Source organism: Eriocheir sinensis, chromosome 12, assembly GCF_024679095.1.
Source record: "Eriocheir sinensis breed Jianghai 21 chromosome 12, ASM2467909v1, whole genome shotgun sequence".
NCBI classification, from domain to species: Eukaryota; Metazoa; Arthropoda; class Malacostraca; order Decapoda; family Varunidae; genus Eriocheir; species Eriocheir sinensis.
The window spans coordinates 17,135,858-17,268,330 of NC_066520.1; the positions used below are offsets into that span (position 1 = coordinate 17,135,858).

The 132,473-nt window shown below is 44.2% G+C and overlaps 1 protein-coding gene and 1 long non-coding RNA gene across 2 annotated transcripts in view; both read right to left on the reverse strand.

Annotated features, from left to right (window-relative positions):
- Positions 1–15,903: 15,903 nt before the first annotated feature.
- On the reverse strand, positions 15,904–121,436 carry LOC126997509 (uncharacterized). Its single transcript, XR_007752164.1, has 4 exons — positions 121,160–121,436; positions 118,797–118,941; positions 79,074–79,354; positions 15,904–16,435 (listed from the first exon to the last, which is right to left on the reverse strand). It is a non-coding gene; the product is annotated as an uncharacterized LOC126997509 (long non-coding RNA).
- Positions 121,437–124,587: 3,151 nt separating this feature from the next.
- The window catches only part of LOC126997511 (uncharacterized), a 104,448-nt gene continuing 96,562 nt past the window's right edge, over positions 124,588–132,473 (reverse strand). Inside the window, exons 8-9 of the mRNA XM_050858632.1 lie at positions 126,564–126,651; positions 124,588–125,535 (exon numbers count right to left, since the gene is read on the reverse strand). Of these exons, the coding sequence (XP_050714589.1) occupies positions 125,534–125,535; positions 126,564–126,651 (90 nt within the window). The 3' untranslated portion in view covers positions 124,588–125,533. The remainder of the gene's footprint in view (positions 125,536–126,563; positions 126,652–132,473) is intronic.

Genomic DNA, 132,473 nt, shown 5'->3' on the forward strand with positions numbered 1-132,473 from the left:
TTCCTTGTCTTTTTTTCTTTTCTTTTTCTTTTCTTCCTTTTCTTTTTCCTAATATCTTTTTTTTCGCCTCCTTTTTCTTCTTCGCTTCTTATCTTCTTCTTTCTTTCTTCTTCTTCTTTTTCTTCTTCTTCCGCTTCTTTCTCCTCCACCCCCTCGTCTTCCATCATCCTTCCTTCCTTCACTTTCCTTCCCTCTTCCGTCGCTGTCAGATACATTTTATACCTTTTTCTAGACATCTATTAAGGCGCTGTCATTTTCAATTTCTATTATTCTCTTTCGCTTTCTCCTTTTACTTCTTTTTCAATCACATATTAATTTTCTTTGTCTTACACTTCCTTCTTCATCTTCTTCTTCTCCTCCTTCTCTTTCAATCACATCATAATTCCCTTTGTTTTAGTCTTTATTCTTCTTCTTCTTCTTTCTTTTTCTTTTTCTTTTTGTTTTTGTTTTTCTTCTTCTTCTTCTTTATCTTCCTGTTCTCGTTCTTCTTTCTTCTTATTTTTTTTCTCCTTCTTCCACTTGTAAATCAATCACAAAATCCTTAGAAAGATAAAAACTAAAAACAAAATACAAGAGAAACATACAAGACGTTTACCGAGGGAAGGAAGGAAGGAGAAAGAGAGAGAGAAAGAGTAGGAGGGAGGGAGAAGGAGCGAGGAAGGAGAGAAAGAGGGAGGGAAAACCGATGAAATTTTCCAGAGTCGGTCCTTAAAGATGTCTCTAATTAATGGAAGGGTCACACTTTTCATCGACGTGCCATCCCGAAAATTTCTGAGGAGCCTCGAACGTCTCTCGTGTTACATCGACCGAAAGTTTCCCAGCAACGACCGCACGTCCTCAAACCGTAGCGTTCTTAGTTTCTCTTAGTTTCGGCATTCGGTTCCTTATTTTTTGCCCCCTCTCCCCCTCCCTCTCTCTTCCTCTCACTCCCTCTCTCAATTACAGCATGTGACAAATCGCTTCATGGCCTGATAAACGGCTTCTGGGGGATTTTTCTTACACTTATCCGTATTGAAGGAAATCTCACGGAGTAGATTTCGAGTAAGGAGTGAGACGGAGGAGGGGTGGAGGGAAGGGTAAGTGGAGGGGAGGAAGCTGTGGTTAGAGAGAAGAAGACACTGAGTTATCGGAGGGAAGGAGAGGGGGAGGAAAAATGACGTTAAGAACATATATATAAATTGAGACGAGGGAGGGAGGGGGAAGGGGAGAGAGAGAGAGAGAGAGAGAGAGAGAGAGAGAGAGAGAATATGAGAGTGATTCAAAGCAGACAAACCCCTCCAAAAGATGAACAGACATACACAAAGAGCGACAGACAGACAGACAGACAAGCAAACAAAGAGAGACACATGCAGATTGACAAAACGACAGACAGACTAATGGAAACGTATCACGGGGGACGGAAATGTGAATGAAAATAAAAGAAAAAATGAAAAAGAATTAGATAAGAGAAATGAAACTAAGAATAAGGATGATAATAATAATGATAAAAAAGGAGGAAGAAAATGTGAATGAATATAAGAGGAAAAAAGTTAATTCCTGGCAGATAAAAAGGAATTAGATAGATAAGAGTAATGAAACGAAGAATAAGAATGGGTATAATAATGTTGAAAGAGGAAGAAACGGAGAAAAAAAGACGAAAAAGATGATGATAAAGATGAAAAGACAAAATAATAAGTACAATAAAGAAAATGGAAAATAACAATAAACTAGATAAAGAATTACAGGAAAAAATTAAGCTCCTTTTCTTCAGTTACAGCTAAAAAAAAAAAAAAATAAATAAATAAATAAATAAATAAAAATACTCCACTAATTTGGATGCCCATATATTTAACACTCTGGAAACTCCCTCGCCATAGAACACGCCATACCCCTTCGACTTACTAATCTACACCATTTACATACCTTTTAAAAACATCAAAACGGCAACAAAGGATTAAATAAAAGACTACTGCATGTTAATTCTCAAAGGAGGACAGCTGCCACGTCTAATTTATGCTAAAATATACTAACTCACACAAATTTATACTCTTACAATAAGCCCTTTCTCTCCTTTTATGTTGAAGACGAAAAATAGTGTTCTCAAAAGGGCCGAGTCAGCGCCGGAGAGCCAATAATGAAACGAACACCTTGAACCAGTGATCATTTTCTTCTGCAACGTTCATCCTTTTCCTCTCCCTCTTCCGGCGTGTTTGTCTTCCAGAGGGCGGCGTCTTCTGTCCCTGTCCCTCTCCCTCTCCCTCCTCTCTCTCTCGCCCCTCGCATGCTCCTCTCCCACCGCCACCTCTCGTCAACATCAGTGGCATTCTAGTATCCGTTTTCCCTATCACGGGTCTCAGTAACAAAGGAGTGACTTGGGAGTTATGTGAATTCGAAGAAGTAAACACGAAAAAATGAAGAGAGAAGAAGAAAGAGAAGAGAGAAGAGAAGGAAAGAAGAGCGCCTTACAGTATTCACCGCACGATTGGCTTCCAAAATATCAAGAGAGTAAAGCAATAATTCTAAAAGTATCAACCTTATATAGCAAAAAAATATGCATCTTCTTTTGGGGGAGAGGAATAACTTCAGTACTTCAAATATGCTCCAAGTGCGCTTTTCAAAACATCAATACAGCACCGGTTTCGACATTGCGGAATTGGTGCATTGATAAACCATTCTCCCCGGTGACGGAGGAGGCGCCGGGGAGGAGGTGGTGTATTGTCCAACAAAACACGTCGCCCGTCCTGCCTTCCCGCGCCACCAGCTGTGCAAATAACTCTCCCTCGCCTCGGCCTTTGACGCAAGAAATCCTTTGTGTCCGTCTCGTATTTATGTTTATGTCCAGGATTTCATAACGACTCTTCCTGGTATTCAGCTTCCATGTTGCCTCGTGTTAAAGGGAAAAATATAACATAAATTGCCTTCGTGCGAGATAAAAATGCTCTCTACATGCGATAAGGTATGAGAGAATAACAGTGGACAGGCAGGACGTCTATTACACATGTGGGAAGGGATACGAAGGCAATCTGAAGTGGCCGCGGCGGATACATAGTTGTTTGTTATGTGGATCAGCTCAGAGCGAGTGTTGTCTGTCCCTCCGTGTGTGTGAAGCGGTGGGTCGACAAGACAATGCGAGATAGCCCTTACAGGAACGCCTTTGAACTGTCCCACGCATTGAAACCCCGGCGATATTGCGGTGATAATGAGGGAGAGCCTTCGGAGAGCCTTGTATTCCTAGTGTGTGACTATACCAAACAACCGAACCTACCCTAGAAATCCTCAGGGTATCAAGAAGTATTACCAAGACGAACTCTCCCCTTGTTTAGAGTCCAGCCACAATCAGAGAGGCAGCCGACTGGACCTGGACCCACGGACTCCAGCACCCGGTCCGTACCCTCGGCCTGATGACTTGGCTGCCTTCCATTCATCAGCCGGGGATCTGTCCACTAACTCTCATCATGAGGGCATCGGCGGCTTGACCCTCCCCCTCACCCCCTCCCTCAGCCCCCGTCCTGTGCGCCCCTCACCTACACACAGGAAGACTGACCACTCCACCATCCGTCTGCTCCCTCTCTGTGAGTGTGTGTGTGTGTGTGTGTGTGTGTGTGTGTGTGTGTGTGTGTGTGTGTGTGTGTGTGTGTGTGTGTGTGTGTGTGTGTGTGTGTGTGTGTGTGTGTGTGTGTGTGTGTGTGTGTGTGTGTGTGTGTTTTGTTGAGTGGATGAAACGTAGGATGTGCAGAGATTTATTATTTTCTTTATGATACCACGCACACGCGCACACACACACACACACACACACACACACACACACACACACACACACACACACACACACACACACACACACACATACAAGCACACACACTTTCAGATCTCTCCATCCAGTAATTGAAATGTCTATCTGAGTGAACTAGAATTAAAAAAAATATACCAACCCTTTTCGACGTAGAAACAACGACGCTTTATATCCGTCAGCGAAGAACATCGAAGAAACACACTCCCATTCTTTTCTTTAATCTCCTTCAGTAGATACGTCCCCCTTTGGCTCCACGGCGACCAATTCTCATTCAATTTATCCTCTTAGATACTCTCTCCTCCCTCGCCTCAATTCTCAGCAACACTATACCTCTCCTCTCTCTCCTGCTCTCCCCGTCCTCCTTCCGCATCCTCCTTCACAATACTCCTTCCCTCCCTCCTGTTCTCCTTCCTTCTCCCTCCTTCTCTTGCCCTCTCCCTCACCTCCATTCTCAGCCAGACTACACCCCTTCCCTCCCACCTGCTGTCCTATCTCCTTCCCTCCTTCCCTTACTCCCTCCCTCCCTCCCTCAATCCTTGCCTTTCCACCAGTCCTCCCTCACTCCGTCAGCCCTTACGCACCTCGCTCCCTCCACTCCAGCTCCGGTTAACGAGTATGGAGCGGTTAACGAGTGGCTGTGGCAGAGACAGACGCCAGCCATCCCCAGCACAAGACCGCCATTGGAAAGTCATCGCAGCCATGCCTCACGCCGGTCACCCACTGGCTATTTATCGCTTTTTTCGGCCCCTTTTTCCTACCCAAGGATTACACGTCGGCGGGGATTGTTGCAGGATTGCGGAGGATGTATCTGGACTCTTGCTGCTGGTGGTGTTAGTGCTTTTACTGTTATTGATGTTCTTGCTCCTCTTATGGATTGGTTGCAGTGGTTTATTCGGTTGTTATTGTTTGTGGTGTTCTTGTTATTATTGTTCAGCTGCAGTACATGAACGCAGTAGTAGTAGTTGAGTGATATTAGTGGTAGTATTAGTATAAGAAGATTTCATATAGTAAAAGGAGAGACTAAAACCGATTACTTAAGTATTGCACCTATAACAAATGACTGTGCAGGACCCTCTCGCACTTCCTCGTCTTCCTTCCACTAGAGAAAGAGTATTATAAGATGCCTGGCCGTTTCCTGATGTCTCACGGCGCCCAAAACGAAACACAACAGAAACAAACCCTTCCGGGCGTCCACTGCAGGAGACGAGGGAGGGTTAATAGGCAAGAAAGCGTAGGAGTAATAGAAGCTGTCGTAGTCGGTGGCGTGGCTATTGGGTTGTGTGTTTTGCAGGCGCGGACGGTGGTGGATGGAGGCCTGTGGTGGCGGTAATGGTCACGGGTGGCGAAGAGCATTGGTCATGGGATGTGAGTTATGATTCGTTTTCCTCTGTTGGGGGGAAAGGAAGATGGTGTTATGGCAGGGCTCATCTATGGGATAATTTTGTTAATCTAGACAAGGTGTGTGATAAGAGACTACAGAGATAAATGTAAATAAAGAACAAGAAGGGAAAAAACAATGCCACAAACAACAAAAGGAGGCTGAAGCAGAAGAGGAACAAGATCGAGAAGGCGAACGAGATGAAAAAGAAGAAGACGATTAAAGAGGAGAAAAGTTGACCGAAAAACATGAAGAGGAATAAGAACAAAATTAGAAAAAAAATAATCAAAATAAGAAAAAAAATGACGAGAACAAGAAAAAAAAATAAGAAGACAAATAAAAAGAAAAGCTAAGCACCCAAAAACACAAACAAGACTAAGAAAAGAAGCAAAAACAATCAAAATAAGAACAAAACACACACACAAAAACAATCCCCAGAGGTACTATTCTAAAAGCGATTTAATGCCAAGAAGCTCAGAATCCAATCCCCTGACAGACACCCTCACCTGTCCAATCGTAATTAAGAGCCATCACGCACCTCTCTCTCGCTCCCTTAAGCACTCTCACTTTCGCCTTCCCTCTCCCTCTGTGTTCCGCCTCTTCATTACAACACAAACCCTTTTCATGGCGTCCCTTTGCTCCTTCGTCACCCCCTAGTGCACTGATGTAGCTTCTTTGTCCCTCTCCACTTAACCTTTCAATAACTTTAACCTCACTACTTCTTTTATGCTTGGTTTTCTTCTTGTACTGGAAATGATTTGCTCACTCTTTCTCTCTACATCTTTTTTCCACCTTTTGTGTCTATGTATCTGGTATCTCGTTTTCTCTCTACATTATTTTTAGGTTTTTCTTTTTCTCCTTATACTGAAAATAATATAAGCTTTTGTGTGTGTCTTCCGCTCCCTCTCACTTTTTTTTTCTATTTTCTCTTTCTCCCTCTTCCTCTTCCTCTCCCCCTCTCTCGCTCGCCCGCTTTCTCTCTCTTACTCTCTGGTAATTACAGACCCATTACCCAATAATCAAGGTTCCATTAGCTAACATTTCTCCTTAAAAATTGTTCAAAGTACAATTAGAGCATATAAATCATTCGCTTCCTCGAGCATTCTTCCCTCGGCGCTCAGCTCACAACAGGGCGTAGGGCCAAAATGTATACTACCTTTTCTACCTAGTTTGTGTATAAGAGTAGATTTACATATATTCAAGAGTATACCAGGTCGTTAGGTGTCGCGGATTTGGTTTTCCGATTAAGAGTTTGACCCAAGAACACAAACAGGAATGAGAAAAGAAGCAAAAATAATCAAAAGAAGAAAATAAAATACTTCAGAGCTACTATTCAAAAAGCGATGTAGCTTGGCATGTCTTTAAGAGTATACCAGGTCGTTAGGTGTTGTTGGTTGTTTTCGTTTTAGAGTTTGACCCAAGAACACAAACCGGAATGAGAAAAGTAGGGAAAATATTCAGAGTAAAAACAATAAGACAAAAAAAAAATCATCCAAAGCTACTATTCTAAAAGGGATGTAGCTTGGCATGTCTTTAAAAGTATACCAGACTGTTAGGTGTTGTGGGTGGTTTCCGATTTAGAGTTTGACCCAAGAACACAAACAGGAATGAGAAGATAAGCAAAAATGATCAAAGTAAGAACAAAAAGACAAAAAAATAACAATCCTCCAGAGTTACTATTTTAAAAGCGATTTAATGCCAAGAAGTTACAGAATCCAATCCCCTGAAAATCAACGTTTGAGAGCAATGAACTACCGTCAATGATATAAACAAATCCAGCTTAGTTTGATTTAATTTATCTCATACACTCCTTCTGTCTCAATCTCCATCTACCTATATGTTTATCTATCGATCTATCTATCTTTCTATCTATCTATCTGTCTATCTATCTATGTATATCTATCTTTCTCTCCATCTCTGTCTTAGCTCATGTCAGGCATATTTCTTTTCATCTTCGTCTCCGTGTTCTCACTTCTACTACCATCTATTTATCTATGTATCTATGTATCCATCTATCTATCTATTTATTTATTACCTCATGTCAGAGCCTGTTTCTTTCCATCTCCGCGTCCTCATTTCCACCTCCCGCACACACCCAGCCACACCACAGCACCTCACAACACCCTCATGAGCCGCCTCCTGCCTCTCGCTCTCACCTGCCACCCGCTGCCTCGCCTCTTCCTCCAGCCAAAACACTTCTTCGGCCCAACGCTCCTGTAATCTTTCCCTCTTCCCTCCTTCTCCCCTACCTCAATACCCTCCCCTGTCCTCTGCTTCACCCTCCTAACCCTGCTACGTCTCAGCCTCCTTCCTTTCTTACCGTTCCTCACGTTCTTTACCCTAATCCCATCTTGCCTCCCCAAAACCTTGCCCTCCTCCTCCTCTCTCTTTCTCCTTCCTTCCTTCTCTGCCTCCTCCCTTGCTTTCCTTCCCCACACGTCCTTTCCCTTAACCCCCCCATCTTGACTTCCCCAGAGCCTCTCCTCCTCCTCCGTGTCCTCCTCTCTCTCCTCACACCTCAACCACTGCCGCCACTCCTTCATCCCACTCCATTACCTCTCTCCGCAGCGGCTCCACTCAGGCCACTCTGCTCCCTCTCTCTCTCCTCCGCCATCAACCGCCGCGCCAATCACACTTGCCCCTCGGGAGTGCGCGCGCCACGTAACATTAAACGAATATCCTTTTTTATTTATTTTGGGTACTAATTGAATATATCTTAGTTTGTGGAACGGGGTATTTTCCTAACCTGCGCCATGTTTTCTTTTCTTTTTTTTCCGTCTCAGGAGAATGGGAGGTAAAAGGAGGTGTTTAAGAGTAAGAGAGAAAGGTCGTGTATAGAACATGAAAAGGCTGCGGGGAACATGTTTATGATCTTATAGACTTAAGATATAATATAAAGTGATTGGCTAGGTACGTTGGCCAATTTGTACGCTCTCTAATCATATAAGGGAAGAAAAGTGAGTGTACCTAAGTGGGTGAGGTGTATACGAGAACCATTGCCATTGAAATATAGATTGGATACTTTAGGTTAGCTTCTGTTAGGTTAGGTTAGGTTTCGTTAGGGGAGATGAGGTGAGGTGAGGTTAGGCCAGGTTTGGTTGGGTGAGGTGAGGTAAGGTGAGGTGAGGTTAGATAGATTCGGTTAGGTGAGGTGAGGTGAAGTGAAGTGAGGTGAGGCGAGGTTAGGTTAGGTCAGGTTAGGTTAGGTTAGGTTACGATAGGTTACATCCATTTAATTCAAGATACCCAGGATAGTATTAATAGGAGAGTCACGTACGAATTAGGGAACAAAATAAGAGTTTAAGAAAGATAGTGAATGATTGATTCAATACCCGAAGGTTGTGATTGGCGACCTCTATCTCCTCAAACCAATTCCAGCTTTATTTTCTTCCATCTTTCTGTCCTTCCTTTCTTCCTTAGATACGATATGATACGTTAACTTTACTTGCCTACCTAGATCGCGTTTTCTTGGTACCAAAACAACAATTCATACTATATGTTTGAAGCTGGAAACATTCATTATTCAGCTCGATATATTATTAACCTTACCGAGTGTTAGAGGAAGGATTGTCATTTTTTACTTTTACTTTTTTTCTTCACACCTTTCACGGTAAGTTTGTGTCTGTGATTCTGGGTGCGGAGTGTGCTGAGAAGAGTATTGTTCTCTACTTTACATTGCACGCCAGACTTGTTTATGGCAGAGTGAGTAATATATCTAGTTTTCCTCTCTCCTTCTCCTTCTCATTCTCTCATTCTCTCTCTCTCTCTCTCTCTCTCTCTCTCTCTCTCTCTCTCTCTCTCTCTCTCTCTCTCTCTCTCTCTCTCTCTCTCTCTCTCTCTCTCTCTCTCTCTCTCTCTCTCTCTCTCTCTCTCTCTCTCTCTCTCTCTCTCTCTTTCTATTAGGTAATTTCTCTCATGCACAAGGAATCTGAACCATTTGCTCTCCCTTATTAAAACTCAGCCCATCGGTCGCTTGTGGTTTCTCACAAACACAAAAGCAAGTAGAAATTATGTATTATTGTCAGAGGTAACATGCACTATGATCATATATTATTTACGTTATTATTACTTTTACTACTTATTATTATTATCATTGTTACCATCCCTCTTATATTGATTTGTTTTGCGCTTTTTATGAGTTTACGCAGTTGGGAGGGGGGAAGGTGATTAGGAGATAAGGAAACGTAAGATTGAAATAAGTCACAAAATGCGAGACGTGAGTTGATGGGGTGAACAAGGTCTGGCTGTTTCATCCTGGGTTCTCTTTATACTTGAAGACAACACGAAGAAGAGCAGCAATGTGTTTAAACCTTAGAACATTCGGTGACGACGCCTGATCCGCCTCCACATTCACATTCACATTTGAACATTCACGTGATTTAATGTGAATATGGATGAAAGTCAGAGTTGCATTAATAGCAAACTTCCTTTATTCTTTATAGACCATTACGCCGCTGGAAATGTTCGATCATGTTTGAGGGGCATTACGACTGTTTGCTTTTGTGTTTAGTCAAGAAACATTGCGTGTAACTGCTGGGAATGTTGGAATGTTGTGTTGGAAATGGTGGTTGGGGAAAGAAGGGAGAGGAAGGCCAAGGAGAAGAGGGATAGATTACATAAAGGAAGGCTTGACAGAGAGGAGGATGACCAAGAAAAGGAGCTGCAAAGTTGAAGAGTGTTATAGATGGAGGCTGCAGGAAGAAGGAAGAGAGGAAGACCAAGGAGAAGACGGATGGATGGCACAAAGGAGGACAATTAAAACAGCGAATGGACTTGAGGACCAGCACGTGAAGGATAGGTGTAAAGGGAGACAGCAGAGCAGGAACAGCGACCCCATAGGAAAGATACAAAAAGCTGAAGAAAGAGATGGATAGATTGCATAAAGGAAGACAAAACAGCGAAGGGATTTGAGGAACAGCACGTGAATGATAGGGGTAAATGGACACAGCGACCCCATAGGAAAGCTGCAAAAATCTGAAGAAGTTGCAGATTGGGGAGGGAGCAACAGTGAGGTGAAACTTTAATGATGATAATACTAACAATGAGCTTCAGTTTAAAGGGAATATGCATGACAGGGGAATGCATGTAGGCGCTCAGGAAAGAGTCATTCAGCCCATCATTAAAAATCCATCCAAAATCCTCTCGATATTCTTTTTTTACGGCAAGGAAGGCAGGGCAATGGCAAGAAAAAAAGAAGAAAAAAGAAGAAAAAAGCCAGCTAGATTACATACAGAGCAAAAAACAAGACAAAAAGAACGAGAGGACAGAAGAGAGGTTGATATCGGGTTGCGTGGTGTCTTGATACTCTATACGAATTCTACCACGACTTTCCTTCCTTCCACACGACTACCAAGGTTGCGTCATACAAGCATCTCATTACCTGAACTCAACCTGACGCAGCTGTGCTTTTAGGTTACTACGCGCTAATTGTTTATACTCCAAGCGTTTTATACAAAGCACCGGTACTATGCCATCTTGTCCACTTAACATCCCCTATAATTTTAGTGCATACGTGACACCATTCCAAGAGCTACCTTTCAACCTTTCCATGTATTGCGTTCACCATAGCCTTGGGGTCGTCGTTATCCCACTTCGTTGCACAAAGCTTAATGCTGCACCTTTCTCTGAGCAGTATTAAAGGAACCGAAACCTCCATTATTAGTTGATTTAATGATTTTTGGTAAGATGCGTTTTTGTTTTATGAAGATTTACTAAAGCCAATCGCACGCCCGATCTAAATCCTCATCAATTAAGAGAAATGATTCAAAGTGGTCACCCATTTTCCATTCTCTTTCTTGATCAGCATTGGCTTTAGAGTGCCGTTTGATGTGGTGTGATTGCCACCTTTTAAGTTGTTCGGGTTTACAACACCGAGTGCTGACAATGGTCTAAACGAATATCTTTTTTTTTTTTATTATAGAACTTAAATGCTACTTCCATAAAAGACTGTGAAATGAATTATCTCTAGTTTGTTACACGCGCTGCCTTTTACGAATTCAACTACGATTTTCAACAATAAATTAATGATCTGGTGGGCTTCATAATGACGTTGGAATTAAAAGTTTGTATGAAAAAATACTGTCGACTCTATTCATATCATATTTTCCGCATAAAAAATATATATTGTTCAGTGTTTTACAGAGGTTGGAAATAATTGGGCCCAATAAAATCATCATATTTTAAAAGAAAATGTACCATGAACAGCGGGGAGTATCAATTATTTTCAGTGACGGCTGCATTCCGGAGAAGCCTTATGACCCACGTCTAATACCGACATACATACGTGTTTATATAATGATACAAGTGACCCTCGTACAGTCAGTGACCGACGGGCGGCAGCGGCAGACGGGTGGAGTGTCGGCGATCTACTCGAACTTTGAAGTCACCCCAAAACGCAAAGCCTTCAGAAAACCACCCCGTTCACACAACCACCCCAAGTTACCTAGCAAACAATGATATCAAGGGTCTACCTTTCTATCTTTCTACTATTTCTTAAAGGTAAGTATATGTGCCGTTAAAAAGTACCTCATTCACCATGTTCACATCTAAAAAACGTCAGTCACTACAAGCTCAATATTACTTTGTTTCGACTCACCATCATCAGTCACCATGAATCAATAACACAGGAGGGGCGTGTCGCGAGGTTCCTTTGGTGAAGTTCGAAGGAGACGGTCAAGTGGCTACCCAGACAAGACTGGACACCGGCCTCGTCACCCTCCCCGCCATGACGCAGGTGAGGCCTCATGAAGCTCAAAGGTAAAGCCACGAAGTCCAAGGATAGGTAACGCTTAGGTATTCTAGATTGATAGTTCAGAAGCAGCATGCACGTAGTTTACTCATACTATCTGCATCACCAACTGGTATGAGTGAACTATCCTCTCAACAGTCTGTCCCCTTCCGCTGGCCACTTCCCTGACCATCCCTAAGGCTCACCTCTATTGTCCATTCCCGATACCCATTTGTCTCCGGATCGTCCCCCTCCCCACCACTAAGCTTCCTCCAGATTGTTCTCATCCTTCACACACACACACACACACACACACACACACACACACACACACACACACACAGGCACAGGCACAGACACAGACACAGAGACAGAGACAGAGACACAGACAGAGACAGAGACACAGAGAGACACAGACACAGACACACACACACACACACACACACACACACACACACACACACACACACACACACACACACACACCACTTCCACTCAGCCTCCCTGCACTCCATCCTCAGCTGACGGTGTGCCTCCACTTCTACCTCCACCGCAGACGAAACACGATGCCCATATTCAGCTACTTCGGCGGGGGCAACGACAACGAAATCTTAATTGGTAAGCTTCCAGCTACCTTCCCAAGAGAGCTAGCAAGCACATTTTCCCATAAGTGTACATACTGTTCGGTCTGAAAACGAGGAAGATGCATAGGTACTTCCTCCTCAGATGTCACAAACGTGGACGGGGAGATGATGGCGAGGATGGACTGTTGCAACGGCTCGCTGTTCGTCAACTTTGACCACCTCTACTTCCTGCACAGATGGTACCACTTCTGCCTCTCCTTGGACCTCACCACAAGAAAGGTCGTTACTGTTCACAGTGGACAGGTAAAAATGTCATTCATTCGTTTTTCTTCAATGTAGAACTCTATATATTACATTTTTTTCTGAATACATTATGTTATCGTCTTAGTGGAGGTAATCCACTGTGGCCTTGTTTAACACGATTCAGGTACAAGAATACAATCCGCCAGTGGATGAGACAAAAGTCAAGACGGCCCAAGGCCTTCAAGTGGCCGAGGGGCAGAGGGCCGTTGTGGGCCAGGAGCTGGACTCCCTCGAGGGGGACTTCAGTGCGTCACAAACCTTCAAAGGAGAGATAGCTGACTTTAAGTTCTACAATGTGACTCTGAGCCTCGAGGCAATGATAGCCTTCACGACCTGTGCTGATGATATTAAGGAGGAACGTAAGCCGCTTCTTACCATCGATAACGGCAAGCTCAAGCCTTTTGGGTCCGTCAACGTGACAAGCATCCAAAAACGTGAGCTGTGCGAGAAGAAGACGGAGTATCTGGTATTGTTTCCCATTAAAACTTCATTTCGAAATAGTTTTGAGACCTGTAATAGACTGAAAGGCTCACTGGTTCTTCCCAACAGCCATGAGACTAACAAACAACTGCATGACAGTTTTTCAAAACTCCGCGCACAGTGCAGCACTCACAACGCATTACGTTACTGGATCGGCGCCAAGCTGAATACCACTCTGCAGCAGTGGGTGACACTCGCCGATGGCAAACCTCTCTCCTGGCACAACTTTGGCACCATTCCCTCCGATCCGTGGATGAAGTGTGTGGTCGTTGGTCACCGGAAATCCCCTCGCTTATGGATCAACAACGGATGTGAAGAATACATTCAAGAATGTTTTGCCTGTAACTTTACTAATTGGCCGGAGATTCGCATCCGGGGTCTTTGCAAGCACTCTCTCTTCGACCGACATCTGTATCTAAGTAATCATAACAACGACCGCCTAAAGTTTGACGGCGAGCAGCACAGCCACATCATGATGCAGAACGGAAAGTGGGTGATGGGGAGCACGGTCAACAAGGGCCTGAGGGCCACCATGCAGTCCCTCACTGAGGACCTCAGTCCCCTCGGCCGCCACACCTGGGAGATCCAAGGAGACAGGTGCAACAATACGCAGGTGAGTCACTGATTTGATTGCTCTTCTTTTCTTCCACTCTATACTTTCATTCACTTAGCAATACATTTTGGTTGTCATATCGATTGATGAACTAACTCCATATAAAACGAGTATGATTTGTATTGAAAATGCATTTTGTTTGCTTTCCAGGGACCGCTGTTACTGACGGCGTGCGGGAAGGACGAGCACACCTGCGAGGACGGCACCTGCATCAACAATGATCTCTACTGTGACGCCGCCATCGACTGTCCAGACGAAAGTGACGAGAAGTACTGTTCAATAGTTCAAGTGCCTGATCAGTACTCCAAGGACATGGTGCCGCCCCGCAACACGCAGCAGCCCCTCCAGCTCTACTTCTTTATCAACATTACGTCCATCCGAACCTTCAACCTTGCCACATTCACCATTGCCGTGGACGCCGCGTGGTACGTCAGCTGGCAAGACTCGCGACTGTCATTCCTCAGCCTGCAGGGAAGTCGGCGGTCCAACACGGTGAAGGACTGGCACAGGCTGTGGAAGCCCGTGTTGATGGTGACGGACGGTACGAGCAGCTTGGTGGAGGTCATTGATAGAGCCGAGGTCGTTCAAGTGACCAGAGAGTCCCCTCCGGTCCCCGACAACGACGAGAGTATCGTTGAGAGTAAGTGATGCTTAACTTCTCCTGAGAGTCACTCTCACGCCTTGTGCCTTGACGCATTCACGGATAATATTAGTATCTCGTTTCTGTAGTCCACACTTGGTTATGTTATGTGTAAGATGTTAGGTCCTTTGTCTGAATATTTAATCGTCATCAAAGTAAAGGTCTAACTTCTTCAATAGCTCCTAGTCTTCACATTCACCATCAACGAGGCGCCAGATGCACATATACTCGTCTCTAGCATATTTCATCTCCTACTATATTACTCTTTCTCCCCACAGCCGAGGTGTACAGAGGTCGCGAGAACACCATCACCTACAAGAAGAAAGGCACACTGACGGCGCGCTGCAACCTGAACCTCGTGTACTACCCCTTCGACACCCAGCTCTGCACCCTCTTCTTCAGCGTGTATGCCGTCACACCCACACAAGGCACCCTACGCCAGGTAATCCTCGTCTACGTATAAACACTTTAGTAGTTAGCCCTGAGAAATATATGTCGGTTTTCATGTGTTTGTTCACGTTCATGGCACAGAGGAAGGGTCAAGCTACCACCAGGGCCATTCAAATACCCATGGATATGCCCACAACGACTACGAAAGCATTGCCAAATATGTGATTGCGCGCCGAAGTGTTTGGAAATGTGACCCATACAACCTCTAGTGCACTCCCATTGCTAGATAAGCTCCTCCCTGGACACTTTTTTCCTGTAATTAAATTATCCTCTTTTACACTTCCCTCCCGTGTGCATCCTCATACATCATAATCCTATTAAACTTTTCTCTTCCTTGTAGCGGTGAGGAAAAAGCCCTCAAAGTTACTTCAGAATGTCGTTAAAGCAGCTAACTAAAGGCAACTTTTTTACAGCACTTCCCCACAAAAGTTAACTAGTAGTTTAATTAGAGACGAAAATCGCTGAAGAAGTAGTGGCGTATTGTGTTTATTGTACGTTGGCAACAGGGACACTGAATTCTAAAACACAAGTTGAAATAAAAAATAAGCTCCCGTCAGTAGCCATAAACCAACAGCAGACAACAATGAACACCCTTTGGAACAACATTAAGACTTCCTGGCACATACTATTTTCGATCATTGTGTTAAGAAATGTAGCAATCGGTTCATTCTTGCAGGAAGGCCAAGGGTTAGCATTCGAGGGTGAACGACGCTTGCTGGAGTACAGACTGAAGAATGAGAGCGCCCGGGAAACCACTCACGAGGGCATCAACGTCATACAGGTAAGTGAAAGGAGAAACGCGTGTATGAGTGCAGTGTTTGGAGTGACCACAACATAAAAAAAAGCATATTCCCGTAGAGTTTTCGTGAGCACAAGAACTTTTTTGGTGACGTGTAAAACGGCACTACAGAAACTGAAGAATCGTGTAAGAAGGTACTGACACAATTCCATATTCCAAGACTGTTTAATTGACGCAACAAGAGGACTCACGCTCTCACATCCAGACGAAATGAATTATGTGAGGGAATGATAATGTTAAATGAAAATGGTGAATGAAAATGATAAATCACCTACAGGAACGAAGCACCCATTAGGTCTTGTAAAATTTATCTTCAGGAAAGGTAATTAAGTTCTGCATATTTACAACTCATAATGGTTTTGAATTTTATAAACCCCTATAACAGACAAATAGACAGACATAAACCTACAGATAGACAGTCAGACAAACAGACAGATAAACAGCAAGACAAATGAAAAGGTTCCCAGCGTCAGGGTATGCCATCAGCGTACCACCCACCACTAAAGGTCTCGTAGGGGCCATGGATGTCACAGTTGTAGTACCTCTTCCTCAGGTGGACTTGCTGCTGAGGAACCTGGCGCGCTACTACATCGCCAACACCTTCGTGCCCAGCATCATGCTCGCCACCATCGCCTGCCTCACCTTCTGCTTCGACCTCAACGACTTCACGGTCAGTGGCCACCTCTTACCTAATGAACCGAAGAAGAAAAAAACGTGTATTGAATATTTATATCCGAATGAACACGTATCTAATTTAAAAAGATGGTGATGCTAAATAGAATTATTGTAATTGAAATATTTACAATAATAACTGGTTCAGGAAATAATGATAATGGAAACACATAAATTAAGGCAAAACTGGTAGATAGCCACAGAAAGAAAATAATTTGGTGATGCTAAATAAAATGATTGCAGCGGAAATATTTACAGTAATAATTTGTTTAGAAAATAATAATAATAATGGATAGACATATATGAAGAGAGAACTGGTAGATAGTCACGCAAAGAGCTGGCATGGGTAAATACAAGGATACAGTTCGAGTAGGGACACATTAGACAAACACTGATAAAGAGTCACACGAAATACTGGACCATGTAAACTCCAGGATACACATATGAGTAGGGATACATTAGACTATTACACACACACACACACACACACACACACACACACACACACACAGGACACACGGATATGTACTAAAGAACTGACAGCTAGCATCGTCCCTACCTTAATATCCATCCATTGAGAGCTGGCAGAAATAAACTCGAGGATGAATATAAGAGAAGACACACATTAGACTAACATAGACGCAAGAGACACGGGTATCTACTAAGGAATTGACAGCTAGCATCGTCCCTACCTTAATATCCATCCATTGAGAGCAGGCAGAAGTAAACTCGAGGATGAATATAAGAGAAGACACACATTAGACTAACACAGACGCAAGAGACACGGGTATCTACTAAGGAATTGACAGCTAGCTTCGCCCCTACCTTAATGTCCACTCTTTGAGGACCGAACTACTGAACAGGGACACATGAGCCTTCCCTTGCTCCTCTTCTTCGTAACTTACCTTGCTCGTTGACTTGCCCCACTCACCCTCATCAATTTTTCCCCTCTCCTATTTCCTTCCCCCCTCCAATCCCCCCTCCTCCCCTCTAGCTCCCCCACCCCCACACGTCACTGACACTTATAAGGTCAACCATAACGAAGGCTATCGACGGTATGTTAATTATTATTCCCTTATGGTGATGTACTGCGTTTTTAGTGGATATTACACACACACACACACACATATATACACAGAACCCCCTCCACACACACACACACATACACCTCCCCACCCCTTACCCACCACACACACACACACACACACACACACACACACACACACACACACACACACACACACACACTATGAATTTCGGTTTTTATTCCGCCCTCCGTACTGGGCCTTCGCGTTCGGGCCAGTAAAATAAAACGTTCGCCTCTCACGTGGTAGTTCCGGAGCCTAAGTAAGTGTTATCGCAAAAACGTTCCCAGAGAAAAGAAACGTTAGTCCGCCCTGCCTGTCGCCCCGCTAATGTTCGTGTTTTGTTCGTGTGCTATATGGAAGAGTTGCACAGCTTTTTCTTTTTACGTTTTCTTTATTAAGTTAGCCCAGCGAGCCTTGCAAAGTAGCCGTCGCATAAGTTCTTTGTGGAAAGCCGGGGAGGGAAAAGCAAGAGGATGAAAAAGAAGAAAAGTAAAAGAAGTGGAAATGGAAGTAAATTTAGTAGTAGTGGGAATAGTTGTAGGGGAAGAAAAATTCAAAACCAGAATAATAAGAAAAAGGAAACCAGGGAGGAAAAAAAGGAACCATGAGGATGAAAAAAAAGAAAAAGAAAGAAAGTGGAAGTACAAGTAAATTTAGTTGAATCAGTAGTAATTGTAGAGGAAGAAAAATTCAGAACCAGAAGAATAAGAAAACAAAATCAGGGAAGAAAAAAAGGAACCATGCGGATAAAACAGAAGAAAAGAAAATAATAAAAAATATACGTAAATTTAATGATGGAGGTAACAGTAGGAGGAAGAAAAAATAAAGCAAAAGAGTATGAAAAATAATAGTAAGTAAAATAAAGCACAATAGACTTCAAGACATTCTGAATAAAATACCTTAAAATCTTATATAACAGAAGAGTCGTCATCGATTGCTCAATACCACATCATAAGATAGAATGGAAAAAATGTCGTTACTATTTGCGGGTTTGGTCCCACATACAACCATAACTGCTCTTCGCTAATTTTCACTTTCCTAAAATCTTCTTAGCTTTCTCCTTCTTACATCTATATCTGCTTTCCTTTCTTTTTACTTTTCTACGCACTTTCTACCCTTCTCTTCCTCAAACTATCACTGCTTTTTACTCTTTTTAACTTTTCTAAGCTTCTCCTAGTCTTTCTCCTCCTCACAACCTCGCTTTCCATTCTTATTCTCTTTTTCCTGAGCTCTTTCTTCCTCCTCAACACATCCGTCGCACCGTAATCTTTCCCTTATTTTCACTTTTCTACGCTCTTTCTAGCCTTCTCTTCCTCAAACCATCACTGCTTTTTACTCTTTTTAACTTTTCTAAGCTTCTCCTAGTCTTTCTCCTCCTCACAACCTCGCTTTCCACTCTTATTCTCTTTTTTCTACGCTCCTTCTTCCTCCTCAATGCATCCGTCCCTTCTTTTCAATTTTTAACGCTCTTTTTAGCCTTCTCTTCCTCAAACTATCACTGCTTTTTACTCTTTTTAACTTTTCTAAGCTTCTCCTAGTCTTTCTCCTCCTCACCACCTCGCTTTCCACTCTTATTCTCTTTTTCCTGAGCTCTTTCTTCCTCCTCAACACATCCGTCGCACCGTAATCTTTCCCTTATTTTCACTTTTCTACGCTCTTTCTGGCCTTCTCTTCCTCAAACCATCACTGCTTTTTACCCTTTTTAACTTTTCTAAGCTTCTCCTAGTCTTTCTCCTCCTCACAACCTCGCTTTCCACTCTTATTCTCTTTTTTCTACGCTCCTTCTTCCTCCTCAATGCATCCGCCCCTTCTTTTCAATTTTCAACGCTCTTTCTAGCCTTTTCCTCCTCAAACCATCACTGCTTTTTACCCTTTTTAACTTTTCTAAGCTTCTCCTAGTCTTTCTCCTCCTCACAACCTCGCTTTCCACTCTTATTCTCTTTTTTCTACGCTCTTCCTTCCTCCTCAACGCCTCCGTCGCACCGTAATCCCTTCACCGACGTTTTCTCTCCTCGCCTCAGGACCGCATCATGGTGGCGCTCACAACAATGCTCGTGCTGGCCGCCTTCTTCACCCAGACCAGCAACACCATTCCCAAGACCTCGTACCTGAAGCTGGTGGACGTGTGGTACCTGGTATTGATCTGCCAGGTGTTCGCCATCATCGTGTCCTTAGTCTACGTCGAGAACCTCCGCCTCCGCCTCTATCATAAGGTGCACGTCACTTTCCACCAAACAAATCTGACAATCCACCTCAGCTCCCAGAAGGCAAATCGCTTCTGCCTGGTTTTCTATTCCTTCGTTACTGTCACTATTCTGGTTATTTTCGTCAGCGTGGGGGTGACTGCCACGGCCTGGTGAGGAGGGCCCGTGCCTCGCTGTCAGCACGATATTGCGTACTCTCAGCGTTGCCGTGGAGGATAAGTCTGACGGAAAAGTACTGACGCGTTATGGGATGTAAGTCACTCATACAGGGCACCCAAATGTTTGAAAGGCAACCGTCCTGATACTGTAGGTTCAAACGTGCTTATTTTATGCTTATAAGTCTTAACGTCAAGGCTCAAAGGAGACTAGGCATGTGACGGAAACCAACTGACATTTTATTGGATGGAAGTCACTCATGCAGCCACCCAGGTGTTGTAGAGGTGTCATCTGGTACTTTAGATTCGTGTACTTTTTCTATGCCTATGTCTTAAAGTCGCAGTTCAAAGGAGACTAGATGAAAAAATGAGAGAATGGCGTCAAATTATGGTTATATACGATAATAATGTGTGCTGTATATTATTGTACACCATTCTACTCTTGCAAAGTTAATGTTCTCACTGGTATACCAACAGATGTGTGTCATGTGTTGTCTGGTAGCAATCCCGAAGAGGGACTTAGGTTGTATATTTTAGTTCTTGTTCACATACTTTCACACACTCTCTTCTCAATAAACCACGATGAGCACAGAGGACAACCTTCACTCTAACACTAAGTTCGGTATTCCCAAACGCTTCCGCCTCTCACATCAACTATTTCCTAATGTCGAAAAGGAGATCAATCGCTTTCTAATCAGTGTTATTTCAAGTTCATGGTACAAAGGAATGATCAAACTACCGGAAGGGTCATAAAACTATCCCTGGAAAGACTCAAAACTCGTACGAAAGCCTCGGCAAATGTGTGTGTGCTTCGGCGCCGATATGTTTAAGAGAAGTGACCCATGAACCTTGACAAACGAAGAGATGTGAGACCAGGTGAACCAGAGGAAGCCAGGTAAGCAGCAGACAAAGGAGCTAAGAAACTGATCTGAAATATGTTAAACAACCCCCAGCCAAAAAAGAAACAGGAATGAATATGTAGATGAATCAAATAGGGAAACAAAACAAGAATTCCTTAAAACCAAGCATGATACGTCTTTTCTCTCTCTCTCTCTCTCTCTCTCTCTCTCTCTCTCTCACACACACACACACACACACTCTCTCTCTCTCTCTCTCTCTCTCTCTCTCTCTCTCTCTCTCTCTCTCTCTCTCTCTCTCTCTCTCTCTCTCTCTCTCTCTCTCTCTCTCTCTCTCTCTCTCTCTCTCTCTCTCTCTCTCTCTCTCTCTCTCACACACACACACACACACACACACACACACACACTCACTTAGCTGCTTAATTTCTCCCTTCAGTGGTGCAATAAATGGCGTGGCTCATCAACTCTTCGGCTTTGTTACCGTGGAGACGCGGTGGAGAAAGTTCCATTGGTCCGGCCATTCTTTTTTGTGATCTACTTTTCTTTGCTGGCTGGGAAAGTTTCAAACGTTTCATTCATTATCTTGTTTTGCTGTTGAAGACGTTTTTTTTTTTTCTTCTATGCCGGCTTTTTTTTTTTTCGTTGTTTATAAGGAGTTTTCTTTCCCTCTTCTTCCCATACCTACTATTTCAAAACCTGTGACAGACATAATTGTTTTTTTTTTTTTTTTGGTGTTTCGTGAGTGATTTGTGTTTTGTTTTTGTTTTAGCTTTTGTTTGTTCGTTTTTGCATTCACTTCTTTTTTTCAGCCTTTCTTTCTTTAGTTCTGTCTGTCTATCTGTCTGCCTGTCTGTCTATTGGTAGAAAAGTTAACACCCTTTCATTTATTTGTTTCGTTGTTTTTGTCGGTTTTTTTCTCCCTCACTCTTGCTTCGTTTTTCAGTTACTTCTTTCTCCCTGTTTTATGCTCTGCCTGTATACCTGGCTTTTGTACCCTCTGCCTGTCTGTGTGTGTGTCTGTCTGCCTGTCTGTCTATCTGCCTGTTGATCTGTCTGCCCATCTTTCTGTTTATCTGTCTGTCTGTCTCACTGTCTGTCTGTCTGCCTGTCTGTCTATCTGCCTGTATGTCCGTCAGTGTGTCTGTTCGTCTGAGTTCTAGGAAGTGCATAGGAGTCGTAGCACGTGGAATTGCAAAATACGTTTACATAAATCGTAATTAACCTGCGGAACCGGACTGACTGCATGTTTATTCGGACCGTAAGCGCACGAATGAAGGAGCCCGGACCAACCGTGTCATTAACTTGTTTGGGGATGATAACGCTTAGATTTCGTAACATTTCTTTTTAATTTTTTTTAGGAATAACAGATTTCGGTATTTTTTTTAACTTATTAACGCCTTAACACACATAATATCGTAAGCTCGTAAGATTGTCGACTCACTAATGTGCCTGAAAAGGAAATGAAGAAAAGAAAGCAGACTAACAAACAGACATTAATGGGCTGTTCAGTTTCCATTTATTTTTACCCTTGAGCTGCTTCCTAAACCGTAAAAACACCCATCAAATTTTCCATCCTCGTATGGCAAAGAAAAAGCATGATAGAAAAATGCATTACACTTCCATTTATAGAGATAGAAAACATCACACACACAGACGCGCCACTGAAAACAACATCAATCCACACACTCACGCGGCAGGTAAACGTGACTCACCTAATGCCCGCCTGACTCACGTGCATTACCAGGTGAGGTGCGGTGTGGCTGACTCACCCTGACACAATGTAATCACGGAGTTATCATCAGTTACCGGGAAAACACTGATTCACAGGACATTACTTGCGGCAATATGAAAAGCTAGCACATGCGTATACGTCGAGAGAGAGAGAGAGAGAGAGAGAGAGAGAGAGAGAGAGAGAGAGAGAGAGAGAGAGAGAGAGAGCACTGCGACACATGAAACAGACAAAAAATGATGACAGTGTACCAAGAGACGAATGCCCTTCCGCTCCCTTTCCCTCTCTTCCTCTCTCCCTACATCTGGTTGTTCTCCCTTATCCCTCCCTCTCTCTTAAAACTTGCTGTACTTCCACCCCTATACATCTCACTCCTCCTCTCTCCTTCCTCCCTTCTCCCTACCCGACTACTTGCTCCTACTCAGCGTACCTCCTTCCCTCACTCTTTTCTCAGTCTCCTTCCCTCTCTACCACTAGCGGGCGGAAGTCCTTAGCGAAAATAAAGTCTGGGTTGTCGAGACTTTACAATGAGAGTCGGAAGCTGCTCCCTCCTCTCATTTCCTCTCCCCTTCCCTTCGCTCCATCCTCATTTCATCCTCTTTCCTTCGTCGTATTTTTGCCTCTCTTCCCTTTCATCTTATTTTCCCTCCGGCCCTCCCCGCGAGCCGTCCGCCTCCTCCTCCTCCTCCTCCTCCGCCCCTTCCCTTCCCTCCTCCTCCGCTGCTTCCTCTTTTCACTCACTCTTTCCCGTAATATCTTAATGTGTCCTTTATCTTAGATCTCTCTTCTCTCATTCGCCGGTGTGCTTTCTTTTATTTACTCTCTCTCTCTCTCTCTCTCTCTCGCTGACCTGCTTTATCGTATTGCTCTTTTTCGTTCTATACATAATAACATTCAACATTTTCTTTGTCTCTCCCAGCATTTAAAAGCCCCGCCCATTAGTCCGGTAAATAGAATTAGAGCTCTTTGACAAACACTGCGACCTCATTAGTCTCGGGACCCAGGGCGCCGCCTCCGGCCCTTGACACCGCCGCTCGGGCAGGGCTCCTCGTTCCCGTATTCGGCCACCTGGGAAGCAAATATACTTTATCCAGCAACGTACACAGTACTGAAACATTCTGGGCGGCGTGTTCGTAGTTCAGACGTTGTGCTTATAATCAAGGGGTTTCATTTCGAATTTTACGCGAGGCAACAATAATTCAAGCAGTTCTCCTCCCACACTTCTGCTCGAACTCATCCAGCAGAAAATCAGTGCGTATGGCAAGGGTCATGACCTGGCGTCCTGGAAGGTCGGGTGTTCTGTCCTCTTCAAAATGTGAAATACAGAAAGTGAATGCTGAAACGGAAACAAACTGCATATATATATATATATATATATATATATATATATATATATATATATATATATATATATATATATATATATATATATATATATATATATATATATATATATATATATATATATATATATATATATATATATATATATATATATATATATATATATATATATATATATATATATATATATATATATATATATATATATATATATATATATATATATATATATATATAAATTTCTCACGCTGCGCAATTCCATACACTCTAGACACGCAGGCAAGAAGTCAAATATTTACATGGCTCTCGGCCCGCAATAAAGAGGCAAGTGTCTGGCGAGGAGCGTCGACGCGGCGAGTTCCTGGAGAAGATTATGGAATTTTTCATCATCCATCACATTTTTCTCCTAAAACGTTTCGACACGGAAGACTGGCAGATTCTTGCTTCCTGCCCCCCGCTGCCGCCGCAGTCACGTCCAGTCCGGTCCGCCGCGTGGCCGCCCGCCGCTACGAGGTCCAGGCCGCGGCAGAACATTGGGACACAACTCATCCCAGCAAGGCTCCGCGGCCCCCCGAGGAACCTTCTCCGCGTCCCGAGTCCATTATGTTGAATTATCGTACTCATGACTCTAAGGGCGCGAGGTATTGACTCCACTTAGCGAGGCTTCTCAACTGCCCTATTTTCCTGGAATGAGCGACCCCGCGTAGGATACGACCGTACCGTGCTGGCTAAGCGGCGCGCCACTTATTGAAATGGCTCTTCATCTCTGACGGCTTCTGTTACTGCTGCCGCCGCTGCTGTATTATTATTTATTCATGTCTTGTAGGATCATTGTTGTGGCTATTGTTTTTTTCCTGTTGCTGTATTTATCGCATGATACATATTATTTTTACCAGCCTCGTAAGAGAGATGGTATTGTTTGCAGCTGAATATGGAAATCTTCCTAAAAAGAAAAGAAAACATTCCTAATATGTCTAACTAATGTGGATAAAAAATTCGATGTTTTTCCCTTTTTTGTGTGTATTTGTTTGTTTTTGCTTTTGTGTTTGTGTGTGTGTGTGTATGTGTCACTGTCCTGTTGTGAAATCGTCATCGCTTTCATTCCCTCACAGAGGAAGCCATCTTACAGAACCACATCACGAGAAAACACTTCCGCAGAACAAGAACGAGACAGCAAACAGAACTGTGCAAGCTGCTAATGTTACGAGCTGCATAGATGAGCTCCCTCCTCCTCCTCCTCCTCCTCCTCCTCCTCCTAAGGGTACTGGAGGCAGGAGGGAGGAGGACGAGGAGGCAATGGAGAGCAGCAAGGAGGGACTTTTTATGGAGGGAAGAGAAAAGAGAGAGCGGGAAAGAGAGGGAAAGCAGGGAGGAGAGACGAGAGCGAGAAGGATGGGGAGGGAAGGCAAGGGGGGGATAGCGATAAGATAGAGAGCAGCCTGAACGCTCCGGCCTTTAAGCTCGCAGTGGTGATGCATGTGGCCTGCTCTACGCCCCCTGAAATGCACCTTCCGGGATATCTTAGCGTCGGCCAGGCATTGTAGTGGCCAAGTGAGGCGGCGGGGGGTTGGCGTGAGGCATGAGAGGATAGAGCGGCGAAACAGTCTGCAACGCCGTCTGTCGTCTAAATGAGAGGTACTGGAGCGTCGAAGAGGTTGTGCTTTGAAAGAGTAATAACAGTCGAATGTATGACAGTTAAGCAAAGCGTGGGTGTGAGCGAAGGGCGAGAACACACACAGACACAAACAAACTCACACTCACACGCGCACATAAACACACACGCACGTACACACACCCGCTGTCTAGGCCAATAAAAATCCTCGAAATTTACATGTATGGACGGCACAGGAAATATACAAGACTGGTAACGGCGCATAAGTAAACTCTTCGGAAGGGGGAGGAATAAATGACTTTGTTTTGCGCGCGTCACCGTAAAAACAACGGGAAATAAAGAACAAGTTGGAGAGACGAATCGCCGACGAGTGTTTGAAAACGCTGGAAGTGAGTCAGGAATGTTTGTACGAAAAATAAGTTTAAGGAGAGCAAAAGTGCGCGTGTGTATGGAAAAGAGACCAAACAACACAGAAGAAAAGGGAAAGGAGAGAAACAGCGTAAAGGGGCGAAATAAAAGGGAGGGAAGAGGTAAGGAATGGGTGGATTAGGCAGAAATATGAGGCAACAAATTAGACAGAAGGAAAGAAACAAACAGAAACATTGAAAAAAAGGGAATGGAGAGAAACAGCGTAAAGGGACGAAATAAAAGGGAGGGAAGAGGTTAAGGAATGGGTGAATTATGCAGAAAAAGAGGCAAATTACGAGACTTAAAAAAAAAAACATTGAAAAAAAGGGAGGAGAGAAACGACGTAGAGGGGGAGATGAAAAAGAGGAAAGGGTAGATTAGGCGGAAAAAGGAGGCAAATCAAGACAGAAGAGAAGAAACAGAAATAAACGTTGGTGATTGGTATCTGTCTGTATGTGTGCGGGTAGCGTTAAAAGAGACACAAGGAGAAAGAAAACGAGAAGAGGTAGAAATGGGAGAGAAAACGGGAAGATAAAGAGGGAGAGAGTAGGCAAACACACAGCAATCGATGGTCAATTTCCATATTTCCATTTAGGAGAGGCGAAGCGAGGCGATGCAAGCCGTCACCATAACCAACGACACGCTCATTGTAACGGGAAGGAGCGTGCCAGAAGGGGGACGCTCCTGCAATTGCCCTCATTGTTACGTGCGCCTGTCAACAACCTTCTGAGCCGTCTTCTCTGCTCTTCTCTTCTGCTCTCTTCCTTTCCCTCTTCTTCTCTTTTCTTCTCTATCCTTCTCTTCTCTTCTTCTCTCTCTCTTTCCTTCTCTTCCCTCTCTCTTTTCTTCCTTCATTTCCTTTCTCTTTCTCTTTCCTTCCTTTTCCTTCTCTTCTCTCTCTTTTTCCTTCCCTTTCCTTCTCCTCTCTCTCTTTTTCCTTTCCTTCCCTTCTCTTATCTCTCTTTTTCCTTCCCTTCTCTTCTCTGTTTTTTTCCTTCTCTGCTCTACTCTTCTTTTCTCGTCATTTTTTCCTTCTCTTTTTTCCTTTCCTTTTCTTTTTTTTTTTTATCTTCTTTTTCTATTTCCTTTTCTCTTCTTTTCTTTTTACTTTTCTTCTTTTTCAGTTTTCTTTTCTTTTACTTTTCTTCTGTCTCTCCTTCCTGCTCTTCTCTTTCGTCTGTCTCATCTGTTCTTTTCTCCCTCCCATCTTTTCCTTCTCTATTTTTCCCCTCTCTTCCCTGCCCCTCAATCCCCTATTTCTCCTTCTATCTTCTGTCTCTGCTCTTTATCGCATCTTCTCTTTTATCATCTCTTATTTCCTTCTCTTCCCTTTTATATTATATTCTCATCAACTATTCTTTCTTGCCTGTGTTACCTCTTTCTCTACCCTCATCTCGTCTCTGTCCATGACCCAACCTAACCTAACCTAACCTAACCTAACCTAACCATAGCCTTACTGACCTCCGTTATGGGGGGATCCATTGCACTAGTCTATTTTTTCTGCAAGGAGAAACTAAATAGACGATGTTTATTCCATTTCCTTTATTTTCAATCCTACGCGTGATTGCTTTGCCATTTCATCGCTTGCAAACAACTATGGCGATACGAAAAATAAAAACCGAAACTAGTAACTGAATTATCGTTCAGAACTGTGACACGACAAGCGGTGACACTCGCTTAAAAAAAATGGATAGGATTGTTGAGTTAGTGTATTTATTTTCACGGAAGTTTCACCGCGCAAAATACGGCTATATATACAATTTTCCACCTCTTTCGGTTTTGAGGCATCGAGTCCCATTAGTCATGTTAACACTACGTCGAGGGAGGGAACACGTAATCCTCACTGCACCAATTAATCAACAGAAAAAAAGGGGACTCGCCACTACCAGACAGGCGGCGAGGGAGCCCAACACACACACCCACACACACACACAAACACGAAAGATAAAAAGAGTCTTGTTATCCGAGCTCAATGGGACGATACCCTTCAGAGGATCAGCGTCGAGGGAACAAGTCCATCCTGTCCCCGCTACATGCGGACGCGAAGGAGGCAGGGAGCGCAAGGACGGAGGGGAAAAGATGAAGAAGGAAAAAAAAGGGCGTATGGGCGAAATTTGGGGAAAGGGACAGGAAGGGAAGGGATAGTAACCTCCCCCTTTACAGTAGTTCCCCATCTGTTCATTTTCCCAAGGGCTAGGACAGGTTAGGGAAAGGGCAGGGAGATAAATGGATTAAGAAGAGAAGGGAAATGACAGAAACGCCGTAATAGATAGAAAACAAAAGGAAAGTAATGTTGTTTACTCTTTACCTTCATAAGACTTCCTACCCCGCCTGTTCAACGTTCTAGAGAAAAGGAAAAGGTTAGGGAAAGACAAAAGAGGCAGAAAAGGGATGTAAACCGAGACAGAAGAAAAGGGAAAGTATAGGCACGGCATAATGTGAGGAGATAAAAGGGAGGGAGGAGGTAAAGGAAGGGGTGAAGGAAGCAGAAAACGAAGACAAATCACGACCGAATAAAAGGGAAAAAAGAGGAACGGCGAGAAGTGATGAGAAAATAGGGAGAAAATACGTTAAGAAAAAGGTGGAGGAGGCAGAAAAGGAAGCCAAACCAAGACAGAACAAAGGGAAAGGAGAGAAGCAGCGTAATAAGAAGAGACGAGACAGAAGAGGAAGGGCGAAGTGGACGCGTCTTGGTAATCTCCCTTCACGTCATCCCATCTGGCAATCGTTCTAAGGGTGGAAGGAAGTTAAGGAAGGGCTGGGCGGAGGCAGGAAGGAGAGCCAAAGAGGATAAGCTTCTGTTTGCCATGAGAAGGGAGAGAGAAGGAGAGGATAAGGATGAAGATGGGAGGCAAGGAGTGGAAGGGACTGTAGGAGGAGGAAGAGGAAGAGGAGGAGGAGGAGGAGGAGGAGGAGGAGGAGGAAATAGAAGAGGTAATGAGGATCTCTGAGCAGCGCTGTGGGACCCGGATGGAGGCGGAGAGGACGGAATGGGAGAAGACTGTTTGTGAGCTAGAAGAGAGGAAGAACAAGGAGTGTAAAATAATAAAACTATAAAATATGTTGAAATTAGCAACCCGGACAAAAATACTCCAGAAAAAAGTGTAAATATGAATGAAAGATAAAAGGGAAAACGAATCATCACCCCACAAACAACATATACCCACCCAAAAAACTACTTAGAACAGACTTAGGAAAAACACCACCAGACAAGACCAAGACCTGACACTTCAGCCGCACAGACATAATCAACAGACCTACACAGACAGAGCAAACATTGAAGAGAAGCTGCCGTGGGATCATCAGGCAAAAGAGACAGAGAGAGAAAGGGGAGGAAGAGAGAGAGAGAGAGAGAGAGAGAGAGAGAGAGAGAGAGAGAGAGAGAGAGAGAGAGAGAGAGAGAGAGAGAGAGAGAGAGAGAGAGAGAGAGAGAGAGAGAGAGAGAGAGAGAGAGAGAGAGAGAGAGAGAGAGAGAGAGAGAGAGAGAGAGAGAGAGAGAGAGAGAGAGAGAGAGAAATAAACGGAAAAACACTCAATAGTCAACCAGGCGTGTTCGGATCGTCACGTCTCTTTCGGGCGTGACGGCGAAGGAATCGAACAGTATTCTCTCAACCTTCGCTACTGTACGACTTCTTCCCCTCTTCTTCTCTCCTCCTTCCCTTCACTCCTTTGCCCCCTTTACGAAAAAAAGCTTACCTAACACCATCACACGTCTTCTCCCGGTACTTCCCTTCCTGACCCCCCCCCACATACACAAACACACACAAACACACACACACACACACACATACTCACTCACAAATACAAACACACAAGGACACACACACACGCACTAACTTGTACAAACTAGGCATCAAAGGGACATAGTTAGAAGTACACTCGATATAGTCTTGTTTAAGTTATATTCCCTTCATCAGCTACGCCTCTTAGCTTGACCGTCCTCAGTAAATACGTACAGAAAGAAAAATGTATATATCACTAGAGACAGATAGAGACAGATGGATTTTAAACTAACAAGACCATATCGAGTGTATTGCTAAGATATATTCCTTTTTATCAACTATCCTTCTTAGCTTGACCGTTCTCAGTAAATAAATAAAAAAAGAAAAGAAAAAATACCGAATTCGCCCCCCAATAAAAACAGGAATGAATGCATCAGGGCTTAAAACTTCGCCATAGAAAACCCTGCAGAGCCTAAAGACAAAAATCAACAAAAAACTTTCAAAACTCGTAACGCAGCCTAACAAAATCTCCAGAGTTAGCTTTTTCCCCTTTCCTCTACACGCTAAACAAGTTTCCATATATTTATCTTTTACCCAAACTTCCAAACACTTGTCCACCTCTCCCTCTCCCTCTCTTCCCCTCTCTATCTAACTCTCTCTACATTTCTCTCTTCCCCTTTCTCTCTTTTCCTCTCTCCCTCTCCCTGTCTCTCTTCCCCTTTTCCTCTCTCTCCCTCCCTCTCCTCCTGCCCTCAAGCCTTCGCAGTCCCAGCATCAGAAACTTGTCGCGTGTCTCCGCCTTCGCTGTGTCAGGACCACTCGGCCGCCCTTTCATCTCGGCGCTCCCTCGGCCTCGTCAGTGTCCCCCTCGGAGCCCTAACGTAAACACGGGGCACTGTAGCGTAACCTTCGGGCCTCCAGGTTTCTGTGTCAAGCGGCGACTGTTCTTTTTTTTTCCTCGCGTGGATATGGTTGTTGTTTTACCTGTTGGTAGTGAAGACCGTGAGAGAAAAGAAGGCATAGAAAGAACATATCAAGAAGAAGAGGAGGCAGAAGAAAGGAAGATAATAAGGGTAGCAGGAAGGAAAATTATGATGATCGTATGGAGAGGATGAAGGCACTGAGGAGAAAGAGGAGGAGGAGGAGGAGGAGGAGGAGGAAGAGGAAGGAGGAAAGAGTGAGAGCCAGAGGAGATTGAGAAGATGGAAGACGACGGAGGAGGAGGAGAAAGATGAGAAGAAAGAGGAGGAGGAGCAGGAAAAGAAGTAGAAGGAGGAGAAGAAGGAGGAAGAAGCACAGGAGTCAGAGGAGCAGGAGGAGGAGGAGAGAAGGAGGAAGAGGTACATGATGAAACAACCATGCGGAAGAGAGTCAGAGAGAGAGAGAGAGAGAGAAAGAGAGAGAGCGAACGAGCAAGGAGACTGGAGGTTGTCGAGGGAGTTGGAGGAAGAGAGTGGTGGGTCCTGGGAGAGAGAGAAAAGGTAGTCAGTCTTGTGTGGTGGTGCGAGGGAGAAAAGACCCAAGGAAAAGAAGGTAGAGGCAAATACGTAGAGAGTGTGAGTGAATACCTGGAGGAGATTGAGGAAACTTAACAGATCGAAAAGGTTGATGAATAGACGATAATTAGCAGTAGAGGCAGTAGCAGTAGTAGTAATATGGTAGCATTAGTAGAAAGACAAAGAGAGATAAGAGTGATAAATGGTTTAGAGGTTGATTGGTGGATAGACGAGACTTAGCAACAGTGGTAATAGTAGCAGTAGAAGTAGTAACAGTAGTAGTAATATAATAGTAGTAGTAGTGGTAGTAGCAGTAGAAAGACAGAAAAGAGAGAGAGGTAATAGGTAGATATGGTTGGGCCAGTGCTGTTTTTTTCTTGTAATTGTCTTTTTTTTGTCGTCATTGTATCCTCCTCCTCCTCCTCCTCCTCCCTGCACTCTCTAGATTACCTCGCCTCCAACATCACCGCCTCTACGCCTCTCATCCTATTCTTTCCTTGCATAACAGACACACACACACGCAGCAACAAGCAGAAACAACAGCATACACACACAAACGCACACAAGATAAACAGTATTACCCGGAAAACTAAAAAAATAAATAAACGACAAGCTAGGAGATAAAAAAAAAAAAAAGCAGATAGAGCACAGCAGAGGAGGGCAGGCAAGGGCGGGGCTCGAGGCTCAGGCCGACACACAACTTCACGCGGGGGCGGACTGAGCTGCCAGTAAATTTTGTCTCGCATAACTTGGAGCTGCAACACGCCACCTCCTACTGAGCCATTGTCCGTAATGACCAATAATCTCTAATGACAGCTGCCAGGCGTCCGGGAAACTAATCAGCAGCATCCACTACAAGCGCGCTGATCTGTCCAATTAGTCGCGAAGTGAAGGCCTGTCGTAATTCTGGCTGCTCTGCGTGCCTCGCCAGCAAGTTACGCAGAGTATGGCAAGTTGATGACACTCGCCTCCCACCTCCCGCTTGCGCCTGTTACCTCCCCTTTACCTCTACCCGTCTCTCTCTCTCTCGCCAGTGGATCTCCTCTTTAACACTGCTTTGATCTATTTTTTATTACCCGTTTGCTTCCAGTTATTTCGGATGTGCGCTAGAGTCAGTGTCCGTCCGATGTGCACTTGTTTTGGTTATGGCTAACTTCGCATTACCATCCTTCGAATATTCTCTGGCGTATACCTTGCCGTCAGTTCTCTCCGATTTATGTTTCAGCTTCGCTCCTCGATCTATATTTATGGCGCCTTGCTTCCAACTCCGCCGAGGAACAAAGGAGTGATATACGCATGACTTGAGCTTACGCAGATTATTTGGGTAGTTTTAAGGTGCAGCTTTTAGGTCATGCGGTGAGCTGGATTACGTTGCGGCGCCCGTCTCCTCGTCTCGATAGGAAATAAAGCACGGAAGTCATTTTTTGGAAGACTATGGAACCTTTGGGGTCATATCCTAAGACATTTCGACGCCCAGGCACACATATTTTGACAAGGCTTTCGTAGGAGTTTTGGACATTTCCATGGGTAGTTTTATGACCCTGGTGGTACTTTGACTCCTCCTCTGTGCCATGAACCTAAAATAAACACTCATCAGAACCCAGTTGATCTCATTTTTGGCCTTTGGAAATAGTTGATGTAAGGGGCGGAGGCGTCTAAAAGCACCAGTGTTTATTTTATGGTGAGTTGATTTTTTAAACTTCAGAAACACGTACTCTTAGTCTCTCTCAAACACACACAATCTCGCACGCACGCACACTTTACGCATTTCTGCTTCATCTAATTCGCCTCGTCCTCGGCCTCATCTCCGTCTTCCCCCGGCTCACATCCAGCATCCACGTCCCTGATCTCCCAGCCTCCCGCAGCTTCACGTCTCCCTCTCAGGTGCATCCCGTCTCCAGGCAGCCTCGCGACCCCTCACCTCCTCCCTCCACCCACGCACAGACGCTACACTGTCTCCCTTTCTTCCTGTTAACGGATTCACAGTTTTTTTTTTCGTTTCTTCTTTTCTTTTCCTTTTTTATGTAAAGTTCAGAAGGTGGAAAAGGGAAGGGAAGGATGTATGGACTCTGACTCTTTGCTTTCTCCTATATTCTGCTGTTTATCTTTGTCCTTCCTTCTTTCCTTGCTTTCTGTTTTTTCCTTCATCTCCTTCCTCCCGCCCTTTCATTTATCTCTGGTTCTTCCTTTATTTCCTTCCCCCTGTACTTCAATTTTCCCTGGTTCTTATTTCATCTCTTTCCTCCCCTCCTTTCTTTTCTCTCTGGTTCTTCTTTCATCGCTTTCCTCTCCTCCTTTCTTTTATCTCTGGTTCTTCTTCCATCTCTTTCCTCCCCTCCTTTCTTTTATCTCTGGTTCTTCTTTCACCTCTTTCCTCCTACTCATCCGTTCCTACCTGGTCCTCCTTTCATCTCTCTCCTCCTACCTTTCCATTCCTCTCTGGCTTTCCTCCTTCCATCCTTCAGTCCCTCGCTCATCCTTCCTCTCCCAGCTTACATTTCCTCTGATCCCTTCCCCCTTCCCTCCCGCAACAAACCCATTATTCCTCACCGCCTCCTAAGCCTCCTCTCCCCTTCCTCTCCCCTCTTGCACCACCTCTCCTCTCTCCCACTCTCTCCCTACTCACTCATCTTACCCTCACCTCACCTCTCACTTCTTCCTCACTCCCCTCCTCTTCGTGCTATGTTGGAACTTATGGAATTACACTCGTGGGCCCTCGCATGCACGCGCACCCGAGAATTCAATTGTTTGCTGTATACTAATTGGGCGTGACTGTGTAAGATTTGGCGGAGGCGGGAGATGCGAGGCGCCCCAGGTAGTGCGTCTCGTGGAGGAAGAGGAAGTTAGGCGGGATGAGTTAAGTAAATTTTGAAGTGCTGCGTCCCTCTGCGTTCTCTTCCTTTGGTACGTGTGTGGTGGGGTGGGTGAGGGGTGAGGATGGCAGCTAAGAACACCCCCTCCCTTCAGTCTCTCTCCTTCTCTGTTCTTACTGTTCAGTGTTCATCTTGTATAAATTCTTAAGCAAGCAGTATGGGAATAGCGAAGCATTACACTATAACTAACAATCAGTGTAGCTTCTGATTCCACCAGATTTGGCGAACATTCTCTCGTTACCAACCTAACTACCTAACAAAACCATCAAATTCGCCAAGAAACGAACATCTCACCATTATTTAGCAGGATATATATACCTTCACACCCACTCGCATCTATCCTGTGTACCGCTTTCACCTTTCATGTATAGCAACGTCCTTATAATCTAACTACCCAACTACCTAACAGCCATGAGATTCGACGAAAAGAAACGAGCATCTCACCCTTATTTAGTTTGATATGCACCCTCACACCTCGCACACCCACTCTCATCCATCCTGTGTAACGCTTTCCTCTTCCATGTATATCCACGTCATTATAACCTAGCTACCTAACAGCCAAGAGATTCACCGAGAAGAAACGAGCATATCAACACTATTCAGCCTGATTTCCAGCTTCACACACCCTTGCATCTATCCTCCGTACCCTTTTCCCCTTCCAGGCACATCCATTCCCCTAAATCAGCTATCGTCTTCAACTAATTTAGCATAACAAAGGCAATTCAACGCAAGTCAAGCCGTGTATTGCTTCAACTAATCGGGTTCGCATACCTTAACCTTATTTCCGCACCTTCATCTGATTTATCTCACCTCCCTTCAGGTAAACTAATATAACGCAGGTACCTCCGATAATGCACCTTGCTCACCCCTCACATGGGTCATATTTGTTAGTTCTGACTCATCTTCCAAACTGATGCTTACCGACGAAGAGAACGAGGAAAAGATAGTCGAAGAGGGAGAGGAGACGAAAAAGGAAGAGAAAGGGGGAAAAAGGGAAGTGGATAAATCCTTACAGACGAAGACAACACAGCGAAGACGAGGTTGGAGGACACGGAGAGGAAGACAACGAATAAGGAATGAAAAGGTGAAGAAAGGAAAGGGAAAAGGAGTAGCTGGAGATATAGAAGACGAAGAGGAAGACGGCGGAGAGGGAAGAAAAAAGGAAAAAAGGGAATGAGAAAAAAAATAGTTGGAGAAACACTCAGTATCCGACTCGCCTAGACCCAGTTCACCTGTGCCACCGTGAGCCACCACCACCACTACTACCTCCACCACCACCACCACCACCACAACTGCATCCTGCCCTAATCCTTCCTCCACCCAAGACCCATCACCCTCCTCAGCCAAGCAATCCCTTCATCTTCCACCAGAATTCTCCATTTGCTCCATATCTCCTTTGCTCCTCTCCCTTTCAATGTTATCTCTTTATATTTCCTCTGCCCTTCTCTCTACCTTTTATTTTCCCACAATCCCTTAAACAGTACTTCCTCTGGTTCATTTATGCCTGTTATAAAGATTCTTCAAAATGATGTTTTCTATGCCCTCTCTGGCCTCAATCCTCAGAAGGCTTATGGACCTGATGGAGTGCCTCCTATTGTCCTTAAAAACTGTGCCTCCGTGCTGTCACCCTGCCTGGTCAAACTCTTTCGCCTCTGCCTGTCAACATCTACCTTTCCTTCTTGCTGGAAGTATGCCTTCACACAGCCTGTACCTAAGAAGGGTGACCGCTCCAATCCCTCAAACTACCGTCCTATTGCTTTACTTTCTTGTCTATCTAAAGCTTTTGAATCAATCCTTAACCGTAAGATTCAAAAGCACCTTTCCACTTCTGACCTTCTATCTGATCGCCAGTATGGGTTCCGCAAGGGCGTTCTACTGGTGATCTCCTATTCTTAACTGACTCTTGGTCATCCTCTCTTAGCTGTTTCTGAAACTTTTGCTATTGCGCTGGACATATCAAAAGCTTTTGATAGGGTCTGGCACAAATCTTTGCTTTCTAAACTACCCTCCTACGGTTTCTATCCTTCTCTCTGTACCTTTATCTCCAGTTTCCTTTCTGACCGTTCTATTTCTGCCGTGGTAGACGGTCACTGTTCTTCCCTAAATCTATTAACAGTGGTGTCCCACAGGGTTCTGTCCTATCTCCCACTCTTTTCTGTTGTTCATTGATGATCTTCTTTCCAAAACGAACTGTCCTATCCATTCCTACGCCGATGATTCCACTCTGCATTATTCAACTTCTTTTAATAGAAGACCCACCTTCAGGAACTTAACGACTCAAGGCTGGAGGCTGCAGAACGCTTAGCCTCAGACCTTACTATTATTTCCGATTGGGGCAAGAAGAACCTGGTGTCCTTCAACGCCTCAAAACACAGTTTCTCCACCTATCCACTCGACACAATCTTCCAAACAACTATCCCTATTCTTTGACAACACCCAGCTATCACCTTCCTCAACACTAAACATCCTCGGTCTATCCTTAACTCAAAATCTCAACTGGAAACTTCATATCTCATCTCTTACTAAATCAGCTTCCTCGAGGCTGGGCGTTCTGTACCGTCTCCGCCAGTTCTTCTCCCCTGCACAGTTGCTGTCCATATACAGGGGCCTTGTCCGCCCTCGTATGGAGTATGCATCTCATGTGTGGGGGGGCTCCACTCACACAGCTCTTCTGGACAGAGTGGAGGCAAAGGCTCTTCGTCTCATCAGCTCTCCTCCTCATACTGATAGTCTTCGACCTCTTAAATTCCGCCGCACTGTTGCCTCTTTCTATCTTCTATCGATATTTCCACGCTGACTGCTCTTCTGAACTTGCTAACTGCATGCCTCCCCCCTCCAGCCCCTGCACTCGACTTTCTACTCATGCTCATCCCTATACTGTCCAAACCCCTTATGCAAGAGTTAACCAGCATCTTCACTCTTTCATCCCTCACGCTGGTAAACTCTGGAACAATCTTCCTTCATCTGTATTTCCTCCTGCCTACGACTTGAACTCTTTCAAGAGGAGGGTATCAGGACACCTCTCCTCCCGAAACTGACATATCTTTCGGCCACCTCTTTGGATTCTTTTTAGGAGCAGCGAGTAGCGGGCTTTTTTTTTTTTACTAATGTTTACTTTTTTGTGCCCTTGAGCTGTCTCCTTTGCTGTAAAAAAAAAAAAAAAAAAAAAAAAATTGACCTCTCACTCTTTTCCCTAACCACCTCTAGTTTTTATTCTTATCTACTCTAGTTTTGCTCTCCTTGCTATTTCTCTCTCCTTCTATTCGTCCCCTACGCTCCCCTACACACCGCTTTCCTGTATCTCTAGTCCTTCACCTTTTCCTTCCCTTTAGCTTCATTCTGAGATGCACTCCTCTTTCCCTCTCCCTCTCTCTCTCTACCTCTCTCGCTCTCTCTCTCTCTATAACCATTTCCTCCTTACTAACACACTCCCTACACCCCAAACTCTGTCTCCTCCCCTATTCCACTTTCCTAGTCTCCCCCTCTCCCTCTCTCCCTCCCTCTCTCTCTCTCCATCGGTTTCCCACTCTTTGCATCCGCCTCACACTCTCCCTCTGTAGGCTTTCCTCTCTCTCCCCTTCTTTCCCTTTCCCCTCGTCGTCGTTCACCCCACAAACAAGCAGAGAGAGAGAGAGAGAGAGAGAGAGAGAGAGAGAGAGAGAGAGAGAGAGACCCACACCCACACACCTCGCCTTAAATGGGGAGAAATATCTGATTAAAACATTCGGAGTCGGCCCCCCGCTGCGAGAACACCATTTGCATTCAGATGTTGCACTTCTGGCGTATTGGTGTCATTAGGACGAGCCGCGCGAGAGTAGGTTTTTTTTCAGTATTTTGTTTTAGTGTTGCGTGTTTTTTTTTCTCTCTCTGTACGTTTGATTAGAAATATGCATACAAATGAACGTTCACCCCGCCGTGTGTGCTCTCTCTCTATACGTTTTCACGATGCTAACACCCCCCCCCCTCCCCCCCCCCCTCCCACACACACCCTGAAAAAAAGTAGACTGGAAAAGAGTTCGTGACGGAAATGATGTTGATGTAATGTGGTTGTGTCAAGGTAAATATGTGTGTAAGTACGTGTGTGTGTGTGTGTGTGTGAGGGTGAGTGGGTGTCTGTTGCTTGTATGTGTGGGAGTGTTCATGTATGGATTTTTTTTTTTTTTTTTTTTTACGTTGTTGCCTATTGCGCCGGTAGGCATCTTCCCGGTGGGGCCTGATGGTCAGCCCAAGGCTTCTTCCAGGTGGGGCCTGATGGTCGGCCCAGCCCGTTCTGGCGCAGGCGAGTGTTTATAGTGGCGCCATCTTGCATTGGCTCATGCTGCCCCCCGGAACTCGTACTTGATTCGCTTGGACGGCTTCCTCTAGAGTCCGGGTTGATGGGTGGTCTTCAGGACAGCATGTGGGTAGTTTTAAGCCACTCGGCGGTGACCGAAAAATCCGAGTGGTAGCGTGAGGATTCGAACCCGCGTCGTCCATCACGCGGCGAATGTGGGTCCAGTACGCTATCACTTCGGCCACCGCCTACCCCGTCTGTGTGTTAGCAATAATGAGATTGGTGTGTACGTGAGCATGGATAAATGCATGTATGTATATATGTATGTATGTATATGTCAGTGTATCTGGTAAGGAAAAATGGCAAAGGTTTGTACTAATGGAGTTACTCAGTTATTGTTATGGTTCTTGTTGCTGTTGTTAATTTTCACCCAATCAAACTCACCGACAGACCCTTAACTTGCTTTAAAACGATGCGCAGACAGTGACGGCGCAGCGCAGACAGGCGACACGGATCAACATAACGAAGGACGGAAATACCCTCATACGGAAAATACGAGTGGAGGACGCCAGTAAAATTTCCCCAGTAATTGCTAGAGAACACAAGCCTTCGATGAGCACCAGGAATTAGCATCAGCATCACCAACAGCAGTCACAGCAAGGGAGCATCACCAGCAATAGCATCAGCAGCATAGGCAATGACAGCAGAGACCTACATAAACACTACATAAACATATCTGGCCTCCTTCACTCCCCTACCACCCTGTCACCGCCCTACAGCACTGTCACAACCTGCTACGCCATGCTACATAGACCCTGCTACCGCTAAAACGAGGGAGGCAGCTCAAGGGCAAGAAACAAAAACAGGAAGAAAAGGCCCGCTGGAGGAACAAAAAGGCCCGCTGGAGGAACAAAAAGGCCCGCTGGAGGAACAAAAAGGCCCGCTGGAGGAACAAAAAGGCCCGCTGGAGGAACAAAAAGGCCCGCTGGAGGAAAAAAATGCCCGCTGGAGGAAGTAAAAGGTCCGCTGGAGGAAGAAAAAAGGCCCAAGGGAGGAACAAAAAGGCCCGATAGAGGAAAAAAAGGCCCAAGGGAGTAACTAAATGGCCCAGTTTACAAAAAGGCCAGCTAGATTTTCGATACGCCATGAGATAAAATATTCACCAATCGCTGCAAAAAGTTTTATTATTAAGTGACCGCATTATTTCCCAGCGACGTCGTTTGCAGAGGTCGAGAGAGAATGGGCGACAATTCTGACCTTGCTTCCGAGAAATTTCCCCACGAATGAAAGAAGCATCGCGGGAAATTGAAGGAGGAGAAAGAGGAGGAGGAAGAGGGAGAGGAAAGAGAATGCCCTGAAGAAGAATGAGAGTCGGAGGAGAGTAGAAATGAAGGGGCGAGGCTGCACTGCACGGATGATGGGATGAAGAGGAAGGGGAAACTGAGGGAGAGAGAGAGAGTGGAGGAGGAGGAAGAAGGGAGAGAGTAAGGAAAAATCATTTGGGGGAGAGACAAGTGGAGGAAAGTGACGGAGTGGAGAGGAGGGCTGAGAGTGGCGGCGAAGAGAGACAAAACGGGATGGAGAGAGAGAGAGAGAGAAAAAAAAAAAACTTATGGGCGTAGAAACAAGAAAAAAAGTGCTTGTTTCCCCCCCTGCCCTCCCTCTCCCCCTCCCCCTCCCCCTCCCCATACTGTATAAAAAGAGAGAAAGAAAAAATAGACCAATCCCATCGTCCTCACCAAAAAAATATATTCGTATTTTTTTCTCCTTACAGAATGAAAAATGCACAACCCTCTTTTTTTTTCCCCCTCGTAACAAAGGAGAAGACAATCTAGCACCTCACTGGGCCTTGGAGGTTGGGGGGGGGGAGGGGTTGTAAGAGCCTCGAGGGATAAGGAGAAGAATAGGTTGAAGAGGAGGAAGAGGAAGAATTGGTCCTGTGATGTCCTGTTGTTTTTCCTCATCATTCTTACTTGCTTACTTTTTTCTTCCCTCCTATGCCCTTCAACACCTTTTTTTTCCCTTTTCTCTCGTCTCCTTTCCACCTCGTCCCCTGTCCCATTGACTAATTTCCATCTACGTCCTTTTTTTTTATTTCTCTCGTTTCCATCCTTCTTCCTTTCCTATGCCTCACTTCCTTTTTTCATATTCCCCTTTTCCCCTGTCTTTCGTTTTCGTCTTTCTTCCTTTCCCATGTCTACTTTACTGTCTCCTATTTTCTTCATTCTTTATCTTTACGTTTCCATCTTTCTTCCTTTCCCAAGACTCCTTTCCTTTCTCCCATGTCCTTAATTTCGTCTCTCCCTCATTTTTGTCTTTATTCCTTCCCCGTGTTTCCTTTCCTTTCCTTTCTCTTTTTCCTTCATAACTTATCTCTTTCGTTCTTGTGTTTCGCTCTTTTCCTTCTTTTTTTTACTTTCAATTAATTCCCTTTTCTCACCATCCGATTTGTTTCTCATAAAACGCCTCTCCTTGTCGTCGCTGGGAAGTACGACAACCTCACTAGCATCTACTCAAGAGCCATCACAGAGCACAGGGAAGTGATGCTCATTATTCTGTCCATTCCGCCGCGCGCACTCCTGCATTACGAGCCGCTCCTTAAAATGTGTCGGATAACATGAGGCTCCTCCGAGATCAGAGAGACGAAGTTAAGTCAAACCAAACTTTCCGCTGCATCGTAAGGACACAGCAGATGAAGACTCCATTAGGCGGTAAATAAAAGAAAAGCACCTCTCACGACGAGCTCCCGAAACACAGTCACTTCCACTAACTTCGCCGTCCTTTCCCGGGAGGAGGAGAGAACAAGCATCACAGAGAGGCCGCATTAAGCTCATAAACACAGAGACAACAAAGTCATCAAAGAGCACCGCAGACATGAATACTGTTTGCCTTCCTCTTAACGCGTGTACCTGCATGAATCGAGAGAGTTTAGGAGGGAGGAAGGGAGCGCCGACCTGGAATGAAGCCAAAGTCGTACACGTTAATATAATCAAGACATAACAGGACCCACCCAGTACTCTCCGAAATTAAGGAACATAAAACTCCGACCCTCGAAGGAGAAGCAAAGGGTAAATCAAGGAGATAGGAAAGAAGCATCGACCTGGAATAGAATCAAAGCTGTACACGTTAATATAATCAAGACATCGCAACACCTGCTCAGTACTCCCAGGAATCAAGGAACGTTAGGGACCCTCGAAGGAGAAGCAGAAGGTAAATAAGTTGAATGCGAGGATCAAGCGAGAAACTCAACCGCTAAAGAAGTCGAAAGGCAAACACGAATAGTTACTTAGGACCCAAATTAGGAGCCCGGGAAAGTCTGGAGAGGCGACAAGTTATAATTACAGTGGGATAAAACGCGGTAGAGTGTAACGATGGAGAAAGAGACGCCCACACCACGAAGAGACGGGTCCAAATCCCCTATATAGAGTAAGAGGGGAGCGGGAAGAGAGGTGGAGATAATAACTCAAAGGGGAGGTCACATGGACTAATGTTTGACCTAGAGATGAAGAAGGTCAAGAGGTCAAGGTTAAAGGGGAAGATACACAAACAGAGGGATTAGAAGGCCTATATGGGGTTCGAGGTAAGTAGAAATAGTGGTAAGGATAATAATTCAGAGTGGTTCAAGGAATAATGTTTGACCTATACTGATGAAGAAGGTCACGAGGTCAACAACGCCAAAGGAAAGGGGGGCAGGCTGAGGTTAATAATTGGTGGCTGTTGGAAGGTCAGAGGTCGAGTGTGGTCATAACGTGAATGAAGATTATTTTTTTTGCAGTGACTTTGCGTATGATGGTGATACTACTGGCAGTCTTTTTTTTATCTTTTGTTTTTCCTCGAATTTATTTATCTTCCTCCTCTTCTCATTTTCCATCCTCTTTCGTTGTTGTTACTACTGCTACTGTTCTTTCCTCTTCCCTTTCTCCTTCTACGACTCCTCCTCGTCATCATAATAATCTCTAACATCCGCTTTCTCTTCAGTCATGCTTTCTTTTCATCTATCATCTCCTCCTTCGCACCTTCTCCTCCTCCCCTTCTTCCTCTTTCTCTCCCTCCTCTTCTCATAACATCTTCATTCCCTCATCATCTTCACCCTTAATTGAACCCCTCCATCCTTAACCCCATCTTCTCTAACTCATTCACCATTCCCATCTACTCCCCCTCAATTACGCTCCTTCCTTTATCCCATCTCCGCCACTTCCCTCTCCCCCTCTTCGCCCTCCTTCTCCTCCTCCTCCTCCATATCACTCAATACTCGGGCTATCAAAGGCTGCGGACCACTTTCCCCTCCGCATGACAGTATCTCATCCACACACGGATCATCGGCGGGTCATCCACTCAGGTACCTCCGACGTTATGCCCTGGTGGATGATTGAACAACCCCCGTCAGCGTCCCTCCTCCCCTTTGATTGCCCTACGCTCGTCGCCTTCTCCTCCTTCTCCTTTCCTCCTTTCCTTTCTCTCTCCCTCCCTTTCTTCTGTACGTTCTCTTCTCTTCTTCCTCCACGTCTTTCTCTTTATTCAGTATATTTCTCTTTCTTGTTTCCTTCTCGTTGCTTTCTTCCTTCTGGGCTTCATTTGATCTTCGACTGTTTCTCTTTTTTTTTCTCTTTATTTCTGGTTCTTTGTTTCTGTCCACAGTCTGTTGCTCTCTCTTTCTTCTATGTCTGGTTTTCTTGTCTCTTCACTTCTTCCTCTCATCTTCCACACCTGTTCTCCTCCTTCTCTTCTTTAGTTGTCTTTTTTTCGCTCTTCTTCCTCCTTTCTTCCTTCCTCCCTGCTACCACCTCTCTCCTTTATTCCTTATTTCTTTTCATATCCCCTCTGATCCTTTTTATCGTTTCTTCTTTCACTCACTTACATTTTCCTTCCTTCTTCCTCTCACCTCATTCCTTCTCTATCTGCTTCTCTTCTTCCTTTTATTTTTTCCACCATTCTTTTCCACTCGATTCTTCTTCTTGTTCCTTGACTCTTCCTTCCTCGTATTTATCTCTATCTTCTTTTCCTTTGTTGATTCCTTATCCCCGCATTTCCTTTATTTGCATTCCTCCATCTCCCTTTCTCGTTCCTCTGCATACGGTGATTTTCCCTCCCCATCGCTTCTTTCCTTTCTCCATCTTTCTTTTACTCGTTCTATTCTCCTCGCTTTTTCCTCCCTGCATCTATCTTCTCTCTCTTCGTTTCCTTCTTCTCCCATGTTCTTCATCTTTGCTGCACCCTGCTTCATTCCCTCTTTCTCCCGTTTCTTTCTTTCCTCCATTGGTCTTTCTCCTTTTCGCTCTCTATCACCCTCCTTAACCCTTTTGTTTTATTCTTCCTCCTCTTTTTCAGTCTTGTTCCGGGTTTCCTTCTGGTTGTCTGTTTCCCTTGTCCTCTTCTGTCGCCCTGTCGCTTACTTCCTTCCTTTCTTTCTTTCTTTTCTGTCTTCTTCTTTCTGTATCGTTTTCCACCTTCTGTCATTTTACTTGTCCCCTTCTGTTTCCTTGTCGCTTCCTTCCTTCCTTTCTTTTTCTTTCTTCTCCTTTCTTTCTCTCTTTCTTCTCCTTTCTGTATCGTTTTCCATTTTCTCTCGTTTTGGGGGCTCCTGTTCTCTCTATCTCCTCTCTCCCCTCGCTTCCTTCCCTTTCCTTCTCCATAGCCATCTGTCCCCAATCACTCCATCTTGTTTTTCTCCATGTTTTTTTTTTTTACCTTTCCCTTCCCCACACTTCTGGTTTTACTTATTCTGCGTCCTTCCCTCATGCCTCTTCCCTCGTTTCTTTCTTCATCTCTCCCCTCTCCCTCTTCCTAAAATATTTCTGCTCCCATCTTAAATTCTCCTCTCTTTCTCGGTCCCTTTCTCTTCCCTATTCATTGCTTTCTTGTCGTTTCCCCTTCCCTTTCCTCCCTCTGACATCTCCATCCCTTCCTTCCTTTCTCTCCTCCTCCTCCTCCTCCTCCTCTGGTCGGACCCATACCTCCCTCTTCTCCTCCAAGCTTCCCTCCTGTTTCTGAAGACCCGGTGACATGATTGAGGGAGGGAGGGAGAGAGAGGAGTGGATGTGACGAGGGAAGAAGGGAGAGGGAGAGAAAGATAGAGGAACGAAAGAGGTGTGGTGATTACTGAAGATGGGAAGGAGGGAGAGGAGAGGAGAGGAGAGGGAAGAGAAGATGAGAGGTGTGGTGGCGAGAGTGACGAGGGAGAGGAGACGGAGGAGGAGAATGTGCAGAGGAAGAGAACGAAAGGAATGAAACAGAAATGGAGAAGAAAGACTAGGACCAAAAGAGAGGAGGAGGAGGAGAAGATTGGAAGGAAGTAGAAAATGAGGAGTTAGTGATTGAAATAGTAGTAGCAGTAGCAGTAGAAAAATGTAGCAGCAGCAGCAACAACAACAAAATAGGAGGAGGAAGAGGAAAAATGAAGATCAAGGGATACAAAATTGAGAGGTAACAAAAGATAAAAGAAAAGGAGGAGGAAGAAGAGGAGGAAGAGGACCAGGAGGGTTGAGTTGGGATGGAAGGGAAAGGAAAAGAACTCATTAGGAAAGTCGCTGCAAAAAAAAGGAGTAAAAAAAAAAAGGATAATGAAAAAGAGAGAACAGATGCCACGATCGATAGGCGGCGAGATAGATGAGCTTCCTCGCAGCATCCGACGTCCCCGATCCCACGCATCTTTTTTTTTATATCGCAAAATTAGCTAAGCCTTCAAACTTCGTCCTCTTCGATTTTTCTCTTTTTTTCCTCCGTTCTTTCCTCCCAGTAACGAAGGTTCAGTGAGGTGGAGTGTTTTGCCCAGACCCAATTTGCATTTTTCTCTGCCCGGGCGACCTTAAGTTACTGACTGACCGGCTAACGCAAGACCGGCGTCCTCCTCTCCCTTGCTGAAACTCGCTGCGTTCCTCTCTTGTGTTGCAGAGGATAGTTGGCTTTAAACAGAAACACGTATTTGAATCTCCAGTGTTGCATACGATCGTAGGGTTTATACAGCAACACATATATGTCTCCCATGTGTTCCAAACGATCGTGGGGTTTAAAAAGAACACATATAAGTCTCCCATGTGTTGCATACGATCGTGGGGTTTACACAGCAACACATATATGTCTCCCATGTGTTGCAAACGATCGGAGGATTTAAGTAGCAACACGTATATGTATCTCATGGGTTTTAGACAATGGACTCACACAGCTAAACATGCTCTACTGTCTAAAAACAACACACAAATTAACACTCACATACATAAGGGCGCAAATTCACCATAACGAGCACCTCAAAAAATATTATTTTACTTCTACATCATTTTTTAAAGGATTATAACCACCCATTAAACCTACGAATAAAATGAATGCCAAATGGTCCTAAATCATACGAACGAGGCAATTATATCGACAAATTGTTTCGACCATCCGCCGAGAGGAGATAAAACAAAATATTAAGAGATGAGTGAACAGAACTGAAGGATAAAAAATGACGTGATAAATTACCATGATATGCGAGTGATTGGACGGATGCAAAGGTGAGGTTTCAGAGTAATGGAAACAATGAATTTGACTTATTGATATAGATTTGTGCATGTGCGTGTGTGTGTGTGTGTGTGTGTGTGTGTGTGTGTGTGTGTGTGTGTGTGTGTGTGTGTGTGTGTGTGTGTGTGTGTGTGTGTGTGTGTGTGTGTGTGTGTGTGTGTGTGTGTGTGTGTGTGTGTGTGTGTGTGTGTGAGCGTGTGCTTTTGTGGACGAGGTTGCAAAATGTATGAGCGCCGAATTAAAAATAATTTCCGTTTACTCGCACACACGGGGCCAATTTGCTAATTTTCCATTAATAGAATGTTTCACGGCGCTGATTTACCTTTCAGCCCTTTGACATTAGGTGTTGTACTGCCATGGCTGTTGCTACTTTCGATATTTATCATTATTGCAATTATTACTTCTCTTCTCATTTTGTCACCCCATTATCATCATTACTTCTTCTATTTCTACTACTACCCTTGTCGTCGTTACGGATGGCATGGTTTAAACGACTGCAAAGATTAATAAAGATACTATTGTCAGCTAACGTATATTATTTAGTGATAAAAAAAAGTGCATATCTTTCACCGTCTCTCTCTCTCTCTCTCTCTCTCTCTCTCTCTCTCTCTCTCTCTCTCTCCTCGACCTGATTTCATTCGTGCAAACAGAGCATCGTTAGCTAATCTTTCATCGTCCACATTGTTTGCGGCGCTATTACGAAGCGCCACTACAGGCCGGCTCAGCGACCGGGCAATATCATGTACACTTACGAGATTTGGCATTCAGTTTACTAAAAGACTTCCCTAACCGTTGCCTGATCTTACAAATGGGTCAGTGTCTTTTGGGAGCTCGGAACTCGTTATAAAGAGAGAGATGTTCAATGGTGTAGCTTGAAAGGAAGTTTGGAGACGTCTAAGATATGATCATGTGTTTGCATAACGTTCCTAAACCCTTTGTCATGTTACCACAGTGTCATTCATTGCTCTGTTATATTCCAACCCTAAGTTTTTCATTCCTTCGTTCCTAAATCCTTGGTCATATTCCCACTCTGAGCAGCTACTTCCTCATGTTGACACTTTCCCGTCTTTTCTTTCTTTCTCTTTCCTTTCCTTTCATTTCATTTCCCTCTCTTTCTTTCTCCTTTCTCTTTCCTTTCCTTTCATTTCATTTCTCTCTCTTTTTCTTTTTTTTCCTTTCCTTTCCTCTCCTTTTTCTCTCTTTTTTCTTTCCTTTCTCTTTCCTTTCCTTTCCTTTCTCTTTCTTTTTCTTTCCTTTCTCTATCTCTTTCCTTTCCGGCCTTTGTCACTGTATCCTTGCTGATGCTCCCATCCTAAGCCATTCCTTCCTCCGTTATTTTCCCACAATAAGCTGATCTTCCCTCCTCCGTCAGGTCTCTACCCTCTCCCTTTCCTTCTTCTGTCCCTAAGTCATACCCTCCTCCATTATATCCCCACCCTGAGCTAGTCCTTCCTTCACCCTTTTCCCACCCTCAGCGTTTCCTTCTTCCCTCCCTCGATCCTTGGTCATGTTTTCAACCTGAGCTTGACGCGAAGTTTCCAAGGTAAAGAGTGTCCGTTCTTTTCCCCTAATTGGCAGAACTAATGAACCGGAGGGCAAACGGTAAGGTAATATCGCGTCCAATACTTACCTGAGTCTAGAGCAAGGCCATGAGAAGCTAAGGGGAGGATACACATTGACACACACACACACACACACACACACACACACACACACACACACACACACACACACACACACACACACACACACACACACACGTAAACACTCATATACACACACACGTCATTGTTTTTTTATCATATCATTGGTTTTCAGAATGATGATAAAATGTTCAATGTCAATTTGTTTTCATTTGACCTTTTTATATAAATTTTGTGATTCGACACTTCCCATATAAAAATAAACATGTAGCTACGTGTTGATCCATCGACTAATCTATATATTTCTGTTTCCCGTGCAAAATATTTTAGTCATTCTATCACATAATGGCATCACGACTATTCATGTTTCCTTTAATCTTTGTCTTTCTTTTTCCAATAACTTTTTTTGCGCCTGCCAGCCAACGATTTTTCCCGATGACATGCGAAAAAACTTGACCTTTGCCATTTTTTGTCTTTCTTCTCTGCCTCCTCTTATTCATCCTCATCTTCATCTTTGTCTTCCTCCTCCTCCTCCTCCTTTTCCTCATGCTCCTTTTCCTCCTTCTTGTTTACGTTCAAGGACACACTTTCTTCACATTGTTAAGACTCTTCCTTCCTCCTCCTCCTCCTTCCCCTCCCCCTTCTCCTCCTCCTCCTCCTCCTCCTCCTCCTCTCTGGCGGGGATGAGATGGCACCTGATGAAGGAAGAAAACGAAGGAAGAAAGGAAGGAGTCGCTTACAGCAGTGCTAGAACAAGGAAAGATAATCCATTACCCCGCGAAAACATGATTAGGAAGTAAAATTATTTGCATTTTCTGGTGTAATTCGCCAACTTGTATCTTCCTGGGCTGCGCTAAAAACTCATTTGTCGCTGATCTGAAGGTCTTGTGTTTTCACTCTTGGTTTACTCATCTTTGGCGGTACCAGACGAACACCCGGGAATGGGGGACAATACCACTGACTGTTACCGCCACCCAGTCACCCAGGATCTCTCGGTTGTCTGCGAGAGAGAGAGAGAGAGAGAGAGAGAGAGAGAGAGAGAGAGAGAGAGAGAGAGAGAGAGAGAGAGAGAGAATAGAAGTGGTATGTGAGTAAGGAATGAGGTGAAGCTGGGACGGTGGACGGAGAGAGAAGGAAAAGGGGAGGCCAGAGCAATGGGGCGAGGCGGGTAAAGGGACCGAGCGGATCATTTCTCTTTCTTTGACGCGCGTGTCAGTTTCCATAAGGATCCCCGGGCCGCAAATATAAAAGGGTGCGCTGGTCCATGCTCTCAAGAACACTGTCGGGTTTTTTCCAGCCTCTCTCTATCTTTCTGTTTTTCGTTTCAGGCATTACGCGCAGTTTCATCTCTATTCCCTTGTGATGGCCGGGTTGATTTACGGCGGGTGTGGCGGGGAGGATACGGTTTTTGCTGTTGGTGGTGGTAGTGATGATGGTGGTAGTGATGGTGGTGGTGGTGGCGGCGGTGAAGCGTAAAATGATGGCCGTGGTGGTGGTAATGGTGGTGTAAGCTTCTGATTTATGTTTACTTCTGAGGATGTTACTAGGAGAAAAGGGTGGCAGCGTAGCTTGACGGTAGGAGTATTGTTTTCCAGCAAGATTTCCAATAAACAGTGTATTACGATGCGAGGGTTGATAAATTAGTAACGTGAACAGTCTACGGACAAAGATAGCCACGTTTACATTACTCGACTGCTACCAATGCGGCTTGACTGTAAAGAACAAACAATGAAGATAATATTGTCAAGAATTCTTAGCTTAGTTTATGATGCCTTTTCTTTCATGAGCAATGAAAGTTCGAGTCCTGTCCTAGCACAAAGTCACGATACTACTCTTTGCTTTCAAATCTTTACAATATATAGCTGAAAGCCAGACGACTCGAGGCATACAGCTCCTACTATTGTCAAAGCCTTCAAATTGAGTCGTGAGGGGAATGCATTGGGACGAGACGAGGAAATTTGGAAGAGCACTTATATACACGCAACAAATGGAACGGCAACACAAAGAGAAACCTGCCCCCTTCCGTCCCACAGGTCGCAATAGTGAGCCAGGTAGTTCTGCGTGTCACGGGGGCAGCGTCGAGTGATTGTCAGCGGTATTACAGGAGAGAGCGGGGCGGAGGTCGGGCTGGAGAGGGGCGTGGTAGGGGCGGCCGAGGCAGGACAGTGCGTGGAGGGGTGGAAGCAGGAGACCGAGACGTGAGGGAGCGCCGGTGATGCAGTGACAGCTCGGAACAGAGAAATTCAATGAAGTAATCAGAAGTTCGGGACCAAATGCAATAAGGAAATGCGTTCGGAACCGATTGATGAAGAGGACGCAGCGGAGACAAACAAATAGTTACTCACAAATGAATATACGCCATAACAGGACGCTGATGAACAGAAAACAGCCTTTAAATAACAGAAAACGACGAGAATTGCATGCAAAAAAAGAGTGAAAAAAAGAAATGTGAATAGCGAAAAAAAATCAATATAACAATTCCTGGGAAACAAAATATAAAGATGAAACGTAGAGAAATATTTTTAAAAGAGAATATCATGTTGACAGATCAAAACTTTGGAAATATGACAAGGATGAGGAGAAGGAGAACACAGATAATGATCGCGAGTCTGAGCACAGAGGAAGACAGACAGACAGACAGATAGACAGACACACAGACAGAGAGAGAGAGAGAGAGAGAGAGAGAGAGAGAGAGAGAGAGAGAGAGAGAGAGAGAGAGAGAGAGAGAGAGAGAGAGAGAGAGAGAGAGAGAGAGAGAGAGAGAGAGAAAGAGGGGAATAGGTGGTAGATTGTCACTGCACTGGACAGAGGAATCAAAGGGTGAAACGGATTACTCTGTTCACATGCCCGGGACGCAGGGAGAGGCAAAGGACCTGACTGGCAGACACACGAACCGGCCAGCAGACAGACGCGGACACAGACAGGCAGACAGACACACATACACAGACAGACGAAGAGACAGAAAGACAAACACTGAGACATACATACAGATAGACAGACAGACAGACACAAAAAGACAGACAAACTGACAATGAGAGAAACGCAGAACGACAGACATGCAAGCAAACACGAATAAGAAAATTGCGTGCCTGAAACATTTTTCCTTCCACGTCATTCTAAATTAATAAAAGCAAGGAAACGAAAATAGAGAAAAAATGACGAAATAAAAGAAGTTACTAAAACATTACCATCGACTACAGTACAAACGAACCCTCTTAACTATTCTGGATATTGGATTGCCATTCGAGGAAGAGACATGTAATTCCTATGTACGTTCTGGTCAGTTGAAGAGGTGTCGGGGTACTTCTCTTCCTATTACCTCAGCGTCAACGTCCTGAAAGCTCTCCGGCAAACGAGGGCGATGTAGCACAACCTCTATAGCTCTCAACTCCTAAACGAATCACATTACTTGGCCAATGAACTGTCACGTCCGTTTACTTGGCCAACTGGGGCAACTTTCAGAGCCTCATCATTATGGGTATTGCCTCAACGAACGATAGCGTTGCCAATCCTGCTGTGAAAATTGAAAAAAATAGGTGTGGAAAATTTATGAGACGAAAAATTGACTGACTTTTTTGTGTTGTTTGGATGTTTCGTTTGTTTGACTTGGGTATACAAAAACAAACACCCACATACGCAAACGCACACCCACACACAAGCTCACACATCCTTCCTCCTCTCAGTGGCGGCGTCGTACTCACAGCTGGGAGTCATAAGGCGGGGACAGCGGCAAGGGCGGCGGAGGAAGAGGAGGCGGTGGCGGAGGCTGCGAGAAAAAGCAACAGAATCTCCGCTTTATGTTTTGCTATCCAAGGCGTCATGTTCCTGCTTCCTTCCTGCCGTCCTTCCTTCCTTCCTGGTCTTCTTTCAGCCTTCTCTCTTGGCTGGACGAACGCTAGGAAGGATTTGCCCCGTATATTCTTCAGTCTTCTTCTTCCTCCTCCTCGTCCTCCTCGGCTTCGTTCCCGCATCACTTCTTTAGCTTCTCTTTCTTTTTCATTCTCTTTTTCTTGGCTCGTGTTCCTCATTTCCGCGGCATTCAGTCTTCCTTTTCTTCTCTTCTTTCTGCTTTTTTCTTCTCCTTCTTCTTCTTCTTCCCTTCCTCATCCTCCTTCTCCTCCTCCTCCTCTACCGCCCTCCTTGCATCATTTCCTGTTTTCTTGACTAGGTTTTTTTCCTCCTCTGTCCCCTCTCCTTTTTAACCTTATTTCCTATTTCTTCGTCTTTTCCACACAACTCATTTCCGCCCTCATCTTTCTACGCACTATTTGGCTTCTCAACTTTCTCCTCCTCATTTTCTCTTCCTGCTCTTCATCTCCTTCCTGCTTTTCCTCCTCCCCTTCTTCTTTTGCTTTATCTTATTATTATTATTCTCCTCCTCCTCTTTCTCATCTTCCTGTTCCTCAACCTAGCCATCCTTTTCCTCGTTCTCCTCCTCCTCCTCCTCCTCCTCCTTTTCCTGTTCCTCCTCCTCCTCCTCTGGCAATACTCGTGAATTGAAGCTAGTCAAGCGCTCCCCCTGTGCGTCCTTGTCCTCTCCCTCCTCCTCCTCTCCCTCCGTCTTTCTCTTTCCCTCTTCCTCTTTCCCTTTCTTGCCCTCTCTCAACACACCCGTTTTCCCCCCAGCAAGCAAAAACAGGGGCAGCAGCAGCAGGAGCAGAGGTATCATCATCAGCAGCAGCAGTAGGCGTTTAAACTAGCATCATAACATAGTCTATCCAATCCCTCCTATGCGTCTTGTCCCTCCTAATCCGAGTACCTCCAGTTAGTCAAAGTCCCCGGCACTGCAACATTGAGAAGGTCCTTGGGGATGGCCTTGAGGAGATGGCTGGGCTTTCATTAGGTGGGCTGGTTTCTGGTGGCTGGGCTTGGACGGTGCCTGAGACTAAGGGTCGGTCAGGCTCGTGGTTCAAAGCTTGTGATAACGTTGGAGTTGGAGCGGTTGCGTTGCCTCGACTTGGCTTGGTTACCACTTGTATCGAGTTGGCCTTGCCCCGGCTTCCTGGTCTGCCGGGCCTGGAAGTTCTGCATGGACTGCTTTCAACTACCAATGGACGCACCTCGCCTGCATCAAACTGCTCCATTAAACTGTCGCCTTCCGTTCTCTCTCTCTCACAGTTTGCTTCTCTCCTTCATCCCCTCCTGCACTTCTACTATTACTACTACTACTGGCTTCTGTTGCTCCCTCCCTCACAGTTTGTTTCCCTCTTTCATCCCCTCCTACACTACAACAACTACTACAACTACTGCTACTACTACCTGGTGTTCTTCCCTCACCCCGTTCTTGCACTTCTACATCGCGTTCGGCTTTGTGCTGTCATGACTCTCCCCTCTCGTGTTCATGAGCTCCCCCGCATCATGTATCACTTCTTTACGGCTTTCTGCTTGCCTGTCTTACATCCTGCTTCGCGCTCAGCTTCCTCGGGTGCTTAGTTCATTGTCGTATCGCCAGCGCATAATCTAATTCCCGGACCTTTGCGACATGCTATCCTTTGTACCGTGTCTTCTCTTTGTCCTTGGTTTTACGCTCAGCGATGGGGCGCGACACCGTCTGTTCCTCGAGGCAGGAAGATTAACAACGTTGCGGCTTCCTCAGTAAATGCATTAAACTGGCCGTCCCTCGCTTGCCTCTCACCAGAACCCGCCCTGAAGAGCTCCGTCCTGCCGCCGCCTCTTAAATAGATTTCCTCGCTGTCCCAGGTGGCGGGCGTGGTGTTGTTCTTTACTGCGTACGTGTCCGAAGGAAGCTAACCAAATACCTTAATGGCATTGTGCGTTTTATGTGACTTTAAATACATTACGCTCACAGAATATTAGATTTCCGTGGGTTATATAGACAAAGACGGTTCACAGGTTTGCAGTTTTTGCCTTGTGTCCTGTTTTGATGTCGGAATAAAATGAAATAAATGTGTTAAGGAAAGTGCGGTGACTGGCTTCTCACTTCGACATACATGCACGTATAGGCAGAGGTACACCCACCCACACGCACATGTACAGCCCCACCCACATCACACAAGGGTAGTACCGGGAGCTGCAACGGAGGTTTTGTTCTGTGACGAGCGGGGGACGCATCAAAGCTCGCTACAATTGTTCCCTCTTCCTCACTCATCTTATCACTCTCTCTCTCCCTTACTCTCCGTCACTCCTTTTCTCCACCTCTCACTCTCCGTATCTCTTCCTCTCTCTTTCACGTCCACAGGGTGCATAGGACACGACATTTCATTGCTGATAGATGCACCGAGGCACTTGTTATGCTTGGGAGCGGTTCCTTGTATTTTTCAGGCTGTGGGTCCATGTTACACACCGCACTTTTCATAACTAGGCACCGCAACTGAGAGTAAAAGTCCAATATGTGGCGCTGGTGACAAAACACACATAACAACTTTTCATGCCCAAGAGCCATGCGGACGCGTGGGAAGCTATGAAGGGTAATGGCCACTATTCCTCCGGCTCATGAGTTGTGTAAATACGCGGTCAAGCGGTGATGGACAGGACGAAGTGGTGTGGATTCTCTTTTAAAGGATGGCCATTGTGTTGTGTTCTCATTCTACAGCTTTACGAACGTGGGAACAGGATGATAAAAGACAGCATTTAAGGCAAAACAACAACAGCTTTAATTTTCGCATACGGGGCTGTGTAAATGTGTCCAAGCCTCCCTGTTTGTCTTACTGAAATATAAAATCAGCTACTTTTCCGGTCTGAGTACGTTACACTTGATAGAGTCGACGTAAATGTAAACCAAACACGTAAAACCTTAGACTCATGGAGCAATAAAGGGTAATGACAGAAAATAATACCGATGGTTTATATAGTGAATTGAAAAGCTTGCAAGGATGGAGTGAAGTGCGAGTGAATCCCTTGAGTAAAAGTCTTGAACCGTCCGACCTCGCGACCTCAAAGTACCCCACGAACTCCACCACCACGACCACGACCACCATCAACACCAGCACTACCACATCGATCTCCAGGTAAGCCGAGAGTCGCTCTAATCCTCGTAGCCACACACCTGTCCGGTATTATTCACTGTGCAGTTTGGGGGCGAGCAAGCCTTTCCTCACCTAACTGGGCTGGATTGGGTGAGGTCGTGTGTGAGGGGAAGGAAGAGGCAGAGGACGTCCCCTATGACAATTTGACAAAGCAACGACAATCCAAACCAAGTGAGAATCGAAAGAAAAGGATATATACTACGAAGAAGATAAATGAAAAGGTACCATAGAGGAATAATATCGATGGGTAAACAAACACATAACAATAATAAAAACAATAAGACTAACAGTAGACACTAACCATAACACCGCACACCTTTTCCTAACATAAAGTCAATAGCCAGTCAGTCAGTCAATCCGTGCCGCAAAAACAAAACAAAAAACAAAAAACACACAACACGCCATATCGGATTGGAGGATATGATCGAGTTTGCTCCCGGCGCAACGCTCTGTTATGTATGAAAATTCGTCTGACCGCAGTATTTGTGACTAAGCCGCCGGCAACTGACGTCCACTTTGTCCCTGCCGTCGGCATGAGACTGAAGGAGGCGGAGGGAGGAGGGAAATTGGGAGAGGGAATAAAGAGGAGGAGGAGGAGGAGGAGGGAAATGGGAGAGGAAAATAGGTGAATATGGAGATAAAGGAGAAGAAGAAAGTAGGGTGTTGGAAAGCTTGGGTACGTGAACCAAAATAGTGAGAGGAGGATTGAAGAGGAAAAAGGAGAGACAACAGAAGTAAGAGGGAATGAGGGAGAGGGAATAAAGAGAAGTAAGAGGAGAAGGGAGGTGGGGGAAGCAAATAGGTGAATAAACATATGAAGATATGAAGATAAGAGCAGGAGGAGAGGCAAAAAGTAGAGGCGCAAAAAAGCTTGGTAACCTGAAGCAAAACAGTGAGAGGAAAACTGAAGAGGGAAAAGAGAGGCAACAGGAGTGGAGTAATGCGAGATGGCGGAAATGGAAGAGGCTTAAGAAAGTATAAAAGTTAGGGAAACGCGGAAAGTGGAAGAGGAAAAAAGATGGGAGTCTAGATTGAGAGAAAGGAGATAACAAAAAAAAAAGGACACGAGAGAGGGAGAGGAAATAATAAGAGAAGACACGGAGGAGAACGGAACAGAAGAATAGTGAGGCAATGGTAGGCCCAGAATGGTAGATTAAAGGGTAGGGGAAAAATATAAAAATGATTAATTGATGCCTGAATACTATAATCTGTTCCAATAACGCGTCCGTCTGGTGTATATATATATATATATATATATATATATATATATATATATATATATATATATATATATATATATATATATATATATATATATATATATATATATATATATATATATATATATATATATATATATATATATATATATATATATATATATATATATATATATATATATATATATATATATATATATATATATATATATATATATATATATATATATATATATATATATATATATATATATATATATATATATATATATATATATATATATATATATATATATATATATATATATATATATTTTTTTTTTTTGGTAGTAGCAGGACCTTCACTCGCCCGTTACTACGCCAAGTTTCGAACAGCTTTCTACCTACGTAAAAAAAAAAGTTTTTACATTTTCTTTAACAACATATTCTCCGTAAATTTCCTGACACATTTATCACAAGCAGACTAATCAGTACGAGGTTTTTTTTCTTCCAGCAAGATTTCCACTAAACAACGTGCTACAAGCCGAGCGTTACCGCGTTAGCGGAGCGGAAAAGTCTACGGACAAAGCTAGTCGTGTTTACATTACTCACCTGCTTTCATGATGGATAACGCGTCCAGATTTATTTTCCCCGAACACAAATTTATTCTGCATCACTGTATTACTCTTATGCTTGCAGGATGAGTAATGAGCATGCTTATCATTTTCTGCATCACACCGAATTCTTTCTTCTTTCTCTGGCAGACACTCAATCCTCAACGCTCCCCTGTGTACCTTATCACACTATATCCGTTAGTTCTTTATTGTTAGCAGAATAAAAGGACGAAAACAACAAAGAGAGTGAAAGAGGGAGGGGGAAACAAGAGACAGAGTGATAGATGCATCTACACCTGATATTGGCAACAAAATACTTCGTCACAGTGTTGTTCTATCAATCTTCTTCTGTCTATGTGACTCTACCTTGTGAAACACTTTTTTTGAAGGGGTTTCCTGCTCCCTAAGTATTGATAAACTTTATGCATTTACTTTTGAGTTTCATCACTAGGTAATAAATGAGGGGCTATTAAAAGAGGAAATGGGGGGATTAGATGGTTGATATAGAGGGTAGGAAGGAAAAGTAATGAAATGGGAAGAAGGCACGGACAGGAAAGAACGTGAGGAGGAAGAACATATAAAGAAGGAGAGAAAAAGGGGAAACTAAGAGGAGTTGAAAGGTGGTTAAGGGAAGTAAGAGAAGAAGGGTTAGAAGAGAAAAAGAAAGGAAGAAGAGGATGAAGAAAAGGAGGGAGACGTTCTGAAGAAAGAAGAATACAAAGAATCAGGAAAAAAATCAAACAGAGCATCTTGAGGGACCAACCAAGGCACAGAAGGATGGCAGGGCACTATTTTAAAAAGTGGTAGAGAACGGCCGGGCTTAAGGTGGAAGGTAAAACACTACGCTGCGGTAAATAAGTAGGAGAAGTTTTAGTAATTAAGGTGAAGGGCAAGGTAAAAGAAAATGTGTTTTTGGAAGCAGCGTTGAAACAGAATACCACAATGAGAGGGCGAGGACGACATGAGACAAAGGCAACGAAAACACGAGTAGGTGCGTAGGTGTGTGTGTGTGTGTGTGTGTGTGTGTGTGTGTGTGTGTGTGTGTGTGTGTGTGTGTGTGTGTGTGTGTGTGTGTGTGTGTGTGTGTGTGTGTGTGTGTGTGTGTGTGTGTGTGTGTGTGTGTGTGTGTGTGTGTTTTACAACAAAGGAGACAGCTCAAGGGCACACAAAAAAATAATATAAAAAAAGCCCGCTACTCGCTACTCCCAAAAAAGAATCAAAAGAGGTGGCCGAAAGAAAGGTCAATTTCGGGAGGAGAGGTGTCCTGATAACCTCCTTTTGAAAGAGTTCAAGTCGTAGGCAGGAGGAAATACAGATGAAGGAAGATTGTTCCAGAGTTTACCAGCGTAAGGGATGAAAGAGTGAAGATGCTGGTTAACTCTTGCATAAGGGGTTTGGACAATATAGGGATGAGCATGAGTAGAAAGTCGTGTGCAGCGGGGCCGCGGGAGGGGGGGAGGCATGCAGTTAGCAAGTTCAGAAGAGCAGTCAGCGTGGAAATATCGATAGAAGATAGAAAGAGAGGCAACATCGCGGCGGAATTTAAGAGGTAGAAGACTATCAGTAGGAGGAGGAGAGCTGATGAGACGAAGAGCCTTAGACTCCACTCCGTCCAGAAGAGCTGTGTGAGTGGAGCCTCCCCACACGGAAGATGCATACTCCATACGAGGGCGGACAAGGCCCCTGTATATGGATAGCAACTGCGCGGGGGAGAAGAACTGGCGGAGACGATACAGAACGCCCAACCTCGAGGAAGCTGATTTAGCGAGAGAGGATATATGAAGTTTCCAGTTGAGATTTTGAGTTAAGGATAGACCGAGGATGTTTAGTGTTGAAGACGGTGACAGCTGAGTGTTGTCGAAGAATAGGGGATAGGTGTTTGGACGATCGTGTCGAGTTGATAGGTGGAGAAATTGAGTTTTTGAGGCATTGAAGGACACAAGGTTCCTTCTGCCCCAGTTGGAAATGATAGCAAGGTTAAGCGTTCTGCAGCCTCCAGTCTGGAGTCGTGTACTTCCTGTTGAGAGGGTCTTCTATTGAAAGAAGTTGAATAATGCAGAATGGAGTCGTCGGCGTATGAGTGGACAGGACAGTTTGTTATGGAAAGAAGATCATTGATGAATAACAGGAAGAGAGTGGGTGATAGGACAGAGCCCTGTGGAACGCCACTGTTGATAGGTTTAGGGGAAGAGCAGTGACCGTCTACCACCGCAGAGATAGAACGGCCGGAAAGGAAACTGGAGATAAAGGAACAGAGAGAGGGATAGAAACCGAAAGAGGAAACACGAGAACAAGCGTTAATATGCCAAGGCTTTTTAGCATGAGGAGTAGAGAAAGTGCGTGGAATGTATGCCTCCATTCCAGAGACAATCACCTCTGTGATGCGCTGGGCACACACAGAGGGGTCTCTCTCCTGGAAGCAGTAATCATTCCACGGGAAATCGGAAAAGTACATCCTCAGGTCGTCCCACCGAGCTGAAGCAAAATGCCAGAAGCATCGCCTCTTCAGTGGGTCCAGAGGATGTACAGGAGCGATAGGACAGGATACAGAAATAAGGTTATGATCGGAGGAGCCCAACGGAGAGAACAGTTTGACAGAGTAAGCAGAAGGATTAGAGGTAATGAAGAGGTCTAGAATGTTGGGCCTGTCTCCAAGACGGTCGGGAATACGAGTAGGGTGCTGAACCAACTGCTCTAGGTCGTTGAGGAGAGCAAAGTCGTAGGCTTGTTCACCAGGCTGGTCAGTGAAAGAGGATGAAAGCCAAAGCTGGTGGTGAACATTGAAATCTCCCAAGATGGAGATTTCAGCAAAGGGAGAGTGAGTCAAGATATGCTCCACTTTAAAGTTCAAACAGTCAAAGAATTTTACATAGTTAGTAGAGTTAGGCGAGAGATAAGCAGCACAGATGTATTTAGTAATAGAATGACAATGAAGTCTTAGCCAGATGGTGGAAAATTCAGAAGAGTCAAGGTCGTGGGCACGAGAGCAAGTGATGTCGTTGCGCACGTAGGCGCAACATCCAGCTTTAGATTGAAATTTAGGATAGAGATAGTAGGAGGGAACAGAGTAGAGGTTGCTGTCAGTAGCTTCAGAAACCTGTGTTTCGGTGAGGAAGAGAAGGTGAGGTTTAGAGGAGGAGAGATAGTGTTCCACAGAATGAAAATTAGAACGAAGACCGCGAATGTTGCAGAAATTGATAAGGAGGAGGTTCGAGGAGTTATCAGGACACCTCTCAAGTCGGCAGCCAGAAGGGGAGTCCTCCCTGGGGGAATTTATGGTCCCCCCCCAGGCGGGGACTCCGAGGCGGTGTTTTCGTTAGCCATTTTGAATTTTGAATTTTGGGAAAAGGTGTGTGTTGTGTGAATGTAATGTGGTGTAGAAAGAGAGAGGAACTGTCTTTTGAGAGCATGCTGAACTGCTCTCTGGTGTTGATGAGACAAAAGGGAAACGGTTAGTGAGGACATGGGAAGGGTCTTTGAAGGGCTTCAGCACCCTCCTCGCTTCCCATATATCCTCACCGGGTTTAGCTCACGCCCGTTCGGTAGGTGTTTTCCTACCTACTCCTGCCAATGTGCCAATGTGCCAATGTGTGTTGTGTGTGTGTGTGTGCACGCGCGTGTGTGTTTGTGTTTTCTACTGTACGTGAACACAAATGACAAATACCTGACAAACATCCAGCGCATCAGAACATGACTTTAAACACACACACGCACACGAACACACACACACACACACACACACACACACACACACACACACACACACACACACACACACACACACACACACACACACACACACACACACTCGAGTTAAACAAATGCCCGCGTTTCGATATCAATACAAGCTATATTTCACGACGCACATTCGAATACCTATGCAGACTTTCTTTCTTTTCCGTTTGTCTGTTTTGCTACACCGCCCGAATACGACACGAAAATAGCAACAACACAACAACAACAACAACAACAACAACAACACCTTTACCCCCCCAACAACAACTCCAACAACACAACACAAGGACAAAGACAAACGAACTCGCAACACACATGCGCCGGCAACACCTTCGCTCTCAATCCACGCTAGAGATGTCTCCTTGCCGTCCTTGCAGACCACCTGTCTTACGAAAACGCCTCAGGTTATTGGCCCACCTGTGCAATTAGTCCAATGAAAACACGCCGGCAGCGCACATGCATCCGCGGAAACACAGATGCGCGTCGGTGTTATTCTTAATCCTCCCCGCCGCCTCGCTCACCTCCGGATGCGATAAACTAGGCGTGATGTCTCCCTTCCTTGCCCTCCTGAAAAATGGTGAGTCGTACATGAAGGAAGTTTTCTCACCGTTCCTCTAATGAAAGCTGTTTGAGGCGCCCTTGATGCCCTCCTCTCGGCCTGGTGCGCGCTTACGTAGCCTCTGTCTCTTCCCTTTCTTTCATTTGCTCTCCTTTCTCGGGTTGCTTCCGGGAGTACTGATCTGTCTGCCTCTCTCTGTCTCCCCACTCTTGATGTCCTTCTCCCCGTCTGGTGCATGCATACTGATCCACTCTTTTCCTGGTCTTTTATTCAGTCTTTCTTCCTGTTGGTTATGGCAGCACTAGCCTCTCTCTTTTCCCTTTCTTTCATTTTCTTCCTCCTCGTGTCTCTCTCTCTCTCTCTCTGTCTCTCCGCTCTTAATGGCCTTCTCTCTGTCTGGGGCACGCATGCAGACTCGTTCTTTTCCTTGTATTTTATTCAGTCTTTCTTCCTGTTGGCTGTGGCAGTACTGGACCGTCTGTCTCTGTCTATCTTCCTTTATTTGGCTATCCAATTCCATCTCTCTCCCTTACCCAAGCCTCATATGAACAGAGTGTGTCTCCTTTTTCGCTTTTCTTACATTCTGCCTTTCTCTGTGCTGGTTACTGCATTACTAACCTGTCTGTGTCTCTCCATGTCTCCTTTTATTAGCTTATCCACTTTTCTCTTTCCCTCACTCTTCCAAGGCCTCATATTTCGTCCTTGTTAATTCCTGCCTCGTCAATCACCCGCCATCAACTAATCTTGTAGTGTTTTTTCTCGGTAGCAAGGCTCCCAAATGGCAGGTTCCGCCCATATTCATCATCATCTACCCCATCAATCACCCACCTTACTCATTACGTCGCCCTACTCAAACATTTCACGGTAAGTACACCTGTTTTCATTACCCAGCTTGCAAATTCCGAGAGCAAATATGCGTCTCAACTGCCATCCTTGAAAACGTGAGAATATTTTTGCTCATTAACTAATATCCGATATATGAAAAAAAATAGTTACGTTATCCCTAAATGAGGTTAAATTTCAGCAGCTATGGCACCTCCAAATTAGGGTGGGATACAAGGTTCTTAATGATGGAGTTTGACGTATTAGTAGTAGTAGTGCAGATAGTGACAAAACAACATTAGTGGCAGTAGTAATAATCATCCAATAGAAGCAGTGACGAGAAGAGAATGAGGACTTCCCAACGTTTCGCAATACTCACTTCCAGATGAAAAAAACACCAGACAAACTTCATTCAGGACAGCAAATACTAAATGAGTAGAGAAAAGAGAGATCATTCAATTCCATTAATGTAAAAGTCATCATTAATTACAGGTTATTTAATATCCTCTACCAAAACCTTATTCCTACTTTACTGAGTTTATGATTTTCCAATAGCGAATGAACAGTGAATGGAAATATAACCGAACAAGGAACGTATTACAGGTTTCAAATTGGTGACCTTTTTTTATTATATTCAGCGGCAACATTTCCCGTAGCTGCAATGCCTTCGATATTTACTGCATACACATATATTTTAAAAGCCACTTTGCGTCACATCCATCTCCAAGGCGCGGCAGTAAGTTCCCGCGGCCAGTGTTTCAGCGCCGCCAGTTTGTCGCCTCGGCACACGGGAGCCTCGACGGTATGCTGACGGGGAGCGACGCGCGACACTTCTGAATAAAGGATGATGTTTTTTTCATACGATTTATTCTTTGTACACTCGAGCCCCTTTTCGGATGTATGTGTGTCACGCACGCACGCATGTACACGCTGATTGACGCCCGCCGGACATTCCCAGTGACCTGCACCCCCCTAGCCCCCACCCCCGTGCATCACCCCGTACCTGCGTGTAATTTTCGTAATAAATTCATACCTGGCAGTTAATATTTTGGCGACAGTTAATGCTTACATAACGGCAGCGACAGACGGGCAAATTAGTTTTATATTTTATAGAGACATAAGTGTGCGTATATGATGAGGGAAAACGGCCATACATTTTGCGGAAACAGACGTGCATTGTTTATTAAATGATTATCGTGCTCATTTTGCTTGTTAGCGAGTAGAGGCACAATGGCGGGACGCGTGAATGACGGCTTCTTCACGCCCGTGGCTCATGGCATGGCTCGTGTTATTTAAATTTCCTGCTCATACACAGCCACCCACACCCACCCACCCACACACCCACACACACCCACACACACACACACACATACACTCGCACACCCACCCACCCACCCACACACACACACACACACACACACACACACACTCGCACACCCACACACACCACAGTCCTTACAAGCTCACCAGAGTCCCCAGATACCAAGGCCCTCCAACCCTTGACATTATCCTCCCTCCACCTGTAGCTCTTTTCTGCCCCCTTTCCCTTCTACTCTCGCTCCCCTCCGACCCTCCCTTAAATTCCCTGAAAGCAATGCCGCTCCGCAAAGCCTGAAAGCGTAGTAAATGTGCGAACCCTTGCATCGGGGGGCAGAGGGACCGTGACCACTTTTAGCAGCAATAGCGTAATGTTGCAGTAATTAGTATCCCAAGTAATTGCGCGAAAACAACGTTCCTACAACCATACTGAGTTACAATGATTCACAATTTCGGTGTTTGTGTTTATCTTACGCCCCGTTTCTAGGGAGAAGGTTAAATTTACGTTCAAATGAGAGGGAGGACTTTTGTTTGTAATTTAAGAGCAGGGTAATGGGGAAGAGGGAGAGTGAGAAAAGAGAACAAGGGTTAGTGATAAAAAGTAGGGCAGAACAGGGGCGTTGCGGAGAATGAGAGTGAGGTGAGGGCGGAGTAAAAGACAGGGATGATTACAGGCGCGAGGGATCCCGTGAGAGGCTGGCGCAGAACGAGGTAAGGACAGGGAAGGCGAGGAAAACGGTAAAGAGAAAATGTAAGAACGAAAGAAACGTGTGAGGCAGGATAAAAAACGAGTGGGTTGTTTAATTTATGAGCTCAGTGTGTGTTTTTTTGTTCTGGTGTGTGAGTGTAGAAAAGAAACTACCAAATGTCCAAGTATAGTTAAACCTCTATTTTAAGGAGGTTTAATCTATCTATTTATATATCTACTTATCTATCTACCTATCTATCTATCTACCTATCTATCTATCTATCTATCTTTCTTCATCTATATATCTATCTATCTAGCAAACAGGCATCCGCGGCCCCGTAGAAACGAACACACACTTACACACAAATAAATGCACACACACACACACATACACACACACACACACACATAGACACACACACACACACACACACACACACACACACACACACACACACACACATTATTTGTACGCCTGACAAAACGCCGAGTAAACATATTACGCACGCTAACAGTATATACACATTTGCACCTGGAAAACGTTGTCGCAGTTTTATTTGTATTTTGTGATTGTAAAATAAAAATTATTCATGTATATTAATTCCACGCGGGAATTTTGTTCACATTTGTCCTGTAGGTGTGTGCCCAAACACTTTTTTTTTTTTTTTGGTGCTGAGCCGGCTTTCGCAGAGTGATATTTTTGTGCTAAATCAGGTATACCAAACATTATTCTATCCTTCTTTTTAGCAGTAAGACAAGGTGAGCCGTAAAAACATGACAAGGGAAGTGTTTTTGTTTGAGCTGTTCGTTTTTTTTTGTTTTTTTTTTACAATTTCGAGCCTCACCGACCAGGACTAGAGCGCTCACTGTGAAATAAAAACATTACTAGTATAGTTTCAAGTAATATTTTAAAGTGAAACATGACCTAATGTGGACGATGATTATTAAACGATGTTAACAGTTAAATACAGAAGATGCACAAGGTAGATAAACCCCAAGGGAGACAAATCGGTTTATATAAAAGTGAGCTAAATGTTTCCAAACGGTACCTAACACACACAATGGGACTGTAGAGCCTCTAGGAAAAGGACAAACCTCCAGCCGAGCATCCAGTTTCATTTCCCACTTCCGCTCATTTTGCTCCACAATACTCGCCTCGGGAAAGGAGGTCAAGGAGACTCTTTATTACTTAAAGGACAAATCCTCAGCTGACAGGCTCATCCATCACGCACCCCCCCCCCCCCACACACACACACATTGAGCAAGTCCCCATCGCTATCTATTCTATCCTCCTCCTCCTCCCTTCTTTTACGTCACGCACAGCAACGGTAGTTCAACAACAACCGTCGCTAACGACACGTCGCTCGAAAACTTTTGTTAACTTTCTCTCTGACCCGCGTGAGGAGCGTCACCCACGATCCTCGAGGCTGAAGCTTAATTGACGTTTGCCCCGATTCAGAAAGGTCACGAGCTAGGACTATAGTAAAGTGGATATTCCTGCTATGTGATCATTTGACAATACTCGAGAACACGTTTGTAGCTCTTGATTCCGTTCTCATTGTCAATCTGTGTTATATGTTTGTCTTTCGTTCCTGTCCTTTCCTTTAACGTTAAATTATTCACGCAGCGTTGCCATTATAAACATCATCAACCCTCTACAACACACAGTCAGGGGCGGCAAGTAGGCAAATCCTTCCTGCGCGAGTGATCACCGAGAGTATGTCGTGCACTGTCTCGCCTAAGGATGAAAAACAAAAATCCCCACACACCCAAAGACTGCGCGGTTTAGTGAAAGCAAAATAGTGGTGGAAATAGTGGTAGTATGAGTAGGAGGAGTAAGAGTAGGATGAGAAATAGGAGCAGGAGTAGTAGTAGTAGTAGTGTCGGTGGTAACAGAAGTAGTGGTAGTAATAGTAACAACGGCACCGGGGAAAGTGATTATAGCAGTAGAAGGAGCGCCTGTGCATCACTAGGAGCGCACACACACACGCCCCTCGTGCCTCACCTTGCTTTACGGCCTCATTAGTGACACTCGTGATACCTGAGACCGGGAGAAGAAATCCCTTGTGTCTGTGGGATTTTTTGTCTCGCTGATTCATCGCTACACCTAAAGCACGCTCTCTCCTACACAGCTGCATATTTTTTTTTCTTCCGCTGTGTTGTCCAATACGTACAATTAAAAAGTAATTAATTAAGAGAATTCGACGTATTTAAGTCCTTTATTCTTTTATCAGTTCCTTTATGGCACATTTATAAGACTTTTGTGAAACGCATCCTAATCGGAAATCGGAATTAGGCGGCTCTTTCGAACGCCACTTTGGTTTGATTCCCATAAATGAAATTACAATTCCCTCCAAAATGCGCGTGGGGGACGAGCCATGCCATGACCGAACCGGAGTCAAGGCCAGGCCGCGGCGGGGACACAGGAACACACGAACACAGGAGCACGATAGACGCCTCTTGCCTGACCCTCCATATCCTAATACTCCCGCCATACGAAAAGGAACGGATGATTGAATGTTATACGTCGTCAGTTTTGCCAACATACATTTATCTACACAGCTACATACATACACACACACGCATACATACCTCTTCGTCCCTACATTCTTGACACAGGATAGGAGAAGGATGCTTGCTTGCTAAACGTTTTTTTATTTTGTTATTTTGCCTACATGAGTTTATCTACCTTGCTACATGCATTCATACACGCATATATACATACATACACACACATATATACATTTATATATACAAACACATGCGTTGAAATATATATGACAAGAAATACCTAGACTCATTTACATTCTCTTGTAGCTACCCCTCGCCTCTTCACCCCTTGAGAACGTTTTCCCATCGGTTATTTTTTCTGTATTCCCGCCCATCCTTACACTTGTTTTTCATCTCCAGCTTCTTTCTTCTCTAATCCAACCGTCAACGTCATTTATACTTCTTATGGGTTACGTCTCCACGGAATACAGTCAGAACTTTCTTTTTAACTTAGTCTACCCAAGATTTTCTCTCTACGCCGCCCTTTCTCTCCCCCTCTCTCTCTCTCTCTCTCTCTCTCTCTCTCTCTCTCTCTCTCTCTCTCTCTCTCTCTCTCTCTCTCTCTCTCTCTCTCCCTTCTTCTCTATGGGCTCTCAACAGTTTACTTCATCAAACTTTTGCTGGGCTTCAAGTTTTTTAAGTGCCTACTTGATGAATACATTCATTATAAAGCCTTTCTCCCCAAAGAAAAGAACAAAAACTACTTTAATGTTATGCGGGTTCTCCATATATCTTCATCACACTTATTCTCGACCCTTTTTAGTTGACAAAGAGGTACGGTGCTTCCATTAACTTCGTGTTCAAGATATGTATAGTTTAAAATAATAATAATAATCAGAGACATGCTGTAAAGAAGTAGTTAAAAGTTATAAAGCAAAAATGAATCGAGTATTTAATCATTTGGATCTTCTGTACAAGGATTATTTACTACACAATCTATATTCGAACAGTTACCGATGAAAAGAGTAGGAAATGGGAGGTGGCGCGCATGAACGGCATCAATGGTAGACTAAAACACATCTATGCAATGGTCGCGCTGCGTTAGTAAAGAGTAATCGAGTTATGTGCGCTTGGTGATACCTGATATTGCACTGAAAGGACGGCTAAATGTTGCAGTGATTGTTTAATGCTTCAGCGGATGGCGTTCCAATGACACGAAACATCAGTAATAGGAAGAGACGCGGAAATGACAACAGGGATTCACTGGCGTCCAAATCATGTTGTATAAGTTTCTGGTTGTTGTGTGTTTAATTAAGGATGTCATAGATTTAACTTAACTAATTTACGCAGTTATCATTTTTTTGTGTACTCTATAAATTTATGAATGGTTCCTGAGTAGTAAAACTTTCTATTTACCAAAGTGAGGTCATACTTTATTGTTTTTTAGTAGATATTCGTTATTAATGGTAGTGTCTAAGTTATTTACAGAAGACAATAGACGTATGATAACGATGAAAAATGGTGAAAGAAAGAAAAGAGATAAAGAGAGAATTTGACAGGAAAATAAAACTCGAACATAATAAAACTATGGAGTTGAATGTTGACTTATATGTACTAGGAGAAAACCTAATATTATCCCTCAGTAAAACATAGATTCTATAGGACTATGAGGAACACGAGTTGAAATTCTTATTCTCTGACGCGACTGTGTGGAAAAAAAATGTGTCAGGCGCTACGAAAGAGGACACGAACGCTGAATTGATGGTGAAAAAGAGACGGCAAAAAATAGTTGCAGTGTGAATTTGCAACCGAAAATAAACAACCGAGGGCAAGGTCATCACATCATACATTTTCCGGTGCCAAGGACGTTTGTTAGGAAGACGAGACCAAATAACAACCGAAATTTTGGCTCACTTCAAGTCATCCGCGCGGCGCAATACCCCGACGACGTATGACGGGATATTTATAGCCGGGATGTGCTTAGGGCTGTCATCTGCGGCGCCTTCCATGGTGGGAAAGGATACGCAGACCCATTTCCCCGCAACATATCTCCTCCATCGATTGCTCCTTTCCTTTCCGAGTTCCAAATCATACTTCTGGGGGGAGGGGGGGGGAGTGGAGGCAGGCAGAATTCGGAGCAAACAGCATCGTAAGGAGCAAGAGGGGGCAAAATAAAAGTAAGGATGCTTCTGATAACAAATGATACAATTAGGAACGTAGGCAAGAGAATGAGAGGCGCACGCATCCCAGAGGACAGCAACATATGAACTGCAGGGATAAAAGTGATACGTCGAAGAATGCATCCAGAAAGACGGAGATAAGCAATAACCGAAACCGACGCGAGGTAAAGAAAAAATGACGGAGAAAAGGAGAAACAAAGAAGAGAGAGAGAGAGAGAGAGAGAGAGAGAGAGAGAGAGAGAGAGAGAGAGAGAGAGAGAGAGAGAGAGAGAGAGAGAGAGAGAGAGAGAGAGAGAGAGAGAGAGAGAGAGAGAGAGAGAGAGAGAGAGAGAGAGAGAGAGAGAGAGAGAGAGAGAGAGAGAGAGAGAAGGGGGGGAACAGAGAGAGAAAGAGAAAGAGAGGCGTTCACAGCTTCGCCCATGCAATTACTTCGTGCAGGCTCCTAAATTTGCGAGTGAAATTTATGCCACCTGCCTCATCCACACGCCGCCGACCGTACCGTATCCATGCCTCCCCCTCGGCGGCCCTTCCTCCCCTAGCGTCCCTCACCTCGCCCACGCAACCCTTGATTCCTCCGCGGTGACAAAGCAATCACTCACGTTCACACTTCCATCGTAGGTGTCCGTGCGTGCGTGTGTGTGTGTTTGAGGGGGCATTACTTTAAATGTTTTAGATAAATTAGCAACGTCCGTTTTGAGGTTTTATAGTTGTACGCAAAACATGTGACAACTATCTTATGCCTTTCTTTGCGGGTGAATAACTGAATCGAGGCCAAGATCAAAGTAAAGACGAAAAAAGAAATGCTTTACCTCTGAACACAATTCCTACACATTTCATTGCAAAGGATAAAAATACATCGACTACTAAGAGAACCTTCAGTTGAGATTATAAAGAATGAGAACATCTGATTACACCTGCGAAAGGGTGCAAATAAAAAAAAAGACGAAGATTGATGGGCGTCTAAGTTGCCTGGGTACTTTAAAAATACTGCAACTCTGAGAGAGAATATGTTTGTCAGAAAAGGATCTACTATCTCTGAAAACACCGCGCCTCTTTATATTCTTCCTGCTAAGGCGATTTAAATTCGATTAGTGTCTGCCACTGACGTCCCGCGGCACAAGTCTGCTTGGGAAGACGCGAGAGAGTTGTCTGCGCGGCGACGTGAGAGTGGCACATGAAGCCTGACGCCGCCGCATTCCCCTCCCTAACACGGAGATACTCAGATACAAAAACAGTGTCTCGAGTCTTTAAAAATATGAATATAGTTATTTCACTCATTTTTCTTAACTCCGCACGACTAAATTTGCCATATAACTATCATACTGAATATTCACAGCGTTATTGCATTAATTATTACATACACATCACAACACACACACACACACACACACACACACACACACACACACACACACACACACACACACGTCATCAGCCTCACGTCATCAGCCACGCCTCAGAGACACCACACACACACCTCTGTCTCTCTTGTCAGTCAGCGGAGGCGGAGTTGCATAAATTTGGCTTGCAGGTGTGTATGTGCGGTGCGTGTGCGTGTGTGTGTGTGTGTGTGTGTGTTTGTGTCGTTCAGGTGGTGGTGGCAGGCTGGATAGAGCGCGTCAGGGTCAGGTGTGTGTCGGGTAAAGCAAGCAAGCAAAGCCTCCCCCGGAATACGATTGTCTCCGCAGGCTGCTGATGCATTGGCGGTGTTCAGTGGATAAAGCGATTGATGGAGCGATAGATGAAGAGATGGATGAAGAGATAGATAAAGAAACTACAAGACGAGAGACTGGCCATAGATAAATGCTACTGAAAGGAATAATACAATAGTTAAATAAATATAAGCAAAGATAAATTGGTAAACAGATAACACATAAAACCTAGACTTACATATACGATCGTTGCAGACGTACGCATAAATTAAATATATAAAGAAACTACAAGATAAGAGACTGGCACTAGATATTTGATAGTGAAAGAGACAATAGGACATAGATATAAATAAACAGAAGGATTAATCGGTAGATAAATACATAAATAACCTAGTCTTGCATATACGATTGTTGCAGACGTACACACATATACACTGACATGTTCCTCGACAGATATACGTGTACGAAGCTCCACGTCTGCATCCCGAATATTCTTGTACCGAGAATATTTCATAAACATCACGTATCAAGTTCCAAACACATTCAGGCTGCAGAGAACACGTCGCAGAACCCGCGCGGATTAACCTGAGCGTAAAGCGACGTGGAATGGGCGCCGCCGCGAAGTGAGTCAACTAAGACGTAAATTGCATTTGTTTCCTGGGAGCGCAACACGAGCCGGCTTGCACACAGCTTACGGCCGATGTGACAGTGACGGGCGCGGCGTGAATGAGCTTTGTCCTCGGGCGCCGTGAGGGTAAAGCTGCACATGTAAGGAGGACGCCGAATCGAGGGGCGAGGTATTCCAGCACCAACGTGAAGAATAATTACGAATAAGCTACAGTGAGATCTGGGTTAAGTAAATATAAACAACAAGATTATATTGCAGAAAATGAAGTACAGTGATACATTAATGCGTAAAAACATTGAGTAATTACGAATGAACTATAGTGAAATTTAAGTTGCCTAAATATGAAACAAGTTTATATCGCAAACAACGGAGTACAGCAATATAAAAATGCGTAAAAAATCAGAGAAAAATTATACTAATACACGTAAAAATGATTGAAAATGACTGAGCATAATAAAATCTAAGTCTATCAAATATATCGGGCTAATGACTTAGGAAAATCTATTGACTAAGGGTTTCTCAAGTACCTCTGTAGTGCCTAATTACGAATAAGTTTGGAGTTACGTAAATATGAAACGAAGATTATCCTGCTAAGAACGAACTACAGTGATATATTAATGCGTAAAAACAGTGAGTAATTACGAATGAACTAGAGTGAGCTTTGAGTTGCCTAAATATGAAACAAGATTAAATCACAAAAAAACGGAGTACAGTAATATATAAATGCCTAAAAAATCAGAGAAAAGTTATATCAATACACGTAAAAATTATTGAAAATGACTGAGTATAATAAAATCTAAGTTAATCAGATATATCGAGGTAATGAACTAGGAAAATCTATAGACTACGGGTTTCTCAAGTACCTCCGTAGTGCCCAAAGAGAAGGGGGGCCACGCGTGCTGCCTTCCTGCCGTGCCCATCCGACCGAGCCTCACACAGGAGCGGACTTCACCCTCTCACACAGCCCTCAAGTGCTCCTCGCCCTCTCTGCTCCCTCTTGGCTTCAGATTGGTAATGAGAGAATCAAAAGGAGTGTAAAACGACTCTTCAAGGGAGCTCAGGTAATTTTAATAGGGTATGTTTTCATTATTCCTAACAGGGAGTCAGTCAACGTGCAGTAATAATCACAGGTACTCTCGGCTCATTCTAATTATCTTCCCGAGTGGTCATTGAGTTAAGGGTGCGGCGCAGGGACCTTTGTTTTCCCCCTCCTGCCTTTCTCTAACACTTGACCAGAGAAAATCATCGTAGGTTCTAATTTCTTTCATGAATGCATTTGGATCTGAGGTGACACAGGATGCAGGGTAAAAATCCGTATTCATAAAACTGAGGTTACGATTTAAAGGGTCGCTTTGGGGTACTATGATGAAAAAACGCAGCCACTGACAACGAGACGCACCAGCAATGTACGTATGTATGTGTATGTGTGTGTGTATGTGTGTGAGTATGTGCGTGTGCGTGTGCGTGGCGCCTCCACAGCGCCCACCAGATATATAAATGAGGCTCGGTTAGCCTCAGTGAGGGAAAAATGAACCTTCGTCTAAAGGCTTTTCATCGCAGACACAATGAAAAATATTTTACATTTCTTGAAAGGCTTCCATTTCACATTTCTTTCTTGCGGTTTTTCTTTCTGGTTAAGGTTGTTAATGGCCCATTCTTTACACAAAAACTCAAAGCCGGTGATCCATTGTACTCATAAAATGGTTAAGCGTCGGTAAAATATATCGAAGCCGTAAGGAAGTTCATTTGTCTGGTTCAGTGAAGGGTTTTTATCACCGAATAAGTACTAAACCAACTTGTCCCCTAAGAGCAACCCTCGGACCCGGCTATCGACTAACACGCTGGTAGCAAAGCATAAGAAAACCACATCTAGTAATGAAAACTTACACCTTCACCAATCACCGCGAAAGGGACGTCTTCAAGGCCTCGTATGTTGCATTTAAACCAAGCACGATGAATGTAAGCAATCCATCTCAACAATTTCCGCGTAACTTGCACGCTTTATCAGAGGCAGACAAGCCGGTATCCACCACTCATCACCACCACCAGTAGCGGAGCGGTATAACGCACAACCCATTCATCACTCTACCTCACCCAGACATCGCAGCCATCCCAGCTCACGCCAATCACCAGCAAACAGCACGAGTCGTTAGTCAGGCAACACCGTACTCACCCCGACACACATACACGCCCTGAAATGTCCCCTTCACCCAGTACCTTCCCTTCAACTTGCTTCAATATGCACGTTATCGACCCTGCTCTCTCTGGCATGCCTACCACATCACGCCTCATCCAATTGAAGGAAGATGATCATTAAGGTGCAGTCTCATCTAGTTACTGATTTTTTTTACAGCAAAGGAGGAAGTCAAAAGCAAAACAAAGAAATGAATGAAGGCCCGCATGACGCTGCCTCAACAAAAAGAAAACGGGAAAGGAACGAATTGTGTAGTCAGATTTAAAATGGCTTGGTGACATACGTATACTTGAGTGTCCCCTGGAAAGCCCTATTTAGCACATCACCCAATGAGGACTGATTAACTGACTGACTAAAGACACAATCCACTCAGTAGTTAAACAAATGTAAAATCAAATTGATATAAAAGAAAAATAACCAACTAAAAAAATGATAGTGAATAAACTGTACTGAAAACAAAAATAAGACGGAATAAAATAAAAAAATAATTGAGTTCGGACACGAGATGGAAAAAAGGGAAAATATAGGAGATCCGAAAGAGAAAACTGGCCCGCCGCTGGAAATGGAAATATAACTGCAAATGTTACAAGAGGAAGGGAGAAACAATGGAGGAATGGAACAGGCTTTGGACGCAACAAAAACAAGCACAGATACACAAACACAGACACACACAAAGGCGATTTTATCATGAAGTACCGCGGGCAAAAAAATATGACAACTCAAAAGATCGAAAATGTAATGGCGAGGACAGCGTTATGCAATCAGAAAAGACAAAACAAGACAAACAAGATAAACTATGGCATAGTAAAAGGAAAATCTATGTACTCTTTTTCGTATTCGGCTCTTCCAATCACGGTTAGAGTCGGGAGTGTCTATTGCCTCCATACTCCTTCTGATTCTCCTGACAGCTCCATCAAGAACCCGGAGCACCACGCACACACTCCCTGCTGACCCTACACTACTCGACGCCACTTCGACAAAATTTTGCTTCAATTGATTTTCTTTTACCTGAGGCACCAACACCACGCCCCTCGCTTCCCATTTCTTCCACTTCCATTAATATACTTTTTTCCTCCTCGCCCTCCCCAAATCCTTCCCTGAACTCCCCCTTGAATATACGTAAAAAAGAAGAAACCGTGGTAATAAAAAACGGAGAAAAAATAAGTGATACACAGCTTCCAGCCCACATCCCTCCCTCTTGCGGGATCAGGTGATGCGTGGAAACGGTTCAACGGTGTATCCTCTTAACCTCTATCGTTGGATGATTATACGGGGAAAATAACAGAACTTTTAGAGTGTAGGAACACTGAGAGATGGGCACGATTTTCCTCCCATGGGACCGAGGCGGCAGATTCAAAGGCATGTCGGTAACGTTAACAAAACTCTACACTTGTGTTTTCCTTTCCCTTCCTCCCAGCAGTAATAGCAACTGTCTCTCACGCCCCAAAAAAACTTCCGGTGCGAGGAATTCCTGTGAGGTCACGCTGCATAACTAAGTGTGAGTGGAGAACTAAACTTAACACTGAGGGTCATATTCTTAAACATTTCGGCTTTCGTATGAGTTTTGGGCATTTCCAGGGGTAATTTCATGGCCAGGGTGGTAGTTTGACAAAGTTTCTGAACCGCGAACGTAAAGCAACACTCATGGGGACGCGTTTAACCCCTTTCTTGGCCTTTATAAATGATTAATATATGAAAAGAAGGCGTCTAAGAACACCGACCTGAGACCTACGCATAAAATATTCCTTGTTTCCTTTACCCATCATGTCAAGAATCCTCCTGTCATTAACGTCCCCAAACTTTGGCCCGCCGTCTCACTGAACAACTCTTTAACTATTCAAATAAAAGAATAGTCACAGATACTTTTGCGCACAAGTTTAACAATAAAGGCCCTTTGTCGACGGGGCAGGTATTCGTTTGGGGTCGCGGGAGCTGGCGGGCGGGAGGAACTCGGCGCGCGCCACTCACTTCGTCTCGCGGCATGAGCAAGAGTGTTTGGCCAGAGTAACAAACTGCTGCTCGCCTGTTTACAAGATAATCCCCGCGCCTTGAAGAATGATATTTAGAGTACTTAACCCGTCCGCTGCGATTGGCACGAATTTCTCCTTCCCTGGTAGCCTGGTAACATATAGTCCCAGGTCTTTCTCTGCCTCTCTGGTGGATAGTGGAGTGTTTCCCATGTGGTACTGGTCTGCTGGATTTCCCCTCCAAGGGTGCATGACTTTCCATTTCTCTTCATTGAATTGTAGTAGCCACTTTTTGTTCCGTTCCTGTAGCTTGGTGATGTCTTCTTGTAGGAAATCCGCAGTCAAGGGGTTAAATCTTATAAAAGTAGAGTACAGGAAATAACAATGTGACTAAATACTTTAAAAAATATCGAGCTCTTTGTCATCCGATTGTCAATTTAAAGTTACCATGCCTCTGTTAAGGATGGGCCAACAGTACAGGAACACACATCATCCACTCACAGAACGTAATAACTGAAGTGATATAAAGAACATTCTTCCACGGATTCAAGGAACGGACGCCGATACGAACTAATGAAGGGACCTATAAACGATGGATCAATACGAACACCTAACACACGCACGCCACTCATTACATAACAATGACTGATATTCCGTTCTCTCAATTATTCAAGAAACGGATATCGAAGTAAAGGAAGACGACGAACCAACAAGAGAAGGCCGCTTTGACAAATTACCTTGAAATCGAAACGTTGCCTTCGGAGCGATATTATGGAGGACAATGAACAAGAGAAGAACGATATGACAAACTACCTTGGGGCCATGCAGTCTTATGAGCGATAAGGAGGAGGACAATGAACGAAGAAGAGAAGAACGCAGGGACAAACTACCTTGGAAGCTTGCGTTGTCTTCGAAGCGATATGAAGGAGGGCAATGAACGAAGAAGAGAGGAACGATATAACAAACTACCTTAGAACCATGCAGTCTTAGGGGCGATAAGGAGGAGGATAACGAACAAAACAAGAGACGAATGCCGTGACAAACTACCGTGAAACCATGCAGTCTTCGGGGCGATAAATAGGAGGATAACGAATAAAACAAGAGACGAACACCGTGACAAACTACCTTGGAACCATGCGCTCTCTTCGGAGCCAAATGAGTCTCGGCCGAAGGAACACCGTGAACGATTGGGCGGCAATGAATTACCTGGGTGTTGGACGATCTCCAAGGCGATAAATGTTCTTCCAGGTCACCGATATAGGGTAAAAAAAGGAAGGTTACTTGTCCCTCACGCCGACCGGAAAACAGAAAAATATAACACTAAGGTCTGGCAGGAAGCATGAGGTGTCGAGTGATAAGGATAAGGAGAAATATGGTGGGTTTTGGTATGGGGTTTTGTTGCTTATCGTTTAGTTCACTTATCGGCCACCAAGGTTAAAAAGAGTAAATGGGAAGTATTATTTATCTTCTCCATGTGTAATATAAAACTGTAGGGCTCATACTAACCAGTTTAACAGTATATTCGATTGTGCATCATTTTCACTAACTAAAAAGAAGATTCAAATTGAGTAAAAACACCCTCGACAGCTGTTAAAAGTCGACTCAACTCTTTCCTTACCTTAAACTAAACTTCAAATAGTTAACAATCACTCGGTAACTGTTCTAAGTCTACATAACTCTTTCACTAACTAAAAATAAGCTTCAAATAGAGTGAACACACCCTGGGCAGCTTTTCAAAGTCCCCACAACTCTCCGCGCTGAGCTACCCACACTTCGCCCCCTTGCAATTAGAGGGACCTGGAAGTCACGTGTTATGAATACATTATTTATCAGCGCCCGAGGAGGAATAAAATAAAAAAAACACGTTGGAGTCTATTAATTATACAGCAATTATAAGTAATGAGAGGTAACGATGTATAGCGTATCCTCAATAATTAATGACACTCAAAACTCGACCCCTTAACAAAAAGAAAAAAAGATATCGCACCAGTATATATATTTCACATTGAGCGTCACTACCAAGGTCCCTGTTGACACTCAGAAATGCTTGCTGTATATTTGCTTTATTTGAGTCCCCCTTTTCAGAATAATTGAAGAAATGTTTTACTTTCACTCTGAGCTCCCGTGAACTTTTATTTTGTCGACGCTAATATAAGGTAGCATGACAAGTATTTTATGTAATGTTTGGTGGTTGTTTCATTGCTAGTGGTTGCTTCATACCTTGTTAAGCGTCCTTGTTACAGCTACTACCCTCACTAAACCCCGTAATATCACCCTCCAATACCTATTTTCGCCAATTTCCCATTCATTCATCATTACCCCATCTTTTTCAAACCTTATAGCAGGACTGTTTTTACTATTACCCTCATACAAAACTTTCCTAAATGACTCCTCTAAACGTATCACCCTCTTGCTATTCATTCTCCTCCTTTTTCGTCCTTGCAGTATAGTATTTTTTTATTCAGTCGTCATCTTTCGCCATATATCTTGTCTATCACCCTTTCTCCATATTTATCATACACCTCGATCAGTTTTCTTACCTATTTTCATCTCTCCCTTCCCATTCATCATTACATATCCCTCTTTCACTATCATCGCTGGCCCTATCTACCTCATGCCTAACCTTTCCTTCACCTCCTCCGTAATATTTTTCCCTCACATCCCCGAACATATTCATATACATTAAAAATTGAAAATGTTATCAATGGAGGGGACTGAAAACGTAAATCAGACAGACAAACACCGCTGAAACAAGACACGGAAGGCGCGGAGGAAGGCAGACACAATCTCCGTTCCTGAAGAGAGCATTTCTTTTCTATTGTTTATACTCGATACATGTGGCTCGGCGCGGCGGACAAAGTGGCTGTTTATGCAGATGACGCCACGCCAGCGCCATCTCTGCGCCGAAGCCTTGGTCGCTCATCCCGTCCCTGTGTGCTGCGAGTCCGTTGAAGTGCTCCAGAGGGTGTCGTGTTGGGAGGCGAGACCCGTTCTACATCTGCCCCTTGAGTACTGGATATCGTTGGCTTGTTTTGAATGAACTGTGGGATCTATAGTCACATTCTTCTGCTGATCATTTTCGCACTACAAATATGCAGTCATTTATCAAGAGAGCGGTATCAAGACAGCTGGACCAAATACGACAACTTCCTTTACGTTTGCATTTGTAGTCGTTGTTAAGGCATCCCACTGCGAGTTTCCTTTTCGTTTTTGCGATTTTCAGCTTTGCCTGCTTGCCCGTCTGTCTTTCTATCTATATCGAGTTGCGTATTTAATTGTGAATCGTCTCCGGAGGGCTTATTGTTTCATCCATGTCTTTGCTTCTAATCGATTGCTTCCACGATATTTTTTTTCTTCTTCTTCGTTCAAGTGCTCTTGTTTCCGGTTACCACATAAGCTTCGTTCACTAGTCTTACCTCCGTCAGGCCTCGGTATATCAACTTTTCTGGCAGTTTTTGTATCACTGGCGCCACTATAGCTTTTACGATATCTTTTTTCTTCTCCGTGTATGTTGTCTTGCTTCCCGTTGCCACATAAGCTTCGTTCACTAGTCTTACCTCCGTCATGCCACAATCTATAAGCTTTCGCGGCAGTTTTCGAATCACCGGCGTCAATGTTTTCCGTCATGGTATAAACACGTCACGGAAGGGCTTCGCTAAAATAAAGAGCTTCCTCATTATAGATTTTTTTTTTTCCGGCCATCACGGGCCATCAAGATTAAGCTGCCTAGTCCAGGTGTCATCATCCGGGAACTAATTACCCCCGGCGAGGTAATCAGGGGTAGTCAGAGCGTAATGGATCCTTCGTTAAAAGTCCTCGGCTTCATCAGAAAAGCGCTTAGAAGGCAATACCTTACCCTTTTCGATACGATGCGCCTCATATCACATATTTTGCCTTAATAGAATTTATATGCAGTTCATTTACTCTTTTCTTCGTTTTCTTCATTTTCTCAGCATAAAATTGACCGACGCCAACAGAGCAGATAATAACATAACCTCATTGCTGCATATTTACCTCGCATGGGTCTAGTGTGGTGGTCATGATGAGGAAGCGCGAGACATGAATCAGAACGCGATATTCGTCCTAGTTCCGGGTTGGGTATGCGGCCTCACCCCTCACACATTCATCACACCTTATTGCGGTTTCTCACTTTCAGGAAGACCGCTGATAACACCTTCATATTACGGTCCCAAATTGAAAGAGGTCGGAAAATTTCAATATTCCCTAACAATATGACATAACCTAAAAATCAAGATAGCAGATCCCAAAAATCAATTACAATTACAATTACGAAAATGAAATAACAATATTATGGCGTGCAGAAGGATAGCAAGACATGGTAATTTTAGTGGGCTAATATTGTTTTTTTTTAAAGTAATGGAAGCGACTAATCTAAACCCATTTGAAGTGCATTCACCATTTAGGATCAAGTCCACACTTTTATATGTAAAAGGTAGAGCATCAATTATCATACAAACCAAAATGTTATGCATTATTACAGCATGCCAGTAACTCATGATATCTAGTCACGATAGTAATGTTCCACTACCTTCAGTCAAAATTATCCTCAGTGTCATATACCACCGCGTGTGCGTGGAAGTGAAGCAATGACTGACTGACGAGACAGACAAGGCCGACACAGAAAGGGCAGAGCAATGTGCAACAAGAACGAACCTTACATTCAGAGAAAAGAGCAATGAATAGTAAGGAGCCAGACACTTACCGTGCATCTCACTGAGAATGGCCGCGGGCGAGCGATGCTTCGAGTGATGGTGATGGTGGTGGTGGTGGTGGCGATGGTCGTTGAGTCTTACTCCCTGCAGGCAATAGGCACGTCTGCCATGTCCGTCACATTTTGTTATAGTTGACATGCACCGTGTTCTTCATGTCTTTATTACGATTCACCACACTTCACTCACACCGGGTCACTCACTTTGTGGCGGCCACGATGTTTCTTGAAAAAACAATGAATGTCATTCCGGGTCCGTCCATCAGTTGCATCTGCTGAAGACCGAAAAAGAAAAGAGCATTATTCAATTTATGTTTAATGCTTTGATTTTTATGACGCAAACCTAACGCCCATTACTACAGCAGGAGCCGTGCAAAGCAATCAAAACAACACGGCTTAAATATAATTCCGTGTGACGATATATTGCAAATATATAAATATAAATATATATATATATATATATATTTATATTTATATATATATATATATATATATATATATATATATATATATATATATATATATATATATATATATATATATATATATATATATATATATATATATATATATATATATATATATATATATATATATATATATATATATATATATATATATATATATATATATATATATATATATATATATATATATATATATATATATATATATATATATATATATATATATATATATATATATATATATATATATATATATATATATATATATATATATATATATATATGTAATAGTTCCAGTAGCAAAACACGCAGCGGGCGGGAGTCGCGGCGCCGCGGCCATTAACACAGGTGCAGGGAATGGCCCGCCGCCCGGGCCTGTGGGAGGCACGCGGCCGCCGTGTGTAACAACGAGTAGATAATGGCTCTCCAAGCCTCACTAACAAGCCGCGGCGAGATAAAGGCAGCCCACACACCTAAGTGTAATTATTTGAATCTTTCCTTTTGCATGATCAACATACACTGTGTCCCTGCTATTCAGTTTGTTATATTTAGCTGTATTCCTCACAAATTACCTGATAGTGCCAATAAAGCTACGATATGGATGTGTATTTATCAATTGTATCCTGGAAAAGAATGAAAAGAGAGAACATCGGTCAGTTGTGCTTTTAATATCACCTGCCGCTCACCGCACCTGCTGGCCACGCTCACGCGTGTAATAATAAAAATGATGGTAATGATAATGATAATAATAATAATAATAATAATAATAATAATAATAATAATAATAATAATAATAATAATAATAATAATAATAATAATAATAATAATAATAATAATAATAATAATAATAATAATAATAATAATAATAATAATAATAATAATAATAATAATAATAATAATAATAATCCATGTCACTGTAATATTTAATTGAATACAACAGTTTTGGCTTAACAAATGGGAAAAAATGCATCTGGTAAATAATATAGCTGCGTGTAATTAATGTGCATCCCATACCATTAATACATTAATGTGTAGTAGCCTTGACCTTCTGTACGGACGCAGGCCCACAACGCCTCACCACATCCCACGTCGAGGCGCTGGCTGGCGGCACCGACGCCTCCACAACACTCCTTTAGTGAAACCACTTCTCTTCCACTCCAGCACCTCCCTCCCCCCTCCACTCTACCTCCATTTCCTGTTTCTATTCATCCCTTTCATCTTTCCTGTCCTTCCTTCCTCTCTTCTCCTCCCCTCGCTCTCGCTCTCCAGACTGTCCCGCTCACCCCTCTCCGCCACCACTCAGCCTCTCCCTCGCACCTGCCCTGCTATTTACCGCGCCATTAGCACCAGACTCACGGCGCCGCTGCGGCCTGTATAATTATGACGGGCGATGCTATACCCCTAATTGTGGCTTAGCGCGAAAACTCGACATTTAAAATTTTCCTTTGCGTCGGACACTCTGCCCTAAAGCGTTGCCTTGCAGATTAATGTTGTTAATGACACGCGTTCTTTACTAGGCTTACCTGAATATGTTGTAGAGAAAATTAATTTGTTATGTTTCAAGGTCCCAGCAATGCATTGTGAATTGACGTGAAACAAAGACGCTTTTTCCATCATTTTATAATTCGTCATCTGTCCGCTATTACTTTTACATTATTGGTGTCGCTCGTGATGAATACCGTCCCTTCCCATTATGCATATGTGAGCTTCCATTTACCTCTTTTGGCCTTGTGTACTTTGCTCCGTGGGCGTAAAAAATGATACTACGGCTCTGAAATCCCCTCCCTGCTGTTTCCTCTCATATTACGAAATGGAAGGAGGGAAAATGAAGAGGGGAGAGGAGAGGGAGCGAAAGGGGAAAAAAGAGGAGAGGAGGGGAGGGAAAGGGAAGGGATGGTATGGAAAGGAAAGGGAAGGGAGGGGATGGTAGGGAACGGGAAAGGAAGGGAAGGGAAGGGAAGGGAAGGGAAGGGAAGGGAAGGGAAGGGAAGGGAAGGGAAAAAGGAAAGAAAATGTAATGAAAGAGAAGGGGAGAAAAAAGAATGGAGAGAGTTATGTGATATAGAACTTGAGTGTAAATTCAGGGAAAATTTTGGAAAAAAAAAATACTTGAAAAATAAAGAACAAGAGAGAGAGAGAGAGAGAGAGAGAGAGAGAGAGAGAGAGAGAGAGAGAGAGAGAGAGAGAGAGAGAGAGAGAGAGAAAATGGCTACAGAAGGAAACAGATAAGCCAGCACGCACACACATATACACACAAAACAAAAAAGACGGCGGAGGTGGTAATAGCTTCGTGTTTCCCTAATGGTCTCATCAAGCAGTCTGATGCACCGGGATGACTCGACTCGGACGGCGTTGGAAGATAAAAAGCAAAAGCGTGGGCGTGGATTGACAATGTGTAACGCCAGACAAGACTCACTTTATGGATTACAACTTTAATGCCTCCTATCAAGCGTAATTTCCATTCAGCTGTTAGTTCTAGTGCAAAGTGATGCATTTTGGTGATGGCAGTTCATAAAAATACAGATCAGTAAACTTAATAAACCATAATACTGGAGCTAGACAGTATACGTTTCCAGGGTTAATAAATTGAAGTCTTGCAGGTATAGAAAATATATGTAAAAGTATGTAATATATATGTTCTAGTTTCAGAAAAATAATATATAGAAAAGTATACACACAAATGATCTAAAGACCTAATCTTGCAGTAATTACTCAGTGTTACAGTAAAAGGAGTTTGAAGACCTTTGTTAAACAGAGTTCCGGTTCAGTCTTTCTTCTCTGCTGTTTACTCTGCTTTTCCAACTTCCTCCTCCTCCTCCTCCTCGTACAATTCCTCCTCCTCCTCCTCCTCCTCCTCCTCCTCCTCCTCCTCCTCCTCCTCCTCCTCCTCCTCCTTCCTCCCCTCTCCTCATCTTTCTCCTCCCCCTCTCGTTCTCCTTTCAAAACAAAACCCATACTCACTATTTACTTAATTTTCTTCTCCATTCAGAGCCAATATCCGTCCAGAATGAGGGAAGGTGAGTGCGAGTGAAGAAAGCAGAAGTGGGGACGGAGCGGAGAACGCGAGGCGAAGGGAAAGGGAACTGAACACAAGGTCACGGGAAAACTATGGAAGATCACGACCAATGAAGTGTGAGGTAAACGGAAAGACCCGGAGCGAGGGAGAGAAAGAGGTCACAAACGCGTACAAAGTTGGTGAATAATTCGCATATAATGAAGGATAAATCAATGCGGGGAATAAATTAAGTACTTCAAGAACCTCTGATCGGTACGTGACATGTTTGAGCGGTTTTGCTTTTCTTCTTAACTGAGTTTTGTGTGAAATGATTTAGTTCTGTTCTTTTCTTGTTTTCTTAAGTTTCGCCGAACGATCCTCAGTTCTCCAGGACCCCGAACGCAGGCTGTACATTTTCCCCTCGACTGGAGAAGGGTACATCAACTCCCCGGAGTGTATCGAGAAAGAGGAAGACGTTAAAGCAAGACAGAATACTTGGAAACGCTTCATGCATCGTGTGCGAGGCGCCCTCAGACCACTCCCTCAAGACTCGCGTAGCATTAATCACGTCTTCTCAATGCCCTCACGACCCTGCCCCCCAAGACGCTGGAAGGGGCGAGGGAAAGACCCACACACACTCATTTCCGATGCAGAAGGTTCTCCGGCTTTCCTCTCTAGCTGTCAGCGCCAGACGTAGCCTTGGTCGCCTGGTATTCTCATCTCAATATCAAAGTCTTCAGCGAACTAAGAACGGGGAAGCGGAGGCCGACTTCTTATCCTCGGCCTCACTGTCTCTATACACGTGCACTTGATAGAAAATTTCTTGTATCGTCTACGTAGGTTTCCCATCAGCCATATTTTCCAACCCAACTCATCGTATATAATGGAAATGGAATGGTTAACATCATACTTATGCTATCGACCCCATCCCTGATACAAACTTACACATACATATACAGAACACAGAGTAGGTTGTGAAGCAAAGGGCGCCGGGAAATACTTTTGTTATGACACACTGCTGCATTTTTTACAGACGAAGGAAAACAATACAGCCAGCGAGACGTACCCAAAAGAACGTGAGAGGTTTACGATTGTCGTGGGTACAGGTAGAAGGAAAATTACCAGGCTAGACGGAAAGACGGACGACAGGCGAAAAATGAGATGAGTAAGGATAGAAGGAAAAGTTTGCCAGGATTCCAGAAAGCCGCCTAAACAAACTGTAATTGGCCCTGACACCAGAGACTATATAGGCGGATAATGATATCACGGGGACCTCGATAAGGACCGCACATGTTTCTGGCGAGCAGTATCGGGGAGAACAAACCCCGCCGGCACACACACACACACGGCGGACATGCGGCAAGGTCAAGGCAGTGCCACTTGTTTGCCTACCCGCCGCCCTGGATCAAGTATGGAGGCGGGCGGCGTGTAGCAGATCAAAGAAAGGATTTTGCCCAACATTATTAGCCTCGTCTGACAAGGGGTATTATACGAGCTGCTGTTGATCCAATTTCTGGCTAGAGAAAAAACTATGAAAGTTTTGTTGCGAGATACACACTGAGCAGCTGAGGATCAAAGGAGAAACATTACAGAGTCGAGAACGATGCCATTCCTCCTCCCGCTGCGACTCAGAACTCAGAAGTTTGGAGGAATTTGGCGACATGACTTCAAGAAGACTGCTTTTTACAAAACCTGTTAGCATCATGGGCGGTTATGTGCATCTGTGTATTATTATCTGCATTATTATCTAGCATCAGCTTTATGAATCACAGCTCTAAGAGACACTTAAAACATTTAATTCAACAGCATAAAGACTCAGGTAACCCCCCGAAACATTTATCGCCTACAAAGTGATCAGCAGAAGATTATTCAGTGAGGTTTCCAAAAGAGAGGCACTAAATTCCAAAAGACTGTGAGCTACGGGCAAAGAACTACTTGGTGGGACGCGAAAAAGTCTACGGGTACAGCCAGCCATATTTACATTACTCGACGGTTTCAGGGCGGACAATGCGAACACCCCAGTATTGGACCATTAATTCTTCCTCTGTTTGCTGTTACACTTCGTTAACCACTCAACGCGAAGAAAGATACAAGATGCTTGCTAATTCGCTTCGTTTACTTCTCGCGTCTTAGAAGGAAAATAACTATAATTAGAGGACCCTTTCCCTCTTTTTCTACTGTCTCTCTCTTTCTAATTCTCTCTCTCTCTCTCTCTCTCTCTCTCTCTCTCTCTCTCTCTCTCTCTCTCTCTCTCCCATGGACCCTCACCTAATGACCGTGAGACCCTACACTCCGTTTTTCACTTCCACAACATCACGCAGAGTAAACAGGAATATGGTAATAATCCAACATAACAAAGCAGCGTTAATATTAGTGGCAATAAAAGTTAAGAGGGAATGAAGGGGTCGTGCGTCGGTTGGTTACCTGGCTCTCAACTACTAAAGGTGAGGTCATAAATTTTCTTATTATTTTCAGTAACGTGAGAGGGAGTAAAAGGGAAACTTTAAACCAGCTACTACTGCATCTCACGCCATATTTACTCTCTCAGTCTTTCCCTTATCATATCGCTCCCTTCCTGATTAACTCACTCCCTTCCCACTATCCAACGCACCAACTCACTCACTCTATCTTACTAACACATTCCCTTCGTTTCTCATTCACTCTCTCACTCACTCGCTATCGCACTCGCTCGCCAATAAATTGGTTGAAGTTTTATAAGATCGGCTCCCAATCAGTAACTATCAGCAAATTAACTTAAAAGGCTCTACATTCCATAAGTAGTTGAAGTATTCTGTTCGACATACGGATTGAGTTAGAGACAAAGGTTAACATTATCATAGAAGGAAGGAATTCGGACTGATGGGATATATACTATGAAAAAATAATGTATTGGTGAAAAATAGCTAAGAAACACAAGGATAAAGATAGAAAAGGGACAAGAAGACGAAAGAAAAAATGGGATATGGAGGTATAGGTGCAAAACGAAGAGAGAATAGAGAGAAAAGCAACAGTTAAACAGGCCGAGAAGAGAGAAGAATGAAACACACAAACAAACACACACACCCACGGCCACACAGAAATTAGTTACAGAAAGGAAGCGACTCAAATGAAGACTAATGAAGGATAAATGACACTTTGAAAAATTAACCCGGTGATAAAATTTCGGGACTGACGACAGACGAAAAAAGAGGGAAAGGAATGAACGCGATAAATTGCATGAGGAAATTCACGTCTCCAATTGGCGTTTAAGTTTACAATTTGCGAAGGTCAGAAAAAAATGGCGGAAAAAAGACAATCAACAGAAATAAAACAAGCACGGCGAAAGGGAGAAAGGGGAAACTGTAAAGAAAGGAAAGGAGGTAATGGCGTGGAGAACTGAGGAAGGGAGGAAAGGAGAAGGAGGAACAAGGGGACGAAAGTGGTGAGGCGAGATGGCGAAGTAAATCGTGTGTGAAAATGATGAAGAGAGACCCAAAGATAAAAGAGTAGACAGAGGATGAAGAGGAAGAAGAAGAGAAGAATGAAGACGAGATGGGGAAAGGGAAAGGTAGGGGAAGGGACGGAAAAAGAAGCAGTAGTAATAGCAGTAGTAGGAAGAGTATAAACGTGGTGGTAATAGAAGTAATAGTCGTAGTAATGATGGAAACATTAATAGTAGTAAAAGATTTAGTTAGGTAATTGGTAAAGGATGTATAAAGTAACCAGTTAAAGGGGAATTCAGCTCTAAAAAAATACGCTGCCTCCTGACTTCCCAATTATATATTAACAAAAAATCATTAACTTCTTTATTACTTTCCTTTCAAAGACGATATACAAGCTGCCTCCAACTTGCCTTCCCTTCCCAAAAGTTATGAGCCGCCTTAAACTTTTTCTCTCCAGCAGACCAGTCCCTCTCTCCCTCCCTCTCTCTCCCCTTTCTCTTTCACTCACCGTCTCTTTCACCGTCTCTCACCGTCTCACTCTCACCGTTTCACTTTCACCGTCTCTCTCTCACTGTCTCATACTCGCTCTCACTCATAGTAACCAAGCATGAACGTTTAACCCAGCTGTTAGGCCTCGCAGTTTCACAGAGCCTCTTAAATTTATCAGTCCTTAACCCTCTTCAGCCCCCCCCCTTCTACACACTTGACAGCCACCCATTCTCTGCGACACTCAGATGATCCGGCCATTCATACAAAGCCGTAAACTAACTCAAGACGAGGAGCACGAGGACCTTCCCGCCTCCTCACCCGCTTCTCTGCACAAAAGGGTAACATATGGCAGGTGACGCGCCGTCCTTCAATTATATACAAGCTGTCCTGATCCAGCGTGCTTTGATGTTGCACTACTCCATTAGAGGTTTAAATGCCAAGGGTAACAGCTTTAACCAGGGATAAGGAGTGGTGTTAGGTCCTGAGTGACAGCCATCCCTTTAAAGGCCATTTAGAGCAACGTTATATGCCGGGAAAGCCTTCTTAACGGCGGACAGCTTTCGAATGGGACTTCTCGTAAAAAAACAAATTGACCAATAATCTCTAGTCTTATCTAATCAGAGTGTTGATTTGCCGGATCTTTAAGGATTGCTAAAAAGATCTCCTAAGAAAGCAATCCTCGTATTCTCGAAAAAAATGTTGTAAACGTATGTCAGTGAAGTAAATGAATATATAAACGAATGAAATATCCTTGGCAAATGGATACAGATAGGTAGACAGACAAACTAAAAGATCTAGATAAATACATAAGAAAAATACAGGGACAGGCTGATCGACGAATAAGTAGACAGACACCCAAAGAAAGGCAGAGATGATGGCAATGGACACAGAACACATGGGATGCCACCGTCCTTTTACAGCGAGTCAAGTCTGCCGCTGCTGCTCTTCACATCCGCCGCCGCCACCACCTACACGACGCCCCTCGGGACCCGGTGCAGAGCAGACGGCGGAGAATCAACTTTTCTTATCACTTCTTCACTCTTAAAGCTGTCCACCTCTTGGCTCCGTGTATACAAAGTCTTATCTGCTCCCAAAAAGTAAAGAGCAACATTATCTCTAAATTTCCCTGGACTTAACTCTTGTAGGATAGGTAAATGCAACTCCCCACGTGACTGTATGTGCTGGCGAGGCCTTGAGGCAGCACGGGGCAGCGGACGAGAAGGCGAGGTCCGTGTAGCTCCTTTGCCACGGGAAGGGGGCAGGGTGACTGTCCTCGTAAAGGTGAGAGACCACTTTCTGACTCCTCGGACCCGGATTATGAGCTACCCTTCCTTGTTTAAGCGAACTTATAGCCTCTTGACGCAGGCGGAGTGTCCTTGAGCCCCTTCTCCCAGGCTGAAGAGGAGTGTTTTCCTGATAAAGTCGACGTGTTATTTATAATTGGGTGTCGTAACGAGCTAGAGTGGATCATTACAACGCGGGGCACACCTGACGAGCCGCCCCTTCCTGCCATAAGCCATTCTCGCAGGTATGGCGCTGGATAGACACCTCAGTTTCTCCAAAAGGCCAAGCAGGCGTTTGTCGGGATTCGTTAAAGAAAAGGAGGAAAGGAGAAGACATCACAGCAACAGCGGGACACGTGACAGAGACAAAGAGAAACAATTAAGACGAGTAAGACACAAACCTACAGCCGGACACACAAACAAAAACAGAAGAGAAAACAGTGAAATCCCAAGTGTTCCAAGACAAACTGAGTAAAACGTGAACTTAAAACAGAAAAAAAATAATAAGTGGAATATGCTTTAAATGTAACGCGATGCAAAATAAAAATATAAAAAAGTGCAAAAGACCTGAAACATTATTGAAGGAAAAAGAAGTCATCCAAATCCAAAACGAACAATCAAAGAGAAGGAAAAGAAATAAAAAAGGAAGAGAAGGAGGAGGAAAGAAAACACCAACCAACACAACGATAAAAAAGACCTCCAATTCACTCAGAGAAATTAACTCGGAAAAAAATAGAAAAAGAAAATGAAAAAAAAATACTCGTAAAAAAAGCTTTAAGGAGTCGAGGCTTTGGGGGTGGCAGAGGGGGGGGGGAGGTAGAGAAGGAGGATGGTGTGGTTGAAGGAGGAGGAGGAGGAGGAGGAGAAATGACGATGGAGATAGAGTGGTGTGGTTGTTGTTATTGGTGGTGGCTGTGGTGATGGTGGTGGTGTGGATAGTAAGGTTGGAAGAGGAATGTATTGCTAGGAGTGGAAATTGTGATTGTGGTTGTGGGGTTGTGGTGGTGATGGTGGCTGTAGTTATGGAGGAAAAAGTCGGGATGGTGGTGGTAGTTGTGGTGGTGATGTAGGATGAGGAGGTGAGGGAGAGAGAGTGGGGTTGAAGAATGGGGAATGTGGGAGAAAGGGGTGAGGGAGGAGAGGGGTGCTAAGTAAGGGGAGGGGAGTTTCTGTGATTGTAGAGATGGTGGTGGTGGTGGTTGTGAGGTAGGAGAGGGTGGTGGTAGTGTCAAAGGCTGGGGAGAGAGACAGAGGGGGAATGTGGGGTGAAAGGGGTGAGAGAGGAGTGGGGTACTAGGTAAGGAGAGGGGAGTTTCTGTGATTGCAGAGATGGTGGTGGTGGTGGTGGTGGTGGTGGTTGTGAGGTAGGAGAGGGTGGTGGTGGTGTTAAAGGCAGGAGAGAGAGAGAGGGGGGGAATGTGGGGTGAAAGGGGTGAGGGAGGAGTAGGGTGCTAGATGGAGGGAGGGGAGGGGAGTACACCGCTGCCTGCCTCGCCGCCTGCCGCGCCCATGCAGGCTCGGTAAGGTTGAGTGCTTTGCTGCGCTAAGAGGATTACATTTCCAATACAAACAGCCAACGAGGTGTGCGTGAACAGCGGCTTTCACCGGACACCCTCCTCCGCCCGTACGCAGGTGTCTGACAGCTATGGGGCGTTCCTTTAACACTGCAGCCGTCGCCATTTCTCGGCATCCGCAAACTACACAGTATACACTATTTTTTTCAGTATTTAACAAGGTACAATAGGTGGCTTAATTTCCTCTTGATAAACGGAAACAATCAATACAACTTTCATTATCGGCATCAGAAAAGTGCAACAGCATATTCGCTTTTTTTTTTTTTTTACTATTTGACAAGGTACAATTTCTGCCTCCATTTCCTCTTGATCAATGAAAACAACAAGTATGTCCTTTATTTGTATATACTCATTTCTGTCTCTGATGTTGCTATGAGTAAATGATGTTAGGAAAGTAAAGATAAACGATAAAAAATAAGAAATAAAGTTAATTCTCGTACCCCAATGGTTAATCTAGGTCAGAGATTCCTCCCTACTCTCCCTGTGCTCCCGAGGGCATAGGGAGAGGGAGGGAAGCGCGTGGTCCATTACTTACCACACACAAAAAAAGGGAGAAAAAAACAACCCCAGCAAAGCAAGTTAGACCCTTCCCCTAGAGTGTAGTTCTTCCCTGGAGGACAAACAAAAACATGAAAAAACATATTCACAGGTTATTGGGTTCACTTTTCCTGTACCCGAAATAGATGTGATTACTTTGCTTCCACGACAGAAAAGAGAGAATCTATCCCAACCATCATGTCTTCGGGAAAACGACAAAGCAACTGCCATTAAGTTCGTGTTAGCCTCATCTTCAAAACAGGCACACAGAGACAGAGACAGACGCAGAGACAGATACATAGAGAGACAGAAGGATTGAAAAAAAAAGACAGATGGATAGTTTGACAAAAGAGAAAAAGACAAACGTATCGACAGTATAAAAAAAAAAGGACGGTCAGAACAGCAATCATTCAACGGGGCAGACAAACAGACGTACGGATACGATGACAAACAAACAGACAGAGAAAGACAGATAGATAGTCAGACAAAAGAGGAAAGGGACAAACGCATCGACAGCCAAACAAAAAAGGCCATGAGAGCAATCACTCAGCCAGAAAGACGAACAATAACCAGAAACACACAGAGGAAGCCTTTATCGCGTTTCCATTGGTCCCACGTACTTCACACACATCCACGGCCTGCCAACCTGACCACCTCTGCGCCAGGCTCCATCCCTCTCCCCGGTGAGTGGAAGGAAGCGCGGAAAAGGAAGAGGAGGCGGCGGCAGCAGAGAAGGCATCACGGTTAAGTCAATTAGGGTGGAGCAGGCACGCAGGAAGGCTTCAGGCAAGAGAACGGGTTTCATGCAGGCTTCGTACGGGTTGATGGAATAGCTTCCCTCCCTTCCCCTTCTCTTCTCCTTCATTGGAGCGTAGATAGGGTGAAGTTATCTTACGCACACACACACGCTGCTTCCTCCCTGAACCCATCCGTAGCTACACGTTCCCCATCCCTTCACACACAGACACACGCACACGCACACACACGGAGGGGAGGACACCGCTATCAACGTGGTGATCTCTGCGTTGCTAATCAAGAGAACAAATGCGACTCGTGACTCGGCGAGCGGAGAGTCTTTGTTTTGAGTTTCCGTCCCTGAGAATGGCGTGATTGAACCCTCGACGCACCTGTCCCTCCAACAATGTGTCCATGGGGCCCTAAATGATTGCTTGTTTATGTCTCCTGCATCCGCCGGGCAGCCGAAGGTAAGACTAATATCAAGCCATTATTCTTGTACGTTTTGAATGTCATGAAGTATCTGGGAGTTTCATTCTCTTCAATGTAACGAAGATGCAGTGGCTCTGATATCAAGAAGTTACCTGGTCTCGTTATCCGTGTAAGGGATGGGGAGGTAAGGGATGGGAAGGGAAGGGAAGGGAAGAGAAGGGAAGGGAAGGGAAGGGAAGGGAAGGGAAGGGAAGGGCAGCAAAAGGAAAGAAACGGTAAAGGAAGGAAACGGAAGGAAAGGATAGGAAACGGAAAGGAAAGGAAACGAAAAGAATGGAAAGGAAGGGAACGGAAGGGAAGGAAGGGAAAGGAAAGGAAAGCAAAGGAAAGAACAGTAAAGGAAAGGAAAGAACAGGAAAGAAAAGAAAAGAAAAGAAAAGAAAAGAAAAGGAAAGAGAAGGGAAAGGAAGGGAAGGGACGGGAGCTCATGTCCATCACACACTGTTTCGACGCATAGCTTCTCTTCTCATTTACGTGCGGCGTCGTGTATCGGCTTTCCCCGCTGCCGACTCGATGCTGCATTGTAGATAAAGTTCAGGCTTTTTTTCCTTCCTCCATTGTACCGTCGAGCCACCCTTCGCCGCGATGACTTTTTCCCTAAAGATGCGGAACACGAATGGCGGGGGGGGGGGGAGAGAGAGAGAGAGAGAGAGAGAGAGAGAGAGAGAGAGAGAGAGAGAGAGAGAGAGAGAGAGAGAGAGAGAGAGAGAGAGAGAGAGAGAGAGAGAGAGAGAGAGAGAGAGAGAGGAGGGTAGACAGACAGGTAGACGGACAAGACACACGGAGACAGAGAATAAAGATTTGATCCATTATGTCAGAAAAAAAGAAAAAGACCAAAGAAAGAGACACATGAAAGATATAATTGATTATGTCCAAAACTTTTAGAGAAACAAAGTAGGAAATTAAATAACTATACACAATTATAGCGTGAAGAGCATTAGAGAGGTTCGAGATAAAAGAACATAAAAATAAGACGAGGAAAAAGACAAATATGAGAAAATACGATAAAATGGGAAGAAAAGAAAGGAGAGGAAAGGCAGACAGACACAGGCTAATTAAGAAGATACAAGATGGAACGGACGAGAAAGAAAATATCAAGAGGAGGAGGAGGAAAGGAGGCAATAAATAAAGAGAGAACGACAGAAAAACAGAAAGAGAGGAGGAGAGAAAGAGAGAGATTAAGAAGAGACAAAGAGAAATAAAGATAGGAAGAACGAGAAATTAATATGTTTGCTTTAGTGGAAAATGGGCAATACATTAGCAGAGGGAAGGAAAGAGAGGAAAGGAAAAAGAGGAAAACGAAGACGAGAGAGAGAATACACGTCAAAAGGAAACGAGGAAGGAAAAGCAACGAAAAAAAAAAAAACAATGAAAGAAATAAAAACAAAAGGAGGAACAAAACGAGGACACAAAGGGACACGAAAGAGAGATAGAGGATGGACGAAAAAACAGATATACGAAAGGAGAACAAAGAAGTGAATGGAAGAGTGAAAAGAAATGAAACTGAGACACAAATTAGCGAAAAAATAGGACTAGGAAACTGAGGCGAGGAAAAAAACCGGGACAAAGAAAGACGGAATGACGGACAGAGAATAACAACACACACACAAACAAGGACGCAGAGAAAGCAAAAATGACAGGAAAGAAAGAGAGAAAGTGCTCCCCCCTCACCACTATTCTTTCCTTCCCCCCCCCCCCTCCCCCCGAACCACCACCACCACCACGACAACTCCAACAAACGTACGAAAAGAATAGATCATCAAGAGAAGTTCACGAGAGTCCACGCACTCAAAACTCAGCCAGGGGGCAAGTCAGCGGGATACGAACGGGGGTGCTGCGGCATGAGAGACGAACCCATACGACAACCAGCCATAAAAATCCTTCTCCCACTTCCTTGATCACCCGTTAACTCTCTCCGCACACTCATGGTAGATTGGGTCAAGTAATTATCGGAAGGGAGGTGAAAAGATAAACGTAACATAATGAGAGAAGGAAAAAAATCACCGCTGCTGCCGGTTCTGGTAAATGAAAAATGACACCTAATTATTTCCCTTATTGCTGATGCTTTTCCTGTTTACGTTGCTGGAATGAAAAGAAAGAGAGATGAAGAAGAGAGAGGAAGCATAAGGGGAACAGAGAAAGAGATGATTGATGTATGGAAGAGATAAGAACGGAGAGAAGGGATGAGAAGGGAAGGGAAAGGAAGGGATGAGAAGGAAAGGGAAAGGAAGGGAAGGGAAGGGAAGGGAAGGGAAGGGAAGGGAAGGGAACGGAAGGGAAGGGAAGGGAAGGGAAGGGATGAGAAAGAAAGGAAGAAAAATAAAGACGAGAGAGGCAGCATAAAGGGAAAAGAGAAAGGGATAACGGATGTAGGGAAGGGAAGGGAAGGGAAGGGAAGGGAAGGGAAGGGAAGGGAATGAAAAGGAAAGGAATGACAAAGAAGGGAAGAGAAGAGAATGAAAGGGAAAGAACGGAAAAAAATGAAACGGAAGAAGAAAAAAATGAAAACGAAATGAAAGCAAGAAAAAAGGAAAAAGAAAAAGATGAGAGGGAAAAGAGGTGAATCTCTAGTTTGAAACAGGTTTACGTTCACTGGAAAGGTAGCAGTAAAAGAGATCAGTGCTTTTTAGAGGTTCCCATGAAGGCAGAGAGGGAGCAGATTCTGAACATTTTTGAGAACACGAAACTCGACTGACCACGGGACGCACCTGGCGATGAAAAACTAATTACCTGGAAAATTAAAATCGCAGGTAAGTAGTGGAGTCAAATGATTATACCTGCGAGAGAGAGAGAGAGAGAGAGAGAGAGAGAGAGAGAGAGAGAGAGAGAGAGAGAGAGAGAGAGAGAGAGAGAGAGAGAGAGAGAGAGAGAGAGAGAGAGAATTATGCTCTATTACGTCAAAAAAAAAATACCTGAAGTCTTTCATTCCCTTCCCCGTTCATCTTTCCTCCCAGCCTTTCCAACTCCAAGTCCTTCCTGTCCTCTCCTCCCACTTTCCCTCTCGTACCTTCCTCTCCTCCCACTCTCTCCCTTGCCCTCCATCCTAACGGCCTTCCTCGCCATTTCTCTGCCCTCCCAAGAGACATATTCCGGTTTTAATCCATACACATCGGGGTCTCTCACTCCCCCACGCGGCCCAAGGGAAGGTGACTCGCTGCGGCCCGGCCCAGGACATGAAACCTACAGAGGGGTGGACTGAAGCTTCTGGGTGGACCTGGCGGGACGGTGCATAGGGTTGAGGAATAATGTGATCGTGTGCTTTTGAGGATGAGCGTCTGTTTGTGTGCTTAAGGAGTTTCTAGAGATCTTGTATGGCCGGTTTTGAAAGAAGAAAAGGTGTTGATGTCATATTTTCGAGATGGTAAGGGATTCAAGTAGAGTGGCCCCAATCAAGTTATCGTAAGGATGTGCGTGTGTTTGTGTGCTTCAGGAGTTTCTAGAGATTTTATATGGCCGGTTTTGAAAGAAGAAAAGGTGTTGATGTCATAATTTCGAGACGGAAAGGAATTCATTAGAGTGGCCCCAATCAGGTTATCGTAAGGATGTGCGTGTGTTTGTGTGTTTCAGGAGTCTCTAGATACCTTATACGGCGGTTTCAAAAGAGGGATACGAGGCGCAGATGTCATAATTTTAAGACAGTCTCCTCGCAAGTTATATTTCCTGTCGCCTCAAATGTCCTTCCTCACCGGTATGGGATGGGATGGGACGCATAAAAGTGATGACTCTTTCCTTAACCCTCCTATCAATTCCCCTACATGGCGCTTCCCTCCTCTTCTGGCCCGCCCTTCCCTCACTAAGGTAGCCGCCCCTCCTCATCCTGCCCCTGACAGTTTAATTACGAGGTCTGCTGGCGCCACACCCTCCTGCCCTCCCTGCCCCTTCCTTCCGCCCCTTCACCCTCCTCCCCTGCCTCTCCCTCGGCCTTCGTCACCCACGGGAAGGGCGCCAAGGGGTTATGTAAAGCTTTTGATGAGGGCAGGTAGCTTGATCAAGGCCACTGAACGACGGGGGGTGTTAACGACTGGAAGTGTTGTGTTACTTTTGTTGCTGTTGTTAGGGTCTCCGCATGAATCTTTTTGGACATAGTTGAGGACACAAGGATATAAGGAACGTGTCAGGAGATGCAGTGTTATTAAATGAAGTATCTCGAGGGTTAAAAAATCAAAAGAATAGTAAGATTCTGATAAAAATGAATGAAGAATGAAGAAACGGATAAGAATGACGGTGGAGTTCATACTTGACAGATTCAATAATGTCTGGAGGTAAAAGAATGTAAACCTTTACACTTGCATGGAGTATCAGTGATGGTGTTGAGTTCCCTACACGGACAAGCTTCAGGATCGCATGTTAAGTGGCCATACAGGAACCCGGAAATAAAGAAATCGTACGAATGCCTGTAATAGAAAGGAAGTTCTCACGTCACGAACTTGATAGCGTATTGATGAAAGGAGGAACTACCCATGTGTACTTTATCTTATTGCTGATGTTTCTCGTATTTACGTTACTGGAAGGAAAATAAAGAAAGTAAGAAAATAAAGCAGCATAAACGGAAAAGAGAATGGGATGATAGAAGTAGGGGAGAGATAAGGGAAGGGAAGGAAAGGGAAGGGAAGGGAAGGGAAGAGAAGGGAAGGGAAGGGAAGGGAAGGGAAAGTAAGGGAAAGGGAGGGATGGGAAAGGGAGGGAAGGGATGGGATGGGAAGGGAAGGGAAGGGAAGGGGAATGAAAGAAAAGGGAAGGGAAGAGAAAGAGAGGAAAAGAAACGATCAACAGAAGAGATACATGCGCAAGCTTCGTGAATTCTGAGCTTGATGTACGATGAGGTAAGAAGAGAAGGAGCCTTTTGGTTTTCTGATGTGGCTGCATATTCTTGTCTTAATTGATGATACGCCTCTTCTCTCTACAATCAGACACGAAATAGAACAAAAGCCGAATGGAAAAGACTAGAAAAGAGGAACCATTTGTTTACATTTGCAAGGCGTCAATAAAAAAAAAAGGTATATAGACAAACCCTCGTGAGTCGTGTCCTGGGCGAGTGCGTGGTGATGGTGGTGGTGGACGTCAACGTCTGTTATATAAGTAAGCGAACATGACAGAACGGCTGCACCCCCTCTCTATACTCCCCTTCTCTCCCCCTCGTTTTTTTTTTTTTTTTAAACAAAGGAGGCAGCTCAAGGGCACAAAAAAAGGAAACAATTATATATTTTTTTCCTTCCACGTCAAACAGTGCACAGACCAATCAGAAAACAATCCAATCCCTTTTCATTTCCACTTATTTCCTTATTCTCGTATTTAAAAGTGCTATGATCAGTTCGGTAAAGTAAGCAAAATGACAAAACGGCTGCACCCCTTCTCTATACTCCCCTTTTCTTCCCTCTCGTGTTCTCTTCGACGCCAAACAGTGTACAGAACAAACAGAAAACAATCCAATCCCTTTTCATTTCCATTTATTTCCTTATTCTCCTATTTAAAAGTGCTATGATCAGTTCGGTAAAGTAAACAAGATAACATAACGGCTGCACCTCCTCTCTATACATCCTTTTTCTCCCCTTCGTGTTCCCTTCGACGTCAAACAGTGCACAAAACAAACCGACAACAAATCCACTCTTTTTCATATTTACACACTTCCTTATTCTCGTATTTAAAAGCGCTATAATCATTTCGGTAAAGCGGCCGCCTCTCCCGTGCTGGGATCGAGCCCCACCATTCATCAAGGGATCAAAATGAGTGTAGTGAGCTGTGTGATCAGACTCGCTGCCCTCTACTGGTGCCTTCATATGTCAGCGTTGGGCGTTTCCATGGCGTTCAGTGCGTCACATCCACAATTTGTACCCTCGTTTCGTTGTCATATCTTTGTGGAGAATGACAGTTGACTCCCAAGCGGCCCTGTACTTAATATATAACTAATGCAAATAGGCTAATGTAACTAATATGTCAGTGCTCGTCGTATGAGTGGGGTTCAGTGCGTCACATCAAATATTTTTACCCTCGTTTCGTTCCCATAGCTTAGCGGAGACTGACAGTGGACTCCCAAGCGACCCTATACCCAATACATACAACTAATACGTCCTATGTCATTTTTAGTGGGTGTCATGGATGATTTACCAGGTTTCTTTGTACGATAACTTGATTGGGAGCACTCTACTTGATTCCCTACACCCACAACGTAATATAGTACCTCTGATCCACCGTCCACACCACCACCACTATCACCACAAACACAACCAGCGACTATAAGCTCTCCCTCGTAATCTACTAGCTCATCATTGTTACTTCCGCCTCCTTGACAACTTCCTTTCGTGGCCGCTGCTCCAAGTGCCTAATTCACCTCGCCTTCCTACCTCTCTCGCTACATCCCTGTACACCTCCCTCCCTCCCTTCCTTCCTTCTGCCCGCTGACTGCCACTTACTCACTCACTCGCTCAATCAGGCCACTCATTCAATTTAGCCACGGGGTTAAGTTCGTTACGAGGCACTTCCACCCCTCTGCCTCTTATGACTCCACCAATTATAACTTCCACCTTTGGCTACTGTGGTGGCGGCAGAGAGGTCCACCCCCATCGCCACCACCTCCATCTCTATTCCCATACCAACCTTCCCCGCCCGCCACTTTCCCGTCATATCCGCCCGCCATACGCCAACGCTATTCCTACTTCCTACGTGTTCTGGCAAAGGTCTCGTGCTGCCATCAGTGTTTTACTACTTCGGCCCCGTCATGAGAAACTACCGTAGAGAAAATCGTAAAATAATGTTAATATTCAGAGCCTTCCGGTAAAATGAATGCCCTTGTTTAAGAAATAGTTTGCATTTCGAAGTTATTGTTTTGAAAGTGTCGTGAATTTTCGTTGATGTTGAAGTGAATGAAGAGTTCTATTCGTAAATAATATAGGTTTGTAAACACTGACACATTAACGTAGCAAATGTTGTTAGACGAGAAGAAAATCAAATCACAGTAGATTATTTATAACCTTCCTTTGACAGACGCTTACATACAGACACAGGCAGACAGACACAGACAGACAGACAGACAGACTGACGAGACAAAGACACAAAGACATAAACATAGACAGGGAGCAAGAGAAGGAGAGTCGAGTGAGGGAGAAAGACACAAAGGGAAACAAAGCCTCGAGCCACACAAAGAGATGAAGAAAATCAAATCGAGGAAGCAAACACAATTACACTCTTGATGACCTCGCAAATGTCTCTTCTAAGTACACCTCCTTTTTCCCCACTCTTCAGAATTACATTATTACCTTCACTACCTGGTAATTAGAGGGCAGGTAATTCACTTACGCTCCTGCCTCACCCGAGTATCCCTTGACGACAAGTAACTCTCATCAAGGGCAACGGAAACACCTGTCGGAAGAGCCCCGGAAGATGTGGCTAGTCGAAAAAGTACAAAGACCCAAAGAGTGACACGCCAATACAACACTAATCATAATAAATCGCCGTGACTGATTACCTGTCTGATGCAAGGTGTGTAATTGGTTCCCTCACGCACCCAGGAAGAAGAGAGAGACAGAGGGAGAAACAGACCGATAGACAGGCAGGGAAAGAGGGTGTGAGTGAGTGAAGGAGAAGGAAGAAGAGAGAATTAAAGACGAGGAGAATCAGGTGGAGAAAGCAGAAAGAAGAAGAGAGAAAGTGAGGAAGGGAGAAACAGTTAGATCGGCAGATGGGGAAAGAGAGTGCTAGGAAATAAATGAAGGAGGAAGAAGCAAGAAAATAAGAGACAAAGAAAATCAGGTTGAGAAGACGGAAGGGGGAAGAGGTAGAGAGAAACATATAAAGAGACAGAGAAAGAGGGTGTTGGGGAAAAATGTGAAGGGGAAAGAAGCAAAAAGAAGCAGAAACGAAGAGAACCAGACTGAGAAGGCTTTGTATTCGTATTATATAACGCCTCGTCTGGTGGTGCGCCGCTACGCTAAGCAATATATTAATGGTCATGGGCCTTTGTTGTGTATTAATGTGGCAGGGACGATGTTAATGTCGATCCCACTCTGCTTCTGCTTATTAGGGAACGAAGATTACTCATGCTGGGCTTCGGATTGTAATGAAGCGACCCGCCTTTATGTTGTTCTGTTCCGCTCTGTTTGTTATTTTGTTCTCCAGTTCAAGTTCAAGTCGCTCTTTGATCTCTCGTGTTATTCCTTGCTGTATACGATGGTTGACTTGTTACTGTTGTTGGTGGTGGTGTTGTTGTTTGAGTTATTAGTGTATTTTTATTCTATTGCCCTTGTGTGTGTGTGTGTGTTTGTGTTTTTGTCTGTGTGTGTGTGTGTGTGTGTGTGTGTGTGTGTGTGTGTGTGTGTGTGTGTGTGTGTGTGTGTGTGTGTGTGTGTGTGTGTGTGTGTGTGTGTGTGTGTGTGTGTGTGTGTGCTCGCTCCACCCACTCAGTAATATCCTACTTTTCCTGCGTTTTGTTTTCCTCTCCTCAACTTTACACATTACCACATTCTGTTTGACGGGCACGCTGTTTTCTTTCATTAGCAAATTTCTTGTCTCTACGTCTGACCCCGAACTGCTCTGAAACGCAAAACAGCTGTAAATACTTTCGCCTGACAGTGCTTAATGTGTCCGCTGTGCCGTCCTGCGTAAAGTTGTAATATCGGTTGCGTGGAACTCTAACGTTATGGTCGATTTTATATTCTGAAATTTTCCAGCGCGTTCCCATCACCGGACACATTAATCTACGCACATTTCCCCATCCCCCAATCGTGCCCTTCCACCCCCATCACCCCTGCAGCCCACACCTCTTACGCTGGTCTCATAAATATCCACCACACGCCACCTTGCCCCCTCCAACACACTCCTGACACCCTCCCCCCTCACACACACATACAGGCGCTTCATCCTAACCTTCACCCTAAGGCCTCTGCTCCCTAAACTATCAAACTTGTCCTCTCACTACAGTCTTTCTTCTTTTGTCTGAGTCCTCCATTAACTTAACCGACTAGTTTCTTTCTTCCATCCACCATCCCATTAGGTTCTTTTCCCCTTGTGGTTTAGCGTTCGCCTTCACCATCTCACGCTACCCAATACACCATGAAAACCGTACCTACTACTCCTCTCCCCCTCTCTCTCTTTCCCTCTCTCCTTCCTCCATGTTTCTTCCTCCATAACTACCACGACTACCACCACGACCACTACTACCACCTTTCCCCCTTCTCTGCTTCCCTTCACTTTTCGTCCGGCATCAGAAACGACATCAACGACTTCATTACTGTCCATTAAGCCTCCTTCCTCATCTTTTTCTTTCCTTGGTGCAGCGCGAGCGAGGACAGATAAGTAAAAACGGTTATCAGGTAGTCGAGGGCAGACGCAAGAGGTAAAAGGTAAAAGAGCCCAGTAGGAATAATGGATGTGGACACGATGGTGATGAGGATGAAAAGAAGAGAAAATAAGAAGGGAAGGGACGGCTGAAAGGCTTCTCGAACACAACGAGGCGAAGAGGTGTGATGTTTTGTTTCGTCCTTTTGCTTTGTATGTATCGCTGAGAGGGAAACCTGAACAAGAGAATAACACAATACTCTGACACACACAAGCACCAACAGAAATTCATGAACTCTTTTTTTAGCAGAAGCAGGAAATGTCATAGTAGTAATAGTAGTGGCATTAGCAGTAGTAGCAGTAGTAGTAGTAGAAGTAGTAGCAGTAGCAGTAGTAGTAACAGTAGCAGTAATAGTAGAAGTAGTAGTAGTAGTAGTAGAGTTCTTGGTGCATTTAAAATCACAGTAACAATGGACGTGTACAAGGGCGTTTGGAAGGCGAGTAAATTTTCATCTATCCACCTTCTGCTCTCGTTCAGGACCTCCCGAATTCAAAGTCCACGCCCTCCACGAGACAACTTCCTCCTGTTTACCACAACAACCCTCAGGAAGTTGGAGCGGCTTCGTGTCCAAGTCACGCTGGTCTTGTTGCTCTCCAAGGCAACTACACGCCGCAAGTTAAGCACCTCGGAAAGTCAGGGCCAAGGTAATGATGCCCGCCCGAACTCCAGCAGGTTTTGCGTGAAACACGAGTCAGAGAGGATTAAGACTGGGTTCTCCTGAGACTGAAGTAACAACACCAGCGCCAGGGACCGTGACACAAAGAAACAAACATAGACAGTGAGAAATAGAGCATGAGTTGAGTGAGGGAGAAAGACACAAAGAGAAAGAAAACCGCGACACACACAGAGATGAAAAAAATAAGCTAGAGGAAGCAAACACAATCACCATCATGATGATCTCGAAAATATCTACTCTAAGAACACCTCCGTTGTATCTTAACTGTGTGCGAAGGAATGTCAGCCAAATACGTCATGTTGAGTCCTCACTACAACAACCGACAGACTGTAATAACTCCAAAGAAAGGAAATTGAAGGCATTAACACAGTCTACATGGAGAGAGCTATACGCATAAGCCCATAATGTAAGAGGTTCGGGGACGCAAGCAAGAGTTTCACTGGAGCTGGTAGTCACCGGAACCACAACTAAGCCACAGCGAGCGATGCACACACGAGGTTAACTTAGGTCCATCTCTTTGACCCACAAGATAGACCAGATAGACAAACAGGGAAAGAGGGTGCTGGGAAAACAGTAAAGAAGGAGGAGGAAGCAAAACGAAACAGAGACGAAGAGAATAAGGTAGAGAAGGTGGAAGGGGGAAGAGAGAAATGAGAAAAAGAAACAGATAGACAGGAAAAGAGGGTGCTGGGAAAACGGTAAAGAAGGAGAAAGCAAAACGAAACAGACGAAGAGAGTAAGGTAGAGAAAGTAGAAGGGGGAAGAGAAAGAGAGAAACAGACAGATAGACAGGAAAAGAGGGTGCTGGGAGAAAATAAAAAAAAAGGGAAGGAGAAAGAAGTAATGAGAAGTAGAGACAAAGAGAATCAAGTAGAGAAAATGGAAAGGGAAGAGAGAGAGAGAGAGAAACAGACAGACAGGAACAAAGGGTGCTAGCAGAGGTAGTAAGCAAGATGTCCCCACAGTTGCTACCGACACGCCATCTTCTTCTAATCCCTGCAGACCATCCTAAACAGCTCTTCCATATCAGCAGAATAAGTGAATTTCCAAAAAGTACTCCGGTTCCCCTTCACTGCCGAACCCCCGCACTCCTAACCTTTAAAAGACCCTCACCGCCACGCAATTTTTTACCTTAACAAGCTGCTGTCGACGGTGGATAATTAACAGTAATTCAGGAAGTGTCGCGACCTAATGTTGTTCGGGAGAGTCATTACCACACGCAGGACAAACAACAAGCAGCCCTACACTTCCTGATAATTGTGTGCGTGTCTGTGTGTGTGGTGTGTGTGCGTGGGGAAAACGTGTGTGTGTGTGTGCGTTTGTGTGTGTGTTTACAATGTCCGGGTTAGATAATAATCCGAGTTCCTTTGGTTCCTCATTATGTATTCTGTCAACGGGTAATCCCCTCACACAATTAGTTTTCCGCATCACGAAACGTAAATATTCCACTGTCGGAGGTGATTAATTGTGTGTTTTGCGACAGTGTTTATTATGAACGGGATGCCCTCATCGTCTACCCATTAATCACGATGCTAGCGGCTCCCCTGTGCTCCTATTAATCTTACGCCGAGTTAGCTGGATCAGATTAAAGAGGTGCCAAGCTGGGCCGGGGGAGGTTAAGGGTAGATTAATTTCTGGGGCGGCGAACAAAGGTGAGTAGGGTCCCGCTCCTCCTCATTTACACCCAACCTATTTACAGCATTTGAAACTATTACTGAAAGGCCTCACACCTCTTCTTTACTCCCAACCTATTTACAGCATTTGAAACTATTACTGAAAGGCCTCACTCCTCTTCTTTACTCCCAACCTATTTACAGCATTTGAAACTATTACTGAAGAGGAAAAGAACACAACCTGAGACGAGCACTAAACTTTGAGGTAGAGGGCAGAAGACCACCAGGAAGGCCAAGGGAGACGTGGAGAAGGGTGGTGGAGGAAGATATGAGGAGGCTGAACATCACGGAAGAAATGGCTATGGACCGGCAACAGTGGAGGAGGCTCATATCCCGTCCAGCCCCACCATAGGGTATAAATGGACGTTAAACGATGATGATGATGATGACACTATTACTGAAAGGCCTCACACGTCTCCTTTACTTCCAGCCTATTTACAGCATTTGAAACTATATTATTCAAAGGCCCCATATCCCTTATTAATCCCCACCCTATTTACAGCATTGAAACCTTATTATTCAAGGCCTCGCTCCTCTTCTGTTATTGCCATCCATCTTTGAGCATTTGAACCTTCATGATTTAGTGTTAGAATGCTAAAGCTATTCTAGATTACTTACCGTTGAAAGCCTCTACGGTTATAATTAAATACATACTTATAATTCATTAGCCGTTGATCCGCCTAAGTCCTTATTCTATTAACGTTTCGTGCAGTGGAATCCGGAACAGCTTATCTTACTCATAGTTTGGTGTGTTTAACTCCGACGTGCACACAAACACACACACAAAAAAAAAGCAATTTCTTACACATATAAAGAGACAGAGACAGAGATAAACAGTTCACTCTACGTATATATATCCAATAGTTGTTTCTTCTTTTTTCTTTTCAACCCCACTCCTAACACAACTACAATCCATTTATATTTTTTTATTAACAAGATGAAAAAGCAAAGGATCAATCTCTATATTATTTTCATTATCTATATTCTGCTATATTCCGTTTATCATTATTCATTTGTGTTTTAAGTGTGTCGGGGCTACAGACTTTGCAATATATATGTTTCTACTCTTACGGTTCTAGGTTTGAAAATAAAAATAAGAAAGATAAACGTTTTGCGCCAGAAGTAGTATTACACTCGTGTCTCCCTCGCCTTGTCTCCTCCGTGACAAGAACAGCTGGAGAATATACACAAAACAACACATCTTACTTCACGGGGAGGCTTACTGTCCCACGCACCTGCCAGCCACAGAGCCAGCCAGTCAGCAAACAATTTTCTGGGTCATAAGGTCCACTCAGATCACCTCCTCCTCGTCACTCTTGCACCACCTAGCTTAACACATCTTATTATAGGGAAGAGAGCTCCACTATTTTCTCATTCCCATTATTTTCCTTGCAAGCATTCTATTTAAAACGCACCTGAAGGAAAGCACCGTTTACTGTATCATACATTACCACTAACACATTTTATTTAAGGGATGAGAGCTCGACTATTGGCTCATTCTCACTATTTCCCTTACAATCCTTCTATTTTTAACCAAACCAAAGGAGAGCATCGTTTATTCTACCACTTCTGTGCACTTTGATATCACTTAACCATTGCCAACTAACTCTGACACACTAAAATGCACTACAATCTCCCCATCCTCATCATTGCTCTCGCCAGCTGCACATGGCGAAACAACCCAACCTCTGGACCCAATCCTTTCCATTGCCACAACATCTTTCTCTGCACTATAAATGACCTATCCATCTCTACCTCCATACGCCTCTCCCACATACACTTTTGTCTATCTCCCAAGGAAACAAAACCTCTGGAACTGCACTCTTTCACCCATCTTGAAGGACATATCTGTCGCCATGTATCTTCCTCAGTGCCATCATAGCAGACCCAACTGTTGCCACCTGTCTTTGCCTCTTTCTCTTCCTCTCTCCCCTGTTTTGCCTCTCCCTATCTCCCTTCTCCCTCCTTGCCTCTTTTCCTCTCCCTTCGCCTTCCTTCCCTATCTCCCTCCCTCTCTATCTTCACCCTCCTTGCCTCTCTTCCTCTCTCTTTTCCCTCTCCTTGTCTCTCCCCCTCTCTCACATCACCCTCCTTCCCACTCTCCCTGCCTCCCTTCACCCTCTCCCCTGTTGGGCCGCGGAACACATGGCATGAAAAATGTTAAAAAAAATATGACGTGAGTACAGGAAAAGCCTCTTGCATGGGGCTTGTTGCGGGCTACAGTGACACTCGTCCACATTGATTTTTTGTTCTACTTTTTTTTTGGTGTGTGTACGCGAGTTGACTTCCCACGGGACATACATATGCTACTGCTGTGATGATTTGAGTCGCTATATAGTTATTTATTGATGTGTGTTGAGCGTTCCTATACTCTCCACGCCGTAATGAAGCAAGCACGAGAATGCGAAGACAATTAGTGGGTTCAATGTCATGCCTGCAGTGATGTGGAATGCGTGAATATAGACATGCATTTTCGTCACACACATACACACACACGCACACACACACAGTCTCACATACACACACAATCCCCCCCGCACATACATACACTCACTATAAGCATTAAGTGGCATTTCCCAGACCGCCTGTACTGCCACATGTGCCTGTCTAAACTAACCGGACCCAGGGCAGCTACATGACACGGCTCACGCCCATTAGCTCTTTACGCAAGTACCACACCACTATGACCACCACGCCACCTACTACGTAAGCCGCGAGATATACAGCGAACACGGAAAACATGGCCAGCGATGCATGTTTTAACGCTTAAGGGTAAGGAATTGGGGGTTTTATAAGTGTGTTTGTGGATGTGGGTGTGTCTGTATATGTGGGTGTGAGGGAGGAGGGGGGTATGTGTCTTGCATCCACACACACATTGAAAAGAGTCGCGTTGACACCTAAGAGTTATAATCAAAGGCTTCACCTTAACACACTTACTTGTTTACTCCCTTACCCCCCATAATCCCTTGCCCCTTCAACACTCATCCTCCCCCTCAGCATAAACAACAACAGCAAACAAACACGCACAAGAAAAACAATTAATAAGACGAAGCGAACACAAGGATGGAAGGGAAGGCAGATGCAAAAGAGGACGCAGAAAATGGGAAAAGGAGTGAAAGCGCGGTAGTCGGAAAAGGAGGAGGAGGAGGAAGAGAGGAGGAGGAGGAGAAGGAGAAGGAAGAGGAGGAAAAGGAGGAGGAGGAGAGGGAGGAGGAGGAGGAGGAGGAGGAGGGGTCGTATTCCCGGGTCAACAGGTTAATTAGATTAGTGTGTGACAGTGAGTGAAGGGAGGGAGAAAGGGAGAGAGAGGGGCGGAGAAAGCGATAACGAGAGAGAGAGAGAGAGAGAGAGAGAGAGAGAGAGAGAGAGAGAGAGAGAGAGAGAGAGAGAGAGAGAGAGAGAGAGAGAGAGAGAGAGAGAGAGAACAGAGAGAGAGGGAAACAAGGGGAGCATGTACACATATCGTCCTCTGAACCTCACTGTGTCTGTTTGTATGTTTGTTCTTCTGTTGCCTTATCTGTGTCTCCAGGTCAGGTCTCTCTCTCTCTCTCTCTCTCTCTCTCTTATCAGGTCATACTTGTCTGTCACTGTCCCTTAAGAAACGTCGTGGGAAAAAACGTTATTGCTCGTGTTTATGTCTGATATTACGTTTGTGACATCCTGCCGGAGTCGCATGCATTCGAGTCTCGACATTCTTCCACGTTCTTTCTGTCAAGTCTGTGCTGTGTGTGTTTCCCCCTCGTATCTCTATGAATTTGCAAGGCTCGTGTGTGTGTTTGTGTACTTGTGTAATTCATGCTGGAGGGGTTTTGACTTTCTTATTTATTTTTGCCCTTGAGCTGCTTCTTTTACCGTAAAAAAAATGCATGTCTGTTTCATTTTGGGAAAGAGTGGAGAGACACAGACAGACCAATACTGAGATAAAATAAGTGTGTGTGGGAGGGTGTCCGTGTGTGTATGTGGCGAAGAGGTGATGAGTGTGTGTGGAGGATGTGCGTATATGTGTGTGCGTGGGTCGGGGTAAGTGCGTGAGTGGAGGGGGATATGTGAATGTGTGTGAGCGTGTGTGGAAAGGTGTGTGTGTGTGTGTGTGTGTGTGTGTGTGTGTGTGTGTGTGTGTGTGTGTGTGTGTGTGTGTGTGTGTGTGTGTGTGTGTGTGTGGGCGCGTGTGTGTGTGGAGAGGGGTGCGTATGTGTGTGTGGGTGTGCTTACGATTCTGAATAAGCGAGATATGCATTAATACAGGAAGGGGATGCATCATAACCAGATAAGGGTTCCGTAATATTAAGAGCTGCTGATGTCAAGCGGCACAAAGACCCCACTGGGTAGTCATTTGTTGGGGCTCGCTTAATATACCTCCATAGGGGGCTGAGGGGAGCGACGACCCTTTCCCTGGCAGGTTATTTACTACGGGTTGGTTAGTTAATATCTGCGCGGGGAGGAGAGGGGTGGAGCGGCCCTTGTTTGGACTTTTATTTGCCATTTGATTTTTAACGCGAGATGGAGTTCGAAATATTGGACGCGTTTTCCGTCGCATTGGGAATCAAGGTGTTTGAAAGCGTGTGATCTGTCAAGCAAAGAATCAGATCGCTCTATATCGCATTGAAAGGAAAGTGAAGCGGTCATGGAATTCTTAGGCGTGGAAAATATCATCTTGGGAATTCACACTTTGAAGAATATTATATGACATTCCTGTGGGTAGAATATGCGCAAATGTGTAAACGCGTTTGTGTCTGCTCACTAGCACAAACAAAGATTACCTCACCAATATAAATCTGTATTGAAAGATAATACAAAAAGCTATAACCTTCAACAAATCATTACCAAGAAATTATAAATCAAGTGGGAAGTCCAAAAATGTATGTATAGCAACTATGTATGTGGGGGGTAAGTGTGGATGTATCTGTATGTGTATTTTTGTGAGGTGGACATCGTAGCGACAACACCGTACTCGTCAACGCCAACTCCGGCTATACGGGCATGTGGCACGCTACCCAGAAGCCTGACCTTCGGGTTGTTTCTATAAGAGACAATCCTAAGTGGAGGATGCCAAGGAGCGCCCATAGAGTTCGTGATTTGACCAAGACGACAGATCTTGCCAGGAGGTACTTCGGATGAGAAGGGGGCCTGCATGGCGATTTGCCAGGGGGGACCTCCCGGACTTGGCGTCGTAGGATGGGCGAGGCGACGCGCCCCCCGGCGTATTCCCCCAATGACTGACTGGTATCGAAGCAAGAGTACAAACTTCACTAAAACCCTATTCAAACATTACCACTGACCTCACCTAAATACTGTGACGCGAAACACAGTAGCAATTACACCATACATTCCTCACTTTTCTATATACATACCTACATACCAGTGCCTTACGACCCCTCCCACCCCTAATTCACCCCACAAAAGACGGCACCACAAAACAAAAAGAGCGGGATAAAGGCGCAGCTCAGCCCTCGTGATAGAAGAGGCAGCGCCGTCGGACAGAGGCGGATCAGGATCTGCCAGAAATGTGAGCGATGCAATTTTCACGCCGAACGTGGAGGAGAGACGGCAACAGAAAGTAGGGAGAGGAGGGAGAGAGGGAGGAAGGGAAAAGTCGGTAGGGAGAGGAAGAAAGAATGAAGGGAAGGAGGACGGCAACAGACGGTAGAATGAGGCGGGAAAAAGTAGGAAGGGGAAGGAAGAGAGGAGGAAAGGAGGGAAGGAACGAGGGAGGAAAGGGAGGGAACGGACAGTAGGATAGCGAAAAAAGAAGGAAGAAAGGAAGGAAGGGTAGAGGATGGAAAAAGAGAGAGAGGAAGGGGAGAGAAAATTAGGTGCGGAAGGAATAAGAGAGAGGTAGGGAAGGGAGAGAGGAAACAGAGGGAAAGGGAGAGAAAAATGAGCAAAGACGCAAGAAAGAGAAGGAATGACGGAAGGAAGGATTTTAGGAGGGAAAAGAAAAAAAGGAGGGATGAAGGGAAAAAAGGAAGGAAGGAAGATTAGTCGGGGAAATGAAGGAAGGAAGAAAGCAGGAAGAGGAGGAAAGGCGTGAGGGAAGAAAAGGAGGAAAAAAATGAGGGAAGCGGAGGGAGAATGGAGGAAGTGAAAAGAGAGAGAGAGAGAGAGAGAGAGAGAGAGAGAGAGAGAGAGAGAGAGAGAGAGAGAGAGAGAGAGAGAGAGAGAGAGAGAGAGAGAGAGAGAGAGAGAGAGAGAGAGAGAGAGAGAGAGAGAGAGAGAGAGAGAGAGAGAGAGAGAGAGAGAGAGAGAGAGAGAGAGAGAGAGAGAGAGAGAGAGAGAGAGAGAGAGAGAGAGAGAGAGAGAGAGAGAGAGAGAGAGAGAGAGAGAGAGAGAGAGAGAGAGAGAGAGAGAGAGAGAGAGAGAGAGAGAGAGAGAGAGAGAGAGAGAGAGAGAGAGAGAGAGAGAGAGAGAGAGAGAGAGAGAGAGAGAGAGAGAGAGAGAGAGAGAGAGAGAGAGAGAGAGAGAGAGAGAGAGAGAGAGAGAGAGAGAGAGAGAGAGAGAGAGAGAGAGAGAGAGAGAGAGAGAGAGAGAGAGAGAGAGAGAGAGAGAGAGAGAGAGAGAGAGAGAGAGAGGAAGGAGGAGAGGAAGAGAGAGACGAAAGAGGTACGAAGGAGGAAACCAAGGAAGGAGGGAATGAAAATAACGAAAACCGGGAGGAGGTTAAAGAACGTTGGAATTACCCGCAAGATCTAGATACACACCATTGTCTTGCTCCTCGTTCTTTTCGTGGTAAAAACTGCTATATATTTTGCAATACATTTTTTTACAAATATAACCCCTAGCATTTTATTTTTAAATCTTATCTTATTACTATTTATATTATTCTCAGACGCTATTAACAAATATTACCACGGGCCTATATTCTCAGACGCTATTGGCACTCACAACAAATATTTTCAAAGGCCACACTTGAAATCAGTCTGGTATTTGTGAGTGTCGTTCGCATTGATGGTTCAGAAGACTTGTCAAACTATCATTAATTCCATAAAACTACCCATGGAAATACCCACAGCCTCTATGGAAACCTGGCCTAATATGGGTATGTAAGCCCAGAAATGTTTGAGAATATGGGGATGGAAATACCCACAGCCTCTATGGAAACCTGGCCTAATATGGGTATGTAAGCCCAGAAATGTTTGAGAATATGGATCCTGCCGTCGGCGAGTCACAAAAACAATCACCACGCTACCCAGACCAAGACCAAGATCCCTCAACGCGCGTAGGTATCGACGGGGATTAAGACCTCGCAATGGGATATCAAAATAAAAACACGAAGTCGCATCAAAGATACACGAACCACTCAGCGCCTTGCCTGCAGACAAAGTTAGAGGATAAAGAATCAAGCAAAAGAAGGGGATCAAACACTCCTGCTTCCACGGCATAATCGGATGCCAGTGCCACGTTTTAAGGTTTCTGCGCCTCGTTGACTGTTTGACTAATGGAGTTGAGGACCCGAACGAAACCTACTTTGCCAATAAAGCGAGTGAAGGTTCAAAAGGGATTGTATAGGGCAGGTTCTTCAGAGTAAGGTTTTCTGAGCACCAGGTCTTGAGACTGGGTTTGCATTCGTTTACAAATAGATAGGAAATACACGGAGGAAGGCATACGGGAGTTGAAGATCCAAAACCTACATTGCCGATAGATAAAGTGAGTGGAGGAACGAAAGGAATTGTATAGGGCAGGTTATTCTGATTAGGTTCTTTACAGTATCAGGTTCGAGTTTATTATCTTCGTCTCCATTGTGTTAGGGATAGGTAAATAAAAACTAGACGACAATGTTAAAAATATATCAAAATAGTAGAATCAAGAGTCATACATTACGGCACTCACTATAAATAAAATTCGCCTGAGCCACTAATGGGAAAGGTTCGTCCAAGTGGCCCCTCGAGAGAGCCTACCGACTCTACAGACAGCACAAAAAAGACTTCTAAGAACGCTTGTATAAGAGTCATGAAAATTTGGAAAAAGAGAAAAGGGTGTTGTTCAGGCAAGTTTCTCCAGCCTTTTCCAGTGTTTTCTTCTTCCTACGAGCTTGGCGCCTTCCATGAGGGCAGAAATAGGAAATCTCTGGCAGCAAATTGTATCAAGATTTTGTAATTTTCTCTCTTTCTCTCTTTTTTTTCGGAGCAGCTTTCCAAAAGGCGTTGGTTTAAAGGGGAAGGGTGAGAGGTGGCCAGGATGTGACTCCCTGCACTGAGGCAAAAAATATATCACGAGGGAGTTTTTTCACATTCACCACATTCCTCGTATTTTCTTATGCAGTCACGTAAAATAAATAATAAGAAGTCGAAAAGAATGTATGTGTGTGTGTGTATATGCGCGCGTGATCCACAGAGATGTAACTTTTAACATATTGAAATCTTATAAGACGAAAGAAAGAAAATATAGTTTAGACTTCAATATTTTACGTGTGTGTGTGTGTGTGTGTGTGTGTGTGTGTGTGTGTGTGTGCGTTCCCCTTCACCTCTCTCTCTCTCTCTCTCTCTCTCTCTCTCTCTCTCTCTCCATCAACCCTCCTCTCTCTCTTCCTCTCTCCTTTTCACCCTCTCCTTTCTCTCTTTTTTCTCTCCCTCTCTCTCTCTCCCCCTCCCCGAACACAAACTCACTTAAGCCTTTCCTTCCTTCCTGTCAACATCCTTTCCTTTCTCATCTCGACCAAAACTTTCCTCATTCTTGCTTTCTGTCAAACCATCAATTCCTGAGCCATCAATCGTTCGTCTTTTTTCTTCCATATTTTTTATCCCTCGTTTCAAGTCTTCAACGGAATCATTAAGCTAATCTCGAAGCCAATAATGCACAAAAGTTTTTTCATCACAAGTTTTTAAAAAGAATTATCGACAAATAGACGGGCCACAGCTGACGTTAATAAAGCGTGGTTCACCCAAGGGAAAAATTGGTTATTATGTCTGTTTGCTCTGAACGAATATATATTTTGAAAGTGAATGAAAACGGGGAATTTACCAAAAGAAGAAGCAACAGCAAATCAAGGGACAAGGAGGAGGAGATGGAGGAGGAAGAAAAGGCGTAGAAGGAAGAAATGAGGAAGAAGGAATCGAAGAGAGAGAGAGAGAGAGAGAGAGAGAGAGAGAGAGAGAGAGAGAGAGAGAGAGAGAGAGAGAGAGAGAGAGAGAGAGAGAGAGAGAGAGAGAGAGAGAGAGAGAGAGAGAGAGAGAGAGAGAGAGAGAGAGAGAGAGAGAGAGAGAGAGAGAGAGAGAGAGAGAGAGAGAGAGAGAGAGAGAGAGAGAGAGAGAGAGAGAGAGAGAGAGAGAGAAAACTCAAACATTATCCCCAACATATGGCGTCATTAAACTTTTACACTAAGTTGGATGTGTTCGTCCCGGCAAACATATTAGTCGGTTCCTGCCCACACTGGCGACGCGGCCCTACGCTCACGAGGCTTTACCGAAGTGATCACTCTTCGTCAGGTTTACACACACTTACGCTTCGCTTTCAAGACTGACGACACTTTCCAGGCAACGAGGCTTTCCATCTCCCCAAGTGACCCTTTTCTCTTGTCTCTGCCTGCCATGTGTTTGAAGGTACAGTTAACTTAACCTAATTCTAACACAAGAGTGTATGCGAGTGAACAAGAAAACAAGCAGAAAGGTACCAGCACACATAAAGAAGTAAGATTACTTTGTCTCACGTTGAAAAAGGAGTGTGATGAAGACTTTTTGGAGATGCTAAACTTTATACAAGATAAATATGTTGAAATACGATGCATGATAACGCTAAATGTGTATATATTTATCTGTGTTGCCGAGGATATGCCGGCGTCTCGTCACGAGCAAGGAGTGGCACGCGCTGTGACTTGTAAGCTTTGTCCTCGTCTCTTCTGCAGGCGAACAAACCCCGCCGCCGGGCTGCCGCTCTGTCACGTCTTTATGAATGGCTTCAGCCTCGAGGCAGCCTCTACTGGAAAGGAATCTATTAAACGGTCCAGTTCAGACGCTGATATGAAGAGCTAGCCAAAAAGTTTAATATATTTCCCCTTTTGCAGGACAGCCAAAAAGATGGAGTTGAATGTCAGAAAACATGCACTTGCATAGACACCATGTATGTACACACCATACACACCCAAGATATGACTTTCTCCGCGAGTTAAAAACGCACGCACGCACGCCCGCCCGCTTGCACGCACGCACGCACACACGCTCGCACTTTCGCTCTGTTTTCAGCATCATATTTTACAGTTTTTCCCCTCCCACCGGCTTCCTGCTGCTGCTGACCCGGCGCCGCGGGGGATGTGTGGTGTGAGTGGGGGCGGCCTTGGCCTTCCCCTCTCCGCCCCTCGCCTCGCCTCGCCCCAGCACCTGACGGGCGCCGGTCAGCAGCACACCCGCCCTGCTCGCCACACCTTTAGGTCAAATGGAGGGAGCTCATGGACTGATGGTCACCTCCGGGCGCCGTGCGGGACGCCGCCCACACCCCGCTGGGAACAATGTCCCTCTTCCAAGGCGTGCCGTGTTGTACCTAAGATGTGACCTTATTCTTTTCAACAAAAATGAACACCTTTAAAAACATATATTCCATTTTCAGTTTCTTCCCTTATTCCCTGGCGTGGTGTAATGTAGCGGTTCTCTGTTCTGGAAAAGCTACAAAATTGTAGCATTTTGTACTTTCCTTGAAGGCTTCCGACTACTGGTGTATGAAAAGGATTATTTTACGATTTGTGTTGCTCTTGTTTGATGGGTTATGTGTCTTGGTTGTATGAATCCATCTACCGCGATGAAAGATCGTAGTGATTATTAATCATATGCTCAGTTTCTGAAGTGGATTAGTACCGGCTCAAACTCAATTTTATTAGATACAACAACACATAACCGAGATAATATACAAGCATCACTGACTTACTAACATTACTAACGCCTTTCTTTGAGCTAAGTCACTTCCGTCAAGCTTCAATTTCCACCTTAAATCTGTCTTTGTCTAGCACACAGAAAATGGAAAACAGTCAACACGCGCCTCCGTTCCTCTCAAACTTACTCCATAGCCAAAACGTAACAAAAAAACAACAACTACAAAACAATAACCACATCTCTCTTCCGCTCCTCACCCGAGCCACTCTCCCTTGACAGCGCCGCGGCCCTCGTTCTATTCCTTTAACTATTCTTTCAGGCTCAAAAAATCATTTCCGTTTCGGCTCGGGTCACTGTGAGGATTGTACGGTGAGCCGCCCTTCCTCTTTCTCTCCCTCCCTCTCTCGATCCCCACCTACCACCCCCTCTACCTTCCTCCCTCTCCCTACCTGCCTACCTCCCTCTCCTTTCCCATTCTCTCTCAACCAATATAGTCTCCCGTAAAGGCCCATTCATATACACAAGTGCCAGTCTTTATAATCACACCATCAGTGAATTTGCGGACTCGAAGTTCATAAAAGAAAACGCAAAAATACAAAGGAAATAGAAGGGGATACTTTCCTTTCCTTTTTTTCCCATTTTCCCGTTCATAAAAGGTGTGTGTGTGTTTGTGTGTATGCGTTGAAGGCTAAACAGAGAGAGAGAGAGAGAGAGAGAGAGAGAGAGAGAGAGAGAGAGAGAGAGAGAGAGAGAGAGAGAGAGAGAGAGAGAGAGAGAGAGAGAGAGAGAGAGAGAGAGAGAGAGAGAGAGAGAGAGAGAGAGAGAGAGAGAGAGAGAGAGAGAGAGAGAGAGAGAGAGAGAGAGAGAGAGAGCACGTCACTCACCGCTCAACGCTCATGGAAAAGTCTGCAAAAATAAAAATGGAAAATTCCTTTGACTAGGCACGTTATCCGCCTCTCTTTTATTATCTGCAACTTATTTTTTCTTTTTTCGCTGGCCTGGTTTTGTTTTGTTTTCTCCATTTTTTTCATTTTAAGTGTGACTGTAGCGGCAAAAAGTCCCTCCCAGGCGGCCCTTGTGTTTGTTTATAATGCCTTCCTCTTTGACGGGACACACACACACACACACACACACACACACACACACACACACATACACACTACATAATAACAGTCTCCAAACATTCCCTAACCCAAACTTAAGCACAGACAACACCATTTTTTTCTTCCTTCCTTTCTTTTTATTTTTGTTTTTTTCTCTCCTCCTCATCCTCCCTTCTTTTCCTCCTCCTCCTCCTCCTCCTCCTCCTCCTCCACCTTCTCTTTTTCCCTCTCGTTAGTGAAAAAAAAGAGGACAGTGATATATGAGGAACTGAAAGACTGACGACTGAAAAAGAAAGTGAAATATGAAAGAAAGAAATGGGAAAGAAAAAAGAAAGGAATAAAAGTTCGAGATATTAAAAAAAAGACAAGGACACAGAGGACCAGACAGATGGAAAGAGGCAGCAGGAGTCCATTTTTTCTTTATTCACGGGAATCTAAAAACTACTTTCTATTCTAAAATTGTTATCAGGGGAAAAAACAGACCAGAGGAACGAAAAACTCATCCCAGAGAGAGAGAGAGAGAGAGAGAGAGAGAGAGAGAGACCTATCATCAACTCTTATATGTCAGAAATTAGTGTAACTTTAACGTAAATAGGTCAGCTGAGCCTTGAACGTCACCTTCAGGTTTCTGTCTCGCATCAGAACACAAACTTATATAATTAAGAAAACATCATGTCAACGAAAAAGAGCATTAGGATGAACCAGTAAAATGCAATCAACCCCCTGCCATGCCTGCAAATACGTCACGCACACACGCACACGAACACACGCCCACACCCACCCACCCATCCACACACACCCACACCCACCCACACACATACACACACAGAGGCTTAGTTTTCTTTTTCGTTTTTCCTCCTTTACCAGATATCTCCTTCCCCACCCAACCCTCCCTCTCTCCCTCCCTCCCATTGTGCATGCAGGCATCGACTTTCTCCGCGAGTTAAAAAGCTTCAGGAAAACAAGTCCGGGAGCATTTTTACCTCACCGTTGGCCAAACAATGAGGGACAGACGATACCCGAGCCGGAGATTCGATGCCCATGTTCGTGTTTGCATTTTTTTTTCTTTTTTTTTTTCTCCTTTAGAGCCACCCAAGAACGTAAAAAAGAATAAATAATTGTGCTTCGATAGAAATATTTCTCGTTAATCAGTAGTAGTAGTAGTAGTAGTCGTAGTAGTCGTAGTAGTAGTAGTAGTAGTAGTAGTAATGTGGATGAGGATGATGATGGTGACGGAGGTGTTAATAATGAAAATAATGAGAAGAAGAAGAAGAAGAAGGTAAATAATAAAAAGAAGAATAAGGAGAAGAATTAGGAAAAGAAAAAGGAAAATAAGGAGAGCGAAAAAAAGAAATACAGAGAGGAGGAAGAGAAAGATAACGAAAAAGAAACGAAAAGAGAAAGTAGAGAAAGAAGATGAGGAAGAGAAAGAAGACGAAGAAGAAAATGAAAACAACGATGATGGAAAAGAAAAAAATTATATCCATTACTATTATCATTATTACTGCTACTACTATTATTACCGTTACTATCAACACATTATTCAAGCGATCGTTAGCAGTGTCTTCCCGTGATAAACTTGCAAATCTTCACAATACCGTCTTCCATAAAACAACATCGCCACCTGTCCTCATCCGTAAAATTAAGCCTTGATAATAGTCACGGTTCAGGGCATTCCATCAACACAAACCACCTTGCCAACGTTACCAACTCGGATACGGTCACGCACACTGTTACCACCACCACCACCGCCACCACTACCTCCATGCATGCACCGCCATCACCACCGCCGCCATCGACTTTCCAGAGCAGCGATTCCTCAACATTCTTCTCCATCCATCACTATCACGAGTCTTGGTACAGAAAAAGCACAAACGGCACCTCCACACACTTCACCCTCACTTCTTTTCACCTCAACTCAGCATACACGCATCTCACCTTTCCTAACCTCACCTCACCTCCTCCTACCTTACATTTCCTAACCTCACCTTACCTCAACCTCCTCTTATCTTACCTCTCCTAACCTCACCTCAACTGAACCTCCCTTTTCCTAATCTCACCTCAACTTACTCTTACCTCACCTTCCTAACCTCGCCTCAACCTCCTGTAACTCTCCTCTCTTCTTACCTCACCTCACCTACCCTCACTTCACCTGCCCTACTTCAGCTCACGTCAGCATGCTATAACCACATAAATCTTCTCTTCAAATGGCCTTGCCCCTCACAACCTCATCTTTCCTCCATTATTTTTTATACTAAGTTTCTACCTGCCCTGAGTCTGAAGATGCCCTTAACCTAATTATATATGCATCCTCAGTAATTAAACTTTTTATCTAAGGACGTGATGAATAATGAATAATGGAAAGAATAAGGGAGAGGAAGAAGAGAAAGAAGAGGAAGAATATGATAACGACGATGATGGAAAAGAAAAAAAATATATCTATCACTACCATCATTATTACTCCTACTATTATTATTATTATAGTTATTGATTTATTTATCATTCCTTGCTTTGTTTTATTCTACTTGTATTTATTAAGCATTACTACGGCACTGTATGACCCACAATTAGACGTTAAAAATCTGCTCTGGGTTCTAATGTAATCAATGAATCAGTAAAAGACAGAGAGCAAATTTTCAATACGGGTAAAGTTAATGAACGCGTAGTCGCCTCCCTTCGCCCTCCTCAATACCATGCTCGGATATCCTACACGCCTTCACTCCGACCGGGCTGATGCGCCACGCTGCAACTATACAACGCGGGAAAGGCGATACCAGTCTGCTCTGAATACACGTTGGAACACTGCGTTACCAAGAACCATTACCGCCTCTCGACTAATATCTCTACAATTACCATCACCACCACCTCCACCACCACTACGATTACAATTACAACAAGGCAACCACAAAAAAAATTAACACAGCCACTGCCTATCTTGGTGAAGGGTACAAGGTAACCCGATAATGCATTGCTGGCGAAATTTACCCATGAAAGCCACACCTAGTCCAGTGTTTTGCCTCTCCTAATGACTGATGGTGGAGGTGGAGGTGTTGGAGGTAGTGTTGGTGGTGCAGGTGGGTGTGGTGGTGATGATGGTGGTAGTGACGCTTTGAGAATACCACCTAGACCAGCATCAGCGGATTGTTTTACCGTTCATTCTATTCAGTGCCTAAAATTTGTGGTATATTAAGTTATCTTTGCTAGTAGGTGTGTTTATGAGACAGAAGAAGCACTATATAAATCCAAGTACATGGTGTCATTCGTCATTCAAGTTAAGTGTGAGAATGACAACGGACGAGAAGTTATGGTGTACATATTTGGTCTGTTAAGCATTTATTATTATTGATGACTCAAGGAAAGTATTCTACGCAGCGAGTACTTTAAATTCCACAAAGAAAACATTATCTGAGTGTGAGATGAAGTGATAAGACGAAGGTTTGTGATATTCTGTACCACATATTATAACCTTTTGTTCCAGGTTTTTTTCCTTCATGACACACACACACACACACACACACACACACACACACACGTTATGGTCCCTTGTCACTTAAAAATCTGTTCCTCTTGTGACATTGAGAGATGAATTGAAGTTGGTTGGTCAGCATCCCTTCCCCCACGTTATTACGACTGGAGGAAACAATCTATCACAACCTCTCATTTATTGCATGCCTTAACTAGCTAAAAGAAGTGAGGCTGTAGTGCCTTTCAGTTACGTTATGGTAGGTCTCCCGTTGCTTCACCTGTTACCCATGAAAGGTGAAATAGAACTCAGCGACGAAAACGACAGAAAACGGACTCCTATGCTAGACTCAAAGGGTAACTGTAGTATAATTTACGTCACTACTTCCTACGGTTTTCCAAGAGGATTGAAGGTTATTAGAGGAAACAAATGACGACAGGATAGTCTATCGTAAGGTAGGAACCGAGATATGGGCATGTTAATAGACCCAATCCCCAATCCCCAATCTCCCAAGAAAATCCCTCGAGTAGCCTATCTGACGTTTATACATGTTGAACAATACTACTGGGACGAAAATGAGCACTGCAGCCACCCACAGTTATATCGTATGCACCTAACTTTACTTTACCTACAAAACATAAAAAAACGTACATTTAAAAACACATGAGCAGCACTTCTTACCTTGCTTAGAGTGGACTGCAGAAGGAGACAAATCACACTGGTAGGCCACACAAGGCAGGTCTGGGTGTACTTGTGCCGCCTTGAGCAAACAGAGGTTAGTCTTCAACCGTGTGTTCCCTGAGGCCTTGGCTGCATTCAACTCCTGCTGCAACATAACATTCACGTACGTTAGAGAGCTGTGACTGAAGGAACACTAATCATTTCATAGTATAAAGTCGGTATGAGTCATGCCGTAATATCAGGTATCAGTGATTGTACTTCTTGCATTTATTTGAGGAAAATGTCGTATCTATTAATGTTTGTATGGTTACTACTAACCTTCGCCGACTGGTCAGTGTGTACAGAACCTCGACCCTGTCCAAGGGTGCACAACAAGACGAAAAAACACGCATCTGTGGCTCTGTGGGGTGTGCACAGTTTGAGCTGCGGACGGTGGTGAAAAAGTCGGAATAACGGATAAAATTGTCGAAATTAACAATGTCTTTTCCCCTTTCAGACCAGTAACTGACAGACACACACAAGAAACGATATTCAATTACGCCTCAGGTTAAAAGCATCAATTACCAATGCTTGTTTTTGTGAAAAAGATAAATCGACGTTTATAAATCTGATACAATTACCGTATTTTTATTTATCATCGCACATTAATTAAGGGCTTTCACACTGGTGCTGCCCTCACCGTCGTCGTGTCAGGCGGGTGTAGGCCTATAATGTAGCCTGGCATTCAAATCACAGCTGATCACCACTGAGACGAGGTTGGGTGGGCGGCAGGTGTCTTAATTTTAACCTTACAAGTACCCAATGAGTCCTTATATCTGGAAGACATCTTCCCAAGTTTGCGTGTAAATAGTTTTGTTTCCCATAAATCATTCAAAGAGAACGAATGCTTTGAAGAAGACGAATTTTAATATGGGTAACTAATGTAGATATTATAGCGGTAAATAACACGTAGTTTTGAATACTTTTCAATGCTACAATGTTAAGTGAAAATGAATTTTTACTTAATGTGTTGAGAGTTGTTAGTGCCCTCTTCCATTTTCCTCTCATGGTTCTTCCGCCTCCTATTCTTCCCTGTTCCTGAGTCTCATGTAAACAAAATGACTGGCATCTGAATTTCCTGACTTTCCCCTATGGCCTACATTATCATTCTATTGGCTGTGGTAGACAAAACGTGAGGTGAGCAACTGCCTCCCGTATTCTATTCATCCCTGTTCTTTATTGAAGCACTGTCGTACGAGAAAGGGGGGGGGGAGGTGAGTGAGGTGCCGCCCATGAATTAAGACGGGTACAATCCTATATTCATCTGTCTTTTAGTGAACACTGTAAATGTGGGAGATGCGGGGTGAGCGTGATGGGGGGGTGAGCCCGTGTAGCAGGTGAACACTTGTGAATTCACTCCTGGTAGACCTTGTGTCTTAACGGAATAGGTTTAATTTTCTTGCTCATTATTTGATCATTTATTAAACTTTTAAGCCTTTATAGAAAGTTTATTTGATCTTAATCACACTCGAAAGGATTAAAAAAAAGTTAGCACAGAAAAAATATCCTTTCGAAAAATAATAGAAACTAATCGCATGTCTTAAAAAAAAAAATCAAAATATATAATGCGGTAAAGATTCGTATTTGGTCCGTGCCAGTATCTCATAATCTACTTTATGAAACATCAGTATCTCTTCATATGTCTTTTCTACAAACCTTCAACAGTCATGGAAACGCTTTGAAAATCCAATTCAAGGACTTTTTTTTTACACATGAAAATAGAGGATAATGTTTACGAAAGCGCGTCGCCTCCTCTGCTGGCCGCGGCGACGCTGCAGCCGCCGCAAACGCAAAATAGCTCGCAGAGGGCTTAGGGTCGGGGAGCATATTTAAACTACTCCAACCGAACTTTAAGACCTACTAACGGGGGGGCTGCGCCCCCCTCGAACCCCCTTCTAACCCCCCTTCTAACCTTCTGGACCCCCCCCTCATGTATATGTGACTTATTTCAGCGAGGAGGTATTTCTCGCAACACCCGCTGCAGCGTCGCCGCGGCCAGCAGAGGAGGCGACGCGCTTTCGTAAACATAATCCCATATTTTCAAGAGTAAAAAAAAAGTCATTGAATTGGATTTTCAAAGCGTTTCCATGACTGTTGAAGGTTTGTAGAAAAGATATATGAAGAGATACTGATGTTTCATAAGGTAGGTAATGAGATACTGGCACGGACCTGAAACGAATCTTAACCTATAATGCCTACAATAATATTACTCTGTCACAATTTTACGTCGCAAATAGCTGCCTCAGATACCAGACGCCTCCCCGAGTGTGTTATGGCGCCGCCTCGCACACTGCCGCCCCACAAAGCCCCTTCAAGGAACTCACCTCTAGGGAACGCTGGCTGACTTTTCCGGCGCTTTGTCCGCCCAGATCCTTCAGTGGGTGATGTCGATCCTCTCGTCCTGCAGATGCCTAAGTATAGCACCTCACGCAAGACAACAAAGCACAAGGCGGTACACATAACACGCACTACCTCTCGCCCACGTCCTCCAGCCCCCGTCCTCTCCGCTCCACTGTGCCCGCCTGGCGTCCCGTGTTCGTTCCGTGGCGTTCGAGTCCAAGCTTCGAGCGTCGACAAGTGTCCTGTACTCTAGTGATAGTTACGTCCCTGCCTGTTCAGTGGTTATTTCTCTCTCCCGATGAAACTAAATATAAAATAAGGTCATGATAATGATATTATTCTACTGTAGCCTACTATGCAAAATAACTCTCTACATTATCTGCTCTCCACCTTCACCTTACACCCTTTTTTACTCCCATCTCTCCCTTCCTTCACTTTCTTCTTTCAATCTTTTCCCTTCATATCTTTGCCTTTAATTCTCCTTGCCCCTCTTCCCTCCCTCCATTTTTCTCTCTGCTTTCCTCGCTCCCTGACTCATCTTTTATCATATCTAGAAGAGACGAATAAAATTATTTATTGATGGATCATTAATTTGGCGATGTCCATAAATATATTTATTAACATTTTGACGTGACAAAGGTCCATACGAGTACCACTTTAGTAACATCCTAACATCGCTACACTTTCTAGAGTACAAGACATCTTCCCTCACAAGAATATTTGTTATTTCTACCATACAAACTCTCATCTAATTTAGTTTACCTCCAGAAGGTGATACAATTTGACCAGAAAAAAATAATATGTACAACTATTTACACATCGCCGCCAACCTCTTCCTCTCCCTGACAACAGCCAGCATGCCCCACCCCGTTACCTGCGGATGGCAATACTGAATCCCTTTTATTTCGAAGCACTTTGGCAGCACTGGCTGGGAGGAGTTAGACCAAGAAAAGTGTGTCATGAAGCAACAAACGTACCACCACTGCTTCAACGACACACAACCCCTCCAAATCTTATCACGTGACCCCCCCGCCCCCCCGCCCCACCGTAAAACTATCATAATCGAGGAATTCAACATTTGCAGTAGTATTTGATAAAGATCTTCACCATAGCAGCCATACTGCATGCATGATGCTTTCACCATTGCCGTAACCGAAGACCTAAAAGCATACATGCTTTGCAGAACCTGGCCAATATGACTATACCAAAAAGCTTGTTAACTGATCGACATTATAGTGTGTGTGTGTGTGTGTGTGTGTGTGTGTGTGTGTGTGTGTGTGTGTCAAAACCAAGAAAAGTAAACGTTTATTCCATTGAGAGTCAAGTAATTATTAAATTAGAAATATAATAAGAATAACAGAGCTCGTAAATCAAAATGTAGAACAGCATCATTAGTTTTTATATATCTATTTATTTTATTTTATTATCAAGCATACGTCGCCACCGCTAGCACTGGCCTTGCTATAGTAGTAGTAGTAGTAGTAGTAGCTGTAGTGAGAAAATGGCTTCATTCAATTCCAGTGCTTAACTAAAAAAACAAAAATACTGTATGCCAACTCTAGCGTGTCTCTTTTTTTACACGCATCCAACACATATATCCATTTTGCCTCCGTAAATTTCCATTGGGCGTGTATCACTGATGAGTGTCTTTTCGATCCATTAAATTAAGCAGCAACGTGTATCATTCGCGCTATACAGATAATTAAAATACCTGGATAATCAGTTGCTGGTTGACACATCCAATTATGGCACAAAATTATTCCTGGTCGTCACACACACACACACACACACACACACAGCGGCGGTTGGTCCCATTAGTCAAAAAGTTAGAAATTACTTGCCTATGATTAACTGTACAAAAGGAGTAATGCGTGTAAACCTGCCACTAGCTCCTGATGACAAACTATACAAGAGTTATATATTTTCGTGGTCAGTGTATGTGAAGACCTTATATTGGCATGGAACATAAGACAGAAGCGTGATGGTAAACCTGTGAATACCCTGAAATGACCTGTGCGAGTATGTACCGTCCTCTTAAAGCCTTTCTGTTAGCGGGATATTTATTTAGCTGAGTTTTTGTTGTTGTTATTGTAGTTTATGTAGTGAGCTGTTTACATACATATAGAGTATCGCTTATTTTCTCTCCCGATTCTCCAGCATTTGTTACGCTATCGACAGTTCATGAGGTCTGTTTTTGTTTTTTTTACCACTTGTGGATTAGAAAACAACAAAACCACAAACGAGTAAGGCAAACATATCCGTGGTGTGAGTGTGGAAAGTGGGGGCGGGGGACGTGTGTGTGTGTGTGTGTGTGTGTGTGTGCCCGCAGCAACACGCGAGGCAGCGGCTACGAACATCAAACGTGGTGTCTAAACGCTGTGTGGTGGTAATTGCGTGGCCCTTACGTGTTTGTCTGGCCCGAGTGACTCGCCTTTGAGGATTAACTGAAATCACAATATATACTGCTCGATGTCAAAAACTTTACACTGTCGGGAAAAACGGGAGAAAATGTTTACGCCGGAGCTTTGAGTCGATTTAAAATGAGCTAAACGGAAATAAACAACGGGGTAAAACTAAGTACTTATGTATACGCCCACTTGGCCCCGCGACCCTGCAATTCAATAGTTAAGCTTGTACCCGTGTAGATATTTTGCGTTCTGTCGCTTTTGCATTCAACTTAAATACACATTCGTCCGTGCCCTGAAGCGTTTTTTTTTTTTTTTTTTTTTTTTGTACATTAAACGAGGCAGGTCATAGGTAAAACGAAAAGAAGAAACAACGAAAAACACTGGCGCTGCTAATGGAAGATGTTGATTGTAAAAGCACACCGAAGGAGGGTCATGATCACAGGTCGGACGTAAGTAACCAACTGAGTCGACGTTTGGTGATAATGGAGCCATGTACTAAACGGAGAACATGGCAATACTACTACTCCGCCATGAAACATCAGCCTCATCAATGTCACAACGAAGCAAAGGAGAAAGCAGCGCCACAATTTGCACAGCGGCGGCCGAACACATCAATATAAGCCAACAGACCGCGAGGAAAACAGTCACGCCTCGGAATCTTTGTGTTCATGAGGACTGTATGAAAACTTGAAAGATTTTAATTTGAATACCGATAATTTTGCCTCAGTCGTATAATGAAAGTGCTGAATGAAAGGTCGGCAAGCTTTATCTCATATGAAACGCTTAATTAAGAAGTATACTCACCAAAAAAATGTTATACTAAAAATTCCACAACAGTACACAAGTCTTTGAAATAATAACTGCAATTCGTTTTCAAAGAGCTCGTACATTTTTTTTTTAAAGCATTTGTCATGACGTTAAACAAAAGCGTCCCGAATAAAAGTGAATTAGAGTTTATATTATTACTTAGTGTACAATTAATCTTAAAAAAGTGTGTGTGTGTGTGTGTGTGTGTGTGTGTGTGTGTGTGTGTGTGTGTGTGTGTGTGTGTGTGTGTGTGTGTGTGTGTGTGTGTGTGTGTGTGTGTGTGTGTGTGTGTGTGTGTGTGTGTGTGTGTGTGTGTGTGTGTGTATATTTGCATTAATCTTCCACATTTTATTTTTCTACGTCAACATTGTGCACCCAAAAAAATAATAAATCCTTCCGCAATATGTTCATGCATGCCCGACAATTTAATTTTGATTCGTTTATCTTTCAAATGACGAACAACATTCATACAACGCCTCACCAAAACAGTCCTCGGGCTGGATTACATTTAAGCTTCCCATGTCCTCTTTTTCCTTCTCCTACCGTTGCCTAATGACGTGTTGAGTGCATGGGCGGTGTTCCTGCCTCACATACACACTGGTCTGAGGGTCGTGTTACATTGCCAGCCAACAGTACATGACAAACGATGGCAAGTAAAAGATTAAATTAACACAGTACAACAATAACATCATTGAAAGGAGAATTTTGCAAGACGGTAACTTTAGCAGAATGCCCCACACATAAATTAGCGATTGATTTGTAAAAGTTAAAGACATTTTTTGAAGACAAGGCTTGAAACTCTAATTCAGACTCGTAAGATGTTGAGACGCGTGTTTTCTTGCAGACAGCCATCCTCGAGCCAGCGTGACAGACCAACCCTAGGACGCACCACCATCTTGTTTCCTCGTCAGCCAACTCTCAACGGTGGGGCGTCGACGTCAGCACACAACCGCTCTGCCCTCACCTCTGCACCACCAAATGTCCATGGATCATCATCATCATCAGGTTCCGTAGCTCATGGTCATTCTCCCGCAGCTGGTTGAGACTGGGCGGGGGGCGTGGCTGTCACCTGTCACCTGTCACTCACCACTAGTCAACTTCATGAGGCCGCGGCTGCTCTCCTCCACCAACAGCGCTCTCGCTCTCTGCACGAAGGCCAAATAAAGTTACTATTATAAAACACGAAGCAGGTAGAGAGGAAGGAGTGAGGACATTGTAAGCTACCTGTACAGCCCCCCCATACACCTGAGACGCAAAGAAAGATAAAAAGAAAGATAAAGCGATGAGAGAGGAGAAAGAGGACGAGAGAATTTAGAAGTTGGTAGGGTAATAAATATCTTAAAGTACATCAACAAAAAAACACAAAAAAAATCAACAAGTAAAATAAAAATAAAAAACGAGAACATGTCGTGTATATTGACTTTCCTGTCCCTGTTCCGTGTACTTGCACCAAATATTATTCTTCATACATCTTGCAGGAGGGTAAATATTTTTTGCTTACGCTTTTTTTAGAATTTTCATGTGAATTTTAATGTCATCTCGAAATTCAGTTTGTTTGTCAAGCAGTCGCGGGTATTAGGTTCAGAAAAAAATGGATGATGAAGAATTTTTTTTTGCCTGGCTAACGCACGTCAAGCGGGGTTTTGACGATAAAAGCCGTTATAAATATGATAATAACTTAATGAATATATAAAATGATTAAATATGCGCGCGCACGCACACAGACACGCACCCAAACTAGTTATCTCGCACTTCATCTATCTGCCAATCTATCTATCTATCTGTCTATCTATCTGTCTACCTATCTATGTATCTATCTATCTACCTATCCATATCTGTTTATCTACTCCTCTATATATCTATCTATATGTCTTTCCCTCAATCTCTTTTCTGTCTATCTATTCCTCTACCTCTCTCTGTCTATCTATCTGTCTTTCTATCTCTCTTTCAATCTATAACTCTATCTATCTATCCATCTCTATCCCTATCTATTTATATTTGTATCTTTGTATCTATTCCTCTCTCTCAATCTGTATATCTACCTATCTATCTATCTATCCTTTTGTATCTACCTATCCTTCTGTATCTCTCTCTCTCTCTCTCTCTCTCTCTCTCTCTCTCTCTCTCTCTCTCTCTGCCCCGGTAAGAGCACACAACAGCCCCCCAGACTCACATAGGGAAGGCAGGGCGAGGCGTGGCCGCTGGGCTGGGCTCCGTCTGCTGCGCGTCGCCCACCTCCGTCTCCTGGTGTAGCTGTTGTCCTGTTGAAAAGAAGTTAATGAATAAACTGAATATATATAAGCTTCCCTGCTACAAATATACTGGTAGATATGTTGAATAGATGTGTGCCTAGGTGTTAAAAATAGATTGAAGAAAAAGTATTAGATGCGTGCTTCTGTGTTGAAGAAAAAAGGTAGACTGAAGAAACAGCATTCGATATATGTCTGTATTGAAGAAAATGGTATATAACTTAAGCAGATGTGAGATTTTCGGTTTGAATGGATAACTGAGGTAGATATCTGGTTGCTGGCTCGTGGGAAATAGATACAGAATAAATGCCATGTAATATAAAACGCCAGACACTATTCCATACTCAAAAAACGGAGACAAGCGACATTATCTTGTTTTATTGCGTCAGATGCCAAACACTGCAACCCTGACAAACGACGTATAAGAGTGATGTTTAGTTTGATATCAGACTTTACGAGGTTGTTGTTTCCTCTCATTCCGGCTTGATATGCGACATAATCCCAATATTTTAAGATAGTGAGTCAGGAGTTTGTATATTCATGTGCATTATATCTTTATTTTATTTGTGCTTATTTTGTTTAGTGTTACTCTGTGTATGTTGTAAGAGGTCAGGCTGTTGTAATATCATCGCTGTCTGTCGCAAAACCAGTGAGATGAATATTTATCAGCGGTGTGTTTTTATGATACTGAAGCAAAAGTGAATTAGACCAGTGAAACACGATAAAGAAGAAGGAGGAGCAGGACGTAGGAGAGAAAGTTGATGACGAGGAAGAAAAGGAGGAGCAAGAATTGAAAGATGAAGAGGAGGAGGAGGAGGAAGAAGAGGAGGGGTAGGATGAAAGAGGCTGATAATGATAAATAATTACTACTACTACTACTACTACTACTACTACTGCTACTGCTACTACTACTACTACTACTACTACTACTACTACTACTACTACTACTGCTACTGCTACTACTACTACTACTACTACTACTACTACTACTACTATAATGAACACGACATTACGTATTATCGAAAAACGTGTAATGTAATAATGTAATGTTTTTAGATTATTATTCCCTTTTTTCTTTCTCTCTTCCTTTATTTATTTCTTATTTCTTTATCTATCAATCAATCAATCAATCAGTCAATCAATCTATCTATCTATCTATCTCTATCAATCTATCTATCTATCCCAGTCAGCTGAGGTCATTTCCCATGCCTAACAGACAGCTTCCCAATGTAACACCAAGCAACACCGCCATCCACTCACCACCACCCTCTTCAAGCCATGCTCACGCCGCGGCCAGCTCCACTCAACCACACCCACACCTCCACACCCAGCCACACGCCACGAGCCAAGCCGCATGTAACTACCTCCTCTGATCCTCCGATTCCCGACAGCTTCTTTAATATACATGGAAATTTCAACTCCCGACATAATAAAAAAAGGGGGGAAGGATATGCCGCAACGTCTTTCTTTCTTTGGCGTGTTCCTGTGTTGTGTGTGCAGCGTTTATTCTCGCACCATCACAGAGAAAGAGGCTCGGTAAAAATGCAAATGGTATCATCTCTCGTGGCGGATAACGCATACGAAGTGGGTGGATGGGTGGGTGCAGGTGAAATACGAAGTGGATGAGTGGGTGACGGTGAATTGTGAGGGAATAGGTAGAGACAGATAGATAGATAGAGAGATAGAGAGATAGCGGAGAGAGAGTAAAAAGTACAGTGATCTTCCTCTCCCTCCCTTTGTTCTGTTTGTCATCTCTCTCTTAGATATGTGTAGCCAGAGAGAGAGAGATAGAGAGAGCGAGAGAGAGAGAGCGGAGAGAGAGAGAGAGAGAGAGAGAGAGAGAGAGAGAGAGAGAGAGAGAGCGGAGAGAGAGCGAGAGAGAGAGAGAGAGAGAGAGAGAGAGAGAGAGAGAGAGAGAGAGAGAGAGAGAGAGAGAGAGAGAGAGAGAGAGAGAGAGAGAGAGAGAGAGAGAGAGAGAGAGAGAGAGAGAGAGAGAGAGAGAGAGAGAGAGAGAGAGAGAGAGAGAGAGAGAGAGAGAGAGAGAGAGAGAGAGAGAGAGAATGGATAGGAATGCGAATGGCCACAGGTTCGTATCTATGTGCCACAAGGAAACATTCATCCCAAGGTAATACCCGCCGTTTCAATTCACGACGCCGCTATCCATCCTTGCATCGGCGGAGTCTTCTTCTGTATAACGTTTCCCCGAAGACGAAGAAACTGAACGGAGCTGCAACTTTTCTCTAGCAAACTTCTCTTTACCAAAACTTCTATAATCTAGACTGTGCAGTGTCTTGAGGAAGGGAAGGAGGATGTTAGCATGAGAGGAGGCAGTCAGGGAAGCCACACAAATCCTAAGCTATAACTTTCTGACTCCACATGCACGCGGCTCCACTCTTGTTGGTGTTTGTAACGTAACATCCACTCAAGCAAGATAAGTGTGACGGTAAAGTGACGCACGTGTTTCTTTCCTTTTCATTTTGTGGCAGCAGGAGTTCGTAGTGGTATGCAAACATGCCGCTCCCAGATTTTCAATAAATATTGCCCGAAGTTGTACTCAAGGTAAAGTTTGAGCGTAAGTATTTCTTGATCTCCGCGGGATTTTAAAACAGTCATCAGTAGAAAGGTGAGATTGCGAGTTCTTAAAATGCCGCCATCATATCCGAAGGTATTGGCGAAGTAAAGGTAGTATATTAATGATTTTCGGTCACAAGGCGGGGGCTAAAAACAGTCAGTAAGGTAGAAGGCACGGCCGCCACCACCAAGCCCAGCGTCGGGTATAGAAGAGTTCAGGATCCCAGCACAAAGTTTAGCTGTCTAATATAAGGCAGAATGCTGGACCTCACCATCAAGTACACGGTAATGATATGTAAGGCTTCCACCGCTACCACCGCCGTCACCATCAAGACGTCGGGCATAGAAAAGTTCAGAATTCCACCACAAAGTTCAGTCGTCTATAATATAAGGTAGAGCGCTGGACCCCTCCATCAGGTACACGGGGTAATAATATATATAAGGCTACCACCGCCACTCATCGCTTCCCGCTGACCACTCCCCCAGACTTGTTCATCACGTTTTCTAATGGTGGTGACACTCTAAAGTGGACGAAATTTAGAGCGTGACGGCTTGCGTTAATGAGAGGAAATCTGTCTAGACTTACAATGAGATTAAGTAGAGAATTATTGCCTTTACAGAGAAACGTTACTATACGATGAAGTAAATGTAGAACGTTTAGGTTATTCACTTAAAAAGAAATATTGAAGCGATGTAAGGTTATGAAGTAAATGGGGAACATAAGTCACAGGTCATAAAAAAATATCTACAAAAACCTATGACTTCCCTACATCAAATTACATCAAAACTTCAATGACACTCAAAAAATACTTCCATATCAAACTTTTCTATATATGAAAAAAATCAACATAAACTCTACGCATTTACAAAGATAATGCTAAACTATAAACCGCTCCCATGCGAGTGACGAAGCTTATTACATTCATGAACCAACATCTGGGAGAAGTATTGTATCCGGCCATTATATCCGCCAGCGGCAGAGCCTCCTGATATCCTACACGTTTCCGTTGTGTCTGGCTCTTGCCGCTTTGCACTGGAGAGAGTCATGTCGCGGCGCCCTCCCCACCCCCTCCCTCCCCCCCACCGTACTACATGATTTTCCGGCTCTCTCGCGTCATCTTTTAATGTCCAACGTATATAAAATCATCCATCTGTTTCAGTATGTAGTCTCAAATATCCTACAAACAAAAGAGCAAAGATGTGGAAATGTGTTTATTGCCACATGTTAGGTTTGATAAACTTAGCTTCCCCAAATAAAAATCAATCAGTTAAGCTGTGTCGAAGTCCGCTCCCTCACGTCCCTCACCTCTAGTACGTGATGTGGTTCAGCGCCCCCCTCCCCCCTTTCTACCTGTCCCTCAACAATTACAGCTTTTCCCTTTTCTCCCCTCCTTTCTCTCTCCCGTCACCTCTCCTCGCCTTTCGATTACCACATCCCTTCTCCCGTCCCATTCCAGCCTTTCCTCTCGTTTCATCATCCCCTCTTTCCTCGTTTCTACCTCTCCCATTCTCTTGCCTCCCGTCCCCATCTCTTCCTTCCCCGAATATCCGCGCTCCAGCCCTTCTCTCCATCCATACCTCCCTGCATACCTTCACTGTTCTCTTCTTCCCATCCCTCTCTACCCAACTACGTCCCTTCCCTTCTCTCCCTATCCCTCCCAACTCCCCTTCTCTCCCCATCTCTCACCTCCCCTCTACGTCCGTCCCCTCCCGTCTTGCAGCATCCCCACCACCACCACCATGACGCCGCCGCCAGTACTGGGTGAACACGTTTGTCAGTCTTGTGTCAGCCCGTGACGACGCACATTTCAGAGGCAACTGTCCGAGCCGCATCCGGCAATTAATCGTGTGTGTGTGTGTGTGTGTGTGTGTGTGTGTGTGTGTGTGTGTGTGTGTGTGTGTGTGTGTGTGTGTGTGTGTGTGTGTGTGTGTGTGTGTGTGTGTGTGTGTGTGTGTGTGTGTGTGTGTGTGTGTGTGTGTGTGTGTGTGTGTGTGTGTGTGTGTGTGTGTGTGTGTGTGTGTCCTTTACGTAGCCTCATGTAGCATCTCGATCAACTTGATTGTGTCCTTCATCACAATCATTGACTCGCCTCCTACCTCCCCTCCGCCTCCCGCGCCGTGATTGCCTCCCGCGGGAACACTTTCCTCCGCACGGCAATAAAAGGGCTCGCAGGAGGTGCTTGTGTGAGCGCTTTATGGCTGCGTCTTCCGGCGGGACGGTGAATCAGTTCCCGACGAGCGTGAACCCTGCGGTGAATTTGCACAGCTGCTTTAATCGCGTGAGACGAGGCAAGGGGACAGCTTCGTAAGTCTTGCGTCGCTCCTCCCTAGCACAACTTCTACGAAATTATATTATTATTCTGTTTTCTTTTTGCATGTTTTTACTTCTTTAATCACTGTACAACAAGGGAAGGGGACATCTAAGTTAGGGCTCGCGTCACTCCTCCCTGAAACAGTTCCTACGAATGATATTCTTTTCATGTTTTCTCTTTGCAAGTTCTTACTCTGCATGTTCTTCTTTAATCCCTGTTATTAATCCCTGTTAGACGAGGCAAGGGGACAGCCTCTTAAGTCTCGCGTCAGTCCTCCATTACACGACCCCTACGAAATTATATTCTTCTCCTGTGTTATTTTCTGCATATTCTTTCGGATATTTAATGTTTCTGCTGCGCTGGAAATACTAGGCTGGTACTATCAAACGCTTCGTGGTCTTGTTACGACTATTTTTAAAGTCCAGAGAAGAGCTCCTCTGGTCGTCATGAGTGCCTTTCCGTTCACAGCGCGGAAGCCTTGCCAAACTACCGCCAGGTCCATGAAACCACTTTTTTTTCAGTAGAGGAAACAGTTCAAGGACAAAAAAAAAGCCCACTACTCACTGCTAGTAGAAACCCCGACAACTTCCACGAAAGTCTTTAAATGTACTAAGGTTCTGATGAGTTTAATAATATGAACCTAGACATCACGGAAGACATGTATAGTACGCCGATATTAAGAACAGATTGAATTGAATTTTCTGACACGTGGATTGCTAACAAATATCTCACTTCATTATACATCTTATTTTTTTTCACAGCTTCCCTCGCCCGAGATAACACTCCGGGCAATCATTGTACGGAGCCACTAATACACTTCACCGCATTTTCTTCCCTGCATGTTTTACGAAGTTTCCCCTTGATACTGAGATTCCTCACATTGTAACTCGCCTCTTTTCTCCATCTAATTTGCATTCTCACGTTTGGAAGTGTTTACCCGGCTAATGAAAC